The sequence below is a fragment of the Cheilinus undulatus genome, linkage group 8, assembly GCF_018320785.1.
Source record: "Cheilinus undulatus linkage group 8, ASM1832078v1, whole genome shotgun sequence".
NCBI lineage: Eukaryota > Metazoa > Chordata > Actinopteri > Labriformes > Labridae > Cheilinus > Cheilinus undulatus.
Window position 1 is genome coordinate 9,329,744 of NC_054872.1, and position 121,896 is coordinate 9,451,639.

Consider the following 121,896-nt stretch of genomic DNA (forward strand, 5'->3'; position numbering starts at 1 on the left):
TGGGTTTATTTGTCATTCCTTTCAACATTATTCCATGATTTTTTTTCTACCATAGGTGTACATTAGGAAGATAAAAGGTTTATATTTTCTAAAGAGAATGTATGTTTTCATGTAAAATTCTGTAATTTTCTGCCTCAAAAGTAAACTTTTTTTCTTCAGTGGCACCATAGTAACCCTGACCTCATTGACTCACTGACCAATCAGTGAGCTTTCAGGATGGGATGTCATGTTAATTTCAGAATGATTTACTATCAGGAGCCTGTGCAATATGTTGTATTTTGAAGTTTGGATTGACCTGAAAATAAATTTAGATCTAGTGCATATTTGGAGCATAGTTCTTGGACACATCTGTAGGTGGAGTATTTGAAGATTGGAGGTCAGAGACTTGCAGTTACCCAGTGAAACACAGTGGACCAATCACAGGGCGTATGTTCTGTGTCATATCAATGCACAGTTACATTTATGAGGAGGTGCACATCAACTTCATGCATATAGGGTTCTGGGCCACGTGGACCTATGGTGCAGGCTTTGGCATAGCTTTATGCAGAAACGTAAATCAGGCTTTACTTGAGGAAAGACCTCTGTCAAAGACAGTTAACTGTTGGAGCAGAAATTCAGCCCACCAATTACTAACAGACACTGGCACACCTAACAGAGCAGACACAGAAACAAACAGCAACACCACACAGACACATTTAACACAGCCAATCTAGGACCAATAATAATGTTGTATATGTATAATCCATATTCCTTATTTAAACTCTATGATCATCATATACTCTAGGGTAATGGCTGTATTATTAGGCAGATAAATGTTCATAAATAATGAAAAATTCATCTTGAAATAGCAGCCATCCATATGAAGGAGAAAGCAAAGGTCAAATGCTGTGAATCTCAGGTTGATGTGATAGAGGAGAGCGAGGCACCAACCACCGGGGAAGGAGAGCCTGTGTACACAGTCAGGGCCACTTCACTCCCAGGAGAGTGTGAATCCATTCATGGAGGCACCATGCATGCCGGCTGTAGTCATGTGGAGGGAACACAAACATTTTCAGTATGCCCAACATGTGCACACAGGTTACAGTGATGTTTACAGAGATGTACATGTGTGCTAATAGATATCCCCATACAGTTTTGACCTGTACACACATACTATCTATCACAGTTTCACTGATTTCTTTTAGATTGAGATTCATTTGTGATTTTAAATAGTGCATCAGGATTGACTACATTTTAATTGCATGTTTAAATCTAGAAAAGCACTCAGAGAGCACAGACCTCCACCGTTAGCCCTATCCCCGAATAGCACAGAATCCTTAAAAAAATTTCACCCGTTGGGGTGGAAACACGGTGAGGCAAAGCATTGGCTTCACTATGGGTGGACTGTCATGGTGGAAGCATTGCCTGCCGGTGCCAACAGATGCACTGACAGTCTCACCCATGGTCTCACCGGACGACTGGAAGTCATAGCAGAGGGTGAATATTCCTCTATTCCTCCCAGCATTGTTAGTATTCTCGCTACAATTGGTTGTCTTTCTCTCTGTTACGCTCCGACTCGTCTCCTCAACCAGGCATGCGTCTTTCAAACTCTATAAACTCCAAAACTTTGAATAGAAACACACCCCAAATGCTGCTGGGATTGAAGTTACTCATATCCGCCATCTCCTGGTGTAATGTGGTAACAGCGCAGACCTCCGCCATTAGCCCTATCTCCCAATAGTACAGAATCCTTAAAAAAAAAAATTCCTGAATCCAGACAGTGATCTGGATCAGTCCCAAAATCTAATCAGTTCTTCCTTATGCCATTTCTGACATTTCCTGAAAATTTCATCAAAATCCGTCCACAACTTTTTGAGTTATGTTGCTAACAAACAAACGAACAAACGAACAAACCCACCCGATCACATAAACTCCTTGGCGGAGGTAATAACTTATTTGAATGTCAAAACCAACAAATACTGTTTGACACTGGGATACATTAAGAAATGTGCAAGAGTGCATGTACAAAATGACTCACTGATGTCCACTGGTCCCCTGATGATGTGACCACATTAACACTCATCAAGAGTTCGTGTTTAATTGAAACCCAGTTAAGGTTAACCATTTAGCTAAGAGGGTTCTTTGTTGTACTTTTACTTTATAATCCATCTTAAGCTGAGAGAACTTTACCTCCTGGTACTTCCTGCTCTGATTTTCAAACAAAGTCAGCAATGTTTGGTAAACATTAAATTTGGGGAACCTTTGCTAACTACAGACAAAAATGTAAATGAAAATAGCCAAAGAAAGGTAAATGTTTGATATCACTATGTATACAGAACTTTTGACTCATTCACTGAGCTGTCTGTGAGTTTCCACAGAGAAATGAGACATTTAAAGGAGCTTTAGTGTTTATATTCATCACCAGGAGCAGGGAGACACTAAAGTCAGTTTTATCCAGCCATAAATCTGTTACAGCTGTTAAACTACAGTGTGAATAAGAGGACAAAGTAGGACTGGATTAATGCAGTTAAAAGATTAAAGGAATTAACACTAAGAGCTCTTTCTAGTGATGCATGATAAGTATTTTTTTGAACCGATACCCAATAATTTTCTACTCCTGATGGCCGATAACTGAAAAAAAACGTTTTTTTTTTTTTTTTTTTTTAAATTGTTGATTCAATAAAAGAAGTTTTTAAAAATGTATTTATGCACATCTGGGGGTAAGAAGAGGTTAATATGCATAATATTTTTAGCTGCTTAAGTCAGTAATAAAGAGAGCTGATGTTTTACATAAAGATTAAAAATATGCACTGAAATAAGTCATATCAGAGATCGGTGAAAATGTCCACCATGGTCTGTGGCTAAACTTCTGTTCCTGATGTCAATCAGACTGAACGAAACCACGTCAAAGGATGACGACTTTTAAGTGACTTGTAAGATCCGTCAAGGACTTCTTTGCACACTTCGGGATTTTTGCAGGGCAAATTCTATGCACACTGTCGTGTTATCCTCCCTGTAAATACTGAATAACTCCACCTTGTTTTTAGTCTCTTAGCACTGAGGCTGCTTCCTCTTCTTCTCTGGTTCTTAACAGCGGGTCTCATACTGCGGCGCCACCTACTGTTTCTGAATGTGTAGACTTGGGAGAAAGAAAACAAACACCTTTATTATCAGTGGATTTTATCAGTTAATATTTTATTATCGGGATAATAAAAGTATGTGAAATATATGCAATATTGGCCGATAATTTATGGGTACATATAATTATTGTGCATCCCTACCTCTTTCTATATATTAAAACAAAATACATTTAACAGACCCCTGGTGTGGTAAAAAGCAGAAAGTCTCAACTGATGCTTCATGGATATTTATTGTAGCACTGGAAGCACCGTGAAAACTAAAACAAAGAACAAAATCTTAGTGACATTTATCCTCAGGCTCATTCACATTCATCAACAATTCACAATAATTTCAAGTCAAAAAATTCACCAAAGGTGAACAAGCTGCATAGTAAACACATTTTATGCCACATCATTGCATTTCAGTAAATCAATGAACAGTGAAGCCAAAAAATAAATTCATAGCAAAGACAACAATGCAAATTCTGCTATGTAATACATGTATGCGTTTGACTTCCAGGTCAAAACCTATGTGGGAACTGTGGAGAGTGCTCCATACACCTGGGCCAGTTTGGGTCTGACTGAGATGAATACATGCAGGAATGAATTATTCACTGACTGGGTCATTTAGACATTAGAGTCTGACTTTGAATTTGTGGTTTGTAAAACTTGTTTATTTCTGTTTCAACAGCCCAGTTACTAGGCAGACTAACACAGTAAATCAAACTTATATGACTGCATTAAACTGTACTGAGTAGTAAAAAAAAAATGGATAACATGAAATCAGACAACCTTACATATCAGATGATCTTCTTTTCACCATCAGGTTGCAGGATTGGGTCCCTGACCTGGAAAAATACATGCTCCAACAAGCGCTCGTTTGCTCAGCTACAGAAGCTCTCAACACACTGCCACATTATTGTACCATTATATGAGACTGTTATGCATTACTGTTATATGTGCTTCTCCTTGTTATGTGTAAGATGTCATGAACCAACTGTCCAAGCTTTGAGGACAAATTTCCCTCATGGGACTGTAAAGTATTGTATTAATTTCCTCAGTGAGCTTTTCACGGTTTGCTAAAGAGTTTAATGACACAGAAAAGGCCGAAGAGATGCAAAACAGTCAAAGATGCTTAAAAAGACTGTAGACATGTATCAGCTTCTGAAGAGTGGGTATGTGATGATGTGAGATGCATTCAGAGTGTTTGATGTGAGTATTGAGAAGAAAACTATTGAACAGTATTGTCAAAGAAAATCTATATAATTTATCAATCCCAAGTTTTATATTTAACTGTAAAAAACAAAAAAGTCCATGAACACTATAACAGAAATATTGCTGCTTTGTCCTCTTTTGCATTTCAGAATGAAGAGATTTAACCCTTAGAACCCCAAGCAAGCTTTTGCTATTTCTGCAAAACTGCACGTAGAATCTCAACCCTTTAAAGCACAATCAAAAAAATCTATTTTTAAGGACAGCCATGGCTACCTTGATGTGCATGCTGCTAGGCTGTCAGATGAATGTATCAAAAGTTAAATGACCAAAAATACAAAGTTTAAAAAAAAAGAAAAAGAAAAAGCTGAAACTGAATCTGATAGAACTTTATACAACAACGACAAGACTTTTCACATCTGCATTTAGCTCCTACAGGTCTTGTCTATCAGGGTTAAAAAAAAAAAAAAATTCCAACAAACACCAAAGAAACTAATACTATCAACTTTCTCAAGAGGGACCTGGATGCAGACAAGGACCTCAACTTCAAACCGGAAATCAAATGAGCACAGCCATATCTCTTCACACCAGAAGTCACTTGAACCGAACGTCTTCTTTGTTGTTTTCTTCGTGCATCGCTGTCATATTGATGGTGGCAGGTCTGCCACATAAGAAGAGTAGATTAAGAATTACTGAGTTTTCGGACTAAAAAATAATTGATCTTCATGAATCGATTTATGATCCTGTTGCAACCCTTGCTCAGGGGAAGCAGCATCATGGTAACCTGACACGCCAGATGGATGTGTTTCACACATCCATCTGGAAAACCTTCAATGCTTAGTGTTTGGGAAATGGCAGAGGATTTGAAAAATACTCAGAGTGTGATTGGATGAACGTTCTGTCAGTCACATTTTTATTGGCCAGTCAGAGCAACAAAACATGTGACGTAGCCGCAACCGAGGTGCGCGGGCGCAGCTACCAAGGAATGACGCAAACCATGGCGACTATAGACATGTCAGAACATGACTTTTGTCGTTTTTGAAAAGAAAACAACTCAATGCTGTTCTTTGTTCTTCTTTTAATGTAGAAATGTCATCAAGTTCTGATAAAACTGGCGCTTTAACAGCATCCACGCTAATGTCTTCCACCATAATTGCACCGGCCTCTTGTTGTTGCCGCGCCTGAAAGTACTGCCCCTCGCCACTGATTGGTCCTGTCACTTTCTAACAAACGGTTCAGACGGGAGCTTTGCAAAATGGATTTGCCAGTGAGTAACAAGGAAACGGGTGTACCCATCTGCTTTGCAAGGTTAACATAATGAAGCAAAAACCAATCAAGGCTTAATAAAGGTATTTTATTACCAAAACTTAAGTTTAACAATGTAAATGAGTATAGTGGCTGAAGAACACTTGTGTTCCCACTTCTTTTCACCATCAGGTTGCAGACTTGGGTCCTTGACCTGGAAAAATACATGCTTCAACAAGAGCTTGTTCGCTCAGCTACAGAAGCTCTAAACACACTGCCACATTGACCATTATTATAGTTTTAAAAAAACAGCTCAGTAAATGAACGTCAACTGCTCAGAAAAATGAGAGTGAGGCAGAGAAGTGGAGGAGTGCAGCTTTAAAAGTGTAGCTAGAGTAGGTGAGTCAATCTGACACCTGCAGCAGGATCAGCGTTTGCCCACGGCTCCAGGACAGTTCTGGGGCTGTCTCTCTCCTCCAGGGGGCTCTTTTGAAGACTCGAGCACTCTGAACGCCCAGAGCCTTCAGTTTCTCTATGGATCTGCTCAGGTCCACTTCGTACTTCTTACAGTCTCTCTTGAAGTCTCTGATGGTGCGATACTGAGCCTCCAGTGCTCCCTGGTTCTCCAGCGACTTCATCTTTCTGACATGAGCTTCATGGATGGCTTTGTTCAGCTGTTCCACATCAGCTTTACGATTCTCCATTATGGTTTTGCTTTTCCATTTGCTCTGATTGGCCCGTAGAGATGTGACAGACAGAACGTTCACCCAATCACACTCCGAATTTTTTTCAAAGCCTCTGCCTTTTCTCAAACGTTTCCTATTGAAGCTTTCCCTGATGGATGTGTGAAACACATCCATCTGGCATGTCAGGTTACAGATTTCATGTTCTCTGGAGTATTTGTTCAGAAGACTAAGTAAGGTTCTACTTACAATCACCAACCTTAAAAAAAAACAAAAAAAAAACAGCCAGGTCTTAAGCCCTTCCTGTGATTGACAGTGGAGCTTCCTCTGTGGATGCACCTAATCAGTAATTCAAACTCATTCACACAAAGCCTCAGAGGGAACTAAAGCCTCTTTTTATTCTCTTTCTGAGTTTAGGGGTTCAGAAAACAAAATGAGTGGATTTTTTTGGTCCATTCACCTTCTGATGATTAATAGCCCTGATATTGTTCCGAGCATGGTGCAGAGAAAATGTGATTTGTTTTACATAAGATAGCTACCTTTAAAACACCCACACACGGAGCTACAAAGCTGCTGCTACGGGCAGCAGTGTGACACAAAGCAATTTCCATCCACCTTGCTGTCTGAAGCGTCCCACCAGGTCTGACCCCACATTTGAGGGGTGGAATTCATGAAACAGAGAGTTTCTGGACTCTACCTGTGACTGTGCTACTCTGCATTAAAGAGAGAGAGGGTTATGTGAATTCTGGCCATGCACAGATCCAAGGTGCTGAAGGCGAGGGAGGATTTAGACTGAGAGCACATCTAATTTAACAAGATGACCCCATGATTAGAGGGCATTCACCTCTTGCATCTCGTACTCACTGCTCGCATGCTTCCATTATGGCTGTCACTTTCCTTCTGATGCTTTTTCTCCCTGCCTGCCTTTACCTATTGTTGGTGGTCCCAGATAGCTGCCTCACTATTCCACCTCCCAGATAACAGACATTTTTCTGATAGACACAGTGGGCTTTCTCTCAGCTCAATGGGGCTTTTTGCAGGGGGTCAGGGTGCCTTTTCCAGAAAGGTTTGGTGGGTTAGGAAAAGAAGAGAGGCAGCCTTTATGTTTTGCTCAGTATGACGAGAATTGCCATCACAGTCAGGATGATAAAATGCAGTTAGAAAAAGTAAACTGTTGTGTTTGTGTTTAAAGAAACATGCAAACATTTGTTTGTTTGTCCATATTTCCATCATTGAATCACTTTTCTAGGGTGCACAGTACACTGGGATCAGGACAGTAGTTCAGTAAAGTTTTAAAAACTTCCCGAGCAAGATGAACACCCCCCTAATTTTCCTGCAGTGGCTAATTCTGTGAATGGACATTTATATAAAGGCAAAAATTGAAATCATGAGGTTGGACTCTTTGATCTGTCTGCCACTCAGGGGCACATTCACTAAGATTTTTTGCATTATGCTTATAGCACCAAGATTTGTGCCTGGTAGGCCGCTCCACCCCATTCACAGATCACGCAGAGTGTGTAGGACCTCATTACCTCATCACTCTGCCTCTCTCTCCGTCTCTCTTTGATACTTGCTGCACGAACCTCTCATCGCATCTGTCCCGTAAATCCACCCGCTGTTCTGCAACCTCTCTTGTCAAACATCAACTTTTATCATTGTTTAGTTTCTGAATTTATGATAAATCTCTGTAAAGTTCCCTGCGATGGTTCTGATCAGGAGCCAATATCCACTAATGAATTTGCTCTAATCATATGCTAAAGATTAGTACGTGTTTTGCTGAGTGCCTAGATAGAAAAAAATGTACAATTTTCAGAATAAGAACTATTCGTTTAGAGACCTGCAGCATGCCTGTTGGCACGTGCAGATCAGGGTTCTCAAACTCTTCAGACCCCCAATATAAAGGTGCCAGAGACCGGGACCCCCATTATGCCTGAAGTTGGTTGAACAAAACCATGCAAATTCAAGATAGTCATGTGCAGGAGGGCGCCCACAATGGGGGATAAAGGGGAGAGCTTTCTGGGACCCTGCAAAACTGGGGGCCTGTGGAGTCAGCAAAATCATGGTCCATTGTAAAGTTAATCCATGATAACCTTTTTTTTCTGCATGAATAATAACCACTCTTATCAAAGCAAGAAATGCCTTTTTTATTCATTTGTGCAGCAGTATAAAGCATCTTGAAAATATAAATCCCTTTTCTTATAAACAGAATTAAAATGGATTAAAAATGAAAGTTGTAAAAGGGGTAAGCAGCAATATTGACTTAAAAGTGGCAGAAATGGGTAGAACGGGTGGTGAAATGAAAGTAAAAAGTGGGAAAATTTGGTTTAGACTGTCAAAAATGGGTAAAGTAAGGCAAAAAACGTAGGCGCAAAGTGGCAGAAATAGGCTACACTGGTAGAAATAGCCATAATAAATGGTAAAATGTGGCTAAAATGGGCATAAAAAGTGGTGAAAAGGGGTAGATAATAGCAATAATGGGTGAACAGAGGCAACCATTGGCAGAAAGTGGAAAGAAAGAGGAAAGAATTGGTTCTGCCCATTTCTTGGCATTAATGGCAGTAAAGGTGGTGAAAATGGTTTAAAAGTGACAAAAATTTGAAAAAAGGAAGACACGACTTTATGAATTGACAGAAATAGGACTAGAGTGGAAAAATGTTTTAAAAGTTTCAAAAATGGGTGGGGAAACGTGATGAAACAGGATAAAATGGGGTAAAACTGATACTTTTTGTCCCCTTTTGCCTCTTTAACACAATTTTTTGAAGGATTTTAACCCCATTTAAACCACTTTTCATGCATTTTTTATCCCTTTTGTGGCACTCATCAATTTTTGCCGCTTTTCTTCTATTTTTGTGACTTTTCAACCCCTTTTCATTACATTTTCTAAACAATTTTTGCAACTTTAAACCAATCTTTCACACTTAATCCATTGTTGATACTTTTTGCCTCTTTAACCCAATTTTTGAAAGGTTTTTAATCCAATTTAAAACACTTTTCATGCATGTTTTACCCCCTTTGTGACACTCATCAATTTTTGCCACTTTTCTACTTTTTCCAATTTTTTAACCCCTTTTAATTTCCTTGTTCAACATTTTTTGCAACTTTTAAACCAATTTTTGCCTCTTTTAACCCATTGTTGATACTTTTGCCCCTTGTTGCCTCTTTTAAACAAGTTTTAAAGGATTTTAACCCAATTTAAATAACTTTTCATGCATGTTTATTCTCCTTTTTGACACTCTTTTATCCAAGTATTGCCACTTTTCTTTTTTGCGACTTTTTAACCCCTTTTCATTACCTCCTTTAAACATTTTTTGCAATTTTAAAACCAATTTTTCCCACTTTTAACCTATTGTTGATACTTTTTGCCTATTGTTGCCTCTTTAACACAATTTTTGAAAGATTTTAACCCCCTTTAAACCACTTTTCCTGCATTTTTTATCCCCTCTGTGCCAATTTTTCCACTTTTTAACCCCTTTTCATTACTTTCTTGCACTACTTTTTTGTCATTTGTAACCATTTTTTGATACCTTTCGTACCTTTTTTCCTCTTTTACTACTTTTTGCCACATTTAACCTCTTTTCACCACTTTATCTAGTCATTTTTGCAGCACTTCTGCCAACCTTAGCCCTTTTAAAAATACTTACTAATAATGACAGTAAATCTCTGAAAAAAAAACAAAAAAAAAACAGATCAAATGTTAAGTCATTCTAAAACTATTTCAATGTTATTTTGTGTGGGATGGATTTAACAGCTGCAGACATTTAAAGCCAAAAGATACTCTTAAAATCTCCGTTTCCTCCTTTTCTGAATTTAACAATCTTTCAGGGGCCAGAGAGGAAGCTTTTGGGGGCCTGACGTGGCCCCCGGGCCGCCAGTTGATGATCAGTGCTCTAAAGGTTAAGAAAACCAGGCACTAATCTGTCTTTCTTAAACCAGTCTAGTGTGTAGCCAGCCTTATTAAGCTCATGTTTCCTCTTTAAGTTCTTGTAGTATGAAGTAAGAGATCTGTGGCATGGTTAGGGTTATTACATAATGCGACATTATTACATAATGAGGCGCTACAAGATCCTTTGAGGGTTAGGCTGTCCGTTGATCTCTTGGTCTATTGGGCAGTCACAGAGGGGTTAAACAAACCATTAACTGGCAGATTTAGCACTGATAATCAATTTCTCAACCTTGATTCACATGGAAGAAGACTGTCAAGAATCAGCTGCTGCAACAGTGGGTCATGGCATGCATGGACCATTAGGCCTGATCAGCTTTCACTTGAGTCTGACATTAAAATGTGAGCTATTTTTCAAACACAGCCAGGAAAAAGAGAGACAGGAGGTGTGTCAGTGCACTGACTGTCCTTGTGCTGTTATCATAAAAAGACACACTGGGGGAAAGAAAAACAAAGAAATAGGAGGAGAAACGTGCGTCACAGCCTTGGTGAGGAAGCCAAGGATACAACAACAGAGTTCCAAGTGCCCCCCATATAAACACAGTCCATTGCATTAAGCCCCTGTAGAAAATAGCCCCACATCAGCTCTTGTATTGGGTCTCTTTGTTCAGAAATGAAGAGAGCTTGCTCATCAAAGACCTCTGAATGAAAAATAGTTGAAGCAGCGGGACGGCGGATGAGGAAAAGTAAGGCTTTTTATTTGGTTCTTCTTTTAATGCAAGTTTGAACATTTTGTCCATGAGCATAAATAAATATAGGAGTGCATCACTGTAAGTGCTTTCTTGTCAAGCTGTGAGTCCGTGAAGCCTAATGCTCAGAGTTTAGAGCCTAATGTAGCTATATAGAAAGTGTTCAGACTAGTTGTTAGACCATTGCTATTTTAGGAGTAAAGTACGAATCAATCATGTTCATATAAGGATAATCTACCACTGAGAAACCTTTCAAGTAAAAGTACAAGCGTGGAATGAAAGCTTTAGATCTGGGCTGACTGTGTAATGAAAAGATGGCAGGTGGCGTTTGATAGGGCTGACACAGTCTGGATGTAAAGCTCCATCCATTAACATTATTCTCCCAATCTGTGCTGCTCTGTCTGATTCATAAATCTTTGATCATATCTCAATGCAAGGTCACTGCTGAGCGATGGTCCCTCCATCATCACGGCTCTCTTTGTCAACTTTTCCATTAGGAATTGTTTAAAATCAGAGAAAACTGGAACTAAACAGACTCGAGCTTTTATACTCCCATTTCTGAGAACTGTGTGAGGTGTACAGTCGTATTTCCATGAAGCATAGTCATTCTTATCATTATCCACAAATGAGAGTAAATTATGATAAGTTGTAACAGAGCCTAACAGGTTTGAGTTGAATGCTGCTTTGCATACTAAACACTTTATCTTTGTTGATGCAGCTTGCAATGGCGGATCATTTGATCATGTCCAGTTGCATAACACCATGTCAGGCCTTGTCAAGTGTCTTTTTGATCCTCAGAGGATGAGAAAAGGCCGTGTGGAGAAGCCTGGTCATTAATGAGCAGCAAATAATGGTAATAGAGAGAGCAGAGCAACGAAGACGTATGTGGGTTTTAGTTTAAAAAGAAGGGATGGGCGGGCAGAGCTGGTGAGGAAAGGCTGCAGCTGAAAGAATGTGTTTGCCCTGCTGATGAAAGCCGCTATGATGGGATCACGTGTTTCATGTCATGTGTTGGATATTCATGTTTCATGCCTGATCAGCTGTGACCCAGCTGACCTTCAGCAAAACAAATGGCAGCACGCCAACAGTTCTTGTTGGAACTTGGTTCTCCAACTTTCTCAGGGTTTGATAAACATCAAAATATTTAGTTTGGAGCAGTGGTGGACTCAGGATGATTAAAGGGGCAGAGGTGAAAATCAAAAGGCCACATGCTTTACACATGTGGACACAACTGCTGGTGCCCATTCAGTAAAGAAAGAAAAACCAACAATGGTCACTAAAATAACATGAAACTGACAATCGTAACATAAATAAAAATTTACTGGAAATTAACTCAGGAAAATCAGAAATTGCTTTTGAACTGTGGTTCAACAGAATCATTTTTGTTGCACAACCTTATGAGGCAGTCAAGAGATTTCTATAACTCTCAGTGAGACTTCTGCACCTGTCCCAGGTATTTTGCTCCACTCCTCATGAGTGAACTGCTCCAGCAGTCTCACGTTTAACAGACTGTTTCAGCTCCATCCACAAATGCTCAATAGGATTTAGATCAGGGCTCAAAGAAGGCCACTTCAAAATAGTTTTGTTTTGTTCTTAGCTAGTCTTGGATGTTTTTAGCTGTTGTTCATTATCCTGTTGGAGGACCTGTGATACGTGGCTCAGACCAAGCTTTCTGACACTGGGCAGCACATTTTGCACATTTCTGCAGAAGCTACAGTGTTCTTTTCTTTGTTGCTTCATTTTTGCATTTTCCTCTTGCAGCCAAAACCAGAGAGGTTGGCTACAGTCCTGTGGACCTTAAACTTCTGAATAATATGTGCAACTGTAGTCACAGGAACATCAAGCTGCCTGGGGATGGTCCTATAGTCTTGATCTTTAACATGCTTGTCTATCATTAGCTATGTTTAGATGGACCACTTGTAATTGGAAAAATGTCTGATCAGAATAAAGATGCTTTATACACACACTCCATTGGGAATAAAATCTTCTGATCTTCCAGTTGAGAGGAGTGGTTTATGTCGATCCTCATTCGAATCAGCATCCATGAAAACACTGGATCTGAATACCTCTCCCTGTTTGGGGGGATTTTTGTCTCACTGCACATGTCTTCCCCACGTGACATGACACCTTCCTGATTCCTTATTTTCCCCTCTGAATAGACTGCAGCAGTGTAAACTGTTGAGCTTGCTGCTTAAGCAGGGAAAGTACCAGAAACAGCCAAACTGTCTGCAGCACATGACAAAGGTCCTTTTTTAAGTATAATTAAGTAGAAATAAAGATAATATAAAGTAAACACGTGAGTGAGTAGAACAATCCAGTATTTTCACGCAGGGATGAGTTGAAAAGAAGAGCAAGCAATCTGATGGTGTAAAGTCATGGCGGTTTGTTTACAGGTGCAGAAGAAGAATTATGGCAAATTGTGGGTAGATTTAACCGGTGGGAAGATACGGCGAATGTCAGAAATGTTTTATCCACATCAGACTGAGATGCATGAGCATGTGTATCTAAACCAGATTGTATCTTCCAGCATCCATGCGTACAGAGACATTTTAATCTCTGATCCAAATGAATTTAATCTGATTGTGAAAAAAATGCTCATGTAACCACAGCTATTATCTTTTCTTCAGGGACAACTGTCTCCTTAGCTTTCTGTGGTCCATGTTCAGTGTTCAACAGCACAGTGACTACTTATCTCTCTTTAAAAAGGCAGACTGACTGATTAGAAGTTTGAGGACACCTGTGACCCCTCTTTTCTAGAGGTAACATCATTTTAGTCCCGGGCAGTTTCATTTGTTTGTTTAAAATGACTCTGTTGAGCCACAATTCAAAGGAAATGTTAAATGTTGAATTTCATTATTTTTTTATTTATTACTTTTGTTAGTTTCAAGTTATTTCAGTGATTATTGTGGGGTTTTCTTTCTTTAACAAAAGGGTATCAAGCAAACCAAATAACATGAAATAATCCTCAATCGAACCTCGTATTCTGGACTGTCAGGTGTTACAACAACCTAAGAGAGATTTCCTGTTAGGACACAGACCTGTGCTTTTTGGTATACTGAAGATACTAATTAGCTGCATTTCCATTAGAGAGGTGCAAAATCTAAATAGCACAATAAAAAACTGGTAATGGAAAAACCTGAATTTCACAAAAACTTAAAATATTGCAAAAGAGTTTTTACGCTCCCATGAGGAGGTTTTTAGATGTGTCGATATAGAAATACATCACAAAAGTGCACTGAAACACTTTTTCCACATTTACATGTCACAGGACGTAACGTATGGTGTCACGTGATCAGTTCACTCCCAGACAACATGGTGTGGACAGAAGAGGAGACCAAGAATTTCCTTAACATTATACTTATACCCTTATATGTGGCTTTTGCCATACATATGGACTTTGCCCCTGAACTATCATCCGTTGCCTTTGTCTTCTGTTCAGAATTGTCAAGGCAACCGCTGTAGCTGTAATCATAACCGTACCAACACCCAACATGAACTGAATGACGGGAAAAAGGAGCTTGTTAGGGATTTAGGGAGAGTATAAAGGTAAAAGTTAAATAACACAATGTGTGGATGACTTTTGGCTTGTCCAGTGAGCTGTCTGTGGTTTTTAAAGTGGAAGTAATGGAGTAATTAAGGAGCAGAGGTGGACTTATTTTACATCACTGTGGCTGCAGGGAGACGCTGGTGTGGCTTAACCAAAGTTTGCTGAAAGGGACACTAAAGCACTAATTTTTTACCTTAACCTGCAAGAAGTAGGGAGGATCACACATAAAAACAAAGTTCACTCTTTAATAATGATTTTTTTTTCCAGGCTAATAAAAGATAAAAACAAAAACACAATAGCCTAAAAGGTCAAACATTACTTATTGTAGAGAGTGTATTTTAGCACCATAATTAGACCCCAGACCTGTCCTGTAATATTTAATTCTTGTAAACTCTACCACGGACGGACGGACGGACGGACGGATAGATAGATAGATAGATAGATAGATAGATAGATAGATAGATAGATAGATAGATAGATAGATAGATAGATAGATAGATAGATCTAAGGGAAATTCCTGAGTGTAGAGTAGTGTAATACATCAGAACACAGAAAGAAACTTTTGAATTGCCTTGGCTTTGTTCAGAAACTCTTGTAAACAATTTATGAACAATTTTTAACAGAGGAACTGAGTCTTACTTTTTGATTGGTTTTCTTTAAGTCTGTCTGTAGAAAGAAAGAAAGAGAGAAAAAGCCAGACAGAGACGCAATTAGGTTGAGCTTTAAATGTCTCAAAACGCCCAGCAGAGACCTGAAAATTACAATAAAATTGCCATGGCTTCTTACCATGATTGAACCGGTGGTCATTTTTGGACCCCACTGAAATCTTATTAAAACACTGTCCCAACTGTATTAAATGAACCCTGCATCAGTGACTTTGATAACTCAGCGACATGTTCAGTGATTGGAAAAGAGAGGAACAAGTTTAGGTGAACAGCATGCAAACTATGAATCATTCCAGACGTCACAACTGGGCCTAATAACACAAAGATAAGGAAAACAAGGAGATAAGATGAGTCATCCCTCCCCCTCGGCTTCATCTGTTCAACAGATAGTGTTAAAGAGAGCCGCACTTCTTCCTTTTACCACTTCTTACCTGTTGGAGAGATTTTTCTGCTGTCACCTCAATCATGCCAGGCTATGGATGAAAGCTGGACCCTGAAAATGAACTCAGAGTGGTTTTCTCCCAGCTGCGCCCAAGACTTCAGAAAATCTGTGACTCAAACGAGCACAAAAGAGTCAGAGAGAGAGTGAGACTGAAGGTATAAATCTTAAAAGATTTTCATAACTGTTAAAGTTGTCCTTCCGTTTAGAGTCAGGCTTAAAAAATCTATTTAAAGAATGGCTGTTGTCAGTCCTATAAAGTTTCATGTTGCAGTATCATCTGTTTGTTTTTTTCAGTTTAAGAAAGCAGGAGCTGGAGCATCGTGGTGCTCATTAAACAGGATATCCACGGGGTCTTTAAAGAAAGTAAGAAGTATTTAAAGGTGATAAATCAATTTAGGGAAAATTAAGGCTTTTTAAAAGGATTAGAAAAGTCGTACATGCAAGTCCATCAGGTCTTAATTCTCCTTGTTTACAGGTCAGAGGGACGAGAAGAAAAGGTGGAGTTTACATAAATCGTTCTTCTCTAATGCTGATAACTGATTGTTAAAAAGGTAGGTGTTACCTACAGTACTAGCTTGTGCAAAATGAGCTCCAAACAAGTACTGAGTGCATAAATGAGCATGATTTTGCAGAAGGTCAACATCTCTGTCATAAATCCTTTTTTTTTTTTTTTTTTTTGTGAGCTGTAGGCTGTAATTATCAAGATTAAAACAAAAAACAGTCTTGAAATACTTCTGTAATTAAATCAGAGGAAAAGATAATGTTTTTCATGATATCCTTATTTTTTTAGACACACCTGTTTGTACATTTGTACTCAGATGCAGATGAGAAATGATACAATCCTGTTGCATTTGATTTCTCACCACCAGTGAAAATAATGCAGAGAAATATAAATGCTGAAGTGTGTTATGAAATCTTTAATGTTTGAAAAAGCCATTGATACCAGGAGACAAAATAGGAATAGAAAACAAGTGTTCTCTGTGAGGAGCTTTCTTAATGTATGAGTTATATAACAAACCCCTGTCAGGTTTAATAAAACAGCATTAGTTATGTTAAATATAATAGGCTATATGTTTGCATCTGATGTTGGTTATGTAATACAACTTCACATAAGTGCTTCATTACTTAAAGCAGACCAGAGACATTTAATTCAGCGTTTTGGGGTAGTTCTGGTGCTCACAAAGCTTTGGCCACTTTTCTTTACTGTAAAAGTCTAACACAATATACTGTTTTTATAATGGAGAAATTCAACATGAGGCTCTGAACATGAAATTGACTCACTGGCTTTCCACAGAAACAAGAGGAAGTCAGCCTTTCAAGCTTTAGCTAAGGGATAAATAAAGGTTTTATTCTGAAGAAAAATAAGTAATATTGGGTAGATTGAAAGCAAAGACATTAGATTGCGAGAGATAGAAAAGTAATAAATCTATCTAAGGGAAGGGAAATATAAAAAAGTGACATTTCAAACATCCTAAAGAGAGCTGTTTTGTTCCTCATTGTTTTAGCATGAATCCAGGTTATTCCCTTATGCTAACAGTTTAGTTTTGCTCACACAGACAAGGAGTCATTGTGGGGATTTTCATGAAACTTTAATTATCTCTAAGGTTGAATTTACCTTTGCAGCAGCAGCAAATGCGCTTTGCATGCAAATGAGAGGATGTCACACAGACACGAGTGGTAGATTTGCAGAAATACATAATGAAGCGTTCAATTTGATGGGTAAGTGAATGCAGGAACATGCTGGCACATGTACTGTGCATGCTGAGGAACATGTGCAGATGTTAGCCAGAGTTACCTGCCTGAAATCACAGAAATTACATCATGGAGGTTCATGCCTGTGAACACCAAGGTTTCAAAATACAAAGGAGAAATAATAAAACAGGAGGTGAGCTAGAGATGGCTCAAAAACGTGGTGTAAACAAACAAAAGAACAGAAGTGCAGGCAGGTATGCTAGTCTTTAGCTCCCTGTATATCTTACCAGTGAGATGCACAGATACAAGGTCACAGGACAGGTCATTTTTGCACAGAAATATCTAAATAATTCAGAAAATTGTTAAACCCATGATACAGCTTTTGTTGTTGAATACTTACATTCCTGCAACTATTTCCCCCAAATTTCCGAAGCCTGAGACTTTGTGAGGACATACATTTTGGCCTTCCTACTATATAATAGTTATTTCTTCTATTAGCATTTATGAGATAATTATTCAGAAAAATTCACTGACATTCAAGTTACTTGCATGACATTTCCAGGAATTTGTCCAGTAATTTTAGGGAATAGTTTGGATATTTTGGGGAATTTGTTTTGAAATGTTCAATATTTTTATGGAAATTTTGGGATATATTTGTGGAGTTTGGAGTATTTCACTGGAAGATTTTGGGAGACATTTGCTTTGAAATTATTGTCATTGTCGTTTTCATTAAAATTAGGGACTTTTTTTTTAAATGTTTACAAAAAATTGTTTGAAAATTTTCATGTTTTCTCAAGGAAACTTTGTAAATGTATTTGTAATTTTTGATAATATTTCTAGGGGAGAATTTGCATTCAAATTGAGAAAAAAGGGAAATTTATCAGTAATTTTGGGGAAGTTGATTTTAATTTGAGAGATAGGATAATCTTTGTAATTTTCAAGAATCTTCGTGGACATTTCAGGAAATTTGTTTGGAGGTTTGGTAGAATTTTCCTTCATTTTCACTGAATGTTGGGGAATCTTTAAATGAAGTTTTTGGAGGTTTGATTTGATATTTTAGGAAGAAATAACCTTAAAATTCTCTGCAAATTTCTAGGAATTTACACTGAATGTTTTGGGAATTTTTATAGGGGTATTTAGGCTTCATCTAGCGTGTCACTAAAACAGTAGCAGAGTATTTGAATAAATAACACTTCAAAAATATATATTCACATAAATCGTACATAATTTCTCTGAAAATTAAGGCCATTTGTGTGGACTTAGAGTGAAATATTTTGAAGAAATTTTAATGGAAATGTTGTTCATTCTTGGCCTGCATGCCTCCCCCAGCTGGTCGACACACAGCCAAAACATGTGCTCTTAAACTGATCCAGCCTTGTATTTCCTGCAGAAACAGGAGCTTCAAGAGACTTGCAGAAAACATTTTTGGTGAAAACTACTTCCTGTTCAAAGACAAGGCTGAGATTTTAAATGTATCAGGTCCTTCTTATCACAAATAAGTGGAAAAACTAAAAAAAAAATTCCAAACAATGCTAAAGCTCAGGGTTCAGGGGGTTAATAAAATGCTTTGTGTCCTAAAGACATAATTGAAAGAAGAGGGGGTAAAGAGACACTTAAGGCATGTATTACAGGGGTACTGGAGGTGTTGTTTCATATTTCAGAGGGAAAATGAGTAACAGGAGGACAAAGGATCAAATAATCAATGATGCAAGAAAAACTCAGCCAAACAGCTCTCTTTTCATTCCTGCACACAAACAGACAAACAATACACAAGGAATAATTTCCTGACCATTATAAACCTCCAGTGGAGATAATTCCTCTCTCAGTCATCACACTGTCCATAAATCCCAGAGGGAAAGAATGAACTATCCTGTTCAAAGCTGTGTCTGTCAGAGTGGAGTCTCTTTTTCTCTTCTTGTATTTCAGCATTCTTTTATTCTGTAGAAACATAGCCGTAGGTGTGCTCTAGCTGTACTCCTGCTTTCTAAGGTTAAAGTGGAGTCACAGCAGAGGAGCACAGCGTAGTGCATTTCTTTTCTGAGTGAAAGAAAAACCTCCCTTCAGAGCTGATTGATGATGGCCAGCTGTTCAGTCACAGCTTTGGTTCAGACTGAATCTGATCACCAGCGGAGGAAACGTTGTTTCACTCACAGTGATCAGATTCAGTTTTAATCAGACACAGGTGTTCTGTACACTTGCCGACCACTTTATTAGGCACACCTGTTCAATTGCTTTTTAACACAAATGGCTAATCAGCCAATCATATGGCAGCAACTCAATGCAGGAAGATATTTAGACGTGATCAAGACGACTTGCTGAAGTTCAAACCGAGCATCGGAATGGGGATGAAAGGGGATTTAAGTGACTTTGAATGTGGCATCGTTGTTGGTGCCGGACAGGCTGGTCTGAGTGTTTCTCAAACTTCTGATCTACTGGGATTTTCATGTTCAACCATCTCTAGAGTTTACAGAGAATGGTCTGAAAAACATCAGTGGGTGATGGCCTTGGTGCTGTCGTTGAAGTGCTGCTGGGACTAAAGTCCAGACATGGTCCAACCTGGACCTGAACCAGCAGCCCTCTGATTCCCAGCCCAAGTCTTTACAGACTGAGCTGGTGCGGTCCCCTATGCAGAATACTGTCTCTGAAGGCACACCATGTCGAAACCTGAAGCAGATGGGCTAAGAACAGGAAACTAAGGCTACCATTCATATGGGCTCACCAAAATTGGACAATATAAGATAACAAATACGTTGCCTGGTCTGATAAGTCTCGATTTCAGCCGTGACACTCTGGGTCGGAAATTCGCATAAACAACATGAAAGTATGAATCCATCCTGGCTTGTAGCAGTGGTTCAGGCTGGTGGTGTAATGGTGGGGTGGATATTTTCTTGACACACTTTGGGCCTCTTATTACTGATGGAGCATTGTTTAAACGCCACAGCCTACCTGAGTATTGGTGCTGGCCATATCCATCCCTGTATGACCACAGTGTACCATCCTCTGATGATTACTTCCATAAGAATAACACATGTCACAGATCTATAATAATGTCAAACTGGTTTCTTAAACATGACAGTGAGTTCACTGTACTCCTATGGCCTCCACAGCCACAAAATCTTGGAAAAATGTTTCCAACACCTTGTTGACACTATGCCATTAAGAATTAAGGCAGTTCTGAAGGCAAAGGAGGGTCAAACCTGGTACTTAGTAAGGTGTACCTAATAAAGTGGCCGGTGAATGTATACGCCAGCAAGCTAAATACGGACAGTGAGTTTAAGTTATATCTCAGGATATGTCCATTAGTTGTTAATTATAGATATAATATTTTTTTCACTTTTAACATGGAATTTTTTTCTGAAAAAATTACCTTCGACTTCAATGACCTTCAGTGACCTTCATACAGCTTCCTGTACTTTTAAGACCTATCCAGCCTAAATGCCCAGGGTGCTTTTATTGTGAAATGCCACTTCGCATTAAAGAAGATTCTTTGAAAGGCAAAAAAAAAAAAATTACAGTATTTCTGGATTTGAGGCAATTTGTGGCTCCTAGTGGACTTAATGTGTATGAGTTAAATCTTGGACTGTTTTAATTATGTGAACCGTTTCCAATGCAGAAGGACCGATTTGATCAAATCCAGCACAGCCATACCTTCATGAAATATTCTCTTTGTAAATCCCAGTCCATTTGGAAATTTGTGCACATAGATCAGCCTCCTATTTCACCCCCACCCGCCTCCATTCAAGCATATACGGTCAGTGTAAAGCTCCTTATAAATGAAAATGCATTAAAATGAGACGGCAGATCAAAGGCTTTAAAGGATAAAACCAGAGGGAAGTTGAAGGAAATAAACTTTCTGATACTGGAACTAAAGCGCTTGGATGAAATGGCAGTTTGACAACACAAATTATTTGTTTGCTAGAGCAGAAAAAAAAAGGTAACAGACAAAAGAAAAACCAGGCTGACAGGGTGCTGCTGTATTCCTGCAGTGCCAAATCATACATCATCCATCATTAAACACAAGTCTCACTGTGGTTGTTGTTGTGTTGTTTTGCACCCACGCTGATTTCTTCACATGACATCAGCGTACTAATCTCTCCCCACTACTGGATATTATTAAAGACAAGTTTGATCAGTGAAGAAAAGCTTCTATTTATTTATTTATTTGTTTGTAATCCTGGTGAGCTCAGCCTGAACATTATATGGACAAAAGTATGCAGTAGCCTGACCCTTACACCAACAGGGACTGTAATGACATATTCAAGTCCATGTACTTTAATATGGAGTTGACCCCACTTTTTGGCTATAACAGCCTCCACTTTTCTTGGAAGGATTTCCACAAGATGTTTGAGTGTTTCTGTCAGAATTTGAACTTATTCATTCTGAAGAGCATTGATGAGGTCAGGCACTGATGTTGGACCAGACGTTGCTGAGTCCTTGGACAGTAAGGAACACTGTGCTGCTCTTTTTATTGACTTGTCCAAAGCCTTTGATACTGTTGACCATGTCATTCTAAAAGATAGGCTGCACTGTATTGGTCTGTCAGATCAGTCCGTCTGTTGGTTTGACAATAATTTATCTAACAGAGCCCAGTGTGTGCAGGCTGAGGGAATTACACTAAATATCTTGATGTTAAAAAATGGAGTTCCTCAGGGTTCAGCCTTGGGACCGCTGTTATTTACACTGTATATCGACCGTATCGGGCACAATATTACCAATGCAAATTTTCATTTACATGTCGATGACACTGTTATTTATTGCTCTGCTCCTACACAGCATCAGGCTCTCTGTCCTTTACAAGAAGCTTTTGATATTGAACAGGAAACTCTTTGTCAGTTAAAATTGGTTCTAAATCCTGACAAAACCAAACTCATGATGTTTTCAAACTCAAAGAAAAAAGAGCTGAACCTTTCTTCTGTCACTACATCTCAGGGTGATGTGATTGTATCTGTGTCTTCTTATAAATATCTTGGTTTCTTCATTGATGAGTCGCTGTCTTTTAGGCTTCATATTGATCAACTTTTAAAGGAGTTAAAGCTGCGACTGGGTTTTTTTTTTTCAGAAATAAGTCTTGTTTTTCTTTTGCTGCAAAGAAAAGATTGTTGCAGCCACTTTTCTAACTCTTATTATTGTGATGTTCTGAAAATGCATGCATCATCTCAATGCCTTAAATCTTTAGAAACTGTGTACCACAGGGCGCTGCGGTTTATAAAAAACCTTAAATCCTTGACTCATCAGTGTACTCTGTATGATCGAGTTGGTTGGCCTTCTTTGACCACACGTAGGCTAAACCATTGACATGTCTTGACTGAAGGTATTGGAGGATGATGTCTCAGGTTGTAGATGTTTTGACTGATGGCTTGCTGCTTTGTGACTCTGGGTTTGGTTTTAACTGTGATTGTAATTGCTTGTATTTTATGTCTGTATCTTTGACTGTGCTGCTGCCTGTCTCAGCCAGAACACTCTTGTAAATGAGATTCTTAATCTCAATGAGGTTTTTTTACATGAATTCAAATAAAATAAATAAAAAAGGCCTGGCTCGAGATCTCCAGGCTCTTTATTAGGTTTCGGTCAGGGCTCTGTGCAGGCCAGTCAAGTTCTTCCTCACTGAACTCATCAAACCATGTCTGTGGTTCTTGCTTTGCACACTGGGACAGTCAAGTTGGAATAGAAAAGGACCTTCTCCAAACCATTGCCATACAGTTGGAAGCATAGCATTGTCCTAAAGGTCTTGGTATGCTGAAGCATTAAGATCAGCCTTCACTGGAGATAAGGGGCCTAGCCCAAACTCTGCCAAACATAAACTTGCCCATCTGACTGCCAAACAGAGAAGTATTTCACTCCACAGAATCCATTTTCACTGCTCCACAGTCCAGTGTCCGTGTGCTTCACACCTCTCCATCAGTTGTTTGGCATTGGACTTGGTGATGTGAGGCATGGACTTTTGTGTAGAGTGTTTTAGACAGGGACGTCACAAGGGCTGAAAGACGGGTTGCAGGTAATGCTTTAGCATGCACCAGTTTTTTTTAACAATTAATTCATTTGTTCATTATCAGTTGTAGAGCACGTATCAGGAATCTGACTCAATCTCTTTTCCTTAGAAGACTGTCCTTTCCTGAGCCTTCAGGAGGTCTTCCTTTTTCTAATAACATCCTGAGGGAGTTTATGAGTTGGTATGTGAAAGTCTTTATGTTGGGGTGAGTTCATGGAAAACAGATCCATTAATGCACTTAGTAAAATATAAATGTGGTATATAATATCTAAAAATATATAGTTTTATAACTCCTCTCTTTCTTCTTTCAGTATGTTCATGCTGTCCAAATAAAACTAGTTTATTTCTGCTTGCACTGATATTTCTCTGTGTTTGAAGACAATCTATACCAGTGGAACTCAACCTTATTTTACCCAAGAGCAATATTGTCTTAAAATACTTTAGCGAGAGCCACAATCCAACACTGGGGATGTAAGAAGATCCATAGATCAACTGATCCGTAGTTGAAATAAAATGAAATGGGGAATTGTTGGATTATTGTGTAGTTAAATGGGATGTGATAGGTCACATAATAATGTCTATAGTGTCAGAAGACAGGATATGTCACTGATGATGAGCATATGATGTGTTAAAATATTAGTTTGAGCTCTGAGAAGCTTCTCAAAGAGCTGATGAATTATGTTAGGCTAGTTGGGTATTTGTATCTCACACTGGGACATTTACTGTAGTCCTGTGGCTCTGTTTAACTTAAAAGAGTAGCTTTCTAATTTTTTCCACTCATTATTGATGCCTTTAGCTAAAGGGGAGGGGCCTCATAGTGATCTTTGCCCTGGGCCTCAAAATGACTAAAACCAGCCCTGCCTCACGCCTGCAGCTCTCTTAGACACGTCGTTCCACCCTGCCTCACTCTGTAGCTTTGGCTTCCTGTTTCTGCTCTCTTGACAGTATTTATTAACAGCAGTGCATTAAAGATCAAATAAAACACCCACGACTGGACAAGCTTCACCTGATATTAAGTCATTTCAACATGTGATCTGAGTGTATGAGGCTCGCAGACGATGACGTGAATTGCAGTGATCAAAAGAAAACACGAGTGTGGAAGAGCATCGGCAGAAAGCGACTGAATAAAAATATTAAAGCGAGGGCAGAAGAAGCTTCAGTTTATAAAAGAGATGCACCAGAGGCATGGTGAGAGCCATGGGTTCAGTATCTCTGCTCTATACATTACAGAAAGTAATGTTGTTCCTTAATTAATTTTGTCACTTTTTTTTACCGTAATGATTGTTAGGTGGGCTGAGGAACATTTTAGGGTGGCTTCAGCTCCCCCAAAAAGAGCCTAATGACGTCCATGGTCAAAGACTTTTATGCATGATGTTTTTTCTCCTTGTGAAATGTTTTCACAGTAGGTGAAATATTTTTGTGGCAGGTGAAATATATGGAAGCAGCTGAAACTGAACATTAAGTATTAAGAGTCAAGCGCTGCCATGTAATTGAGATCAGCTGATCTTAAACATAACCTTATCTGATCTTAAACCTCATCAGCTGACAGCCAGCTGATTCGCCCTAAGCGTGCTATTGGCTTATCACAGTCATGTTGCCATATTCAAACTGCTCAAGCCTGGCTATGCTTTTTGTAACCCTCCTCCACCCCAGCTCCTCTTTCATTCTGCTTCTGGCTTTATTAGTGTCAGTCTGGGTTGTTGCTGCTTCTCTCCCTGCCTCAGGCTTTTCTTGTAGGCACAGGAAAGACAAGAATGTGTTCTGTTCTTTTTTTACATGTAGGCTCATGGAAGGGCAGGGTCCCAGAGCAGCCATACCTCCAAAAAAAAAAAAAAATTAAAAAATAACCCCAAAACAAAATGGATAGAAAAATTAATATCTGCTAATAAAGACAAAATGTATAACCATAAATCATGTGTGTTCCTTGACAAAGTGGTCCTGACTGAAATGTTTGTTTTTGCTGCAGCTGAAATGTTTTGTAGTTGACCTTCAGATCCATCATATCTTAAACATTCCTCCCTTTCAGCAGCTCAGAAAACATCAGAAATAAGGAAGTGAACAAACTCTTCCTGCAGGAATTCTGCATGAGTTTGATGTTTGAAAGCACAGAGACTCAGATTGATGTTTCTCTAAAACATCCCTGCTTTTGTGTTCATTCCTTCAATGAAAATAAAATGAAAGCCAACATCACAGGTGGTAATGAGAGCACAAAGCTGCTGGGCTAATGAGTTTTCTTTCATTAAATTCAATTGAACATCCTTTATTACTGTAAAAGCGTGAAGATTTCTTTGGGATCGACGAGGCAGCAGACAGAGTGTTTGACAAAAAGCTTGGTTTCATCAGTGTTGTCATGTTCTGTGTGCAGCCATTCAGGCTTCCAGATTTAAAATTCAATGTCCATATGTCTTCCACTGAGGTAATTATGAAATGTTCTCTTTTCTATGGCTTATATAACCAGGAGAACGCTGTGAGACGTACCATTTTATAGATGACAGCTATTATACCATCAATGAAAGGTCACACCACTCTACAAAGACAATTCACAGCTGTAATGGTTACATTACATTCTATGTTATCAATAATAATTCTGAACAAATGCAAACCTGTATTTTCTATTTCTATTTTATTTCATTTTGCCAATTTCCGTCCATTAATGCCCAGTTCTGTCTACTTTTCCACTTTTTCTTGTCACTTTCTGCCCATTTTTTGCCCCATTTTCACACTTTTTGACCCATTTCTGGTACTTTCATAACCACTTTTTGCACATATTTGCCTTTTTTTTGTTGTTTTTGCCCTTTGTGCCCCTTTTGCCCATTTCTGCAACATCTTTTTGCAACTTTTTGTCTATTCTAGCTGCCTTTGACCATATTTTGCACCTTTTTGCTGCATTTTGCCCATTTTTGCCACTATATCCTGTTTTTTGCCCTTTTCTTACCTATTTCTGTCATATTTTTAATCACTTTTTCTGATTTCTTCACATAAGATTAAACATCAAAGCACATACACACATAACAAAATCACTTACACAGTGTAAAGGAATTTATGAAGAAGTTATTTTACAGAAACAAGGACATATTCATTCATATTCACTGGTTTTACTTCTGCTCCATCAGGTGATACAACCTACGACCAACTCTCCTATCGAGATCTAGAGCTGCAGATGGGATTGGATTCCTGCAGTTCAGAGGGTCAGCAATCTGCACGACGGCACTTCAATCTCATGAGATCCACTCTGGCATAAAGTGGCTGACTGTAAGCCACAGAAAAACACTCCTGTCTGACAATATAAACCCAAAAAGAAAAAAGAATCAATTTCCTGTCTCTTGTTTGAAGAGAAGAAGAGGCAGATGTAGCACGTGAATGACCCGTCACAACCACCGGCCGACTCATCCTCAGCTGCAGGAAGGACAGGTTAACAAAAGGACAGGCTCAGAAAGGGCACGTTCAAAAAGGACACGCTTTTATCAGTGACGAACTGGCTGTAGGCAGCATCCTGATGCCATTCTTCACCACCTCTTTAGTCACAGTGAACTCCTGATCCCGCTTCTTCAGAAGGTTTAATCTGGATGAGAATATTCAGTTTGGTTTTTTCTACCACTGATTTCACAGCCCAGCAGATTTTAATCACAATTATTCAAGACTGGATCAGACCAACCAGACCCTGGCGCCAACTGTTTAGGATTGCCAAATCTATATTATAAAAAGGGACTTTACACAAAATACTTTGTCCACAGGGGGCGCCAAATCCACACAAACTGAAAAAAACCCTCACAGCTGCTTTAAAATAGATTCTCAGTGTTTATTATTGAAATCTTAATTGGCAGATAAACATTCTAGAAAATTATTAATGTTTTTTTTATGATGTATCTCTCTAACCATTTTATGTATTAATTTTAACATTTTCATTCGTCTTTCTAATTGTTCATGAGCTAACTTTGAACGCGTTATACATAATCAGCTTCTGGCATTTATGTTTGAATACAAAGTTTAAAAAGTGAAAAAGAAGAAAATATATGTTTAACATATTGCTGTCAATTAAACACAACCTCCTATCTCCAAAATCACCACTTCTCAGGAAAAGGGTAAAAAACACTGACATTTTTAAAACAATTTAACACTTAAATGTCATAATCAACAACTTTTTGACGCTTTTTTATTGGTTGAAAATTTGTAAAATAATACTAAAAATAGTAATAAATAAATAAATAAAATAAAATCACTAATAAGGGGACCAATAGCACTGATATCTGAAAAAGAATAAATAAATCAATCTTAGCTTCCTTGGCTAGAAGAAGCTAGCCTGACTGTCATGTATAAACAGACTCCAATGATATTAAACTCACTTTCATTACAAATGCAGCTAGATATCTATTTGAATGTTATTTAAAAACATTTTACAGGACAGTTACCTTTATTTTCATGTGTAACGGTGTGCCAGCTACTCTATCTGATAATAAGAGAGCTGAAGCCATTTTGATGCAGTTTAGTAGACGCAGCGTGCAGATGCTTCATATCTAAAAATCTGTGAATTTCTCACACACATATTATTTCATATATGAAGTATTATCCCACTATTTATTCAATCTGATGCCACATTTGGTATGAATAGTGTTTAAGTATGCCCTTTTGTCACAGCCACAGTCTATGAATTATTGACCATTTTGTAAAAATATTTGATTTGATTTAATTTCTTAGTTTTCCATATATTCCCCCTAATCCAGTCTTAATCATCCTCTCCACTGAGATCAAAACAATCTTGACACTTTGATCAAAATGTCAAGATTGTTTTGATCAAAATGTCAAGATCAAAACAATCTTGACATTTTGATCAAAGTAATCCTAATCCCTCTCAGAAGTTTTAAACTGAACAAATAAGATTTTCATTAAGATCAAAGAAATTTTAAATCACTCAGTCTTATCCGCTTTTTTTTCCTTCTGGACTTATTTCCTGTCTGATAGCGTTAATCATGCAGGATTACTTTTGAACAAACGGGACACAGCTGTTACCGCAAAATCCACTGATCTTCACTGAGTAAAGGAGATTAAAGGCTCATTTATGCTCACTTTAGTTATCAAATAGTTGTTTTAAATGATACAAGTGTCACGCCTGGTATGCTCACAGCGTCCTTTACCATGATTCATCACTGTGCCCATGCTTTCCAGTGGTACTGCAACATTTAGTCCTTGTCGGTAACTCTCAATAGCACGCAGTAATACAGAGGAAATGAATGCAGACTAACAATGGAAGCTTTCATCTTGATTTGAATGAACATAGAGCATAAATGAGCCTTAAGGCAACACTAATAATTAAATTAGCACAAAGACAAGTTCAAGTGATTTAAAAAAGGAGACTGGAAATGTATTATTTTTTCTAGAGTAGCTCTAGTAATCTTGCATTTTTAATGTAAATCAGTCTTTAGTTTAGACATGACGCCATCGTGGCTAAATATGAATACCACTGCAGTGAACCAGTCTGACTGCCCAGAAGTGAAAGTCCCCTTCCCCATCTTCTTCACCATCGGTGTGGTGAGCCTGGTTGAAAACCTGCTGATCGTAGTCGCCATCATAAGAAACAGGAACCTCCACTCGCCGATGTACTGCTTTATCTGCAGCCTGGCGGCCTTTAACACCATCGCCAGCCTCAGCAAAACCTGGGAGAACCTGATGATTGTGCTGGCAGAGAACGGACACCTGAAGAAGACCGGATCCTCTGAGACCAAGCTTGACGATGTGATGGACTCCCTGCTGTGCATGTGCTTTGTGGGATCCATATTCAGCTTCACGGCCATTGCTGTGGACCGGTGAGTATGAATGGAGTTTATAGTGTTTCTACATGTAAATAAAAACAAAATGTCAAATCTCATAAGCTCATATTTTATTCACAATAAATCATTAACAACATATCCGATGTTGAAACTGAGACATTTTACTATTTCATGAAAAATATTAGCTCATTTTGAATTTGTTAGCAGCATCACATCTCAGAAAAGTAGGGACAGGGCTTTGTTTATCATTATGTAGCATGATAAATTTGGGGGAGGACTGTTGTCCCATTCTTGTCTGATATAGGGTTCTACCTGCTCAATGGTCCTGTGTCTTCTGTGCGAGTTTTTGTTTCATGATGCCCTTTTTCTTGCTGAATTAGTCAAGTCCTACCCTGAAAGAGATGTCTGGATGGAAGTATATGTTGCACTACCATCTCTATCTACTTTTCAGCAGCCTTTCCAGATGTGTAAGCTGCCCACGCCACAAGCACAAATGCCACCCAGTACCATCAGAGATACATGCGTTTGAACTTTTGCTGATAACAAGCTGGATGGAAAAGAATTTCAATTTTTTGATTCATCTGACCACAGAGCAGTTTTCCATTTGCATCAGTCCATTTTAAATGAGCTTTTACTTCAACATGGCCGTGTTCCCCATTTCTTCGTGCATGATTCAGCTTTGACTTACATTTGTGGCCAAAGTGTGCTGACGGACGAGGATTTCTGGAGGTGTTCCTGAGCCCATGCAGTGATTTTCTGTACAGAATTATGTCTGTGTTTGATGCAGTCAGGACTGCCCCCGGCCAAAGTGAGGCCCTAAGCAGACTCCCCCGTCACCCAGACATTCTCACTTAACAATACTCATGCAAAATTATCTTGAAATAACTTAAAGAAATATTATAACAACAATAATTAATCAAAGCCTTTGCAATTTAGCCTGAGTTAGATGCATATAAAAGACAACATTCTTAGTTGTAATTAAGTAATCATCTGCCTTTTTCTTAAATAATCCCTGTGGCTTAATTATTTTCATCATTATAACATTAATCACACTTTTATTTATTTATTTTTTTAGCTATCTGTATTATTGGGGTCTTCTTCTGACAATAAGACTAACATAAACCATCTGATCTTGTGGAAAACACCCCTGCACCCCTCCTCCTCCCTCACACACAGCAGCTCATCTGTTTTGCTCTTTTCTCCCCCTCACTGTTTTTCTGCTTCAGTTTTATCAGCAGTTGCCTTTCCTTTATTAAATCACCTTGAAAAGTAAATTGTCCTTATCTATTTTCACCCGCCATCCAATTTTAAAACAGCTGATCTGCGTGAGGAAGTTAGACGACATCAATTAATTCCTTATTAAAACCAGCGCGGGAACTTAACGTCTGACAAGAGAGGTTGTAGAATAACGGGTGACAGACACGATTAGAGTTTCTGTGCTGCGAAGATCAGGAGAGAGGGAGAGTGGGAGCAAGCAAACACTGCGCACATTAATTGATCATGGATGGCACCAATCTCCAAAAATAGATATCTTTTGGGTTGATTTACTAATGTGTCAAGGCCAGGTAAAGGTTATGTCTGGTCAACTTTGTATAATACATTACCTGGATCATATTTCTAATGCAAAACACCGGACTGATGTGCAGAGAAAGAGAGAAAAAACAAACACTCAAAGTGAGGCCCCCCATGCTGATGAGGCCCTACGTGCTATGCATAGTCTGGATGCAGTGCCGCCTAAGGGCCTGAAGATCAGGAACACAATATTGACCTTCGACCTTGCACACTGAGATTCCTCCAGATTCTCTTTATCTTTTGATGATATGAAATTATTTGCATATAGGTGAACTTCTCCTCATCTTTACTACTGAGAGAGTCCGCCTCTCTAAAATGCTTCTTTTATACCCAGTCATGTTACTGACCTGTTGCCAGTTAACCTAATTAGCTGCAAAATGTTCCTCCAGCTGTTTTTCAATTGTACCTCTTGCTCTTCCAACCTTCTGTCGCCCTGTCTCTACTTTTTTAGACATGTTGCTGATGTCAAATTCGAAAATGAAATGGTAGATTGTCCCAGTTTCAACATCTGATGTGTTGTTTAGTTCTATTGTGAATAAAATATGGGTTTATGAGTTTTCAGACATAAGCAGACCACTAACACAGTCCCGGGTTGACTCATGTTACATTTTATGAATTGGTGACACTCTAAAGCAGACCCAAAGCAAACCTAAGATCAAGCCAAAATCCCAGGGCCCATCATCTTCATATCCATATAAAATTACTTCTTAAACATGTTGCAGCATCTCTACTTTATTCATAGTTATAGTAATAATGTTTTTCTGTATAAATTTCCACAGTACACCTAGACTTGCCCTGAGATCCACCAGTGTGGCTCGGTCCACCATTTGGGAACCACTGTTCTAAAGTGTGTTCAAATCCTGAAAACGTGTGTTTTTCATAGTAAATCTTGTTTAAATGTATTCCACCCTGGCATACTAATTCTCCTGGATCCACATTTCAAAGGCATCATGATGCTCTTAGCTGTTTTGTTCCTTTTAAAATCAAGGGGGAAAAGCTCCGCTGACTGTAAAGGAAGCAGAACTGTGGCCAGTAAAGTGTTGGTTGTAAAACAATGTAATTTCTTTGATCTGTTTACAGATGAGCCGGTTGTTTTGAACTGTCTCTCTGTGGATTGTGGGTCCCATAACCAATTATCCTCTGCTCACATTTAAATTCAGAGCACACCGTCCCCTAACAAGGACTCTGGGGTTCACTTGGAGTTGGAAGTTTGAACTTTTCTTTGAGATATAAACTTAACTGGTGCTTATTAAAGAGTTTTCTGTATGTTCACACTTCAACACCACTGGTGAACCACAGACTTTTTAAAATCCAAACACAGATAAAGCCACTCATTTCAAATATTATTTTTCATATATTTCTGTAATCAAACAGTGAGTGTCTTTTTATGTACAGCAAACTTTATCTGCTTTATGAAATTCTAATGCTTTCAGATCCCACATCGGGCTGCTGCAGTAGTTCTGTTCACACAGTAGTAAAAAATAAACCTCAGAGGGTGATTGGATGAACACCCTCTGTGGTTCATTATAAGCCAATTAGAGCAACAAGACGTAGAATGTAGTAGACGTGTGCCGCCACAGAGGAGTAAACTACACGCAAGTTTGACATTCTTCATTATCAGTCGAGCCAGTTAGTGAATCCAGATCTCCCCAGAGCCGGTCGGGAGAAGAGCAAAAACATTTTTCACACCAAGAAAAGCCTCCAGTCGCATTCTTTGCTCTTCTTTTATTAGAGAAATCTTCAAGCTTTGTCAATTGTGTTTTAAAGAACCTAATAAGATTCTCCATGCAAGAAATTTTACCAAAAAACCCACAAAGATGGATGATTTTTGTTCCTGTCGGCAGTGAAAGGTCTGCAGTAATGGTTTTTAGCTAATATTAGTTGAAAAAACACGAGTATAGTCTGATGATTATTCACAGGTGGAGTTTTCCTTTTAATGGATTTGAGAACAGGCTGCACGACGGCGCAGGGGTTAGCGCTGTTGCCTCACAGCAGTCAGGGTCTTTCTGTGCAGAGTTGGCATGTTCCCTCCATGCATGCATGGGTTCTCTCCAGGTCCCGGCTTCCTCCCACCACCAAAAACATGCTCATTAGGTTAATTGGTGACTCTAAATTGTCCGTAAGTGTAAGTGTGAGTGTGCCTGGTTGTCTGTCTCCATATGTCAGCCCTGTGATTGACTGGTGACCAGTCTAGGGTGTACCCCGCCTCTCAGGCTCCGGCCCCCCTGCAACCCCTAACAGGATAAGGGGTATAGAAAATGGATTGATGGATGGATGGGTTTGAGAACTTGTAAAGATTTTTGGGTTTGTGGGTATTGGGGGGGATGGGTCCGAGGAGGGGTTATGAGTTATCAGTCTTACTGCTGTGTGCCCTCTCCTCCTCTTCATCGGAGGCGTCTCCTCCATACGGCACTAACCCTGATGTGTCTGCTTCCATTGAAAAATTGAATAAATCTTGTTCAGATCTGATTAAACTGTTGCTATATGCATCAACACTAATCTCTTCACTGGACGCCACTGTCATCACTGTCATGGTCATCCTAACCACGCCCATAGCTGCCTCCTTTTTCTCTTAATGATGCTGATTGATGCAGCCGTTCTCTTATCCCTGCTCACCCCAATCCACCTCCTCTGCTTTCTTGATTTCTAGAATTTAGGACCTTAACAATTCAGCTGCACTCTATAAGGTGTTCTTCCTAAGCAGTTAATCACAGTTTTATCTAAATGCAGAATTTTAAATCATAAGCCAAAAAAGCTTCTTAAAAGGCTCTGCCTTCCTGCTTCTTGCTGAGAGAAACTCAATAACACTCTCCAAGAAACGTGGTGCATGAACCTGCTGTGAAATGTTCATAAATCTTCACGCTTGCATGTTTGAACAAAGAGATCTAGTTGAGGAATAAGAATTTAATTGCTTTGTGCAAATATTAAGGAATTGCCTTTTTATCTCTGATTTAAAGTGCTTCAGAGTTGACCAGCTGATCAAGCAGATAAAGAAACATTTGTTTTCTCTTCCAGTTACATCACCATCTTCCACGCTCTTCAGTACCACAACATCATGACTATGCAGCGTGTGAGGGCCATCTTAGGACTTATCTGGACTACATGTGGGGTGTGCGCTGTGCTCATGGTTAAATTCTTCGAATCAAAGTTCATCATGATTTGCTTCATCGTCTTTTTCTTCATCTCCTTGGCGATTATCTGCTTCCTCTATGTCTACATGTTCATTCTCGCTCGCAGCCACGCCAGGGAGATTGCTGCTCTGCCGTCCAGCAGCAAGGGGAGGAGGAGTCGACGTCAGTGGTGGAGGGGCAGCATGAGAGGGGTCCTGACTCTCACCATCCTGTTCGGGACCTTAGTGGTATGTTGGGCCCCATTTTTCGTCCACCTGACCATCCTCATGGTGTGCCCCATGAATCCGTATTGTGAGTGCTACCGCTCGCTGTTCGAGCTGCATTTATTGCTGATGATGAGCCACGCCCTCATTGACCCGGCCATCTACGCCTTTCGCATGACTGAGCTCAGACACACCTTTAGGAAGATGCTGCTCTGCTCATAATGGAGGCAGTGCTCTTAAAGGAGAAGTACAAACACCTGTTTTCTGGCTGCAGATCCTCCTTACTCACAGACTGAAAACTTATCAGTGTAAAAATGGAGTGATATCCCTCTTTATGCCAGTCACTGTTTTGGCTTTTAAAAATGGAAAACTATCCCAAATAAACTTGCAAACAATCAAAAAACCAGCAAAGAGGGACTGAAGTGACCCCTGAAGTTCCTGGAAAATGCCTCCACCTGTCACATTCCTAATTATGCCAAATTCATGAATGATTCATAAAGAGTCCATTTTAAAAGTCTCCTACAGTACAGTGTGTAACAATGAAGAAATGAACCATTGATAGAAAGTTTGCATTTGAAATGGGCTGTAAGTATGTTTGTCTCTACTGTAAAAATGGATATTTAAACATGGGACCTAATGGGACTATCCAGTTGCAAGTGGACTATCAATGAACAGCAGAAATTTTAACTTAGGCACTGGTTTCATGTTCTAAACACCAAAGTTCCTACCAGGGGGTCTAGAGTCATCTTTGTTTTCACTAAGAACACATCAAATCAAGGCTGGCCATTAATAAGCCATATGTATGTATGGTTTCTCCTCTATATATAATAATAACACCATATAACAAGTACAGGTGGGCAAGGCTCAGCTAAACACCCATCTTACTTATGATGAGGGAGAACTGCATTTAGTCTTTACTTTTAGTCGAAGCATTTATTTTCTGGCCTAAATCTGGTACCAAATCATGGCAGTGTGTTCTCTGTCAAACCTGGGGTCCCTGTAGCAGGATAGCTACAGATGCATTGCATTTTGACAGATTTACCCACAGTGGAGAAATATCACAGTTTTGAATGTCTGATGAAAACTACATTACATTTTAGTCTAGTTTTAGTCATGTGTCAAAGTGTTTTTGTGATTTGTTGCCCTGTATTGTAATTTGCTGTTGTTTATTCCATCACATCAAACCTCCTGCCAGCAGAACATTTAGTTTTTTTTCCTAAAGTGTGTGACTGATCATGTGTGTTTCCGAATGGACCTCTGCTAAAACTGAATGTCCTTGGTTACGTTTTTTATTAAAGAGCTACCATCTGTCTGTCTTCTCTGTGCCTGGACAGTTATCTAACTCGACCCCCCACCCCCCACCTTCTTTTCTCTCAGGACTAAGATGCAATCTCATTTCACGCTGAGTGTCAATCTCTTGAAATCCTGCTGGAAATTGCCTATCTGCACCTCAATCAAATGAGACATATTGCCCAAGACCAATTCAACCATAACACACTTTTATGTTTGGATCGTAGCATAGTGATTCCCATCATGCGCATGGCCATCATACAGTGCAGTGAAAAAGTATTTCTATCTTTTTTTAGCATTTTTTCACTCTTAAACATTTCTGATTATCGAGCAAATTTTAAAATCAGACATAGATGACCTGAATAAATTCTAAATTAAGTTTTTAAAATGATGATTCCATTTCTTAAGGGAGAAAACCATTAGAAACCTACCTGGTCTTGTGTGAAAAAGTAGTTGCCCCCTAAACCTTTTATCTTGTTGTTCCATCCTCGGTGGTAACAACGGCAACAAAGCATTTTTGAAAACTGGAGATGAGTCTTTAACATTTAGGCCCACTCTTCTTTGCAGAATTGTTTTACTTTAGCCACACTGGAAGGTTTTCAAGCATGACTGGCCAGATAAAAGTCATGCAACAGGATCTCAATCAGATTCAAGTCTGGTCTTTGACTAGGCTTCTCTAAAATCTCTTTTGTTTTTCTGTTAAAGCCATTAAGAGCAGCGCAGCACCAGGATTAAAACTTTGGATGGGCCTAAATAATTTTTGATGGGCCTATTAAAATATCAAAAACTTCAACTGGTCCCCTTCCATGCATAAATATGTTTGATTGTCTACTTTTTTAAAGAAAATGCTGGAGATGTTTAAACCATTTAGCCTATGATAGAGACAGCCTTTTGTTTACATTGGTGATAGCAAAGCAGGCAGATTTTACTGCCCAATGCAAAAAAAACTATTCTCTTCATTTTCTGCTGTGCTTAAGACCCGTAAGTTTGTCCTAAAAAGACTGTTCTTTGACTTCTATGTAGGAAAATTCTCTTTTAAGGATGATTAGGATGAATTATTAATAGGTTACTGATCAGAGTAAGAGAGAGTGAGAGGGACAGTAAATGGAAAAATAGCAGCGAACTGCAGTGTCAGTTTGATCAGAAACAGTTTAATTTTTGCATTAAAGACAATTTAACAACCATCAGATCAGACAGGAACATTCAGCACTAACTTGTATCTTTCCTTTGTTTTGACAGCTTTTGTTGTGTTATTAAGTAACTTATCCAGTTGTGCTGGGTCAGTCACTGATGAAGACAGAGGTGGTGATAAAACCTTGAGAAGTCCTCTGACTTTTCACCTGTTAAGACTTGAGTTTCTGTCTTTCACCTGTGTCTCCCTCTGTCCATCATGGATCATCTCATGATCAGCTGAGAAACGTGTGCACGCATGAGCGTATCTGCACTAGTTTTACAAGCAAAACAGCGTAAACTCTCCAGAAATGATCGGTTATGACTCCCCACCTGATAGCTGTATAATTATGAGTTTGCATGTTTTAAAGGGGAAACTGATTTTAGGTTTATAGCATTGAAATAGCTTTATACAAAAAAGTAAAGCAAGGAAAGTATGCATTATCTCCAAAACTTTTTGGGGTGGGCTAAATGACTAAGTGTGTGGACCCAAGCCCTTAAGGCCCACCCATAATGCCACGGCTGATTCAGAGGTGTGTTTTGGATCATTGTCCTGCCAGGTGCGCTTGAGATTGAGGTCATGAACTGATGGCCAGACATTCTCCTTCAGGATTTTCTGGTAAACAGAAGAATTTGTGGCTCCATAAAAGCAAGTGGTCTGGGTCCTGAAGCAGCAAAGCAGACCATCACACTACCACCACCGTGTTTGACTGGTGGCATGATGTTCTTCTGATGAAATGCTTTGTTAGTTTTTACCTTCCAAAAAGTTCAGCTTTTGTCTTGTATGTCCAAAGAATATTTTCCCAAAAAAACTTGCATGAAGATGCATTTTGTCCGCTGTTCCACGTCTTCTTCATTTGTGGATAATGGCTCTCACCATGGTTTGCTGGAGTTCCAAATCCTTAGAAATGGCTTTGTAACCATTTCCGGATTGATAGATGTCACTGACTTTCTCATCTGTTTCTGGATTTCTTCAGATGGCACCATGGTCTGACAGCAATCAGGTCTGGATGTGGCCATTGAAAAGGAACTCAGCTTCACAAAAATTGTGGCAAATCACAGTTGATTTCTGATTCCAGACAAGGGGACAATGATATTTTCACATAGGGCTAGGTCATTTTGGATGACCTTTTTCTTTTAATGAATGAAATTATCATTTAAAAACTGAATGTTGTATTACTTTGGTTATCATTGTCTAATATTAATATGTGTTTAAAGACATGAAACATTTAGAATGACAAACATGAAAAAAGAGGGAATATCAGTATATCTGCATATCTGGTCATAAATAAAAACAACAAAATAAACAACATTTTAATGTTTGTTTTTATTCAGGCACATAGAAATAAAAAGCATTTATAACAACACGCTGACAGCAGTCACAGCAACTAAAGCTCACATTTACATATTTCTGCATGCCATCACTCTGCTTGAACAAACATGAACTTTGTCCCCACAGCTGTTAGAATTATCTGTCCATGATCAGAACAGGAAACAAGCAGGTGGTGTTCACCTCTGTCCAGCGTCTCACCACATTCAGTGTTTTTGCTTCTATTTCTGTGGGAACATGAGCCAACCACTTTACAATCAACAATAACAATGAGTCATGTATGATTGTACAAATGTCTCACGTTAGAGGCTAAATTACAGCGAGCTAAATGGACCCATGAGTGTACTTCACTGTTATACCTGTAGGAAAATGACAAATATAAACACTTCCTACATGCAGAAGCATCATGTTCTTTTGCTCTTTTTCATCTAAAGAATCAACAATTAACACCCATAAAAGATACAAGATGATTATACACAATACTGAAATAAACATCTTTATTTTGTCTTTAACCACTTATCTTTTGAAGACATCAAAGTCTAGTAGACCACTCTGTACACTCAATCTAATACAAATGGCTTATTCATTTTTTCGCAATAAATATAAACATGTAACATTGAAAAACAAATGTTAAGTATCTCCACAAGTAGGGCTGTCAGCTGTTCAGTAAATCATCAGTTAAATGTGATTGATCACATTTTGACTGTATGTTTAAAACCCTAATCGTTCGCATTCAGAACACAAAATTCTAAGCCCAAAAAATTAAATTATGAGAAGTAATTCTCACCTGATTTGTGAGTCAAATAAATGCAAAGAGATCTTGACTTTTTAATTGATTATCTAAATCAGTGCAGCACTGCTACACCAGTGTTGTCTGAAACGTGACTTGGAGGTAGAAGACAGCTTCAGTGTTTATTCTGTCAAATACTTCGTTTGACATTGTTTCAAGAAATATGAAGGGACGCACGTATAAAATGACTCAGTGAGTTCAAATGATCTCTCTGTGACAGCATTTATCCTTTTAAGGAATCCACATTTAGTTGTTTTCTTTTGTTAAGACTTACAATAGTTGTTTGCAGTCACATAATCCTGACGACATGTGAATGCCAGATGGGGGCAGGAAGTGAGGGACAGCCATTAGGAATGAATGGCATGGAGGAAAGTTACGACCTTAAAGCTCTAAACCGATACCGGTTTAACGCTGCAATTATCACCAGAAAGTTTCTATATACATTGAGTATAATCCCTACACTTTACAAAAAAGTGACATTTTTCAGCAGTTTAACCAATTCACCTGGCATAAGCGCGATCAATATCACAAATAGCAGTCTTATGGACCTCCCAGTGCTTACCCCCAATTTCCATATACAGCGTGCGCACCGCGGAACCCCAGCAAATCGTACTAAGGAGAACTTCGCTCCCTCTCAGGTCTATCAGCATTTCCATAGCTGGCACTCCAGACCGGCAGCGGTGTGTGCCTGGAACGCCACTCTGCGTTTCAGATACGCTGCAGGTCTATTTTCAGCGCCAGCCGCTGCCAAACCTCGTAAATTCACTGTCATTCAGAGAGCACTGACTATGGAAGTCACAAGTCTAGAACATCGGGTTCTTTCAAAATAAAACACAATGCACAGACTCCCGATCATAAATCATCACCATATTAACATTATGTCTCATCCTGCAGTGAAAGCAAAGGGTCACTGGGAGGTCAGTGGGTCACAGAGCTACAACAACACAAAAAAGTTAACAAAAGTTACCCTTTGGGGATATTTAGCCAAAGAATTTTGCATAAAACCACAGATCGTTTGAGCAAACATTAACTTTTAACTTCCTAATGTACTCACTCCATGGCGGAAGCAATAATATCATGGACTTATATAACGATGGTAAATTAACCCCAAAAGGTAAAATAGTCCGCTGCTGACATACTATTCCTGCGTGAACTTGCAGTTCTCCTGTGATCTCTTCCTGCTGATCAGGACTGCGTGCCGTGGCACTGCACTTTAGACTCACTTTCAGTGGGTGAGGTCGATCGCCTTTCGGTCAGATCAAACCCACGGCGCTTCGGTGCCCGGCATGTATATGGAAATCAGAGGTTAGATACGTCTTGAGGAGGAGTCTGGTACTGAGCTAAGAGGCAAGATCGACCCCTTTGACAGGTTGTCACCCTCGTTTTCACATAAAGATGTTTTTGACCCCTTTAGCCGGCATTGTAGTATAGGATAAGAAGAGACGTGTTATTCACAGTTAAATCACTTTTAAAGCATAAGTCATAGCCTCTTACTTGTTTTTCTCCTGAAAGCCTCCAGTTGTGCCATTCTAATGATGCTATCAAGGTCTTTGTAGCTCTTACAGAACATTTTCTAGCAAGACTGGAAGTTGACTGACTATTCAGGGTCTTGAAAGATTAAATCCACACCAGTAACTCTGATATTGAATGTCATTTTATTCATTTTTAATCCAAATTTCGATTGTTCCTGTAGCTAGCAGGTTAGCTCACTGTCGTATGGTCTGCTTGTATCTAAGAATGCATTGTGGCTGAGCTGTGACAACCAATGGCAGGCTTTTCTGTTGCCATGTCATGTTTTGCTAAACAGACATAGAATGACTCATAATAGAGAGAAAAAGACACAGAGAGGCTGTGATGTGTCCCGCAGAGTCACTGCAGGCAGGAACTGCTTTAAATAATGACTCAAATTCCCAAAAGTGCAAGGACGTTTTTGTAAATATGAATATTTTGAAGACTTTTTGTCATAGAATGATTATTTTTTTTAATTTGTTAGTCCCAAAATGACTGGAAAACAAGTTTGTGCAAAAAAACTAAGTCATTCATGCTTACTGTGTTTGATACATGAAAATCTTTGAGTTTTAATTACCGTTTTTTTTTCTCTTTTGTCTTTATAGTCCCATAGCTTTTTAAAAATTCAATGCAGCACACATTTTCTTAAAGACCAGGTTGTCCTGAAAAAAGGATATTGATAGCTTGGCTGTGCATCACAGGGTTGATGTTTTACAAGCTTTTTAGGACAAAAAGTCCAGGGGAGACACAATGGTTTAAAAAACAGCATGGTGGAAATGACTAAAATGTAACTAAAATTTTAAAGCATTTCAATCTAAAGACTAAACTATCAAAACTAGCTACAAAAATTGACAATAGCAAACAGGAAGCCATTTATGCAGTTTAAAAAAATAAGTGCATTAAATGTGCACCTTAATCTCAACCAGATTGATGCGTTAACGCTGACAGCCCTAGTCAGAAGTGATGCCTAACATTTTAATAAAGGAAACAATCTCAGCAGATGGTTGCATTTGTAATGAACTTTCAGTCAAGCTTCTCAGTTCAGAGGTAGGCAGCACTAACACTCTTACAGAGAGCACAGTGAAGCTGTTTGTACATTCATCTTAACATACAGGAGTTTAATACAGGCTGTTGGCACGGAGGCGGCATGTAGAGATCACCGGGGGCACAGACAGAAAAGAGCAGCTATCATTAATATAGAAGACAGGGAATGAAAGGGAGTGACATTCTGCATTGAAGCTTCATTCAAGATGATTGTAACACTGAGCATTGACAGATTTGAACTGCCACACAGCAGTAGCAGAAAATTGGTTCCTGACAGTAGATGCAACTTTAATGTTCAGTGGAGGCTTACTGTTTCCAAATACAGATATCAAACAAAATTACACAGCTGAGGACACAGAGGAAAGTTGAAAGGATTCTCAGGCAGCTTCAGGTGTCAACATGTAACTCACCAAGGACAGAAAGTTTTCTGGTACATCAGATGGAACGAGTTCTGCTTCACAACTAACCTCTGTCAGACAGCCTGGAGTTGTACTCGCTTTTCTTTTGCATTGAAAGAGCTGGATGGACTTTTTGAAGTTGGGTTGTTGAAGTCACAAAGGTGAGGCTATTCACAGCTGCAAACCTGCATAGGTCCACCAAAGCTCAGAACCGTTACCTGACCTGGTACTCACAATTACCCTGACCTGACCCATGATTCGACACAGTGGCTGCAGGGTCATTCACCTGAAGAATCTTTATGTTTTTTGTTACTGTGCATTCAAGAGGGGCAATGCTGCACAGCCACTGATGCATGCTAGTGAGCACAGGTAAACAGACACTGCTGTCTGTCTTTCTCTCTCTCACTTTAATGGTTTACTGTTGTTTGCAAAGAAGTAGTATTACTTGCCAATCTAGGTGGCAGTAATGCTTGTAACTATGCTAACTGCTTTCAAACAACCAAGAAAGAAGAGTTTGTAAGTCGGCACAACTAAACACACAAAGAAGACAAGGTAGCTCCTGTAGATAGAGCGGTATAGCAAGGAGGCCGGACAGCCTCTTCCTTCTTTCACTGTCTGTGCTGTTTGTAAAAAACCTCTGGATGTGAAAGCAGAGAGGGTCGAAGACATTACAGACGTTGATACATCTTACAGGCCTGTAGAAGAACTCCGGCTACAAGTGTGTATGTGAGCACCCTGCTCCAGCTCCGTTTTGTTCTGTATTTTCCTAAGCTAGCCTGTAGCCCTTCACTGATAAAAAGAGTTGTGATTTTGTATGGGTAACCACTGCATCGGCTGTTTTCTAAAAACTATGGTTGGTGGCACACCACACTTTGTAGTCATAAATAAGATACATTGCTCTAAAATGCATGTATTTAATTTGCATTTTCTGTTTTTTTATGTTATAATGTTAAATAAGTAGATTTAAGGCTATACATTTCTGTTACCTTTTATTTTGTATAATTCTTTGTTTTTCTCTTTTTGTCTCATGTTTAAACAGGCTGTACTATCACAGTTAGCTCTAAATGGAACAAACTGTGTAATTTACAACACTGTGACAAACAACCCCATAGTGTGTGACAACCATGCCCATGATGGGGTTGGTTGTCACAATGCGCCAGAGTGTCAGAATGAATTGGTGGTGGAGGATTCAATCAACAGGGCACAAACAGCCCATCTGCTGTAAGGCATAGCCTAACTTTGATGCTGGCACTTTGACTGGCAGAGCTGACTGGTATTTCCGGTGCGTAACTATCTTAGCATTGAGAAGTACTCCACCTCAAAATACCAAACCACACAAAAAAAACCAAATCTTTGTGATTAATCTTTGTCTAGATCACTGGTGCACTTGCCTTTACACAACAGATTCATGCTTCTGAGTAGCTGTGGTGCATTGGCATTTTAACGACAATCTCCTGTATTAAATGCCAAAAGAGTTGATTTTTCATCCAGACATGCAAGATGCTGCAGGATGCCTGTCAGTGCCTCAATAAAGTTGGCAAAAATAACTCTGTCTTCTGGTTTGGATGAAAGTCTAGATCATGTTTTACACAGTGATAATGTCTGTCTGAAGGAGAGGATGTACAGCCTTGTGCAGAGAAGAAAGGCCAGATGAGCTGATTACCTCACTCTCCACCTTTTATTTATGTCCTCTGATTTGCACAATTACTGCACCAAAGCTCTGCACATTTTATACTAAGACCTATATATTTAACCACCCACACATAGAGAAAAATAAATCTTCTCTATTTTTCTTGTTGAAGGAAAAACCGCTTATACCCAACAATCCTTGGATCACTGCACACTATTTAAAAAACCCAAAGAGAACAGCTTCATCCCAAAACATTTAGACAGTTTGTCTTCTGATCAACTTGTTTTGTTTCTTTTCTTTAAATCTGTGCTTGTTTTGAAATTTCATCATCTCTGGTCATCTGTTTTTCTGCGGTGTCATAGTAACAGCTCCCTGCAACTTAGCAGATACCAGAGAAAACAGAACACCGCCTCATCCCACTCTCTCTTGTGGAAAACAAAAACACTGTTTGGTTATGTGCACCTTAATCATAAATCAACAAACAGGCAGAACCCCAACTGCACTAACATTGCACCAGCTCCAGTCAGAGGTAATCTATTGATTTATTTGTCTCTATAAACAGTTATCAGTCCATTTTAGAGAAACATTTCATCTTGAGCCACAAATGTGTTCGACACTCTGATTCACACAGCAGAAATGAGCAAACAGACTTCCACTTAGAAACAGGGTAAAAGTTTTCTTCTCTTGAGGACAGACCTACAGTAATAGCGCTTGACTTTTCACTATTTTTACAAAACTGCATCTCGTTATTTCTTTTGTCAGACTTTCTTCCACTCCATCATTAGTAAAGTCACATTAAGTCTATTTCTTTTTGTGGCTCATATCCTAGTAGGAGCCCTGCGATTGACTGGCGACCAGTCCAGGGTGTACCCCGCCTCTCGCCCAATGACAGCTGGGATAGGTTCCAGCCCCCCATGATGGAATAAGCAGTATAGAAAATGGATGGATGGATCCTAGTAGGAGTAAAGCTGCTAAAGTGTGATATAAAAGGTGAACTGTGAGACTCTAGGATGTTCCAGATAGAGAAATGACAGTGCATGTTACATCGTTACCCCTGGTTTCACCTGCATTACAAAGAAATACACGTCTGTTCCCAGAGGTATACAGTAGACCATCTGTCAGATGGCTGCCATCAATATCCTTTTACATCAACCTATTTTAAAACAGACTACAAATGTAATGGCTTTATTAAATGTGCTCTAGGTTTTTTTCTCATTTTGTAAGAGATGGTGACATAACAGACATTTACACAACCAAAGAACCTGGTGACAATGGCATTAAAAGCAAGCACATAAGTGCTTCACAACTGAATGTCAGGATTTACTTCAGACAGTCGTGGAATAAAATAAATAAATAAATGGGAGCAGTGGTGCTGCCAAACATAATCCTTTGGGCAGGATGTGTTTGGGTAAATTTTATTATGGTTAAAAACAAAACAATTCAGCGGTCGTTGTGACTGGGTTCAAGGGTTTCACATTGAAGCTTTGCAAGATGTGCCTGCCTGTCAGACATGGACTCTGGCCAATCCATCAGCTTTGAAAGGTTATTTTGGACTAGCATTGATGTTATAGAACAGGGGTGTCAGACTCAATCAACAGGGACCAGATTCTGAATTTAGGTCCGACCTGAGAGCTTAACATGGTCAACGTTTAAGCATAAACTGCCAACCTTCAACAGTAATGAATTATGGGGGGAAAAAACAGCAACTGATGATAAATGATCTTGAGATTTTTTTTTTAAGTCAAAATGGTAAGTTTAAAGGCTCAAAATCTGAGCTAAAAAGTCAAACTTATTAGTTCAAGAGGTTGGAACACAAAACAATAAGACAAAATGTTTTCATTAGGCAAATATATGACATAGAATTAGAAATCATGACTTCTTAAGGTCAAAATATGAGATAAAATTTATAGAATGAATTTTAAAGGTTGAAATATGAGTTAAAATTTAAAATTGTGAATCTTAATGGTTAAAATATGAGATTAAAAAGACAAACTAAGGAGCTGATGAGGTCAAAATATTAGATGAAGATCTAAACCATGAGTTTTAAAGGTCAAAATACAAGTTTAAATTTTAAAATTGTGAGTCTAAAAGGTCAAAATATGAGACAAAATTTAAAAAACTTGGAACTTGAAGGTCCAAATATGAAATAAAGGTCTGAATCACAAGTTTCAGAGGTCAAAATATGAGATAAATTTCAAAATAATGAGTTTTAAAGATCAAAACATGAGTAAAAATTTTAAATTGTTACTCTTAAAGGTAAAAATGTGCGATCAAATTCAAAATAAAGTCAAAATTTCACTTTAAATTTAAAACTTAACTTTAAAACTATGGTTGTAAAGGTGAAAATGTTAGATAAAGTCAAAATGATGAATTGAGAAGATCAAAATATGAAATAAAAATACACAATCATAAGTTTATGAAGTTATTGTGGGATGTAAAATTGAAGATATGAAAATAAAACACAAGCTTATTTCTTTTCCCACAGTCCTGACTGTTTATCTAATTATTTTTATCTTTTTTAATTCATCAAGGTTAAATTTACATTTGTATACTGGAGGAAATCTGCAGACCTCATTCTGGTGGGCCAGGCTGAATTTAGCCCCCAGACCATGAGTTTGACACCCCTGTTATAGAACATGACATTGCATTTCTTTCTATTTATCAGGTGGGGGATTTTAAGGCAAGTTCTCTGGATATTTTTTGAAATTTGAGTTTTCTTGGGGTGTATGTAGAGTTTAACTTTCTGACTTGAACTGCCTTTTTCTCTATCATTCTATTTAACAATCTCTCTCTTTCTCTCTCTTCTGCTTGTTTAGTCGCTGCGATCATGTTTGAGTGCGTGGGAAGATAAAGGTGTCCTACATTCACCAGAATGGTTCTTGTGCATACTGTGAAATTTGATCCTCACAGCCTCTTTTTCTGGGGTAATAGGAGACTTCTGAATCAAAAATAAAAGGCAATGCAAACAAATAAAAAGAGCAAAAATGACAAGAATACCCCAGTTTTCTGTGGCCCACCTTCAAGTGAATAATGATTTGTAATAGTCCTCGCTGTGTTCACATAACGTACCTACTAAACCGGACATTTTGTAAACATGGCGGAAACAATAAGGGACAGAAGTGTCATCTTTTGACTGCCCCATTTTCAGTTTGTAGACAGAAATGTGCTTGACTGAACATCGTGCTGGCAGAGAAATACAGGCTCTCTCATGGTCAGGCTGCAGAGTCACATTAGTTCATCTTGTCGCCGCTCCGCGTCTCTCAGTACTTACCCGTCAGAGCACAGATGTTGGTGCAGGCGTTTCTCAGGCTATAACAACAGATGATCTCTTTAAAAGTCTTCCTCATCTCCTGACTCCTGAAGGCGTAGATCAGCGGGTCGATCACCGAGTTGCACATGATGAGGATGAGGTACATGTTGAAGTGGGACATGAAGCACACGCAGTAGAGGTTCCGCGGACACGAGATCATCAGGATCAGGTGGAGGAAGAAGGGGGCCCAGCAGACGATGAAGATCCCCAGGAGGATGGTCAGCGTGATGGCGCCCTTCATGCTGGCTCGCTGGTGAATAGAGTTGTAGCCGGGAAGGGCAGCGATGCGCTTGACGTGTGAACGGGCCAGCATGAACATGTGGCTGTAGAGGGAGGCCATGATGAGCAGCATGGCGAAGAACATGGAGACCAGGCAGATGATGACGGGGGTGGTGTCTGAGTAGATGATGAAGACGATGCCACAGCCAGTGCAGAAGGTCCAGATCCCCCCGATGATGCAGCCAGCTCTCCTCACTGTCATGATGTTGTGATACCTCAGAGCATAAAAGATAGTGACGTACCTGTGGAGGAGAAGACATGTTGATCTACAGAGTAACCTGGAGTTTTTTTAGAAACATTTAGTGGCACGAAGAGGACAGAGACCTTGAAAAATGGTTCATATATCATTCAGTTAATCTACAGTGCTTGTTTTAATCTAAACAAAAATAGACAAACCTATTTTATTCCCTTGCTAGGGCATGACACTGCAAGGCAAAATGCAGAAGTCTTCAGGTTGGAAAGAGGTATAGAGAGCATGCCTGTTGAATAATTTCAGTATGCTGGAAATACAGTCATTTGACAGGCTATGGGAGGAATGGGATTAAGAGTTTGCTTATTGAGAAACTATTAGCTGAGGATCAGATCAAGGGCTCAGTTGCACTGACTTTATGCAAACATTCAAACTGACATAAATCATTTGTATTAAAATCTGAAATGTTAATATGGTAAAACTAACCCTGACCATGATCTTTGTGGAGGGGTTTTATGTTTACAGTGTTTATTTTGTCGACTAAAACCATCACTATAAATCTCAGCTGGCTAATATTTTTTGGCTGACTGCTGAGGTCAGCCCTACACATGGGTCTGTATGTGTCTGACTGACTGAGTGACTAGACTTTCAGAGCCGTACATACAGAGTTGTGCTATGGGCGGGGTTTAGTTTTACTGAAGGCTGTTGGTTATGGCTTGAGTGCTGCATCCGTTTTAAGAGAACTGGACCACATCTCTGTATGAAATAAAGAATAAAAACAACCCTAAAAGCTTTTCATGTTGTGAAAGATTTTTTGGCTCTTCTACTTGCATTGGCATGAGTATGTGATAGAAGGGAAGGGGCAACTTCTTGTGTGAATGCTTGTACACAGTGGCTGCTAGTGGAGTGATTAGTCTGGACTTAGCCACAGGGGAACTTTGGTCAGAACTGGACTTTTTTTTTTTTTTTTTTAAACAAGCGCTGAGGAAAACACTGAAAGCTTTCCGTGACAGAAAAGGTGTTTTTTTTTTTTTATTTTGTTTTTTTTACCCTGCCTCAGCATGGGTATGTCATAGTTACGGGGAAGAGTTAGAAGTTGGCAGTGGTTGTATACAATGCTTGCTACTGGAATGATTAGCTCAGACTTAGCCACAGCAGCCATGTTGTCTGAACAGGACAAAGTTTCATTATTAAAACAAGGGCAGAGAGCAACACTGAAAGCTTTCCATGACTGAAAAGATGTTTTTGCTCTTCTCCTGCTCTGGACTACATTTCTTTTAAAAACAAGAGCAAAGAGTCACACCTAAAGCTTGTCTTGGCACAGAAGTTATTTTTGCACTTCTGCCAAGAGGCCTTGGCATCAATTTTACATGAAGCTATGCCATTAATAATCTAAGGCAGTGGTGGCCTGCACAACACTAGCACATGCGCATTATGTTGCTCTGATAGCCCGTCATGAATGTGAAAGACAAAACGTTCCTTCAGTCACCTTCTGAAGATTTTCTGGAAAGTCTACGGGAGCTTTCCCAGATGTGTGTGAACCATTTTCAGTTGATCTGGTGTGTCAGGTTAGCTGTTTCCTGCTGACGAGGCTTTATGTTTTTGACTTTAAGGGTCCTCCAATTCTCAACCCACAGATATTAGGGACAGCAAAATTACACACCCCAAAAACTAATCACTCTGCCAGAACACACAATTCAGTCTGGCACTTCAACAGGCATCCTAGATAATTGCAGTCAGCCATATACTAGGCTTTAACCTAGTCCTGTTATTCTTTTTTTCATACAGAAACGTGGTCCAGTTCAGGTAAAACTGACACTATACCAGAGCTATATCCAAGCTAATCACCACACTGGAGGCAGCCATTGTAAACATCTTTGAGTACCACTAAAACCCACCCATAGATACTGCCTCGCTCTCCTCAAATGATGCTGATTGGTCTGAATTGTTTGATTCAGCACAAGCATTGTTGATTGGAGCCTTTGATGATTTTTGGCAAATACTTTATTAACATATTTATTTTAATTGTTTATCTTGTGCGACTGCTTCCCCAGCAATGAAAGTTTTGAATGTTCAGTTCCCGTCTGTTAGACAGTCTCCCCACAGCTCCAGAAACGTATATTGCCCGTGGCCTTGTGGAAGCAGAACTCCAGCTGCAGCCTGGCTTTAATGTTGCACTTCCCTAAGGCCCAGGAGGAAGTTGTGGCCAAGCTTGTCTGCTTTCCAAGATGGATTTGCCTTATCACAGACATGGAGCCTGGCAAATCCATCTGCTTTGCAAGGTTAGTTCATGACAGGCTAATAAGAGCCCTAATCAGAGGCTATGTTTAGAAAAAATGGAACAACCAATAAGTTTTTTCCATAAAGTTTTAAAGATCGGCACATAAAAAGTTAAAAGAGGGGCAAATATGTTCAAATGTACCCTAAATGTGAACAGCATCTAAATATATCAAAAGTGAGGAGTATGCTCATTACCCACAGTCATAGAGGTGACGCTGAAGGGGAAGTATGACTCATCCTGTTTTCTTGTCTTTATTAAACCAGTCATGATTTCTGGTGATTCATTGTTAGTGTTACTTTTTTCCCGGAATTCCTCTCGAAGTTTGTTCTAATTTCCCCAGCAGTGCAAAACAGCATGGACGGACTAACAATAGGCCTTTATTATTGCTCTTTGGATGATAATATAAAAACAGAGAAGGTCAAAACAGACTGATAATTTATGTCATTGCAATCTAAATGGTAAGCCCCTTTCCTATTGTCCCATCCCTCAGTTACATCATCCTGGTGTCAGGCCTGATGAGATAATAAGAGTCACATAGATAATAGAGTCACAAAAGAACCAAACACTGATGAAGTGAAATAACTGATGAAATGTGACAGATTTACTTGTGTGCTGTTAAGGACAGTTATTATTCCTGTCATTACATAAATCTTCTCTTCTCAACATTTCAAATGGTTTCCTTAGTTTGCATTCATCATTATATGCATTTTCCTCATACTACTGCAGGTCACAAACAGTATATTTTATTATTTACTCCCACTCCCTGTTGCAGGATGACTTCTATTTTGTCCTGGTGGCAAATGCTAGTATAAGACTGATCAGTTTACATAGTTGTTCCTGGAAATGGGCTGCACTGAGGCACAGGGGTTAGTGCTGCTGCCTCACAGCTAGAAAGTTACTGAAAGGTCAGGGCCTTTCTGTGCAGAGCTTGCATGTTCTCCCTGTGCATGCGTGGGTTCTCTCCAGATGTGCTCGTTACATTAGTTGGTGGCTTTAAATTGGCTGTAGGTGTTCATGTGAGAGTGCCCGGTTGTTTGTCTCTGTAGGTCAGCTCTCAGATTGACTGGCGACCAGTCTAGGGTATAACACCCCCCCCCCGCCCATTGACAGCTGGGATAAGATCCAACCAGACTCTGGCTCCTAGAAATACCAAGCAGACTAATTCAGTTATAATGGATATCCACAGCCGCCTGCTGCAGCTGCAGACACCCCTGTTTATCCACCACTTCATCCACCAACACAGCTTTATATCTTTAACCCTCTGAACCCTATACTATTTTTTTAACTATTCTGTCTCACCTGGACTTTTGTCTATAAAAAGGCTTGTAAAACATCAACCCTGTGGTGCACAGTCAAGCTCTAAATACGATCCAGGATGATGATGACTCTTGAAGAATATGCATACTGCAGCAATGTCACTTGAATTTTCAAAAAAGTTATGGGAGTATAAAGACAAAAGAAGAAAATTTTAAGAAGTTAAAATGCCAAGATTTTACAGTTTGTAAGCTTTTACAAACTTGTTCTCCCATCTGATTGGGACCAAAGAATCGAAAAATAAATAAAATTATTCAGATTTTTTTTAAATTCCTGAAATACCTGTCTGCAGTGACTTTGAGGGCCATGTCACAGCCTCTCTGTGTCTCTTTCTCTCTATTATGAGTCATTCAGGCTCTCTTCTCCAGTTTCTAAGTCTGTGCACATGTACTGTTCGGCAAAGCATGATGTGACAACAAAATAGCTTGCCATTGGTTTTGACAGCCCAGTCACAATGCATTCTGGGATACAAGGAGACAATATGGGGGCTTCTAGGTGCCTGAACGATTGAAAAATTTATTATAAATGGATAAAAAGACAACCAATATCTGAGTTTGGATTTGATCGTTAAAGACCCTGGAATGTCAGCCAATTTCCAGGCTCGCTGTAAAACGTTCTTTAAGAGCTATGAAGGCGTGGACAGTGTCATTAGAATGGCACAATTATGGACTTTTGCAGGAAAAATAAGTTAGTGGTAGGGATGTAACGGTATCAAAATCTCACGGTACGATATCGTCACGGTATTAAGGCCACGGTACGGTATTATTGCGGTATTGTCAAAAAAAAAGATGACTTGGAAAAAATGTCATAGCATGGAAAATTAAATGCCAGGAATGTTCAGGATAAAACACACTAACTGTAATTGAACACAAACAATGGTCTGGCAGTGTCTGCAAACAGTTTTTTGCATGTCCGTCCTGCTTACTCCTCGATCGTTTTTGTTGACCGCAAAACCAAAATGCGTCGATACTTCTGATTTAAACTTCACAGAAGGTTCCACGAGTTTAATTTTTGGGCTCTGCTCCCCCTCCATGCTTTCTGCCATGTCTTCCTATACTGCACAGGGGATCATGGGAGATGTGGTTTGCTTCTCAGACCGGCCCACTCAATAGTGCTAGAAAAAACTACACAAGCGGGAGTACTCCAAGTTCTTCTTCTCCTTTTTATTTCCGGCAGTGTAGATGCTGCAAGGCGTATTACTGCCCTGCGAGTTCTTGTTCGATACCGTCACGTGCCACGGTATTATTGCGAGAATTTTGAAACGGCGATACCTCGATATTTACAATATTGTTACATCCCTAGTTAGTGGCAACAATTAATGCTTTAAAAGTTGTTTGACTTTGAATAACACGTGTCTATTCTTGTCAGTCCTCCATTTATCAAACTATTTTAGTGCTTTTTTTCTTTATATTGTCATTTTAACTCAAATTTGTATGAACTAGTTGCTAAATATTGAAACCATTTGACCCTTTTTTTCCAACTCATTTTTATCTCTCTTGTAAAACACTTTGAACTGCAGTTTGATTTGTCTTAAGGTACTTTGTAGATAAAAATTGATTGTTTATTTATTGAACTTATCTGCTGACGTTAATATTACTGTTGAATGTCTGATCTTCTATCACACATGGTTCAGAATAGGGGTGTGATATATCTCATGCCACAAGATCTTGCAAGACTAAAACATCATGAAATCTCACGCCATGATAAGAAATGTTGAGATTAGTAGGCTGCATAGAAGCGGAGCAGCAGGTTCTATGAAGTGGTCTAATTTAAGTGCAGGGTGCCCTGTTATTGCTCCCAAAACTTTCAAAACCATTTGTTTGGCGGCTAGTTAAGAAAGAGAGCACAGCTGACATCCCACTTCCAAGCTACACATTAGCAAAGGACTAAAGGAAATTAATCATCATGCTGGAAACAAATCTGCAACTGCTAAACACCTGTGAGGTCACAGTGAGAACAATACAGTGTTTAATTAGAGCATATATACATGCAGACTCTCCCACGGAGACAGCTTGTAAAGTGATAATGTGCATTACTTTGTTTCTTTACTTTCACTCCTCTCCTCTTCTCAATTCCTCAACTTCCCCCCATTTATTTCAGTGGGACTCATTTGTATCACATCAATCAGAAGAAATGTGATAACAGTTTTTCCACACTTGCTAAAACACAATTTCCCATTCTCTAAACCAAACGGTCGGTTGCCTAAACTAATTTATTGAATCAACCCCCTGTTGGTAAAACCTTAAACACATTTCCTGGTTAGATACAATTTGCAAAACTCATTTGCTCTTTTTTCCAAACCTCTAAACACAATCACCCTCTCTAAAATGCTTTTTTCATGGTAATTCACTTGTGATGCATAATGGTTACATAATACATAATGGAGTGTGTGAGAGGTTGCAGACTCTGAGCAGGAGGAAGAAGAGGACCTCAAGTGTTCATAGAAACACTGTTGGAAGCATAGTTAGCAAATTCAAAGTTACAGGAACAGAAGTTACACTACCTGGACGGGGCAGAAAAAGGAAACTATCAACAGCTGCAACCAAATATCTGAGAAGGCAGGTTGTGAAAAAAACCTTGAGTGATTGCAAAAGGCCTCCAGCAAAACTTGGTGGCAACAGGGACTGAGGTTTCAGTGAGTACAGTAAGGCGTGTCCTGACCGTAGACAGTTTCCACGCCAGAACTCTAAGACCTACACCACTACTGATCCAAAAGTATAAGAAAAGTGCTCTCCAATATGTTGAAAATCATAATTAAGTTACAGAGATTTGGGATTCTGTTCTGTGGAGTGATGAAACAAAACCAGAATGAAAAAGAACACTGTGGCCACAGTTTAGCATGGTGGTGGCTCGGTGATGCTCTGGGGCTGGGGCTCTGGGGCTCTCTTTGCATCCTCTGGCACTGGAAACCTGCAACATTTGGATTCATTAAAGCATCAGGAAATCCTGGGAGGAAATGTCATGCTGTCTGTGAGGACACTGAAGCTTGGACGTCATTCGACCTTCCAACAGGACAATAGTCCCAAGCATACCTCAAATTTCACCAAGTACTGGAAGATTCTACAATGGCCATCACAGTCTGACTTAAACCCCATAGAAAATCTCTGTTGGGATTTGAAGAAGGTGGCTGCTGCATGCAGACCCAAGAATATTATTGAACTGGAGGTTTGCACCTGAGGAATGGGATAAGATTCCTCAGAAGCTGGTGTTTGGCTGTGCATCTCATTTGCAGCAGGTCATAGAAGCAGAAGGATGCTCTACTAAGTACTACAGATGCTTTCCATGAAGGGGTTCAATAATTTTGAGCCTGGAGAAGTCATTATAAGCTGCTTATTCAGTTGAGATTTCAGAAAATCTCTCATCTCATCTCATAAGCAGAGTGTCTCATCACCACCCTGGTTATCTGTCCTAAATCTTCACATCCTCTTGCCTTCATTTCTGACAATAGAGCACCTTCTGTCTCTTTTTCTGCATCTCTCGTTCTGTACCTTCCCGTTTTCTGTTTCTTTATCTCACTTTTCTGTCATCCATTCAAGCAAATTGGTCATCTGAGTGCTCAAAATTAAGGAAAACACAATGGTCAAGCAGCTCTCCTGTAGAGTGGCTGCTGAATGAGGCCCATTGTGTTCTGGCAGTGCACAAACATAATCAAAAATGTAATAAAAAGAAACCCTAAGTGACATAAGTGCCTTTTATTTTTCTGAACAAAGAAACTCTGTTTTTTTAGAAATCAAAAGAACAGAAATTAAAATCATTGTGAAAGCCATTGTGCAATGCACTCCGGGATGAAAGGTCAAATGATTGCATTGTTCTTCCCCAACAGCTTTGTCTTTGGCATGCTTATTTCGGATTTGGAGAGGACAAGAAAGAAGTTCTTGTAATGTAGATGGAGGTGTGTATAATAAGAGAGATGAGGGAAAAATAATAATACAATCATAAACATCCCTGCACAGAGTGCATTTCACAACAATGGCAGTCTGCAAGTGAGCTTATTGTTTAAAAGTTTGCAAAATGTATATCATTATATGCAGGGGTGGAGGTGGGGGGGGGGGTCTCTCTCAAATTAGGAAAAGGAATTAAGTATAGATCATATGGTGGGAAACCTGCACTCTTTTAGACCTAAAGCTAAACATATTTTAGTCTCCCTGATGTTTATTAGCTTAAGTTCATATCTGCAAATATTTTCCTTTTGAAACATGTCAGAAAACTAGACTCTGGGTCTGGCTCGCCTGTGTTCATAAAACCCCCCTGGGTCAAACACAGCTCGGTTCATTTCTCTTCTTCCTCTAGAGATTGTGCCTGGATCCATTTCACTGCTGCATGCACCAGTTTACCAGTGCCAGGTTTGACAGCCAGGGCCAGGAAGCTTTGGATGGACACCAGCTATCATTTCAGCTGTGCTTCTGTCTCCACTAAGTGTCCATTTCACTGCAGTATGGAGCACATCAGAGAAAATCTGGGCATATGTAGCTAAAATGAGCAGATCAGACTTTGATTAATTTGCCATAACAGAGTTCATGTGACAGCACTATAATTACATAATGATGGAGACAAGTTAACAGTGAAAATGTGTGACTCATCATGATATCACAATTACAGCATTATAACCAAAGAAGGTTCTCGTCATTTTTTCTGGTCAGTGCTAACCCTGTTTGTTTAGTTGAACTCAACTGTGCTAAACTCATTCCTTTGCATTGTAAATAAGTATGTAAATCTTGACTAGGACACTCTTGGAAAAACATGTTTTAAGCTCACAAAGATTTTCCTGGTGAAATAAAGGTTCAAAAAAGCAAAGTGATTTGGGTTTACCATGTCCTTATGAAATGTGTAAATAATGCTAAAGACTTTTAAACTATGCTCATTCCTTAACAACTGGATAAAAATTAGGGTATAAGTATGGCCAGTTAACAAAAAGTGGACTACACATGGGAGGAGTAGCTTCACTTGTTTATCCTGTTTTTGCAGGACTAGCTCAGCAGGAAACATGCTTGCTTGTCAGCTTGCCCACCATCAGCGGGGACATGGGTGTAAAGTAGTACACAATGATTTCACCTGCATGCAGATGTTTTTTTTTTTTTTTGTTTTTTTTTTCAAAGATTTATTTTTGGGCCTTTTCATGCCTTTATTTGATAGAGGAAGGACGTGGATAGACTCAGAAATGGGGAAGAGAATGGGGAGAGACATGCGGTAAAGGGCCACAGGCTGGATTCGAGCCCAAGCCGCCCGCGTACATGGGTAGAGCCTTAAACCACTCAACCATCTGCGCTCCCCCATGCAGATGTTTATGGAAGCATACAGTATAGCGCAAAAAAATATAATGGAAAGTCTAATTTGAAAATTAAAATACATTAAAAGAAATGCTTTTTTATTTTTCAAAAAATGTGTGCATTTTTTTGACTCATAAATAAAATTAAAATCCAGTAACTCAACGTGTAACACAGCTGGACTTGAATTTAAAAAATTGCATTTAAGCTGCATTTTCAGAAAATTGAAAAGTACGCTCATCTCGGTAGCGGCTATAACGTCATGTGTTTTGTTGCTCTCATTGGCCCGTAAAGATGTGACAGACAGAGTGTTCATCCAATCACCCTCCAAGTGTGTTTTTTTAAAGGCTCTGCCCTTTCCCAAATGCTGTCTATAGGAGGTTTTCCAGATGGATGTGTGAAAAAAATCCATTTGGCATGTCAGGTTAGCTTATCTGGACCCTACTGCAAAATCTGATCAATAAAACAGTTATCTACTGAAAAGCTATTTGATTAAAAAAAACGATGGCACTTCTACAAAGCTACTTAAACAGGTTAACTACTGAAGCAGCCATCTGTAGTGCCATTACTGCCAAACACTATAACTGAAACACATCAGATGGGCATCAGCTGTTCCGCCTGAGCTTTCTGCTCTTATGTTTTCAGAAATAGTAACAAGAATGACAGAGGAGGTAACATGAAAGAAAAGAGAGAGAAAGGCTTTAATCCCCTGAGGGATTAGCTTTATAGGATTCTTGTGTTCGCAAAAGGTGGAAAACATGAAGAAAAATAAATCCATTTAAACCTGTTCATGGTCTATTTTCAAACCTCATAATGATGGAAAAGAAAAGTGTAAATCACAGATAGAAAGATCTGTCCCAGTTTGCACTAGAAATTTAAATTCAAGCTCTGCTCATCATTATTCCTGAGAGCCTCTCTAAAACGCTCCTTTTACCCTGTAAGGTTACTGACCTGTTGCACATTAACCTAATAGTTGAAAAATGCTACTCTAGCTGTTCTTAAGTAGCACCACTACCACTTACTTTTCCAGCCCCTTGTTACCCTGTCCCTACTATTTTGAAATGTGTTGCTTCCTTTAAATTCAAAATGAGGAAAAAATATTATTCTTGAAATGGTAAAATGTCTCACTTTCAACATCTGATTTGTTGTTTATGGTCTGTTGTGAATAAAATACAGGTTTATAAGATTTGACGATAAGTGCATTCTATTATAACATTACCTTTTACACAGAGCCTCAACTTTATTCAGGGCTGTCTGGGTGCAGACCTGAGTTTCCATTAGCCGGTGTTTGCCGGTCATTGGCTGGTAAAACGGGCGGAAGCCCAGCAGATTAAAATATAACCGGTCAAAATGTCCGGCAGAAAACATGCCAATGACCAGATAAGTAAATACAGAATACTTGGAGATTATATCTGTGTAACCTAGAAGATATGTTGCGAGAATGCGTTAATATAAACTAAAAGGTACCTAATCTTACTACATCCACTGTCCTGCAGTGCTGGGGTTGTTTATCTCCTCAGACGGCAAGCACATGGCTAATTATGTATGCACGATGACGTCAAAGCAAATCTATCTCTTTGCACGTGGTCAGTATTGCAGGGGACTAATCAGGGAAAGTGGGAAAGTTTGACCAGAGCTTTCTTGTAAAGCAGAATTTTAATCTAAGTGAGGTTTTCCTGGTTAACCAAAGGCTTAATATCATCAGCGGTATGGAGGGATTTTATGTCATTGCTGCGAGTAATGGAGAGGCTGAAACAAAGGGAAATGTACAGCTGAGCATCTTAAACACTGATACTGCGGTAGAGAGAGAGGCTGGACAGAGTTGTGGTGGACTTCAATAAACTACCGCTGTGGAGCTTGTCTTTTCGGGACTAGTCCAAATAAACTAGGATGGTTGGATTTCCAGCTTTAGCAGAGGTTACAGTTGTATCATCGTGAGGACTGATATTAGCAGCTGACAGTAAGCTGACAGTGTGCTATATTGAAATTTATCCCCCTCAGTAAATCTAAAAATTCTGCTGTTGTAAAGAATAGTAACTTACTGTAACCTCTGACTGCAATATGCATCATTCAGTACGTCATTCTGATATCGTCTTTTGGCTTGGGTTTGTCACTTCCAATGTTGGGCAAGCTACTGAAAAATAGTAACTAGTTAAAGTTATTAGTTACTGCTTCCAAAAAGTAACGGAGTTAGTAACTGAGTTACTGCTTTGTAAAAGTAACTAGTTACTTTGAAAAGTAACTCAGGTGTTTTTTTTTTTACTTCAATCCTCATTGTAGCCTATTCATCACATTCATGTGTGTTGTTATGGCAGTGTGAGAGGAAATAACTCTCTTTTCATTTAACATTGTAGCCATTATCATTGGAAATTGGTGAAACAAAAGAACTCAGTAGAAATGTTTCTCAACGGTTAAAGCATTTGCACACTTTTTAAGAAGTCTAAAATAGCTGTACTCTATTAACAGAGTACAGATTCAATCCCAGCTGCTCTCCAAATTTCTTTCTAAATGACAGTCCTCTCTAATCTTATGTTTTATTTCTCTCATTATTACTCTGAAGGCAGTGACTCTACAGCTTACAGGTACATTTCGAAAATTTGAATATAAAAAAGTTCAATATTTTTTGTCACTCATTTCAGAAAGTGAAACCCATATATTATATAGACTCATTATACATAGAGTGAAATATTTCAAGCCTTTATTTCTTGAAATGTTGATGATTATGGCTTACAGATAATGAAAACCCAAAATTCAGTGTCTCAGAAAATTAGAATATTGTGAAAAAGTTCAATATTATAAAGTCATGTTGTCACACCCTAATCAGCTAATTAACTCCAAACGCCTGCAAACGCCTGAGCCTTTAAATGGTCCCTCAGTCTGGGTCAGTAGGCTACACAATTATGGGGAAGACTAGAGACTTGACAAATATCCAGAAGACAGTTATCGACAGCCTCCAAAGTAATGCGTAACGAGCAATTTAAATTCTCAGTAACTGTAACGGCGTTAATGATTTTAAAAAGAAACGCGTTACACCACTAGTTACCGTAACTAAGTAACTCATTACTCCCAACACTGGTCACTTCCTGCCCCATGGTCGAGGTCACCCCATTGTAGAGGTCTGCTGCTGGATCCTCTTGTACACTTCTGATGGCCTCACTCACAGAAAGTTCATCTGTTTTATAGCGTCGTAATTTGCTGGTATGTTTTAGCCTTTTATTTTCAATTCATCTTTATTCATACACAAAGTAACAGTTTTATTAATGGAATAACAACATTGCAAACATTAGAGACTACGCAAAATTTAATAAATGAAACAAACAGACAAAAAAACATCAGAGGTCTAATCTGGGATTAAATTATGCATTGACCTGTTTTAGAAGTACTTATGTGAAGCTAACATAGCTACACATAAGTTATGTTAGCTATGTAGCTTATGGCGCTAACAGAGCTACATAAGCTACACTCGCTGTGTTGGAATGTTTTGGTGGACGAGCTTTTCTCCTGTAGGCAGACTGTTTACTCAGCGTTATTAAACTTTTGTAATTGGGTTTTGCAGGTCAGGTTTTTAACCTTCTGTATCCTAACCGTTACCTTAAACGTCACTTTAACCCTTAATGGAAGATTGGGCTGATTTTATTTTGAAAGTTTTAGCGTATTTCCATTCCAACACAGGCATTGTCTCAGATGGACAGTGTGTAAGAGAGGCCTTCAGAGATGGTCTGCCACTTTTAATGTTTGGAATTGGTGTTGTAAATTTAGTCTTTAATATTTATGTTAGAATAAAAAAATTATGACAGTTATTATGACAAACTGGGGTAAAGTACAAAACATGGATGTATGTCCACTTATGGCTTCCATACATCAGAGACTCTTTGCCTAAATGATTTGTTTTTCAGGCACACATTTATGACCTTCTAAAAACAGCCCCATGACCACTTTTGGGGTCACAAGCCACCAGTTAAGACCCAATGAGTTAAGGTGGTGCACTACCAGAGATAGGTCCTACTCTATAGCTCCTGTCTAACTCCCCAGGGATAAGAAGAGTTCTCACGGTGGATCATTTTGAAATGTGGGATGAGTTGGAGGATGAGGAAGAGCAGAGGGTTTTAAAGTCTGTTTGATGTCAGCTGTTAGCTCTCTGTGAAAGAAAACAGGGTTTACTTCAGCTATAGTCCACTGAATTTAATTTAAAAGAACATCTAAACATTATTCCAGTGTTCTGGCTGTTGAGACTGAACTGAATTACTATAGACAGTAATTCTGGGCACGCACACAGAGTTGATCTAAGTTTATTTTATCACACAGCCTGTCAGATGACCTTATGAGAGTTAATGCTTTTATGTCACATTTTTACGAGGTTAATTAAACGATGGACCTTTAAGGATACCACAGAGTAATGTAATTACCACTGAGAGCTCTTCTGGGAGATATTTATGTATCTGTATTCACATCTCTCCATCATTACCTGTCCACAGCAATGGCCAGCAGACTGCACATCGACGCAACCACTGAGATACAGATCATGGAGTCAAACACATTATCCATCTGCCGGATGAAGTGGTCCTCCACCACCAGCTGCCTGTTGTTGAGGAGGTAAATGATGATGGTCTCCCATGCGTTGGACACACTCACCAGCATGTCTGCAACTGCCAGGCTGCAACAACAACACAGAAAAGAAAAAAACATGAATGTTTCTGTGCAAATTGCTCCCCCCAGTAAAACCAGAGGCTCCAGATCAATAGTTATTATTGCAGTTTGAGGTTATTATTCTCTATAATAAGCCAGCAGGCAAAAGAGCGGCTGAGGGACTCTTCAGATATCATTTATTCTCTTATCAAGATACTAACATCTGGACCAGATCCAACAACAAAACAGCCCTAAAGAAATAAAACTCAAAACAAGCTGAACACATTGAAATCAAGACTGAAAAGTAAAAGTAAGCAGCAGTTACGACAGAGGACAGTATCAGTGGATTCTCTGCGCGGAGGCTGGAGCGTGCGTCAGGGAGCAGGAAAAGGATTACTCCCCAGGTGGATTACGCTGTGGACCTTGGTGAGATCGTCTCTTTTTTGTTACTTTTTACCTGGTATACCAGTAATTAGCGATCGATCGCATATTTTTAAAAGGTTTTCTATTTTCCTTAAAAGTTCCCCCTTGTGTGTGTCTAAGGCTAGCTTGAGAAAAGTTAAGTTTTACAACCTGAAATGACATCTGTTTCATCTGGAGGTTTTTAACTGGTTTGAAAATTGTATGCCTTAATATTTCCTTGCTTTGGGACACAAAAGTAGCTAAATAATTAATAATGTTTACTTTTTGCACTTTGAACACTTAGCATAGCCATAAACAGCTCAAAACATGTCCTTTTTGTAGAGTTTCTCTATGCAGAAATCATTAATTGCCCCCCAAGGGGGACCCTAACTGTACCCCAGTCTCTGGCACCCTTATTCTGGAGGCCTAAAAAGTTTGAAAACTCCTGCCCTAGAGGACTTTGCTGGTAAGATTGGAAAACTTAGAAAAATACATTTTATAACTCACAGTTTATGCTCCCCTCCAGAGTGACCATGGCATACGCAGAGCGGTTTTGTTAAAAGGAAAATGAGATCAGTGTTCAGTTATTTATGCACAAAAACATCCTAATAGATTCATTCCATAGTAAAATGATCTCATGCTGGCTCAGGAGGATACTTGTGTAACTTGCTCTGAATTCTGCTGTGATATTTATTGATTCATGCATGAAAGGGTTAAGCAGACTGGTGCTTTCAATCCTGAAGACCCCCCCCCCCCTTTAGAAACTGAGTCAACATCTCAAAGAAATCATTGAGAACAACATCAAAGTGTTGAGTGTGACCTGAATGTCTGCTCTGTCCCTGAGCCTTAGGGCTGGAGTCAGCTGGGACTCTTTTACAGATGTCTTTTAAGTCCCATCACCAGCATCCAAACAGTCAGAGGTAATTAGAGTGAATGTCAGAGTTTAGATAGAGTCTCAGTCCTTTCAGTCTTTTAAGCTGAATTATAGCTGTCGTTACAGCCATGACTCTGACACTATTGTATCACGAGGGAACACGTGTCTGCAGTCACAAAAAAACAGATCAATCACAGCTTGTTGTATTATCCACAGTTATGCAATAACATTTGAGGTTCAAGATTACAAGGTTTGAAATGTCAGAAACTGCTGTTTAGCTCCAGGGTAACTGAAGCATTTCATTCATTCACTTTGATAAACAATTTATGTTTGGCCAGATTTAGTTGAGGCTGCATGGTGGAGCAGTGGATAGGCAGTGCCTCACATCAAAGTCTGGTACAAAGTCAGGCCTTTCTGCATGTGCAGATTCTCTGTGAGTCCTCCAGCTACCTCACAGTCTGAACATGTGCTCTTTAGGTGACTCTATCTCACTGGTTCCCAACCTATAGCAGTTCCAGTGGATAGCCATGTGTGAGTAGATGGACTACGACAGCAATGGCTCAATCTGAGTTTGTACCACTCACACCCAGTCAACATTTTCTTCTTCTTTATCTTTATAGTTTTGGGTCATAAGGATCAGTAAATCCACCTCATAGTGTCGGACATTTTTGTATGTTAACACATCAACGCTCTGTGGAAGATAGAGAAATAGTGCATGCTTAGTTGTAGAAAATTACACTGACTGACCCGGCAGGTATTGTATGATTGTTTTAGTGGCTCTTGTGGAGCTAAACACAGAGCATTTTTGTAACTGAGACTGAAAAACAGTTTTTAGTGGATCCTTTCGTGTAAATGTGGCCTAAATTGTGCGTTTGATTCACCTGCAGACAAAGAAGTACATAGGTGAGTGCAGGTTCTTGTTCTTTATGATGGCTGTGATGACCAGGATGTTCTCCAGCAGGGAGATGATACCCAGGATGAGAAAGACCTGCAGAGAGTAGAATACAGCAGAACAGAGGAAAATATATTAGGAAAAAATACATTGCATTTGTAATTTTTGGATGTATGAACAGAGATTAGTCTGAAAATGAAAGTAGTTGACACTCTCTGTTTCCCCTGCAGTTCATAGCCAGGCAGGCTTTGGAGAAGAGCCAACCCAACCACCTTAACTGCCAAAGGCTCAGAATTGAATATTTTACCTTTTATATTCTACAGATACATCAATGTGAAAATATTGTATTAGAAGAGGCCTTTGACGTGTTAAGAATTGACACGTGTAAATTGCAGCTGCACATTATAGACTAAACAGTCAAATCCTGCACAGAACCATTTAATCTATCCTCCACACATTTCTTTTTGTAGCATCCCCATGTAATGTGCGTCAACTCTTCCTGCCTGCACCAGTATCATGTGTTTCCACTCGTGTGTATCTTTGTGTTGTTTGCTCTGTGGCATTTCAAAGGGGGGTATTAGAGTGCATTTCTTGGAGAGACAATTAGGGACACTGAAAGTGTGTGGGTTTGTTTTTTTTTTTTAGATCCATCATTTTTTTCCAAATTCTTTGAAAAAGTCAGAATTATGACTTTATCTTTTCCTAAAAATGTTGAGGTTTTTCTCAGAGTTTAAGAAAAGTTTGTCTCAAAAGTCTTTTTTTTTTTTTGTCAGAATTCTGAGATTAAAGCTGGGGTTTCCAAAGCGTGCCGGGCTCTGCAGGAGCGGTTCATTGATGGCACATCAGATTTAGTCTTGATCTGTGTTTTTTATTGTCTCTGAATCACACATATCTAACAATCATCTAATGTGCTGACAGGTGTGTGTTTTACTGCATGTCTGCAGGAACGAGGGTTTGATCTGAAAGTTGTATTTTTCTTTTTTCTGTCTCACTCTGTCATTGTGGTGTTGGTAATCTCAGCATGCAGCCACTGATTTTGGCTGCATGCTAAGATTGGCGCTGGGCTGGCCAAATCTGTGGGTGGTTTTGCGTCTGAATCTCATCAGTGCTAATTCTTTATAACCTGACTTGACAGATGGATGTGTTTCACACATCCATCTGCGAAAGCTTCAATAGGAAATGTTTTGGAAAAGGCAGAGGCTTTGAAAAAAGTCGGAGTGTGATTGGGTGAATGTTCTGTCTGTCACATCTCTACGGGCCAATCAGAGCAACAAAACACATGACGTGGCAGCTATCGAGCTGCACGTGGGGAGACACTGAGAATAATGCAAAATATGGCGACACGTAAGTACTCGACTTTTGTCGTTTTTGAAAAGAAAACAACTCACCGCTGTTCTTTGTTCTTCTTTTAACAAAGCAGCGTCCACGCTAATCTCGTCCTCCATAACTGCACCAGCTCTTGCTGCTGCTTGTTTACGTCACGACTCTGCTGCACCTGAAAGTACTGCCCCTCGTCGCTGATTGGTCCCGCCACTTTCTGCCGGGCCTAAACGGTTCAGATGGGAGGTTTGCAAGATGGATTTGCCATTGAGAAACAAGGAAAGGGGCGTATCCATCTGTTTTGCAAGGTTAAATTCTTTAGTGGATTAGTTTTAAACAAGAGGCGCAGTTCCAGCGCTAAAGTCTGTGCTATCAGCGTGGCGCAAAAAATCTTAGTGGATCTGCCACTAAGCTTCTGAGGGTCCTTAGTCATGAATTTCAAATGCTTTATAGAACACTGAAGCCATGTAAGGAAGCAGAAACCCACAAATGTGTTGTTGAAAAAAACTTTGTGATTAATTAGCTATCATCTCTGCTATAAAGTGGACTACATACAAAATTAAAATGGATTTACAATTTTACTTGGTGGAGATGGCTTTGCTCAAAAGATGCTCCCTGATTTAGTCAAGCAGCATGCTTTGACTTTCCAGGCAGCGCATAGCTAGAAACCCCCATAAGATAGATATCACAATGAGTGATTACAATGAAATTAGTTCAAAAGCAATTAATCCATAGTAGCATTAATCTCAATATGAAGCTGAAACAAGCTTTTGGCTATAAAGGAGGTGGCTGGAGTGGAGAAGGTGAAGCTTTGCCAGCAGTAGTAGCATCAGCATTAATGCATGAAGAGATTAGTTAGCAGTACATCATATTTAAATACACTGCTGTGTTGAGAGGAATGGTTGTGATTGACTGTTGAAGCTGTGAGGCAATAATTAGGATTGGCTGGCCGTCGCTGAGCTTTATTGAGTATGGTGACAGCTTCAACATGTTCACAGCTCTGCCACAAGTCATGGGTGATACTGTAGGGTACCCCCCTCCCTTTCTGCATGTGTGGAACGCTCTTCTTATTCTAATAGAACAGTTAGATCCCAGTGTTGTGTGCCTATTTGTCCAGTACAGACCCTTCTGGTGTTGGCCCTGGTACCAAATCTTCTGATAGCACTGTTTAAACACAGAAATAATGTACTGGATACAAGCCCTGAAAGTGTAATTCAGAGCCTTAATGCTTTGAGAGGAAAACACTGCAGTGGGATTTAACCGGCTCTTTCCCTGAGTATTAAATGATTAGTCACAGCTCTCTGCTTCCCATAGAGACCATAAATCCTATCGGCAGAATTTTCACCTTCTATAATATAAAACCATCTGCAGACGCAAAGAGAGACGCTTTTTAGTGACTTAGCAGAAAAATGATTAAGGACGTGTTAAATGGAGGTCTGAAAGAAACACACTGGGTTCTAGTTCCTCGTACATCCAGGATTACCTTCTGCGTATCATTTAACTTCAATGTCTAATTAAAACCAAACATAGTCCTTTGTAATCCTTTGTGTGAACATGCTTCAGTGTCTCCTGAGGTAGGTCTCCTAGCTCAAATCAGGTGGTCCTGGATTTCTCCATTCACATTGGTTTGGCAGTGTGGTGGTGTGTAAATGCTCATGCTTCCTGTGCAGCATTAAGGACGGCCCTCTCAGCTGGGAAACACTGCTGCACCTTGCAAGGTGTAAAGGATGTTGGATTGTTTTCTAACCAGCAGGCATTTATTTCTGATTTCTGTAGTTACAGCCTGCATCAAGAACTGTTTAGGGTCAGATCCCAAGTTGACTGCAGATGTGTGAACACAGTACACATTAACATACATCTGCAGTGACGACCTGCAATCAGACTTCACTAGCCTGCCTGTCATGCAAACGACAGTCTATAAATCATTTTCATGGCTCTCAGAGTTCCCATGGTTTATTTATGTCCCTCTGGGCAGGGTAGCACTGCAAGTTATGTGCAGTCAAGCAGCTGACAATACAAATGACAGTTTAGCAGTTCCCTCAGTTTGAGTGAAATACTATAGAACCAATTCCAAAAAAGGCGCTGTGTCAAATACAAAAACAGAATGCAATGATTTGCAAATCTGAAGCCACCTTTTATACACAGTAGAACATTAACAACATATCAGATGTTGAAACGGAGATCTTTCATGACAAATATTAGCTCATTTTGAATTTGATGGCAGCAGCATATCTAAAAAAAGAAGGTACACAACCTTGTTTGTCATTATGAAGCAACCCTCTGCTTTAACAATCTATAAACATCTGGGAAGCGAGGAATCCAGTTGCTAAAGTTTTGGGAGAGGAATGTCTTCCCATTCCTGACAGATGTAGGATTTTAGATGCTCCTGGGTTTTCTTTGCCATATTTTTGGTTTTAGAATGCCCAAAATGTTCTCTGTTGGTGGAAGGTCTGGACCGCAGGCAGGCCAGTTCAGCACCTGGACTCTTCTATTGTGAAGCCATGGTGTTGTGATGGACGTGGTGCATGGTTTAGTATTGTCTTACTAAAATGTTCAAGACCTGATCCCATAGTTTAGATCAGGGGTGTCAAACTCAATCACAGCAGGGGCCAGATTCTGCATTCAGGTCTAAACTGAGGGCCTAGCAGCTTCACCTTTTAACCATAAACTGTCAACCTCATTTCACCAGTAATAAAATATGACCAAAAAAACAAAAAGAAAAACTTAGTGCTGATGATAAACAATTTTGACATTTATAAAGTTAAAAAAGATAAGTTTAAAGGCTCACAATCTGAGAAAAGTAAATGTATTAGTTTAAAAAAGGTCAAAACATAAAATTGAAATGGAAAAATGTTTTTTTTAAAGGCAGCTATATTAGAAAGTCAAAATCATGAGTTTAAAAGGTCAAAATTTGAAATAAAATTTGTAATCATTAAATCAAAAGTCAAAATATGATTCAAAATTTTCAATTGTGAGTCTAAAAGGTCAAACTCTGGGATTATGAAGTCAAAACTTGGAGTTAAAAATATGAGGTAAAATACAAAATAACTGGTTAAAAAGGGCACAATATCTCTTAAGAATTAGAATGATGAATCTTTAAGCTCAGAATATTATCTGAAAAGTCAAAATTATGAGTTGAAATGCTCAAAGCACAAAAGTAAAGGTCAAAATCCTAAGTTTGAGTCCTAATTGTGAGATGCTAAATTGAAAATGTGAAATTAAAACACAAATTAATTTCTTTTCCCACATTCTTGACTTCTTATCCAAATATTTTTACTCCTTACTTTTTCAGATTTTATGACTTAACACAGTCATCTTAAATCATCAAGGATAAGTTCACATTTTTATTCTTGAGGATATCTGCAGACTTCATACTGATGGGCCAGTTATAACAGAAATATGAGATCATCTTGTGGGCCAGACTTAACTGTTTCATGGGCCGGATTTGGCCCCCGGGCCTTGAGTTTGACACCTGTGGTCTAGATAATCTTAAACCTCTTTCTAAATTTGATTGAGTTGAGATTGATGGTGCCTTTCCAGATGTGTAAGCTGCCCACACCATAGGCACTTATGCAACCCCATACCATCAGAGATGCAGACTTTTAGAGGTAGTTCCTCTAGTCTTAGTCTGCAGAACACAGAGTCCATGTTTCCAAGAGGAACGGATATCCAGCCTTGACCTTTGACCTTGTCTCTTGCACATAGAGATCTCTCCAGATTTGTTGCAGTATTTTATTTACATTTTATACAGTACAGCGGCTTTTTTAAAACTGAGGTTGCATTTAGCAAATGAACCTTGCTGATCATTGGTTTGACTACAATAATAATGAGGAAGGAGCGAGTAGTGATCTGTCATTCCCAGTCAAGACAAGTGTCAGAGACAAAATAAGCCTAATGAAAACAACTACTGCAAACAACAGCCCAGGAGCAATCCAGTGTGATGTGGAATAGAGTGTAATTTTCCCCATCACATTTATTTTCCTCTCCGTTACTCATCCTGATATGGACCAGGAGCAACAAAGAGGAGGGAAGGCAAGGGAGCATCTGACAGGAGTAATTATTTGGATTTTCTTTGATTTTTCTCACTCATCAGAGCATGTACCTGGTTTTAACAGTAGAGATGGTGGTGCATAAATAATAATCGATGTTGAAATATTTCACCCTGACTAGTGTTCACATGGAGGCAGAACTACTCAGCTCACTGCCGTCAAGCTTGTCAGCACAAAGCACCACACTTGCACTGGTCCACAGGACTAGTCATACAATTTAAGGTTCTTCTTCTGTCCTCTCTTCTTTGCACACAGTTGTAAATCACATCATCAGATATTTACTGATGCTCCGTTACACATCTTACAAGCAAATATGGAGAAATTATACTGCTATTCCATCATCAGTTAGTATCAGTTCTTATCTTTTCTACATGTTGGTGAACAGGTACTGGGGGTGAGGTGCCAAATTATAATCTCTCTTAGGCCACAGAAATGACTGGAGCTGGTCCTGGTGAAAAGTGTACTGGATGCAGGCAGACCAAGGCCACCCCATAAGGGGGGACAAGGGGGTAGCTTTCTGGGGCTCTGCCAAATGAGGGCCCATGGAGGTCAGCAAAATCATGTCCTTTATAAAATAAAACTGTGATAACAATATTTATTTCCTAACCTGATTAATAACCACTCTTATCAAAGCAACAAAAAATAACTTCATTTATTCATGCTGTTGTATAATAAAGCCTTTTTCAAATGTAAACCTCTTTTCACCTCTATTCTACCTCTATTCTTGGTCTTCACTTTTATTACAAAATGTTACGTATCAGGGTTTTTATGATGTCTTTCTAAATTAACATCATTTTTGTGTTTTTTATGATGTTGGAGTTACAGTGCTGGCTGAGTTGTTCATGGGTTCTTCTGTTGTTGGGGTTTTGTCTTTCTTGTGATGTTTTGCTGTTTATGTTTGATGATTTGTAATTGTAATTCTGCTTATTGTCAAAGCACTTTGTAAACCTCTGTTTTTATTATTTTCATATGTGGATGGGCACATTAAAAGATTCAGAAAGTCAGACTTCATGGCTAGGCCTTAGTGTACAAATGTAAGGATGCATGAAGAAGAAGAAACTGAGACAACTTTTTTGGAAAAAAAAATCGAATAATTGTGAAAAGAGACTATATGAATTTTTTTTAAAAATGACCAAAATTGATTAAAATAGTCAAAAGTGGCATAAAAAGGTTGCAAGAAGTGGCTAAAACAGGTGAAAAGAGGCAAACAAACAAACAAAAAAAAAGGCCAAAAGCAACAAAAATAGGAAAATTAGAGTAGAATTGGGAAAGTGGGGTGGTGGGGGGCAAAAATGGGTAAACATAGCAAAAAGATGCTAAAATGGGCAAAAAATGGCGTGAGGTTAGGATTAGGGTAAGGAATAATTTTTAAAATGAGGTAAAAATGAGGTTGAACTAGTCAAGAATTTTGGTATAAATGAGTTTAAAGTAGCAAAACATGGTAAAAAAAAAAAAAAAAAAAAGAGCAAAATGTGACATAAAAAGGTTTCCATAATGTGAAAAAGTTGCTATAACTGTTGGAGGCGAAATGGGCAAAAAGTGTCAAAAACAATGAAAAAATGGACACAAAGAGGCAAAGAAATGGGAGAAAAGTGGCAAAAAATGGCAGAATTTGAAACATTGAGGCAAAAAAGGGGTTTCAAAAAGCAAAAGGCAGCTGATGGACAAAAACTGTCCCTCCACCAAGGCAGCTCAGCCCAATCTCCCAATGGTAAAGAATCCTTTAAAAAATTCCCAGATCCAGACGGTGATCCGGATCTCTCTCAAAATCTAATCAGTTCTTCCTTATGCCATTTCTGACATTTCATGAAAATTTCATCAAAATCCATCCATAACTTTTTTAGTTATGTTGCTAACAAACTAACTAACAAACAAACAAACAAACCACCTAAGTGGGGGTAAAAGTTGGATCAAAAGGGGCAAAAAAGTCATAGAAATTTGCAAAAAATGGCTAAAACTTGAGAAAATGTGCAAAAATGGGGTAATATGGCAAAAAAAAAAATGGCAAAAATTGGCATTAATTTGCAAGAAATTGGAGCAGGGCAGAAAAAATAGGCGAAAAGCAGCAAAAGGTGGCTAAAATAGGAAAGAAATTCCAAAAAAGATGTTGCAGAAATGGACAAAAAGTGGCAAAAACAGGTGAAAAGTCGCAAAAGGATGAGCAGCAAAAAGTTCCAAAAAACTGGCAAAAATGGGCCAAGCAGCAAAGATGGGTTAAAAGTGTCAAAAAGATGTGAGATAATTAATACTAAGTCCAGAACCCAATAATAGCTTGATGCTCTTATCAGCTCCAACATGAGCTAACTGTCAGCCAGGGTGCTAACACCAATGACATCACTAAATCACAACTGGGGAGGGCCTCTCTGGGTTTTTTAGTGTGGCTGGGTCTGAGGCAGACACAATGGATAAGATTAGAGAAACTATAATAATTGGAAATACATAGATGAAATAGTTAAATTGATTAAAAAAACAGAATGCATTTTGATGTTTAGTACACAATCTTACCTCCACAGCGATGTGCACCTGCTCGCATGCTGCAGGTTTGGAGGTGCTGGTCTTGTCTGGTATCAGCGGAGGAGACAGCGTGTAGTTTAGGTGGTAGTAGGAGTAACCCCAGGTGGAGTTATCCAGCATCTCCTCCTCTTGGTAGGAGGGCAGAACAGACGCATTCATGCCTGCGGTGGCTCTGGTCCAGATCACTGAAGCTCTCGTAAGGATGACATCATTTTTCAGGCAAGACTGCAGAGGTGGACAAAAGGGAGACTTCATGTTTATAACAAAAACAATTCTGCAGCTCTGTCTGGAGCTCAGATGTAAAAACCCACACTAAACCTCACAGAAATGAAGCTTATCGAGTAAGTTCAAGCAGGAGGATCGTCCCATGTTCATTCATTAATCCCAGCTCCTTCATGTCTCTCTCTGTCCTCTCACCCTCCCGGGGTGTTTAATCACTTTTGTTCCATCCAATCCTTTTCTACCGATCACCCTGCTGCTGTCAAGTCTGTTTTCATTCGCAGTCAAGCTTTCGTTTAAGTGATTGCAGTGACCCTCCTCCACCCCAGTCACTTCCATTTCATTTCATTTCATCAGTGTCCAGATCTATTTCCTCTTCCTCCTCATATCATCCTGGATCCCTTTATCACACCTCCATGTCATCTCATCAGCACCCAGGTCTACCTCCTCAGACGTCTACTGCTTATCTCATCCTTCTTTCTGCCTCAGTTGGAACTATCTCAGCTGGTGCAAGACTCAGTCGGTAGCAACCTGCAATTAAACAAGTTTATGTGTGGATTTATTTATTGCTGGTTCAGTCCAAGGCTGAACTTAAAGCCCAAAAATCGTGTTTTTCCTTTTTTCCCTATTAACCAAAGAAGTCATGACTAATTTACCTTTGCACAAAGTTAATTAACTCCCATGGGTTGGGGGTAATGTGCCAGGTCAAATCAACTAAATTACAACTCTCACTTCCATTATGAGCAATCATTAACATACAAATTAAATTGCTGATTGGCAAACTTGTTTTGTTTTTGTTTTTTTCTTTTTGGTCGCCCACAGCCGTATTTTTCCAACCATGTAACATTTTCAGGGAATGTTGCCTTTATTTGACAAAAGCAGGGGATTACAGGGTATATATAGATTTTAGTTCTGCACCATGGACTAAAACCTTTTCTATATTCATTCAAGCTATTCAATCTGTGAATCCTTTGCCGTTCTTAGTCTGTCTGATTGATGATACTCAGTGTGCCTCTGGGAATTCATGTTAATTCCTCTGTAATACGGTAAAGAGAGTGGTTAGAGCTGAGTGACTTCCAGGAGAAGCTTCCTTTTTTTCTTCCTTTTTTATAAATTCAACAGCAGTTCCACTCAAACCCATTTTATCGTTAGGATCATGAAAGAATAAAGGGATTTTCCTGTGGTTTACTCAAAATTAAGGTGAATTAATTTGGTCTGAGTAATAAAACAACAATATTATGATTTTCAAAGTGAAAAATTTCACTCCACTTTGTCAGGACTGTTCTCAATAGAGAGGAAAATTACTTCTAAAAAAGGATTGTTCATTAGACTGGTGCCTGATTGATCATTTCTGATGCATTGCAGGATGTCTGGAAATCTGACCACATATTTGCTTCAATGATGCAGTGTCAGGTAGATTTGTGATTCATACTGAAATGTTAGATGCAAGATATCTGCTCACTTAGATCCTGAGGCATCATTATACCACTGATTAGAGCTGGTAGAACATTAATGAAGATGACATTCCACCTTTTTTCTGGACTGTTTCTCCTGTCAACGCCAAACCCAGCTGCCACACATAAGGTCAGAGCAGCTCTGATAGTAAAGGTTATGTAAATATTCAAATCCAGACCTCTGAGTATGAATTTTAGTCATATAAAATCTATGACCAGCGATCAAATCATGTTGAAACATGGCGTTTCAGTCTACAATGTGTTTCAAATTATTATGCAAATATGATTGCAATAAAAAACATTTGATTTTGATTTTTTCAATGAAAGTTTTCAATCATGCTACTTCTCCATTCAGTTTCCATCACTGACATCAATCTCAGACCGGTTTGGTCATTAGTTTGCCATCTGAGCCAATTTACAGGGAAACTACTAAAGAAGGTTGTTCCACATTATTAAGCAAGTCGCAGGTTTCATGCATTATGGGGGGAAAGATCTTTCTGCAGATGAACAGCATGAAATAGTGCGACTTATGCATGTTTTTTTCCTCTTCATGATGCATTTTTGGACTGATGCGACTGATGCAACTTTACTCCGGAGCTACTTATAGTCCGGAAAATACGGTAAGTACTCAACTTTTGACGTTTTGAAAAGAAAACAACTCACTGCTGTTCTTTGTTCTTCTTTTAATGAAGAATTGTCATCAATTTCTCATAAAACTTAGGCTTCAGCAGCATCCATGCTAATGTCTTCCGCCATAATTGCATAATTGCCTCTTGCTGCTGCTTGTTTATGTCACGACTCTGCCATGCCTGAAATTACTGCTCCTCGTCGCTGATTGGTCCTGTCACTTCCTAACCGGGCCCAAACAGTTCAGATGGGAGCTTTGCAAGATGGATTCGCCAGTGAAAAACAAGGAAATGGGCGTATCCATCTACTTTGCAAGGTTAGGCGGACGGCAGTTTGCCTCAAAACAGCAGCTCTGGGAGGAAATTCTGGCATCCTCAAAGGAAATACAGGCAGAAATTATACGTGGACTTATGAGTTTAATAGAAAAATGCTTTTGATTGAAATGGTTTTGATTTGAGAAAATTTTACTCCTAATGCAACAATTACAACAGATTTGTGTTTCAGTCCTTTAGAAACTATTGAGTGTTTTGAAACTCTGTTTGCATGAAAATTTAGAAAACTGTAATTGAAGCTATTCTGCCATTGTCATCCTTATATTTGTTGAATAAAATCCATATTACAGCATTATTGTTGATGGAATGAAAAGTCCTATTGGCTGCTAATTAAACAGACTATTTGGAAAATGAATTAAAACAGTGCATAATAATCTGGAACACAGTTTATGTGTTACTCCTGTTCTTCTTTGATTTATTGTGAAACTGACATTTACATTTTTATCCCTGCTGCTCCACATGGTGAATTAACTAAACAGTAAAACAAGGTTTTGCTTTCACAGTGTGAATTCATCAGTGAACAAATACATTGGTTTATGGTTCAGTGAATACACTGAATGGAGGGTGTTTCTGTTGACAAAGGTCCTTTTCTTTCCAAAGAGAGCCTGTGGCTGCCATCAATGCCGTGCATTTAAAGTAACTGTATGTAGGGATTTAAATTGGAGTGCTTTAACGCCTACTGAAGGTCTGGTTTGTTTCCCCCAGGTTAAATGCATGGCTATAAAAACCCATACTACTGTTTTATCTCTTCCTCATAGACATAATGCATTTCCTACAAACAGAGGGTGGTGAAGTTGGAAAAGATTTGAGAAGCCAAAACATCTTGGCTGAAATAGTTTAGCATTATCACCAGATTTTGACTGCGAGCATCTACAGCAGAGATGGGGACTCAAGTCAATGACTTGGACTTGGGTCACACTGAAGTCGGACACATCAGTGACTTGACTTGTACTCACACACAAAAGAAACGAGACTCGAACCGGACTTTAAATCCCATATTTTGACCTATTAGACCTTACAATTTCAAATTCTGTCTCATATTTTGACCTTTACAACTCCCAAGTTTGACTTTAAATCCTATATTTTGACCTATTATGCCTTACAATTTAAAACTTTATCTCATATTTTGACCCTTAAAACTTACGATTGCACATTTAATATCATATGTTGACCTTTTGAACTCACAATTTGGACTTTGCCTGAGATTTTCACCTTTTAAACTCATGATTTCAAATTTTATCTCATATTTTGACCTTTTCAACTCCCAAGTTTAATTTTAAATCCCATATTTTGACCTATTAGACCTTACTACTTAAAATTCTATCTCATATTCTGACCTTTAAAACTTGTAATTGTAAAATATATCTCATATTTTGACCTTTTAAACTCATGATTTTGACTTCATCTCAGATTTTAAGCCTTTAAATTGATCAAATCTGAAAATCATTTATCATCACTGGCATGGGTGTAGGTGGGAAAAAGGGTACTGATTACCCAGGCCCACAGTAGGGATGGGCCCTTGAAAGGCCCGCAATGAAAAGTGTGTTTTTATTTATTTATCTTAGTAATTAGTGTCATTATTGATTTAAAAATGACTTAATCAACAGACTAAAATTTGTATCAAATAGAAAAAATTGTCCCCTTCTCCCATAAAAATGTCCAAATGGTTTGGTTCAGCGCTGCAGAAGAATGCAATTAAATTTGCTTTAACCATAAAAATATTGCTCATAAGTGGGGAAATTATGGTTAAAAAATACATTAAAATGCAAAGGTATTTGTTAAAATGACGCAACATTTGTTGCTTAAGGGGGCCCCTGTGTAATACTCTTTCTAGGAGCCCAAAACCCCTAGCTTCACCCCTGATCACTGCTAAGCTTTAATCTCTGTGATTTATTACTGGTGAAAATGAGGTTAACAGTTTATGGCTAACTGTTGACCCTGTCAGGCTCTCAGGTTAGACTTTAATCCAGAGTCTGGCCCTGCTGTGATTGAGTTTGATATCCCTGGTCTATGAGATCAACCAGACTACTTTTTTAAATGGAAAAATTAGAAATCGTTGCAATAAATTGTATTTGCATGACCGTTGTGTTAAAGTAAGTCAGGCGAGTTATTACAAGTGGTCTGTTGTTAGAGTAAAGACATTAATTTGGGGAAAACACTATAAACGATGCTGAGATTATGAATGCCTGTAAAATGAAATCATGCTTCCATCACTGAAAGAGAATTAAATAGAATTAAAGACTGATGCTGACATGAAGCTGCACCCACAGTGAATGGGACAGTGTTGGGATGTTGGTCTCAGCTGATGGCTTTTAACTGTGGTTTCAACTATGGCTGCAGGCCTTTTTCCAGCTCATCTCATGACCCGACAGATGACATGTTCTAAGTTGCTTATGCATTTGCACAGAGGTATTATAAAGTCCATTACCCTATCTCACAAAGTTCTCCAGCTTCACGAGGCAAATGAAGTGTTTCCAGGATGAAACTGCTGCCAAAAGCTGTTTAGAAAATGTCTAGACTAAACGCAGAGAAAATAGGGAAGTTGATGACAAAATAAAACCATTCAAGCAGGCCTAAGCCATAAACTTCTTTCTCCATTTTCTCTGCCACAAGCCCTGCTTGGACTGCAGTCTGTCTCATTCCAGCAGAATGAGATTATCCCAACAAAAAGCCACACTGTGAGCAGACTTGTTAATTAAGCCTGGAAGACTAAACGAAAAAGCCGTGTGTGAGAGCTTAGCCTGTTTTACTACTGGGGTGTCAGCACTTTGAACAAAATAAATAATGATACCAAATTAATGTGTTAATATTTTAATTAACACAGCGGTTATCTTTGAAAGAGGAAAGGCAATTACTGTACCTGAAAAGCATTTTCTTTGCTAAAATGCCAAAGTGATTCAAAATACCACAGGTTAGAGTAATTAAATATCATTTATTTACTTTGTGTGATAAGAGCCTGCTGAGCATGCTCAGTTACTATCAGTTTATTATCTTTTCATATCCGTATCATACAATGTTCCTCCACATTACACAAAGTCTGAATAAGAGCTCTCTAACCTGGTCCAGAGGGTAAAAACAAGCCTGTTTTTAATATTCTACCTGTTAAAGTTTCCTTTTATTGGACGCTGCACAGCAGCAGCAGCAGAGACACTGATCACCCTTTAAACAAACCCCCAGACACACACGGGTTTAAAGATCATCTTTGTCAAAGATGTTAAAGAATAAGGAGTGAGGTTGAAGTTGCTCCAAACTTCCTGGAGGCCTCCTTTCACAAAAAGTGTTTTTAAACTACAACCTCAAAAAAGTTGAGGCAATCTGTAAAATGTAAATAAAAGCAGAATGCATTGATTCTCAAATACAGAGGAATGTTGCCCCATTCTTATCTGATGAAGGATTTAGCTGCTCAACAGTCCTCGGTCTCCTTTACCAAATTTTTGATTTGATGATGCTGAAAATGTTTTCATTGGTGAAAGGTCTGGACTGCAGGTAAGACCTGCAAAGCAATATTTTTTCATTTATGCTACTGTATATTTTAAGGTGTGAAACCATTTTCATAAAACACATTATCTTTTATAAGTGACTTGAACAATGTGGATGGGCACATTGAACTAAATGATTAGGACAGGAATGTCAGCCTTTATAGCTAGGCAATCATGTGCACAAATGTCAGGATGCCTGAAATTTAAGAAGAAGAAACTGAGGAATCTTTACGGAAAAGAATAAAACAATTGTGGAAAGAGACAAAAGAAGGATGAGATGTGATGAGAATGATTAAAATAGTACAAAAATGGCATGAAAGGGTTAAAAGTGGCAGCAAAGCACAGTAAGGGCCTGAATTGGGTGAACAGTGGCAAAATTGGGATAAGGTAGCAAGAAGAAGTTGCAAAAGTGTTATAAGAATTTGCAGAACTGGGCAAAAGGTTGGAAAAACAATTAAAAAATGGGCAAGAAGTGGCAAACATAGGTTGCCAAAATGGATATAAGGGTGGCAAGAAATTAGCAAATGGTGGAAAAAAATGGGAAAAAGGTGCCAAAAAAGGTGAAAAGCAGCAGAAACTGACAAAAAAATGGCAAAAGACAACAAAAGCAGGCAAAATTTGCAAACAGCTGTTGCAGAAAAGGGCAAAAAGAGGCAAAAAACTGCAATTGTGGGCAAAAAAGGGCAAAAAGCATTCAAAAATATAAAAGTGGCAGAAATGGGTGAAAAGGGGCAAGAACAGGACAAAACTGGGCACATACTGGCCCCGCCCACATTAAACCAAGCCAGGAAAGAGGGGAAAAACTTTCTAATGGTCTCAATCTAAAATTCAGTCACATGATCTCAGTGTTTTAACATGTTTATAACATCCATATTCCAACATATCTATTGTGTCAAGACACAGATTTTAGATTTCCCTTTACAGGGTCTTGAATCACTCCTCCCAGATTTTTACATACAGAATTTGAGAAGTGATAAGATAACAGCTTTAACCCCCAGTAGGTGCCAACTGGTGGATGCTGGGGTAGAAATGGGTTGAAAGCGAGAGCACAATCCTGATCCAGGCAGCAGGGGATTGTAGAGTAGAGGAAGAGACCGGAAATCTTGCAGCTTAAATAGATCGCTAATTTAGGAGGATGTGAGTCATGTGATTTGATTAAGATGCATGTCGAGTGTGAATCACTGCGCTCGAGATTATTGACAGAACTAACTCGCCAGCTTCGTTTCATTTTCTGAATTTAATTAATCTTCTTGGGGCTGGATGAGAAACTGTGGGGGGCCTGATGTGGCCCATGGCCTCCAGCTGATGATAGGAGACATAGGCACTAATGCAACTCCATACCATCAGAGATGCAAGCTTTTGAACAGTGCACTGATAACATGCTGGATGGTCTCTCTCCTCTGTAGACCACAGGACACAGCATCAATGGTCTTCAAAAAGAATTCAACATTTTGACTAATCTGACCACAGAACAGTTTCCCATTTTGCCTCAAGCTTTGGCCCAGAAAGGAAGTAGTGTTTCTGGATCATATTCTTCTTTGCATAATACAGCTTTAATTTGTGCATTTGTAGATAGTATGGCAGACTGTGTTGACAGACAGTGATTTCTGGAAATGTTCCTGAGCCCATGCACTGATTCCCAAAATTATGCCTGTTTTTAATGCAGTGCCACCTGGGGGTGCAAAGATAACAAGCATCCGGTACTGACCTTTGACCTTGACTCTTCACACAGAGATTTCTTTAGGTTCTCTGAATCTTTATGTACTGTAAATGATGGGACATTCAGTCTCTATAACTTCACAATGAGGAACATTTTTCTGAAATTGTTCCACATTTTTTTGCAGATCAGCAAACCTCTGCTCATGCTGACGTTCACAATTTTGTCGACTCTTCTCCTATGTTTTCAATACATCCACTTTACACAGATGTGCATGCATTCTGCTTAGCCAACTGGGATTCAGGAGAGAAAGCCAACTGGAACCAATCCCAGCTGTCAGTGGGGGTGAACGCTGGGCTGATCGATCACAGGGCTAACATATAAAGACAAACAACCTGGCAAACTCAGATGTACAGTCGATTTAGAGTCACCAATCAACCTAACAAGCATGTGTCTGCTCTGTGGGAGGAAGCTTGAGTACCCGGAGGGGTTGTCCAACCATGGCATTACCAAGGATTAATGATCCTTTGGGGCAGTGGGATACCAAGCGTCCTATTCTGCAATCTATCTATAATATAAAAAAAACTGTGCAGGGTTTCTTCTCTCTAACAGAGACAGCTGGCAGTATGTGAAAGCACTTTGAATTATTCCTAAAGAATCTTTCATACCATTTCATTTGCTGATCAAGGATTGGCAAGAAAATGTCTTTGACAAACAAATGTTGTATTTTCAGATTGCAGCCTTTAGGAAGGACTTTCAGCTTTAATGGACACAGTAAAGCACTTTTATTTGCTGCAGATCCATCGGCGATAAACCAAGAGTGGCTGGTTAATAGGACAGATAAGCCTGGAGGAGCTTTTGTGTTCTGGATAAATAAAACCACACTCTCACTTGGATTTATGTGCATACACATTTGTGCCACCTGCTCTCTCTCTATGTGTGTATACATGATGATGTGACTTTTGGTTCTTTCAGAGACGGAGGGCACGTGCAGCATGTGACATGTGTCAGCATGGATGTGAATTAGGATCTCAGTTATGCATTAGGGCTCAGTAATGGGCCTAACTACCCTGCACTCTAAGAGCCACCATTCCAATCATTCACAATTCCCAGTGTTTGAAGAAGTCACGTCTGAGACTGAGTGACTGAGAGCGTTCTGCTGGTAACACACAATCTACGATACACGCACCAAATCAGCTGGTGTGATCTTTTGCTCTGTGGTTTCTCAGACCCTCTCCGTCTCCTCAATGAGAGATGTGTGGCGCTCCCAGGGGGGTTGATTACCGATGGGGATCTGCTGCCACACTCGCCATGCTGACAGAATCACGTTGTCTTGATCACAACATCAGGAGAACTTTTGATTACTAAAACCATGATTTCACAAGTAAAATAATCCTTTTATGCATGGTTTCATGTGGATAGGATTTGTTGGTCCTAGCTGGTGAAATCACAGAGTCAATGAAGCTCATCAAAGCTGATATTTTATAACATAAAACACACAGTGGGCTGCACAGCGGCGCAGGGGTTAGTACTGTTGCCTCACGGCAAGAAAGTCCCTGGTTCGCTTCCCGGTCAGGGCCTTTCTGTGTGGAGTTTGCATGTTCTCTCTGGGTACTCCGGCTTCCTCCCAACATCAAAGACATGCTCGTTAGGTTAATTGGTGACTCTGAAATTGGGCGTCAGTGTAAATGTGAGCGTACCTGGTTGTCTGCCTCTATATGTCAGGCCTGTGATTGACTGGCGACCAGTCCAAGGTGTACCTCACCTCTCGCCCAATGACAGCTGGGATAGGGTCCAGCAACCTCAAACAGGATAAGCAGTATAGAAAATGGATGGATGGAAAACACACAGATAAAACAGATCAACATTGTTTTATCGAAAATTAAAGTCTTCTACCAGCTGTCAACATTATAACTACCAATTAGCATGATAATTTGTCTGATTAATCTTGTTCTTTCTGTGGTTAGTTGCAATTAATCTCCCCTTGTTAAAATTCCACTATTTTGCATTTAAATGGTTAAAAATCACTTCCTTTTTGGGTACAGACCATAGACTGTAGAAAGAATTGGACAAAGCCTGTGTGACATCAGTCGTCTGCTTACAATAGGCGGGCTCAAACGGCTCTTGAAGCCAATCCGTGGAGGCTTCCATATTGAAATCACGGCCTCAACTGAACTTTGGATCAACCTAACGGCCCGCCCACTAAGAGTGACTTCCTGTCAGCCTGCTAGCTAGCATTCTGGTTGACAGATATGGAGCCTCTGCCTGCCGAGCTAGCTGTCAATCAAATGAGACGTGCCAATAAGATTTCATCCTAAATATAATCCAACTGATCGTGGTACAAAAAAATTCACCCCCCCTACAGTGGGAGCACAATAAGACACTAGCTAATGAGACACGTTTGGTGTTTTGAACCAGGCTGTAAACCAGTTTATTTCTAGTGTCAAAACTGGCTGTTTAACAGGTGTTCAGATGGGACTTCCTGTGTTCCTGCAGCCAGCCTCAAGTGGACACTCGCCGTATAGCAATTTTTTGCACTTCTGCATTGGCTTCATTTTTCAGGACCGGAGGTTGCCGCTTGGTACAGACCTGTATATTTCTAAAGAAAACAATAAACCATAGGTAGATCGAAGATTAGGCATTGACTTTAGCCACAGAAAAAGGAACTTGTTATGGATTGAGGAGGAAATAAGGGAAATTCAAAAAGGTAAATGTTTATTTACATAATTTGCAGATGACTTTTGACTCATCCTCTGAGCTGTCTGGGAGTTTTTTGTTAAGGTGAAATGAGACATTCAGGAGCAGTGGTGGATTTATTTTACATCACTGTGAATGCAGGGAGAAGTTGTAGTGGCTTATGTGTGCTAAAAGGGACAATAAAGCATGCAATTCAGCTAACTAATGCACTAATTAGGGACCTTAATTTATTTCAATTAATGCATTAACTCTATCAGCAGCGTATCAAAATGGAATGCAGAACTGCAGCTTTTAACATGATGGATACTAACTACAATCATAAAAAGACATTTCTCTCAAAGGTGGTGGCTGTTATAGTTGTGGGAAGGTAAATATCTTCAGCTTTATCCTTTGTTTTTTTTTCCTGATACCAGTGCTAAATACTTTTAATTGTATATACATTTAATGTAATATAATTGTAAAGGCATTTGCAATTATAAAACCCACACAGAAAAAATGATCCCAGGCCTTAATAATAATTAATCTTTATTTTGGGGTAAAGTATAACTAAATTAAATCAAATCTAGTGTCATGTAATCATTATAGCGAAATACAATGTAAATATGCTTCACATATGCTAAATTTAAACAAGCTGAGTAAACTTAATATAAATTCAGCTTTATTTTTGAGTAGAGTATAACTAAATTACATCAAATTAAATGTGAATTAATAATAATAACTGAACCCAAGGTAAATATGCTTTCTATAACTCAATGAAAACAATTCAAGTAAACTCTATGTGCTTCAGCTTTCACTGAAAGGGGTCTGTGCACATGTGTGATAGCACAGGTAATCAAACTACTTTAATGTGTATTTGAATTAACAAATCAAGTCTATGTGAAAGATACATTTTAGTTTATATTTAGTATAAATTAACCTTTTTGCTCAACTTTGCGACTCTAACTGGAGAGAGTACTCTAAATACTCTAATGCTAATTTAATGAAAAATGACCAAGTTACTTCATTATTTCAAGTTCTCTCTACAAGGATTTTTAATGTAGAATTTTACCTTGAACTATCCATCCATTTTCTATACCACTCATCCCATTCAGGGTTGTTGGGGGGGTATCCCAGCTGTCAAACCCTGGACTAGTCGCTAGTCAATCGCAGGGCTGACATATATAGACAGACAACCAGGCACACTCACACTCAGACCTACGGCCAATTTAAAGTGATCTGTTAACCTAATGAGCATGTTTCTGATGGTGGAAGCTGGAGTACCCAGAGAGAACCCACACATGCACGGGGAGAGCATGCAAACTCCACACAGGAAGCGAACCAGGGACCTTCTTGCTATGAGGCAACAGTGCTAACCCCTGCACCACCATGCAGCCCTAGCTTGAACTAATGCAATAAAAATACATGGTAATTTACATGTCCTTTAATTACTTAAAGGTCACATATTATGCAAAAAATTTTCAGGCTTTTCTAGCAAAATATGTCCCCCTGGCCTGTCCACAATCCCCTCAAGAATCAGAAAAACCCATTCCTTTTTCCCCTCTCTTTCTCCACCTTTCAGAAAATGTGTGCTGAAACAAGCCGTTCTCAGATTTTACCATCATGATGTCATGTGGGGAGTTAGCCCCGCCCCCAGGTTCAGTTGGCCCTCCCCACTTGGAAGAAAGTTCTGCCCTCCTCTCCTGATCCTCCACTGAGCTGCCAGCTTTTTTTTTTTTTTTTTTTTTTTAGACGTACAAAAATCTAAAGCTGGAGTGATTTTTTTTCAGCAACAAACTTCACAGGCATGTTTTGGGGACCTCTGAGACCAATATAAGCCCGAAAGGGGTAAACTACATAACCTTTAAAGTCAAGGTTTTTGGCATAATTAATTTTTTGAATGCACTTTGAACTAATTCATACAATTAATCAATAAATCCAAGGGCACATGTGTTGGAATGGGAGATTTGCATCATGGATGTGCAGCTGACGAATCTGCAGCAACTGTGTGATTCCAATATTGACCAAAATCTTTGAGGAATGTTCACACATTTTGTTGAAACTATGTCATAAAGGATTAAGGCAGTTCTGGAGGCTACAGGGGGTCCAACCTAGTAAAAGCAAGGTGTACCTAATAAAGTGGCTGGGAATTGTATATATCTGCGTATTCCTGACCTTGTGTTTCTTTTTTATTCTGGTATGTGCATGCCCTCTCCACCAGTGTTTACCTCAGTTCTGTTAGGTATGAAAATAAATTGATTTTTCATGTTCTCTGTGTGTAGAAATGCCACACACATACCTTAGCTGTGCATATCTGTGCTCCTGGAGGGTAACTCTATGTGTCATGCATATTGATATTAAGTAATTCAGATTTGTACGTTTCTATTTCTTGATACCTTGTTGACCTCAGCTGTAGTAGGCCATGCTGCATCTATGTATATTCAGTAGATGACTCACAGATGCATTTGCAAGCAAAAAAGCATTTTGTTGTTTCCAGCAAAATCCTTTAATAGGAACTTGATGTTTTTGCTTTTTTCCTGTTATTTAATTTGTCACTTTGGAGCTGAAATCACAACAAAAATGTTAGGGGTACTGTATGTCTCTTTTAACATCAAAGTTTTCATACCTTTGGACATGTTTTCCATTATTCATGCAGGGAGCAGGACCACATTTATGCACAATACAGCAAATGTAATCAAATCTGATGATGCTGAAATGATAATCACACTCCAGCAGCCACCTGTGGGACTCAGATGTTTGCATAATTACTAAAGTCAGCCATATGATACAGTGACCGTGAATAAATCCTTCAGCATATCAGGGTGATCTGCAGCTTTTAAGATTTTGTTTAATGCACCACAGATAAATAACGATAATCTCTCTGGGATTTCTAAAAAAAAAACATTTTAAAGGGTTTAAGACTGCAGCTTAAAATGTCATTGTCATCCCTCTCCCCAGTTTCTGTTTACTGTTCTATCTGATTAAAGGCATAAAAAATCCCAGAAATAGACCTGAAAATATGATTCATTCACTGACAGATCAAGTACAAATAGCTTTTCAAAAATGTTAACAATAGAAGAAACATCTGGTGTCAAAGAAGCCCCAGATACCTTCAAACCATTAAAGCCAGGCTTGACTGAAGCATTCTTCACAAGTCAGAATCGAGACTCTTTAAAATTTTGCAACCAGTGATATGTAAATGGTCTAAAAGGCTGAACCCTTAAAGAAAAAAATAGATGACATTAATCTCAGGTAATACTATTACTTTACTTAACCTATCACCAAAATAATCTTTGGAACTTAGCATTTCAAAGAAGGCATAGCAGCCCTGGAGTGTCATGGCTCTGAACAAGCCCACTCTAGTTCACAATCTTTTACTGAAGACATGTCATTGTGGATTAAGTACATACTTTTTAAACTCTAATTCTCATATCACTGAGTTGGTTCAGTCTTGCTTCTTTCATCTTAGGCCGGCCTGACACCAGAGGAATTCTCTAAAACTCTTAAAAGACTCGAAAAAGACTGAAGCCTGTGAGCCTCTCACATCTTAAGACAATGTGACGGCAAGCTGTTTAGTTTTTCGTCTCAGACTGAGGTTTTGCAAAGACTCTGTGTCACTGACTAGAATATGATTCATTTTGAGATTACTTCCCATCATGCATCTGCTGGAAATTCACAACAACAATTTTTGAGCAGAGAACAAGATGTACAAGGAGATGGAGATCGTGTTTGAGTTAATATCTCTAATAATCCGATGTTTCAAAATCAATTACATCAAGTAGAAACGAAAGGAAGGTTAAACTCTGAAGCAACTTTGCATATTACTGCAACAGCACAGGAGCTATCCCAGAAACACTTCAGAAAAAAGTACCCTATGAAAACGCAAGTCGTCTCACAATGAGAACAAACTGATCGGGCTTTTACTTTGAAAATCCCAGTGGCGGTTTACTGTACACTGACCCTTGAAGAAAAGGAAATCATGTGACCCATTGGGAAAGGTGAGTATTTCAAAATGAAAGCCTCCATGTCAAAACAAGAGCCATCTATTGTGGTGGGAAAAAAACTGCTTGTTTTTCCTATCAGAAAAACAAGACAGTTTTTACAAGCTCTGTGGTTCATAACCTGCAACAGCACCAGTCTGCTGATCCCAGGTTAATAGGTTCTTTGCAGATGACATCACTCCAGATGGGGGCAGAGAAATAGAGAAACACCGTCATATACTAACCTGGCACACCAGATGGAAAACCACCCATACACAGCGATTGGGAAAGGGCAGAGCCTTTGAAAAAAAAGATGAGGGTAATTGGATGAATGTTCTGTTGCTCACATATTTACGGGCCAATCAGAGCAACAAAACACGTGATGTAGCCGCCAGCGTGCTGCGCCCCTACAGAAGGAGTAAACTCCATTAGAGCTGCATAACCCAAATCATGGCGACCGTAGACATGTCAGTACACGACTTTAATCGTTTTTGAAAAGAAAACAACTCACTGCTGTACTTTTTTCTCCTTCTAACGAAGAAATGTCATCAAAACTGGCGCTTTAGCAGCATCCACGCTAATGTCTTCCGCCATTATTGCACCGGTCTCTTGTTGCTGCTTGTTTACGTCACGACTCCGCCGCACACGAAAGTACAGCCCCTCGACGCTGATTGGTCCCGGCACCCTCTAATCGGGCCCAAACGGTTTAGGCGGGAGCTTTGCAAGATGGATTCACCACTGAGAAACACGGAAATGGGCGTATCCATCTGCTTTGTAAGGTTAATCATATACATTATAATGTCATGATTTGTGCTGTTTACAACTGTGCTGACTGAAAATAAAAATAAAAACGCTTAAACCACTTTTGTGTCCCACAACTAATATCAAACTCAGGCAAAAAAGATAACTTTTTGAATTAAAAGCGTGTTTTTATATGTCTAAAGAGCACAGCTAGCCTCTCAGCTCAGTACCAGACTCCTTAAGACTCCGTCTCCCTTCATCTGGTAAGACGCACTTGGAGATTTGCAGGTCTGAATAATCTGGGATATCGGTCGCCTCCATAACAGCCAAATCAGTTAAAATGTGGGAAAATGTATGTTAGTCAATGTATGTAGAAATTTCCTGCTGATAATTTCAGTGTACAGGTCCATTTAGATTTTTAAATCTTCTGAGCCCTAAGCTTTGTTGTAACCAATTTGTCTCGCCTGGACTTTTTGTCTTAAAAAGCTTGTAAAACATCAACCCTATGGTGCACAGTCAAGCTCTAAATATCCTTTTCTTCAGGACAGCCTAGGCTTTGAGAATACATGTGCTGCAGTAATGTAACTGGGATAAAAAATAAAAGTTACTAGACTATAAAGACAAAAGAAAATGACTAATTAAAAATTTAATCTCAGTCATTTTTAAACACAGTAAATATTAATGACTAAGGTTCTTTTGCACAGTCTTCTCTCATCTATTTGAGACCAAAATGCTGTCTTCAGTGACAGAGAGACATCCTCTCTGTCTGTTTCTCTCTGTTATGAGTCGTTCAGTCTCTCTTCTTCAGTTTCTAAGTCTGTGCACATGTGCTGTTCAGCAAAGCATGACAAGACGATGGAACAGCCTGCCATTGGTTGTCATAGTCACTATGCATTCTGGGATATAAACAGACAATACGGTGGCAGGCTAGCTGCCAGAATGATTGAAAATGGATCATTAATGAATAAAAAGATGTCCAATATCAGAGTTATTGGTGTAAACTGTTTCAACTTTAAAGACCAAGGAAAGTCCCCTAAGGTCCAGGCTCACTAGAAAACCTTGCATAAGAGCTACGAAGGATAGCGTCATTAGAACGGCATAACTGAGGGCTTCAGAGGAAAAACAAGTGGCTACAATTTATGGTTTAAAAGTTATTTGACTTTGAATAAGACATTACTCTTCTATGGTGTATGACAACGCTGTTTTCAGAAGGTTACTGTATTAACTTTTTTCCTTTCCCATTCATTCCTAACCAGTGTTCTTCACTTCCTGCCCCCCATCTAGCATTTGCCTATTGGGAACATGTGACTGAAAACAACCGATACCAGTGTTGCACATGCCTACTATCTCATTTTGTGCTCTTGCTCTGATTGGCCCATTATGTATGAGACAGATGGAACATTTGTCCAATCACCTTCCACTGATCCTTTGTGAAGTCCTGCCCTGCCCAGATGCTTTATATGGGAGGTTTCCCAGATAAATTTGAATGTGTACCATGCAAGGGACATATGAGACAGTCTCTCTTGTGTGTCATTTTATGGATAAAGTTTATCATTATTATTATCTTTACTATACACCAACAGGTAATGCTGGTATAGCCTATTGCAGCCAAAAGACATGAAATGTGAGAACAAATCTAAGAAAACGTGAAATATCACTATTAGATACATATATTCTGCAGGAACGTTTTTGTTTTATTGGAAGCACTGGATGATTTAATGCTACCAATGTTACACTTTAAAATGTGACCCTGTTTCTTTTCTTTCCTTTCAACCTAACAAGAAAAGTCACAAATAGATCTTTGTGTAGTTTTCCATGAAAAACATGTCCGATGGCTATATTTTGACCTTTTAAGAAAAAAAAGAGGTATACAGGGTGGCTTTTGTATTTTTTAACATCACTGCCTTCTATTATGGAAAAATGCTGTTTACCACGTAATAAACATGCAGGGTGAAATTTAGGCTCTAAGCTTTATCTACATGTGTAAATATCTCAGGAGGCAACAGGGTTGTCATGGTATCTCTCAGCATTGGTGATGACGCGTCACATCTGATCGAGTCACTGACATTTATGCTAAGTAGGCTCGAATAATGCAACTTTCTGATACTTATACACCAAAATGCAACCATCAACCAAATGAATCGTAGCCAAGCCTAGTGTCAAAAGCAGTGCTTCCACCAGCTGTAGAGAGTGGCATCATGCTAGTCATATGACCGCAAGAGGTCAGTTGCGGCACCCCTCCGCTGTCCTGTGGTGATGTTGGTCTTATATACAGATAAAGTCAGGTGCTATCTCGAGGTGATTGACCAAGAGGACCTTCCATCAGTTTAATGGCAAAGGTTTGTCGACATGTTTAACTGGCACTTAAATCTAATATTCAGATAGAAACTTATTCTATGCACAGAGGACGGTTAGTGACCAAATGCAGTTGGAAGAGAGGACAGGAAGCTGGCAAGCTTTGGTTTTTTCTATCCTTTGACAATGTTAAACAGCTTTTGGTCTTGTTCAGATGTTCAAGTGATGCCAGAAGATGAAAAACTTCCTCCCACGCTGGTATCACCCCAGGGACATTTAGTGTGTATCTGAAAGAGCCCCACACTTTCCAGAGACTCTAGCCAGGCAATAATCAAGCAAAACACAATGCATAATATAGCTAGATTAAATTATAGCCACAAGCATTTATTTACTTTATTTACATGACTGCTTTTATATTCACAATCTAGGCCTCTCCATTTCATAGGGAGGTCATACACAGTGCTGTGAAAAAGTAATTGCCCTATAATCTTAATAACCTGTTGTCCCACCCCTGGTGTTTACAAATCAATCAATCAATCAATCAATCAGTTTGATTTATTTGGGAAATATTTGACAAAGCATTGTTATTTTATTATCATTACTATCATTATTAGTTATATTTTAATGGAAATTACAGAAGACTACTTGCACTGTTTTATGTTTGATGTAAAAACACACTAAGTTACAGCTTTCAGCATATTAAAAAGTTAAAGAACTGGTACTTGATTATCTAAAAAGATATAGTTTTATATCAAGTGTTATGTCAAACTTGTGCTATTCTGAGATAAAAGGATTTAGTCAAACAATTTTCTGAAAAAATACATGCAGTTATATATATATATATATATATTTTTTTTTTTTTTTTTTTTTTTGACTCATGGGTCAAAAATGCTTAATTTGTCTGATCTATTAAAAGCTAAAGTGATACCATATGAAGAGTCATTTGGGAGCTGAAAGAGTTGGCTCCTCTTACTGAACTGTGCCGAATGATCTGATCTCTGAAAAGAGACGGAATTCCCATCACTGGTTGTGAGAGAATAATTTGATATTTCATCCTAAAAAGCTGTTGCTGCATTTGACTTTAGGTCAAGTCTCACCTTATAAAGGACACAACATTTTACTGTATAACCCTCTCAGGTATCAAATATAGCTACTCAGTACTTTAAGTACATTTTAAATGACTTACTTTTTACTTCTACTTGAGTAGATTTATAGATTACCACTTTTACTTCTACTTTAGTATATTTTATCCAAAGTAACTTTACTTTTATTTGAGCACAATAGTCTAGTTATTTTTCCACCTCTGCTGCGGAGGCATTTAGTCCCACTCTTCTTTGCAGAATTGTTTTAACTCAGGGTTTTTGAGCATGAAAGGCCAGCTTAAGGATAAGGATAAACTTTATTGTCCCCTGAGAAAAATCTGACATGGACAAAAGTGCAACTTAAGCGCTCAAAGTCAACACATTCATCCAAAAAACCCAGAAATTACACAGAGGCAGACAACGGTCCACAGTGTCACAAGATAAAGAAGAGAGTTACAGGTAAAAGTTTATATTGCACCTGCCCTGTAATACTGCACCGACCTCACTGTGATAAGCAGATTGAAATATATTGCACATCTCCTTTGTGCAAGATGTCATTCTTCCTAAAATTAGAAATAAAAGAAAGCACATAATGACCAGTATAAGACAACCCAGTAAAAAAAAAAAAACAGCTTAAGAAGTGCAATTACATGAGAATAAAATGAGATACTAATGAAAAAATAGATAAGCAAGTTAGAATGAGGTACAAATGTCAGAATAAAATACCAGTGTCACAACAAAATGAGTGCTAAGGGTTAACAACATACATATGGTCATGCCAGAGTATCTCAGCCAGATTTACTGTAAGTCTGGACTTTGACTAGGTAGACTTCCTGGTATGTTTCAGATCACTGTCCTGCTGCATAACCCAAATGCACTTGAGCTTAAGGTCAAGAAACTGATGGCCAGACATCCTCCATCAGGACTACAGTAGAAAGCAGTGTTCATGGTTCCATCAACTGTGGCAAGTAGTCCAGGTCCTGAAGCAGCAAAACAGCCCAAGACCATCACACCAGGGTTGCCAGGTCTGTGTGACAAAACCAGCCCAATGGTCAATAAAAACTAGCCCAAAACCAAGCCCACTGCTGAAATTTAAAATAATACAGTTAAACCTCTGCCACACTGCATATATTGCTTGACTGCCTGCAGACATTCTGCTTATGGGTGGCATGTATGTCTGTGTGCCATGTTCCATGTTTTCCTGCCTCTCCACTGGCTGTTTTAGTTGTACTTGATATTTACTTGAGTGTAAATATCTAGTTTCTAAAAATTATCTAGTTTGTTTTGGCACAGAAATTAAATACTCATACACAAGACATAAAAAATGGGTCTGCTCAACCCGCAGACAAAAAAATCTACCCTTGGCAGTACGTTAAAAGTAGCCCAGTTCCGTGGGAAAACCGCGTACCTGGCAACCCTGCATCACATTACCACCACCATGTTTGACTGTTGGTATGGTATTCCTTTTCGCAAAATGCTCTGTTAGTTTTACTCCAGATGGAACGGGACACACACCTTTCAGAAAGTTCAACTTAGTCGTGCCAGTCTGCAGAATATTGTCCCTAAAGTCTTAGGGATCGTCAGAATGTTTTTAGTCAAATGTGAAACGAGCCTTTGTGTTCTTTTAGGTCAGCAGTGGTTTTTGTCTGGAACTCTCCCATGGCTGCCATTTTTGCCCAGTCTCTTTCTTATTGTTGAATCAGGAACACTGACCTTAATTGAGTCAAGTGAGGCCTGCAGGTCTTTAGATGTTGTTTTTGGTTCTTCGAAGACCGCCTGGATGAGTTGTCCATGCACTCTTGGAGTTATTTAGGTTTCTCAGTCACTCCTGAGAAGGTTCAACCCTCTTCCAAGTTTTCTACATTTGTGGATAATGGCTCCAGAGCCTTAGAAATAGCTTTGTAACCCTTTGGCCATGACGTGTTGCTTTATGAGATCTTTTAGCCTACTTCACTTTGTCAGGCAGGTTCTATGTAAGGGATTTCTAGATTCAACAGGTCTGGCAGTAATCAGGCCTGGGTGTGGACAGCATGACTGAACTTATCTTTACAAAAATGTGGTTAATCACAGTTAATTCATGATTTAACAGGGAGGGGGCCAGGTAGGTTTGGATGGTTTTATTTCCCCTTAAGAAATTAACTGAATGTTGTATTTTCTTGGGCACTAATATAGTTTCACAGCACTGTATGTGTCTTGTGCATGGGCAGAGTTGACAGAAAATAAGCTCTAATCTTATGAGCTCTGCCTTTTTGAAACAGACCGGGTACAAAGGAGACACTTAATACAAGAGCACCTGTATGATTAATTCATGTAAGGCCAAAACACATTTGACTAACAAAGATTTAATTCATCACACTTGCGCCTCATCTGACTTTCATGTGCTTAATTTTAAGGTTTGATTTTTTTTCATATAAGCAAAAAAATGTTTGAGGCAGAGTTGCATGCAGGTACTCACATCAGATCTTTTATCAAGACTTTACCTACTAATTTTCCTGCCAGACCTTTGGTTCTCTGTGTGACGTCAGGATGAGCTGGTGTGAGGGTGCAGAAATTATTCAGGAAAGTTCTCAGTGTGGGTGTTGCTGATGGCATTTATATCCTGTGATTGGAACCGGTGTCATCTCTGTGCACCCATGAAATTTCTTCTAGTTGTTCAGCAGCCTTATTTTTTAAGCTCTTTCAATGATGATCCACATAAGTCAGACAATATCTTTCACTGACTGCATTTACATGGACTTGAGTATCCCGGTTATGATCCTGGATTTTATCATATTCTGGATACTGCATTTACATGCGCGCAGAGAAACCCAGTTTTTCATATCCCTGCATACATGAGAAAAACTAGTATCCTGGTTTCTGATCACTGAATCATATCTGCAAAGAGAGTTGTGATGTTATTTTACAACACCAGACGAGGTAAGTTTGAAATTTGAGAAAAATTAGATCACTGTTATTTTGGGTTTAACACAGTTAAATGCCAACATCACGTTGCAGAAATGGTACCCACCTCATTCCAACAACGGGAGAAAACAAAAATAGTCTTGTTTATATTAAGAATGTTTGCTTACAGATAATAAAACATCTGCAGACAAAAGAGACTGAGAGGATGGCAAGGAGTGAAAGGGAGATCTCAAATAAATAAGCTTAATATAACCTGATATTTCAAATTATTATCACTATTAGGCTATTAGAATTATTATTATCAAACACTAACACCAGAAAAGAGTGAAGCAACTTGAGGTTGATTTACTTCACTGAGTAACTGTCCCAGAAACGACTTCAAAATAAAAGTCTGTTAAAACAGGGGCAGCTCAGACACAGCTGCTCAGCTCTTACTCTCTCTGGGCAGAGTGGATCAGCTGTTCCTCCACCACTCGGACACAGTATTTACAAGTATTTGAAGTTAAATTAAGTTACATCAAATTCACGCCTGCGCAGGTCATCTACAGCAACCAGAATATGGGATATATGTTTAAAATCAAATAAATAAGCCACAGAGGTTAAGGACTCTGTTCTGTGGAGCCATGAAACAAAACTGGCAGTCAGTCTGGAGGAAGAAGTTAAGCATGGTGGCTCGATGATGCTCTGGGGCTGCTTTGCATCCTCTGGCACCTGTAGCATGTGGATTCATTGAAGCATCAGGAAATCCTAGGTGGAAACGTATTTCCTAAAGAACAATGATCTCAAGCATACCTCAGAATCCACCAAGGCCTGCAGAAGAAGTCCTGGAAGATTCTACAATGTTGCCTGACTTGAACCCCATAGAAAATCTCTGGTGGGATTTGAAGAATCATGCAGACCAAAGAATATTATTGAACTGGGGGCTATTGCACATGAGGAGTGGGATAAGATTCCACAGGGACACTGCCAGAAGCTGGGGCCTGGATATACATCTCATTTGCAGCAGGACATAGAAGCAGAAGGGTGCTTTACTAAATACTAAAGATGCTTGCCATGAAGGGTTGAACCATTCTAAGCTGCACTTTCTGCTGAATTTGGAGAAAACATTTGAAGCATTAGTTGTGCTGAGCTTTTTCAATTACTTTTGTTTTATTTGTTTATTGCAAAAGGCAGAAAGTCTGTAAATTTTCACAATAAACCTGATTTGCAATGGGCATTGAATAATTTGATTGCAACTGTTTATTTATCTTCCATTTCAGCATTGTTTTCTCTACTTCATATTCTGAACACTGTGACAGGGTTTCAGAGGATTTCAGAGACAGCATGCCTGCCGTTTTCTAAACACACCAGTACAATCTTAGTGCATTAGATAAAGCTGCTTCATGCTCTCTTCTTCTCATCAGTGTGTACATCACTATTTCTTTTATTCTTTGAACACATCTCGTAACAAGTGACTCATTCTGGAAGAAATTAGGAACAGGCAATTTCATGGAAACATTAGTTAAACAGCCTTCGACATTCTTTATTATCTATTATATATGTTATTTATTTATCATCAGACTTTCTGGGAATGTTAAAAATGCTACATGTGCTTTTAAACAGATAAAGATCTGCCCTGATTTTATCTGTTTTGCAAGGTGCATCAATGGCAAGCTCTGTTAAGACTACAAACAACTTGAGTGGCAAAAACAACCAACCCTTTAATTCATTGTCCATTGTTTGACAAAGCAGCCTAACATAGCAGAAGTTCTGTTATAAATGTTAAAACATCTTCACACACAGGCAGTGGTGCTGCTACAGACAGACAAATTCTCAAGGCATTATTCTCAGCATGCACTCATTACACAACACTGCCGTCTTGACGTTAATCAAAGGTAATCAAAGTGGCTATTTTTGAATACCCCAGGATGGGGTATTACCTAATTACCCCCATTCCTACTTATTATTTTGATGAATAATGTGCTGCTACAGCAATGGGTCTGAAACCATGACTTAGGGGCAGGTAGATTATTCAGTTATCAACAGTGTGATACTTTAAGAAATATACTGGAAGTCTTATATGTAGTCCAGGTTTAGTTGTATGTGTAAGAAACCCAGTTAAGGTTTGCTATTACTTCAACACTGAGCTGTTAGTTTTTTTTTAAATAGAAATTAGACATTTTTCATCACTGTGAGAGCAGGATGATGCCAAGGTGAGTTGCATCAAGCAGCTGTTCTACAGAGATAGTTTAACAACAGTGTGGCTAAAAGAACAAACAAGATTCTTGCGATTTTTAATTTAATGCAATATTTGCAGACATTCGTTTTGCACTATGATAATGAATTAACCTAAATACTATTTGTTTCTTCTTCAAAATTTAAAACACACTATTAAAAACTATTCCGCATTAAAAACCTGCAGGAGTGCATGTACAAAATGACTGACTTCCAGTGATGTCTGGAGGCATTCTCTGTGTCAGGAACACAGTGAAGGTTAACAATTTAGAGACTTTCTCAAAAAACTGTTCTTTGGTAGCATTTACGATTCTATTAGCATTGTCTTCAGGTAAAGGTACTTTAGTTCCTGTTCAGTTAAAACCCTGTTTTTAATAAGAAAGGAAAAAGGAGCTCATGCCAGATTGGAAGGAAATATACTAGCTAAAGGAAAATAACTTGCTATAAATATAAAAGTCAATGAAATAAAGGGGGTCTAAGTGCAGCATTTGACACAATAAATCAGAGTATCCTTTTAGATAGACTGAGGTACTGGGTGGAGTTATCAAGAACTTTTTAAAAATAGCTTTAAAATCGTTCCGTGTCTCTGCAAACAATCATGCATTATTTTCCACCATTACAGTGCCTCATGGGTCAGTTCTTGGACCAATTCTATCCCCTTGTATTTTCTATAAGATATATTTCTTTTATAACTCCATCCAACCTTGATAAGCTGAGTACCCTGAAAGTTGTTTGGATGATGTGAAGAGCTGGATGTAAAGTAACTTTCTAAAATAAAATAAGGGAAAAACTGACATATTTATCATTGGATCCCAGCACCCAAAACAAGAGCAAAGAGCCACACTGAAAGCTTTTAATGACAGAAATGATGTTTTCACTCTCCTCCTGGTCTACTTCAGCATGGGTGTGGGATCGTTACAGGGGAAGTTTCCCGGTGTATCCCAAGGCTGCCGGTAGTTATTAACTTGGATTCAGCTGCAGGAAAGTGGCAGTTTACTCAAAAGCTTGTCTTGGCAGGGAAGATGTTTCTGTCTCCCAACCAGCCTTGGCATGTATTTCATTTCAAAGAGAAGCTCTGCCATTTACAACTATGGCAGCCTGTCAGCTCAGGAGCTGCATATGCGTACGTCATTTCGTCTTGTCACTCTGATTAGCCCGTCATGAATGTGACAGGCAGAATGTTCCTTGGATCACCTTCAGATAATTTTTTGAAAAGTCCTGCCTTTCCCAAACGCTTTCATCTGGATCTTTCCCAGATGAATGTGAAATATAACGACCTGTTGTGCGTTCAGTGATGGTATTCTGCATACCTTGGTTGTAATGAGTGGTTATTTGAGTTGCCATTGCCTTTCTATTCTCATATGACCTCTGACATAAAAAAGGCATTTTCATCCACACAACTGCCGCTCACTGGATATTTTCCCTTTTTCTGACCATTCTCTGTGACCCCTACAGATGGTTGTCGAAAAACAACAACCAATAGTTCAGCAGTTTCTGAAATACTCTGACAAACCAGTCTGACACCAACAACCATGCCACATTCAAAGTCCCTTAAATCCCCTTTCTTTCTCATTCTGATGCTCAGTTTGAACTTCAGCAAGTCGTCTTGACTATGTCTACATGCCTAAATGCATTGAGTTGCTGCCATGTGATTGGCTGATTGGTTATTTGTGTTAACAGGCAATTGAACAGGTGTACCTAATAAACTGGTCAGTAAGTGTACATGTCCTTTGGATTTCTGTGAAAAGACAAGGCCAGTTGATTTGATCCTCATCTCAAGATGGGAACAATTTTAATGACATTGACACAAAAGATGGAAACACTACAGTCCTAAGCAGGTCTTCAGAGGTTGTCATGACTACTCCTCTACCATTAACAGCGTTCAATAACTCTTTCTACCCTCAAAAATAACCCCTTTATTGTCATGTGTTTCGTGGTCAAAACCCTGCTAAACTTGTACAGAATAAGGCCAACAGTTGGGGGTCGCCATGTGTGGATTCAGTGGAGTTTTGATTGACCTGTGCAGCAGGTTCTCTCTGGAATATAATTGCCGACCATTCTTTCTGACATGTAAAACACTGTTCATATGAGGAAGGCTGCTGGACAAAGTGATTTTCATGGTATCCTTGAGGATTTAAAAACATTAGTGCCAGTAATTCATCTAATAGGAATCTGAGGTTTATACGTCAGTCAACAGCAACACAAGGAAAAATACCAATCAATTCATCTTTATACAACCCCAGCTCCAAAAAAGTTGGATGATTTCCAAATCTCACAAACCCATATTTTATCCACAACAGAACACAAACAACATATAATATGTTGAGACTGAGACAGTTCACCATTTTATATAATTATTAACTTATTTTGGTTTTGGTGGTAGCAACACATCTCAAAAAAGTAGGAACATGGCAACAAAAGGCTGGAAAAGTAAGTGGTACTGGTTAAAAAAAAAAACAGCTGGAGGAGCATTTTACATCTGATTACAATAAATGGCAGCAGGTCAGCACCATAACTGGGTATAAAATGAGCATTTTTAGATAGGCAGGGTCTAAGTAGTAAAGATGGGCAGAGGTGCACCAGTAGGAAAACTATTTCAGCATAAAATTGTGCAAACGTTGAGTATCAAACTATCTGCAGTATATAATTTCATGAAAATATTCAGAGAATCTGGAGAAATCTCCTAGCAAGGAACAAGGTAGAAGGTCAATACTGGATGCTCATGATCTCCAGGCCCTCAGGTGGCACTGCATCAAAAACAGGCATGATTCTGTACTCGAAATCATTGCATGGGCTCAGCAACACTTCCAGAAATCATTGTCTGTCAACATAGTTCACCATGTCATCCACAAATGCAAGTTTAAGCTGTGTCATGTGAAGAAGAAGCCAAATGTGAAGAAGATCCAGAAATGCCACCATCTTCTCTGAGCCAAAGCTCATTTAAATGGACTGAGGCAAAATGGAAAACTGTTCTGTGGTCATTGAAACCGCAGACAATGAGTATGGCGTACTAAAGAGAAGCGTGACCATCCAGCTTGTTATTAGAGCACAGTTTAAAAGCCTTCATCTCTGATTTTGCGGGGTTGCATTAGTGTCTATGGTGTGGACAGCTTCCACAGCCGGAAAGGCTCTATCAATGCTGAAAGTATACCAAGGTTTTAGAGCAACATATGCTCCCATGCAGACAACGTCTCTTTCAGGGAAGGCCTTGCATATTTCAGTTAGACAATACTAAACCACAGACTATATCCATCACAACAGCATGGCTTCACAGTAGAAGAGTCCTGCCTGCTCACAGACCTTTCACCAACAGAAAACATTGAGCACACCAAAAACCCAGCAAAGAGGACCCAGGACAGTTGAGCAGCTAGAATCCTACACTGGACAGGAATGGGACAAAAACTAGTCTCCTCTCTACCCAGACATTTAATGAAAACAATACACTTACATACAAGAATATGTGATGCATTGCTCCATGGGAGGTTTTTGTGTTTTCATCAGCTTATGCTGCCACCTGTAGGAGCTCTGAGTACACTACAAAGCTGAGTAGACTGGCAAACTAAACCAGCTCTTATATCAGAAAACAAAATCTGATAGGGCAGTCTCACTCATGGATGGTCTTATCAGAAGGAAAGAAAAAAAAACACTGAATAAGCTATTTGACAAATGGAGGTGGTTCATCACAATGGTGCAAAAATAATGACAATCCATTGGCAGACTTTCTTATTGATTTTAACACTTCCTTCTGCACCCACTAAAGAACAATCAATGAAAAAGGGCACAAACGAATCTTTTAAAAAAGCGTAATTAACAGTTAAAAAAAGACTAAAATTGATTCCCATTCCCCCATTTTATTCAGTTTTTCGACCTTACTTTATGCCACATGCATACATGACTATTCTGCTTTTTTCCAATTATTTTCTGTCAAAGCCAGCAGAGCCTTATGAGTTGCATACATGAGCTTTGATAAAGTGACTCGCCTCTCTGCACATCCCTGCCTCTGTAGATGTCAGAGAGAAGCATTCATTGGAGCTGACAGGAACCTGTCATTATGCAAACTAGATAATAGAATTCTAATGAAGTTGTACACGGAGGCGAGTTATTTTTTTATTCCCCAGCAGGAAATGTTACCATCATCTCTCACTGAGGCTGCTCGCTGCTGCTCATGTGCCACAGAGGTGACTAATCTTTGTGGGAAAAAGATGTTTTCTCTTAGCAGCTATTACCATGAGCAAAAAGTGTTTTTCAAAGATATCAATCAAGTTTTTTTGTTGACAACGAAGCAGTGGTTTTTCAGCCTTTGGCAATTTTTTCTCATTCATTCAGGTGACAAGAGATACACAAAAACTGGTATAATCACCAGGTAATCAAACAGGAAATATTTAGGAAATAACTGCTAGTTGATCATGAGTTAATGTATGGCTAATGAGTAGCTTGTTTGACTTAATAGGAAACTGTTAGCAGGGCTGGCCTGTGGCATAAGCAGCATAGGTAAATGCTCGGGGCGCCACACGCTCCAAGAGGCACCAGCATGAGCCAGATGGTGGAGCCTCAGATGTAAAATGACCACAGGACTGATAACTCCCTCCTGCTCATCACCATCACTGCTTTACTCCACACCCCCCTCTCTGTCTCCCTCTCGATCAACATGGTGTCTTCTGTTTGTTACAGAACAGCATGCAAGTAAGAAAAACAGAGCAGAGGAATTTGTGGAAAGTTGATTTTGGCATCACTGAGGCAGCGTTTCTTCGTCAATATGAAACGCACAGTTAGGTGATTACTTTCATTTACCCAGACAGACAGACAGACTGACAGCTGCAGGTGATAAAGGGAGACAGAGGGAGAGAAGATCAGCAAAAGATGAGAGGTAAACAGTGTAGACGACTGAATAACTCTGTCTGAAAATGAGTGATTACAGAAAGAATTTTGTAGTAGGAATAGGTGTTAGTTTCATGATGTAAATGCACATAGCCTGCCTTTCTCTCCATGCCTTGTCTAAATGTTTAATGACAACAGGTTTGTATCAATTGAATATGAATTTACTGTATTTGGTTGTAAATAAGGAAACCACAGTATATGATAGAGGTGTCCAAATGGAGAATGAGTGACGTAAAATTTTCTCCCTCCGTATTTTCATATCCAGGACTGCATCATTACATCAATAAATCAGGTATCTGGATTACTGCCACTTAGATGATGTGCAATTGAGGAAAAATGAGTTATTTGGAATTTTATTAAACTAATAAAAAATTCACTTAAGCAAGAAGCTAACAACCTATTGATAAGAGACAGCAGGTTAAGAAAGATAAAACACTTAAAGCTGCATGTTTCGTTTAATTTCATTTTAAACCTTTATTTTCAGAATGACATTGAGGTTTCCCTCATTTCCAATGGCATCGAGATCACAAGCACATTTAGATGAGCAAGACAACAAAAATCAAATTAAATCAGTTAAAAACCAGTAGAAATCAACCAAATCAAGAATTGGTAACAAAGTGACGAGACACCAAGGTCCTAACCTCTGCAAAAGAGGGGAGAACTTCAGTCTTTAGAGTTTGTTGGAGGGCGTTCCATGAGCTGGGGGCATCAAAAGAAAATGCAGTTTTATCGAGATCAGTGCAAGCTCAAGGAACTTTAAGAACTAACCAATCAGTAAAGCAGGTCATGTGGGTGCTTGAACTCCACAACAGCAAGTCTGAGATGTAAGGTGGTAGTTTTCCAGAGAGGGCTTTAAGACTATATTTAAAAAAAACAGACATGAACTGAAACTAAATTAGGATTGTTCAGAATCAGCTGTATTGGCCAAGTATGCTTGCGCAACAAGGAAATTAACTGCAGGAATTAAATGTTAAATTAAAAAAATATACAACTGAAGAAAGTATACGAATTAAGGTTTAAATATGTAAAAGCACTCGTAGGTATTTTCCTAGAATATACAAACTCATGTGCATTGATAGTATAGGTGCAAGATGAGCAAAAGGTGCAAGGATCCTGACTAGAAATAATAGGTATAAGATATGCAAGGATGTAGGCAGATTTACAAGAGGTAGATAAGATCATTAAAGATAGTTGATTAGTGCAGTTATTCTTATGAGGTGATGCAATTTTTACCTTACATTTAATAGATTGAGAACAAATTTGTATGAGATGATGCATTTTACCACAGAGAGCCCTCTTACAGTATTTGACTTACCGAGAATAGATGAAGTAAATACAGCATTTGAGTATGGAAAATAGATTTAATTAGTCATTAGTGTGCTGAATAGATTAATTAGTGCAAACATGAGTATGAGGTAAGGCATTGTACCACAGTGAGCTTTCTGACAGTAACTTACTTACAGTGAATAATTACTTGCAGTTGATTCCCCAAAATTTACACAGTGATAAGTATGATAAATAGATAAATTAGTGTAAATATGCACAAGAGATTATGCATTTTTACCACAGAGAGCCTTATTACAGTATTTTGAGTTACAGCCAATAGATTAAATACAGAGGTTTAGTACAGTAATGAATTAAATTAGTTACTAGCATGATAAATAGATTAATTCATGCAAATGTGCGTATGAGGTGACAAATTTACCACGGAGAGTCTTCTCACAGTATTTGACTTACAGTGAATACATTACATACAGCAGTATAGGGTACATAGATGAAAGTAGTTACTAGCATGATTAAAAGATGAATTAGTGTAAATATGCATGAGTGATTATGCATTTTACCACAAAGAGCCTTCTAACAGTATATGAGTTTCAGTTAATAGATCTATAAGTTATAGCATTTGAGTTTGGGATAGATTAAATTATGAATTATTATGCTAAACAGATGAAATAGTACAAATATGCATATAAGGTGACACATTTTACCAGAGAGAGCCTTCTTACAGTATTTGAGTTTCCGTTTATAGATCTATGACTTACAGCATTTGAGTATTATAAATAGATTTGATTAGCAACTAGGATGCTAAATAGATTAATTAATGCAAATATGCATATCAAGTGACACACATGTGATTCATGAAAAAATGAATCGTGCAAATATGTATGAGTTGGCAATTTTACCATGGTGAGCCTCCTGACAGTATTTGAGTTTCAGGTAATAGATCTATTACTTACACCATTTAATTATGATATAGATTAAATTAGTAATTAGTATGCCAAATAGATTAATTAGAGCAAATATGCATATAAGGTGATGTATTTTACCACAGTGACTTAAGTAACAGTTCATAAAGTAAGAGCAAATGTGATCATGAGGTGAGGCATTTTACCACAGTGAGCTTTCAGACAGTAATTGACTTACAGTTAATAATTACTTGCAGTTGAGAACACCAAACTGATTACATGATAAGTATGATAAATAGATCAATTAGTGCAAATATGCACAAGAGATTATGCATTTTTACCACAGAGAGCCTTATTACAGTAATTGAGTTAAATTATTATTTATCTATTATAAGTAATTAATTTATTCACTGTAAGTCAAATACAGTAAAAATGCTCTCTGCTGTAAAATGTGTCACCTCATGTGCATATTTGCACTAATTGATCTATTTGTCATTCTTATTACTAATTTAATCTATGTACTGTACTCAACTTCTAAAAGTATTTAATCTATTCGCGGTAACTCAAATACTGTATACAATAGCTACATAGATTAATTTGTGCAAATATGCATATCAGGTGACACATTTTACCACAGTGAGCTTTCTCACAGTATTTGAGATACATTAAAGCAGTACTATTTATAATAATGTTTATAAGTCACTAAAAAGAGTAGTGGCAGTAGTAATAATAATAATAAGATTGTGCAAAATCAATGCCAGGAAATTTCAGATTCAGACAACAAATGTTAAAAGATAACTGTATATTAAATTTGGAAACACACATTTCAGATTTTTATAGGCCACTTCAATGGTAAACAAAGTGTGCAGAAAATAGCATAAAAATAGAGCTTTTTAGCACAAAAATCCAAGGGGGGCAGACCACTGTAAACATGTAAGCTGTGCTTTGATAGGCACAATGATCAGGTCCTATTCATTGTAGAAAGCTGAAATCATGAAATCGGGACTCTTCTGTAAAACTTCCAACTAACAGCAAGTATTTAGTCCCACAAATCAAATCACACTTTTGCCAAAGGCACCAAACTTAAAATGTTGTCTAGTTATTGCAGCATGGAGGAGGAAAGAATGGGTGGAGAGAAGGCAACTCATCAATTTTTTAATTTTGCTTTTTTAATTTTTACTTGTTGATTACCAAATTGAATCATTACATAATTATGAAATAATCATTATTTATTCATTTTGAGCCTCCTACTGTTACATAATTTATCATAGTAGTTAATTCTCCATCATTTCCCTGGTTAACTAGCAGTAAGTTACTCCTTTGTTACCTAGTAACTATGCCAGTTTGAGCGTACCATACCCTCATTTATGCTGTTTTCGTGCCCCACACTGTGGTAGTCTCTGCTCACATATAATGTGCTTTCACTTCCACCACCTTCCAGGCAGCTCTGAGCTAAAAATGCAGCCAACTTACAGTATTTCTCTGCCACATGCTGGCTGTGTGATGTGTCATTCTGACAAATTTGGGGCTTTATTAACTTCAGCTACAGCACAGCTGGCAGCGAGCCATGAGAGCGTGTAGCATCTGGACCCCTGTGTGTTTGTGTTTCCATACGTAATAGCTCACAGAGGGACTCTAAAGGACAGAACCTCTGTCCATGCTGAAAAATTAATTCTGTGCATTTTAATGCACATTACGCAAACGTTAAAGAGAATAATGCATAAAAATATAGTGGCATTATTTCAGGGGGACTTTGCTTTTAGGGTTTATTACAGAATATGTGTTTGCATAAATTTCAGGGAGTCTATTTTTAGTCTAATAAACCTGCTTCAGTGCATAACATGGTGTTAATACTTAAATACATCCTCAATGGCAGCATGCTGTCAGTGCAGCATCCAGAGACAGGCAGAGCAAGTGTTTATCCAGTAGATTTAGTCTATTACCAAATAAATATTTTAGAATCACTTTATTTCTTATGTGATTTCAAAGTTCATCTAATGTCAACTCAACAGCCTTGCCAACCAAAGACAGCTCTAATAATCCAAACAAACCCCTAATTATGTCATGCATCTGCTACATTCAGCCTTTAAAATCATGCCACTGTCTACAAACTGTGGCCTGAGCACCAAAACCAACCATGAAGTTTGACATCAAATATCACAGTGACACCTCAGGGATGACAATAATAATCAAGTGTAATGATGCCACTCTATAACCACACACACTTCAGGTCTCCAAGTCTATTTCTGAAGTTACAGTCTGACAATAACAAATCTGAAAATGTCTCACTAATGGGTGATACAAATCCATCATGAGCTTATAAAACAGACAAAGAATGACTCACCTCTCGCAGAGCTGTGACTCAAATCCTTCCCACGGTCAGCTCAGATGGACAGGCTGGAGCCTCTGTGGAGCATCAGCACGGTGGATTTACGCATCGTCAGAGAGGAGATATTGAGCTGTGTGTGAGAAAGAGAGAAAAGGAGACACAGAGAGGAAGAGAGAGAGAGAGAGAGAGAAGAAGAAGAAGGGAGGGGGTGAGAGAGGAACTCCCCCTTCAGATCTGACATGCAGACACGACAGCAAAATTCAGCTCCCCCTCAGAGTGTGAAAAAAGGAGCAGCCAAAGGCTCCAAGCTTTCTTCATGATGTAAAGATTTTCAATGAGGAGCTTCTTCTGAAAGGAATCTGGGTTTAAGATGTAAACTCTTCAGTATAGTCTTTGCCCAACCTCCAAATTAAGGATGCCTTAATTCTGCTGCAATCCCACATTTAGGAGCTCAGGGTTAAATTGGCTTTTTCATTAGCGCACCTTTTAACTAACCTTACACGCCACATAAACTGTTTCACATATCTATCTAGGCAATAGAGCAAAGTCAGAACCCTTCAAAATACATCTCAGAGGATGATTGGACAATGTGTCTGTCATATTTATTTCAGGCCAATCAGACAACAAAACGTGATGTTGTACGCTGGAAGTGAGAGAACTTTTGTACATATCTGCTCAACCCGAGCCCAACAGGCAGCTGTTATCACTAACCACTATCAGTGGAGACATTTAGTTGATTAAACCCGTGCTAAAGCCAAAGTCTTTTTCATCAAGAAAGGAAAGCAAAGCTTTCAGTGCAGTTTCATAAAGAAATGTCCAGTTTGAGAAAACTGCTGCTATAGCTACGGTACATCTTAGCTAATCTCTTCATTATTTTTATCCATCCTGCATCTAAACTAGTTACGAGCTACTGCCTCATCTTACTAATATAATAGGCAGCGTATCTGTCTGTGTTGATTTACAGGTCACACTATTGCTCCAGTTGTCTTTGATACCACTTGGAAGACTTCTTAGGTGTCCCACTTCAAAAATGGTGCCATAAAAAATTATAAATAGGTACAGATTTTCAATAAAATCTTAAAATGTCAGAATTTGGAGACTTCCCCTGTGTCCTGAAACAGCTGTGGAGTGTTATTGCACCTTACTGCCAACAGAGGGCACCAGAGTAAAATGCAAAGTGCGAGTGATAACCAAGGGGCAACCTCCGGTCCTGAAAAATGAAGCCAATGCGGAAGTGTAAAAAATTGCAATACCGTGAATGTCCACTTGAGGCTGGACGTCCCATCTGAACACCTGTTAAAAAGACGTATTTTACACTAGAAATAAACCGGTTTACAGCCTGGTTCAAAAAAACAAACATGTCTCATTGGCTAATGTCTTCACTGTGGGGGGGGGGGGGGGGGGGGGGTTTTACCACAGTGGTTTCGATTGTATTTAGGAAAAGCCTCACTTCGAACCGACTGGCGCGTCTCATTCGATTGAAAGATAGCTCGACATGCAGAAGCTACATTTCTGTCAACCAGAATGCTAGCTAGCTAGCTGACAGGAAGTTGAGCTTAGTGGGCGGCCGTTAGGCTGATCCAAAGCTCGGTTGAGACCGTGTTTTCAATATGGAAGCTGTCACGGATTGGCTTCAAGAGCAGTTCGAGTCCTCCTATTGTAAGCAGACGGCTGACATCACACAGGGTTTGTCCAGTTCTTTCCACAGTCTATGGTGACAACGTGGCAAAGCTGAGAAAGCCGGTGCAGGACTAGAGATTTGGTGATTGGTTGACAATGATATTGAGAGATCATTTGATCCATGGCATAAATGAAGACAGGATACAACAGAGGCACTGTTGGGGGATGGACTGACCTTTAAAAAAGCACTTAAGTTTGTTTAAGCAATGGAGGCGGCAAACGGAGACTCTGTGGATTTACATGACGTCAAAGAACCTGGTTAATGGAACAGAGCAGCAGGAATGGTGAAAAAGGTAAGCGACACACTACCAAAGCCCCAGCTGGACATTAGAAAATGCTACAGAGGAAAAGCTTAGAGAAAACCATCAAGCCAAGGACTGCAGGTTTGACAAAGAAAAATGTCACAACTGGGAAAAGTGGGACACAAAAAAAGAGCTTGTAGAAAACAGTGGGTTAAGAAAACCTGATGCAGTTTGAGGGTGAGAAAAAGGAGAATGAGAACAGGGCTAATATCATACAACGATCAGATTAAGGTCTTCCAACACCGGGTTTGTTATTTTTGGATCCGTCAAAAACGTCACACACTCAAGCTTTGCTCACTGAGTCTGTTGAATTTTATTTGTATTCCCTGCAAAAATGTGTCGAGTGTGGTAAATTTTCATGCTGCACGCCTTTGGCTCTGTCACTACTTTAAAATCACCAGATCCATCCATCCTACAGAGAGCTTCATACAGCACTCACTCAAGTGACATAGTGCTGTTTCATGTTGGAGAGTTGAGAGCAGCGTTTTACTTTAGTGTACCTCGCTATGAGTGCAAAGTTTTGCCTTTATCTGTTATATACTATGGTTGATATCCACACAATACACAGACATATCATGATGGTTAAAATGGGGATTTACTGCAAGGAGGGAGAGAGACGGGAGGTAGCAGCGGGCGCTGATCTGAATCATCAATCATCCGTTTAAATTACTTGGACTGATCTGAAAAAAAACATTTAAAAACCTGCACAAAATTTAGATTAAAACAACAGAGTCAATGTGCAAAGGCATACAAAAAGATGCCAATGTACAGTCTGGATCTGGAGGTGGTCATTCGTAGAAAATAAGAGAAAGAAAATGTCTCAGGAAAATGTAACATTTGAAGTAGACACAGGCTGTGGATTCCCTACAGTATCAAGGAAGCTATTTTACAAGTTATTCCATAATAAACCAAAAAATCCACACTTACTTAGTGCCTGCCTGCCACAGTGGCTGGTGGATTAAAAAAATCTACCAGCTGAAGTATGTAGCAGTATGGTATACGTAATGAAGTATAATATCATCAAGGAGTAGAGTTTTCAAGTGATCAGCTATTTTAGAAAGGAAAATGTTTCAATTACTAAAGAATACCAACATGCTCTCTGTCTCGTTCATCTTACTCTGAGGCTGGTTTATGAGTTTGTTTTGAGTTTATTAGACTAGTTATCACAACCATAAATACGGAAGAGTATTAGGGCCACTGAAAAAAAAAATTTGAGACAATTTTTTTTTATTCAATTGTGAGAAAAAAGTCAGAATTCTGAGATTAAAGTCAGAATTCTGAGATTAAAGTCAGAATTCTGAGAAAAAAAAAGTCAGAATTCTGACTTTATTCTTCAAATGAAAAAAAATTCTCAAATGTTTTTTTTCTCAGAATTCTGACTTTAAACTCAGAATTCTGACTTTAATCTCAGAATTCTGACTTTTTTCTCACAATTGAAAAAAAAAAAAAATTGTCTCAAATTTTTTTTTTTTTTCCAGTGGCCCTAATACTCTTCTATCTTCTATCTACATAAAGGATAAGCTAGACAATGTGAGCATTATTTTCTTATCACATATATTATAACACTGCTCATAATCATCACGATGATGATCACTGCAAGTCAATCACACTCCTGGGATATCAACCTGTCCAGTTAGAAAGCAGTACTGACTGTGAATCAGTTGTACCTGCTGTGTGCAAATGGGACAGACAACAGGTGGAAAGGAGAGGCAATTAGCAAAACAACCCCTATAAGGGAATGGTTTTGCAGGTGGAGGCCACAGACCATTTCCTGTTCATCCTTTCTAGCTGATTTCTGGTTACTTTTAAATTTTTCCCTCACCACAAGTGGCAGCATGAGGCGAGATCTGCAACCCACGGAAGTTGCTGAGGTAGTGCAGCTCATCCAGGATGGCACATCCATGCACGCCGTGGCAAGATGGTTTGCTGAGTCTCCCAGCATACTGTCAAGAGCGTAGAGGAGATACCAGGAGACAGGCCAGTGCACCAGGAGACGTGGAGGGGGTTGTAGGAGGGCCACAACCCAGCAACAGGACCACTATCTGCTCCTTTGTGCAAGAGGGAACAGGAAGTGCACTGCCAGAGCCTTACAAAATGTCATCCAGCAGGACACTAATGTGCATATTTCTGCTCAGACTGTCACAAGTGGGGCCTGTGCTCACAGCCAAGCACCGTGCAGCCAGATGAGAACACCACAATTGGCAGATTCGCCATTGGTGTCCTGTGCTTTCCCCAGATAAATAGTACTTACTGATTCTCCTATACGCCTTTTCTCCAGCACTGCAAGAAAGAAAAGGTGGACACTTCCTGAATTTATGGTCACATGGCAAAACCTAGGTAAACTTGTCTAGATATAGGGGGGTGGGCCAACTTAACCACAGCCAGCTGTAATGGGGAGAGAAAGAGAAAATATCTCTTGTGTCAAAGTCTGAAATGGAAGAGGGTAGCAAAAACCTAATGCATGCATCTTTTCACAGTCATTCTTAAAGAATGTTTGACACCATTTACTGCATGTTAACTCTGTAATCAACTCTAAAGCCTTTTTCAAAGATGCACTCTAAAAATGTGAATATTTCAGCACATTTCAGGGATCTTCTTGACTTGCCTGTTAGATTTTTTTTTATTGCACAGCAGAGGACTTTCCACATCTTGGAGGCAAGATATGAAGCACAAAAGCTGTCCTTTATGACATTGATTTTTCCCTCACAATGCTTGAGTGTTATCATGTAAAGCACTTTGTTCAGCAGCCTGCCCCAGTATTCATAGTGTCTCTTACATATCAGAACGAATGGTTGGTAATTACCTTCCACAGTTGCCCTGTTTGATTTAATTAATATTCCTCTGATCCTGCTGATGGCAACCACCAACAGCTCATTAACATTAGCTCTACTGTGACAAGACAAGTGGGGTTAGAGCATGATGTAAACGTTATAATGGTCACACTTTTTAAGACAGGAGGGGAAATAGGCCATTGAAGACTGTTTGGGATGGCGTATCCATGACAACCTCTGAAGAGATGCTCATGATAGAGGTGTTACAGGCATTTGTGTGATTGTAAATAGAATCAGTCCACTCTTGAGATGTAGCTCGCTCAGCTCAACTGTGGATCTGCCTCTTTTGTGCAGTTTTCAAAGATTAGAATGAATAGAAGCTAAGCAGGAGCTGATCTCAGCTGGACTCTCAGCTATTCAATCTCCACACAGAAAAAATATTCAGGATGGCTGTTTTTAATTTTTTAAAGCATATTGATGATCATCAAATAATTATAAAAATGCACAGTCAAGCATAAACATGTTGCTAATGGAGCCCAGACATGAACACGTTCTGAAGATTCATTTGTGGGCTTTTTTACCTTTATTGTAGAGGTAGGACATGTGGATAGAGCAGGCAGGGATGAGAGAGAAGAGAAAGACATGCAGGGAAAGAGCCACAGGTAGGACTTGTATCCGTGAGCCGCCCACGTACATGGGACGTGACCTAACCACTGGGCCATCTGCACCCCAGACATGAGCACAATCTAAATGCTCCTCACTTCCCAGACATTTACAGACCGTTGATAGAAAAGGGAACGCTACACAATGGTAAACATGGGCCTGTCCCCACTTTTTTGAGATGCCATCAAATTCATAGTGAGCTAACGTTTTAAACAAAATTGTTAGGAATAATAAGCATGCTAGACAGAGGTCCTTTCTTTTCTTTTCTTTTCTCTTTGTAAATTGTGTTGGACTGGTTTTCGTGTGGAAAATAAACATTGGGTTAAGCCGTGTTAGAATGTCCGACAGTCTTTAATGCACCAGGACAGCAGTGTGCATGAAGCTGCGAATGTATCATCTTTAAATGACATCACCAAGCTGCAACCTCCAGTCCTGAAAAATGAAGCCAATGGAGAAGGGCAAAAATTGCAGAAAATTTGAAAAAGGCATCTTTGAGAAGACAGACATGAAAGTGCAACATGGGAAATCTGCTGCAGTTTTCTGTGGTCATTGCCCAGTTTGAGTCCATGATGCCTCTGTTCAACCAAATTCCTTGGGCTCCAATGCTCCGATAGGTCATTTTTAACAATTGGTGATGATTGGTTCCCTTGAAGCCTGGATAGCTCAGTCGGTAGAGCATCAGACTTTTAATCTGAGGGTCCAGGGTTCAAGTCCCTGTTCAGGCGATAATGCTATAGTTTGATCAATCTTAAAGCCCTCTGGAGTGAGGATGCTGCCTATGTGACAAACCATGAATGAAAAAGTGCCATCTTTGAGAAGACAAACATGCGTGTTAACCTGACACGCATCCATCTGGGAAAGCTTCAATAGGAAATGTTTCAGAGGCTTTGAAAAAAAACTTGAAGTGTGATAGGATGAACGTTCTGTCACATCTCTACGAGTCAATAAAAGCAACAAAACACGTGACGTAGCTGCTATCAAGCTGCGCGTGCGAAGCTATGGGGAGTAACGTGAAACATGGCGACTACAGACATGTAAATATTGGACTTTTGTCATTTTTGAAAAGAAAACATTTCACTGCTGTTCTTTGATCTTTTTTATACGGAGAATTGTAGTGAAGTTCTGATAAAGCTGGTGCTTTAGCAGGGTCCACGCTAAGCTCTTCCGCCATAATTGTACCCCCTCTTGGTGCTGCTTGTTTACGTCATGACTCTGCCATGCCTCAAAGTACTGCCCCTCATCGCTGATTGGTCCTGCCATTTTCTAACCGGGCCCAAACAGTTCAGACGGGAGCTTTGCAAGATGGATTTGCCAGGAAAAAAACAAGGAAATGGGCATATCCATCTGCTTTGAAAGGTTATGAAAGTGCAACACGAGAAATCTGCTGCAGTTTTCTGTGGTCATTGCCCAGTTTGAGTCCATGATGCCTCTGTTCAACCAAATTCCTTGGGCTCCAATGCTCCGATAGGTCATTTTTAACAATGATGGGTTCCCTTGAAGCCTGGATAGCTCAGTCGGTAGAGCATCAGACTTTTAATCTGAGGGTCCAGGGTTCAAGTCCCTGTTCAGGCAATAATGCTATAGTTTGATCAATCTTAAGGCCCTCTGGAGTGGGGATACTGCCTATGTGACAAACCATGAATGGAAAATGCCATCTTTGACAAGACAAACATGAAAGTGCTTCTCACTTCTCTTATTATAAGGCTTGAGTCTTTTCCTTGAGTCTTAGTCCCGCCCACCAAAGACTCATGGAGAGACCGAGGAATCGACGCAGAAGACTGAAGCCATAAGGCCGGCAATTATCAGTCCATGGGATGTCCTTACCTCTGCAGCGTCACTTGAAGCAACGTCAGTTTATGATGTTTATGATGGACTGAATGTAGAAAAAAATCCTCTAATGTTGTCGGTGTTTGGTGGGAAAAGGGAGATTCATATCTGAATCTTTAGATTTTATGAGCTTTTAACATGTTTTATGATTGAACGTGAATCAGAAAACTAATCAAATATTAAACTCCACTGATTCACTCTTTATTATTGATTTTATTATTTGTTCTCAATATTTCACTGTAAATGCTTATTTCAAACACTTATTTTAAATGCCAGCCCATCAGTTATTGAGCCTTTTAAATTTCTGATGTTTATATTCTGTTTAGAGTCCGTTGAGTCCGTTTATATTCTGTAATAAACTCTGTTTCTCCTCCATCATTTATCTCTGCTAGTGGCCACCAGTGCTCCAATAAGTCATGTTTCCCCAACATGCAAACCTTTGAAGCCTGGATGGCTCAGTCGGTAGAGCATCAGACTTTTAATCTGAGGGTCCAGGGTTCAAGTCCCTGTTCAGGCGATATTACTATAATTTGATCAATCTTCATGCCCCCTGGAGTGGGGATGCTGCCTTTGTGACAAACCATGGTTGGAAAATGCCATCTTTGAGAAGACAAACATTAAAGTGCTAACCTGATATGCATCCTTCTGGGAAAGCTTCAATAGGAAATGTTTCAGAAAAGACAGAAGCTTTGAAAAAAAGGAGTGTGATAGGATTAGCGTTCAATCGGATACATCTCTAGGGGCCAATAAGAGCAACAAAACACGTGACGTAGCAGCTATCGAGCTGCGCGTGCACAGCTAGGGGGAGTAACGCAAAACATGGCGACTACAGACATGTAAATACTGGACTTTTGTCGTTTTTGAAAAGAAAACAACTCACTGCTGTTCTTTGTTCTTCTTTTAACAGAGAATTGTTGTCAAGTTCTGATAAAACTGGTGCTTTAGCAGAGTCCACGCCATCTGCTTTGAAAGGTTATGAAAGTGCAACACGAGAAATCTGCTGCAGTTTTCTGTGGTCATTGCCTAGTTTGAGTCCATGATGCCTCTGTTCAACCAAATTCCTTGGGCTCCAATGCTCCGATACGTCATTTTTAACAATGATTGGTTCCCTTGAAGCCTGGATAGCTCAGTCGGTAGAGCATCAGACTTTTAATCTGAGGGTCCAGGGTTCAAGTCCCTGTTCAGGCGATAATGCTATAGTTTGATCAATCTTAAGGCCCTCTGGAGTGGGGATGCTGCCCTTGTGACAAACCATGGATGGAAAATGCCATCTTTAAGAAGGAAAACATGAAAGTGCAACATGGGAAATCTGCTGCATTTTTCTGTGCAGGTCAGTTCCCAGTTTGAGTCCACGATGCCTCCGTGAAACCAAATTCCCTGGGCTCTAATGCTCCGATAGGTTCTGTTTCCCCACCATATGAACTAGTGAAGCCTGGATAGCTCAGTTGGTAGAGCATCAGACTTTTAATCTGAGGGTCCAGGGTTCAAGTCCCTGTTTAGGCGATAATGCTATAGTTTGATCAATCTTAAGGCCCTCTGGAGTGGGGATGCTGACCTTGTGACAAACCATGGATGGAAAATGCCATCTTTAAGAAGGAAAACATGAAAGTGCAACATGAGAAATCTGCTGCAGTTTTCTGTGGTCATTGCCCAGATTGAGTCCATGATGCCTCTGTTCAACCAAATTCCTTGGTTGACTTTAAATCTGAGAGTCCAAGGTTCAAGTCCCTGTTCCGGTGATTATGCTATAGTTTAGCGTGGATGCTGCTAAAGTGCCAGTTTTTTCAGAACTTTACAACATTTCTTCATTAAAAGAAGAACAAAGAACAGCAGTCAGTTGTTTTCTTTTCAAAAACGACAAAAGTCTAGTATTTACATGTCTATAGTTGCCATGGTTCACGTTATTCCTTACCAGCTGCTCACACGCAGCTCGATAGCGGCTACGTCACGTGTTTTGTTGCTCTTATTGGCCCGTAGAGATGTGATAGAACGTTACCAATCACACTCCGAGTGTGATTGGTAACGTTGTTTCAAATCCTCTGAAGCTTTCCTATTGAAGCTTTCCCAGATGGATGTTTGAACCAAATCCATCTGGCGTGTCAGGTTAATAGTTTGATCAATCTAGTTTGATTAACCTTAAATCTGCTGCAGTTTTCTGTGGAGTTCAGTTCCCAGATTGAGTCCACGATGCCTCTGTAAAACCAAATTCCTTGGGCTCTAATGCTCGGGTAGGTCGTGTTTCTCCATCATGTAGACCCTTGAAGCCTGGATAGCTCAGTTGGTAGAGCATCAGACTTTTATCTAAGGGTCCTGGGTTCAAGTTCCTCTTCAGGTGATAATGGTACAATGTCATCAATCTTCAGGCTCTCTGGAGTGGGGATGCTGCTTTTGAGACAAACCATGGATGGAACATCTCATTTTTAAGCAGACAAACATGAAAGTGCAACATGGGAAATGTGCTGCAGTGTAGGTCATTGCCCAAATTGAGTCCATGATGCCTCTGTTCAACCAAATTCCTTGGGCTCTAATGAGCCCCAAACACCAGGAGTCCCGTCTGGACACCTGTTAAACAGCCGGTTTTGACACTAGAAATAAACTGGTTCACAGCCTTATTCAAAACACCAAACGGTCTCATTAGCTAGTGTCTTACTGTGCTCCCACTGTACGAGGGGTGAATTCTTTTGTACCATGATTGTTTGGATTATATTTAGGATGAAAGCTGACTGGCACATCTCATTTGATCGACAGCTAGCTCGGCAGGCAGAGGCTCCGTTTCTGTCAACCGGAATGCTAGCTAGCAGGCTGACAGGAAGTCGCGTTTAGTGGGCGGGCCATTAAGTTGATCCAAAGTTCGGTTGAGACCACAATTTCAATATGGAAGCCTCCACGGAGTCCTTCTACAGTCTATGGACATCACAAGACTCTGGTAGTGGGGGCGCTGCCACTATGAGAAGAAGAAGCCAACTCAGACTTTATAGCAAACCCAACTCAAGAGAATACCCGATACCAATATTGGATCAGATCGGTCCCATCCCTAGAAGCTAGTATTTGTTTTGTGTTATAACCAAACCAAACTAAAACTTAACTTGAAGAAACTTGGGCTCGCTGATCACTCAACGCTTCAAGAGTGAACTTAGGCAGAAGGCCCAGACAATACCAGTGTTTTCTTTCCATCCCTTCTCTTTAATACACTGGATGTTAGGGCTTTAGTTTCTGGCTTTGTTGATTTACCCGGGGTTAGCCAGTAACAAAATGAAAAAAAATGTCTCAATTTCAACATCCTAAATGTTGTTTATGTTGTATTTTGAATAAAATATGGGTTCATGAGATATGACAATCATTGCATTGTGTCCCAACTTTGTTGGAATTGGGGTTGTATGTTGGTAAGTATTGGTAGGAGCCATTCCTTCTTGATGCCTTATTTCCACATACTTAGGCTACTGATGACTTTTTCTCTGTAAATGCACAGATGATGCCCTCTAGGGTCCAACGCAAGGAACTGCACTTTTTTACAGATGGATAAAAAGATGTTAAGCTACCTGTAGCCGTTTGGAAGAGGATAATATTGTTTTTTCTTTTTTTTTTTTTTTCATTAAGCAGATTGGAATAAACCTTGCATTGCAGATTGATACACCCGTTCCTGTGTTTCTCACTGGTGAATCCATCTTGCAAAGCTCCCGTCTCAACCGTTTGGACCCGGTTAGAAAGTGACAGGACCAACAAATGGCAGTACTTTCAGGCGTGGCGGAGTCGTGATGTATGCAAGCAGCAAAAAGAGACCGATGCAGTTATGGCGAAAGACATTAGCGTGGATGCTGCTAAAGCGCCAGTTTTATCTGAACTTGACAAAATTTCTTCGTTAAAGGAAGAACAAAGAACAGCAGTGAGTTGCTTTCAAAAATGACAAAAGTCGTGTACTGACATGTCTATAGTCGCCATGGTTTACATTATGCAGTTCCCTATGGAGTTTAGTCCTCAGTAGGGGTGCAGCCTGATAGCGGCTACATCGCGTGATTTGTTAATCTGATTGGCCCATAAAGAAGTGACAGACAGAACGTTCATCCAATCACCCTCCAAGTTTTTTTTCAAAGGCTCTACCCTTTCCCAAACGCTGTGTTCAGTGGTTTTTAGATGGATGTGTGTCACACACCAGGAAAGCAGCATATATTTCATATAAATGGGCATATGATTGACTGAAAGAGCTAAGCTGAGCTAATCTATTAGCCATTCAAATGTTCGTTTATATGTTAAATAACACATTTTAATCTAACCATCCCTTCCAACTGTTCACTTAAATGTTTGAATTCATCTGATACTACCAAAATGATTTTACATCACTTTATACTGACTGAAAAATCCTGATATATTTCACATCAGTGTTGTTAATCTGACTGCATTTCATATCAAGCTGAGAAATATGAGTTAGCATAGACTGTAATCTAGTTAGCAGCTTGGGCAGCAAGCACACTGGCACACGGTCTCTCTGAAACTACCTAAAAGTTCCTTTTTTTTTTTCAAAGTACTTGTGGCACTATCCAGATGAAAATATTATGGGGGGGGGGGGTTTGACAGGTAAATTGAACACCATCGAGCTTACCATAGGAATGAATGGACTTCAGGTTGACTTACCTCCATAACCATACATGCGTGGAAACCAGGGGTCAGATAAAATATCTTTGAGATTTTTTTCAATAGAAACTGCATTTAAAAAAAAAAAAAGTTCAAAGCATAATTCCACAATCAATGAAGAAAAGCTGTTTGAAAGGGATGAAGCCATCTAGCTTTGCATTAAGAATACTTTGCAAGCAACTATTGGTCTGAAACTGGAATACATAACCACCATAGCCAACATCTTTTCTCCCCCATTCTCCTAAATTCTCACTTGGCACGCCAGATGGATTTGTTTCACACATCTGGTAAACCACTCGTACATAGCGTTTGGGAAAGGGCAGAGCCTTTGAAAAAAAAAACTGGAGGGTGATTGGATGAACATTCTATCCATCACATCTTGACGGGCCAATCAGAGCAGCAAAACACGTGACGTAGCCGCTAACTGAGCAGCGCCCCTACCGAGGACTAAACTCCAAAGTGAACTTGCCTAACACTAACCCTGGTGACTGTAGACATATCAGTACACGACTTTGTCGTTTTTGAAAAGACAACAACTCACTGCTGTTCTTTGTTCTTCTTTTAACAAAGAAATGTCGTCAAGTTCAGATAAAACTGGCACTTTAGCAGCATCCAAGCTAATGTCTTTTGCCTTAATTGCACCGGCCTCTTGTTGCTGTTCACTTACATCACGACTCCGCCGCACCCGAAAGCATTGTCCCTTGATGTTGCATCATTTTTTACAAATATATATGCATTTTAATGTATTTTTGAAGCAAAATTCCCCCATTTATATGAGCAATATTTTTACCATGGTTAAACTGAATTTACTTGCATTATATCATAGCACTGGACTATACCATTTTGAATTTTTTAAGGGAGTAGCAGCAGCCCCTCAGAATTTATTATACTCTATTTGAAAAATTAATTAAAAAAAAAACAAAAAAAAACACAAACATAACTTACAAAAATACAGACATACAAAACACCGAGACACATACAGACTCATAAACATACATAGACAAGACAATAATGACACTGATTACTAGGAAAAAATAGATGAAAAACACACTTGTCATTGCAGGCTCTTCAACAGCCCCTCCCTACTGTGGGCCCGGGTCATCAGTACCCTTTCCCCCCCCAGTGCTACACCCCTGTTTGCCAGTAAGAAACATGGAAACGGGCATATCCATCTGCTTTGTAAGGTCAGGTCTGCCCCTCTATGTTTAAATGTGTATTTAATTTTTACCCCCTTATTTTATTTGACATGATAAATAAAAGTCCTATAAGGTTTGACATGTTTTCTGTGCTCTGCTGTGCGCACAGCACCGGTTGCTTACACCCAATTATTCCTCACTCTTACAGTTGCACCACACCCTGACATGCTGCTAGTTTTAAATTAAATTCTGTTAATAAAAAAATACCACATTAAGAATAATCACACTCTATATGAGTCTGAAGTGAAACCTCCCGTCATCCTGCTGAGCATGAAGCTTGCTTGTGGACAGTCTTATTTGGATGACCTAAATGCACAGTACATCCCCCATATCAGTATGTTTAGATTTTTCTTTTTTTGTTTTAGCATACATTCTGTTTTCCTTTCACCGCCTCATATTTCTAAAACAAAATGTTGACAGATTATTTTGGACTAAACTACCATTTTTTCTTATACCTCACCAAGAACATTTTGTCAGGAAACAACTGAAGTGTATATTAGGAGCAAGAAAACATCCCTTTTTGGGCTAAATGGACAGCCTTGATACCAGATTCCACATCAGGCTCATTACGCTTTGTGTGACGCAGGATGTGAGGATAAATGTGCAGTGTCCTAAATCTAACCCTAATGCCTGCACTGTTTTACACTGATTTATACCTTGTTTCCATATTTTATTAGATTATTTCAAGATGAGTTATTTCTAGTAGATGTGTGTTAAGAGCAGGAGTATTTTCACAGCTGCTCCAGAACATTGTGCTACAGGTACATTATCTGATTTCACCGTTAATTTATAGCTGGAAAAAACTCTTACAGAAAGATGTCATTAATCAGGACAATAAACCAAAGGTGTTTTTTTGCCCAGCAGGCCAGGATGAACAAAGCATGAATGTGTAAAAAATACCACACTTCATTCAGATATGACACAGCAGACACAGGAAAGGAGTCTAAAAAGATTTTCTGTCTCAGGGAAACAATGAACTTTGAAAAGCTGGCTTCAGACAGATGTATGAAGTTGTTTATGTAACCGGAAAGTAATTAAGGCCTAAATTACAGAAGGATTTAGTTGCTTTTGTGACTGTGACACCTGTGCTAAATAAGAGACACACTGAAAAAACCTGGGGAGAAGGGCCTTAGTAAGAGTGCACCTCATGAAAGCCAAGCAGGCATTCATGAGGTGAGGCTTCCACCACCCACCCTGCTATAAAGCCCCGATCACTGGATGGGTGTAGTGGTTGTTGTCTTTCTATAACTTTGTCCCATCTCCACACAGGATCTCTGGAGCTCAGTCAGAGTGACCATCAGGTTCTTGGCCTCCTCTCTAACTATTGCCCCTCTCCCCTGATTGCTCAGTTTTGCCAGGAAACCAGCTCTTGTAAGAATCCTGGTTGTGCCAAACTTTTTCCATTTGAGAATGCTGGAGGCCACTGCGCTCTTGGGAACGTTCAGTGCAGCACAGACTGTTGTGTTGTGTGACTTTCAATATAATGTCCCAAAAATTTAATATACCACAGGTGGACTTAAATCAAAGTGTAGAAACATCTCAGCAAAGATCCAGAGAAATCAGAGCTAAGTTTAAGGGTTTTTACAAAGGGTCTGAATACCAATGTCAGTGTGATATTTCAGTTTTTTATTTTTTAGAAAACCGCAAAAATTTATGAGATTCTGTTTACACTTTGTCCCGATCAGGTACTGAGTGTAGATAAATAAGAATAAAAAAAATCTTTTTTTAAAATTTTGTAGCATCAGGCTATAACACAAGAAAATGAGAAAAATCAAAGCGGGTCTGAATACTTTCTAAATGCACTGGTTGTACCACAGTGGGCGGTGACAAGTGCAGAGGAATTTTAGCCCAGTCTTGTTCTTCCAGGTTTTTCAGGCATGACTGATTCGGGGGTATTTTCACACATAGGGCCAGGTTGGGTTGGTTGACTTTTTTCCTTCTAACTTTAGGAGTCCATGCAATGTGACATCAGTATGCAGTATTTTTGTCACATGACAGCATGCAAACAAAGCCACATGTAGCATTGCAATCAATTTTTTGTGATTTTCAAGATTTTTTTTGTTTTTATTTGGTGTCAATAGGTCAGTTAGAACTTCATATATGACCATTTGAACTGAATATGAAAATAAATTTTAAATTTAAAAAAAATGGATTAGCACAGTTAATTTTTTAAAAATAACTTCAACATGTCATTTTTTAAAGGAAAAAATCTGTTAATCATTTATTCTGTTAAAGGGCAATTTATGCATTTTATTCTCTTTGCAGTTGTGTTCATAAAATGGTGTACTATGAGACAGCCAAAACTGGAAAAAAACACAAATGCACATAATTATAGTTTTTGCATTTAACTTGATTTTGGCTCACTTTTACATCTTCTTATGTTTAGTTTGCACTGTTGAGGAACCCATCACAGTCTTGGAATGCAAAAAATTTCTTTTTTTTTTCTCGGTATGCTTAAATACAAAATATTTTAAACTGTGAAATTGTTTAGAGGAAAAAACATCTAAAGATACATATATATAATGTGTTAAAACATTTATTTTTAGCGTAATGCATTTAATTTAAGTGCTTTAATGTGTACGTTTACAACATTTATAACATTTTTCTCTCTTGCTCTTAAAAGGACATCATTTTTACCTCCGCCAAGGAGGTTATGTGATCAGGTGGGTTTGTTCGTTTGTTAGCAACAGAACTCAAAAAGTCACGGACAGATTTTGATGAAATTTTCAGGAAATGTCAGAAATGGCATGAGGAAGAACTGATTAGATTTTGGGACTGATCCGGATCACTGTCTGGATTCAGGAATTTGTTAAAGGATTTTGTACTATTGGGAGATAGGGCTAATGGCGGAGGTCTGCACTGTTACCACTTTACATCAGGAGATGGCGGACATGAGTAACTCCAACCCCAGCGGCATTTTTGGGTGTGTTTCTATTCAAAGTTTTGGAGTTTATAGAGTTTGAAAGATGCACCCCCAGTTGAGGAGACGAGTCGGAGCGTAACAGAGAGAAAGACAGTGAATTGTGGCGAGAATACTCACAATGCTGGGAGGAATAGAGGAATATTCACCCTCTGCCATGACTTCCAGTTGTCCAGTGAGACCATGGGTGAGACTGTCAGTGCATCTGTTGGCAATGCCTGACTGTGTTTCCACCTCACCAGGGAGGGAGTAATCGGCAAATTCCGTGGTGGGCGGCACATAGGGACCAATCCTGGAATTTTTTAAAGGATTCTTCACTATTGGGAGATAGGGCTAATAGCAGAGGTCTGCGCTCTCTGAGTGCTTTTCTAGTTTGATATATAAATTCTTTGAAATTACAATTTTCAAAACACTTTTTTGAATATTTTTTTGTGTGTTTTTAAGGTCCTCTATCTTATGCAGTAATTTAAAGTTAAAAAATAGTTTTTATTTCATAAGTTGATGTTGTGCTGAAAATGTGATATCAAACACGAGCTTGGTAAACATTTTAAATTGTCGGAAGAAAAGTACAGACAAAACATCAAAATAGCCTGTGGACTTCCATGGGTTCATAAATGAAATCATCATTTACGACTGCATTGTGTAGTTGTCATTGTCTAGTTTTAAAATTTTTCTGATGAGCTGAAACATTAAAGGTGACAAATTATGCAAAAATCACTTTCTCAGACTTTACTAACACAAATATGTGTCCCTGACCTGTCCACAATCCTCTCAAGTACCAGAAAAATCCATTCCCTCTCCCCCTCTCTTTCTCCACCTTTCAGAAAATGTGTGCTGAAACAAGCCCTTCTCAGATTTTACATCTGGTGACCTCACCAGGGGCCTAAGCACCCGCCCCCAGGTTTGGTTGGCCCTCCCCCACTTGGAGGAAAGTTCTGCCCTCCTCTCCTGATCCTCCTGTCAGCTACCAGCTGAGATGCTGGATAGCTCAGTGGGTTACCTAGCTGAATATGGGCTGGGAGATTAATGGTTCAACTCCCAGTTTAAACTTTGGAAAAAAAAAATGTCTGTAATATCACGAGTGCTGCATCCATTTCCTTAGAGGGGTGTGGTCAGGGGTGGAGTCAGACAGCTAATTACCATTTGAAGCCATAGACACAGAAACGGCTCGTTCTGAGAAGGGCTGAAACAGAAGGTGTTTAAGACATGCAAAAATCCAATACTGGAGTGTTTTTCCAGCAATAAACTTCACAGGCATGTTTTGGGGACCTCTGAGATGGATATAAATTTGTCTTAAAAGGGTAAAATATGTCCCCTTTAAAGTGTGACAAACACAAAAAAAAAAAAAAAAAAAAAAAAGAGGAACAAAGAAATCAGGAATGAGGCACAGCAGAACCGTGGAATCTTCACAGTAAAATTGTCAGGTGTGTGACCTTAAGGTGCGGCTGATTCCTTCAGTGCATTTAAAATTTGAAAAATCGGAAATGTTCTGTTGTCTCCCACGTCTTGAAAATTGGTTATGATTTGAGAAACATCAGCGTGTACTCATCCTCAGCAGCAAATACACAACAAGTTCCCCGGGTCTGCACTCGCAGCACCGAGCACGACATATACAAACATGAAAGAAACGGCTTTTTCACGGTTTTGTGCAGTGAACTAATTGACCGGCAAACTGGCAGTTTGTAGGAATATCTCAGAGGCTTAAGCGTTTTTATTCTTTTGCCCTCCACACCCACCTAACCGCCTGTTTTTATCTCCGACATGCAGCAAAAAGGACTTCAAACAAACGCAGAAAAAAGGCCCAGGATGTTAATGAAAGGCTTCACAGATCCTTCTCTGTTTCAGACAGCCAGCTTCTCTGAACTCTCCCAAACATGTTCTGTCTTTAGTTTTCTGAAGTTAGTGAGGCATTGTTTCAAACACAGGCTTTCGTCTCTCTCTCTTTGCTGTTACTTCATCTGTTTGTCTTGCTCAGTTCCTTTGGAGACACAGTACATAATATTTGAGCTGAGATTCCTTCCTTATTCTGCTCTCTGTGGTTTCTCTGTTTGCTGTGGACATGACTGCCTGGGTCTCCAGCGAATGTTTGCATTAACACATGGATGACTTGTTCGACACAGTGCAATGATTGTATGGGAGGGAAAATGTGCTCTGTCTATATGTGAATGAGTTTTTTCTTTTATCAGGGCCTGAGGTGGTCTTTCCTTCAACAGAAAAAGCCCACCAAAGAGACACAAATGTCACAATGCAACTAAATGTCAGAAGAATTTCCCGTTGGCATAGATGATGAGGAGATCAGGATGATAGAGACTCTAACCATCCTGAGTTGTGTGTTACTCGCTTTGATCAATGAATTGATTTTGTTCTTAATGGCTTCCCTCCTGTTTTCTCTGAAAACACCTGCTTCATTCCTTCACGTTTGCGTGTAAACACCGCTTGTTGAGCTTTGCTTTCTTGCTGATTTCTTCGAGTCTGCTACCTTGAATGTGCTCTCCACTTCGGGGGAGGTTTG

General features: G+C 39.2%; 2 protein-coding genes and 5 non-coding genes across 7 annotated transcripts; 6 read left to right on the forward strand and 1 right to left on the reverse strand.

Annotated features, from left to right (window-relative positions):
* Positions 1–28,615: 28,615 nt before the first annotated feature.
* On the forward strand, positions 28,616–34,095 carry mc2r (melanocortin 2 receptor). Its single transcript, XM_041794337.1, has 2 exons — positions 28,616–29,003; positions 33,555–34,095. The coding sequence occupies exons 1-2, from the start codon at positions 28,630–28,632 to the stop codon at positions 34,093–34,095; spliced, it is 915 nt and encodes a 304-aa protein (XP_041650271.1). The 5' UTR covers positions 28,616–28,629.
* Positions 34,096–45,381: 11,286 nt separating this feature from the next.
* Positions 45,382–103,502, reverse strand: LOC121514034 (melanocortin receptor 5-like). Its single transcript, XM_041794091.1, has 5 exons — positions 103,412–103,502; positions 70,341–70,574; positions 62,456–62,562; positions 60,138–60,326; positions 45,382–46,865 (listed from the first exon to the last, which is right to left on the reverse strand). The coding sequence occupies exons 2-5, from the start codon at positions 70,506–70,508 to the stop codon at positions 46,295–46,297; spliced, it is 1,035 nt and encodes a 344-aa protein (XP_041650025.1). The 5' UTR covers positions 70,509–70,574; positions 103,412–103,502; the 3' UTR covers positions 45,382–46,294.
* A 5,962-nt stretch (positions 103,503–109,464) lies between these two features.
* Positions 109,465–109,537, forward strand: trnak-uuu. Its single transcript has one exon. It is a non-coding gene; the product is annotated as a tRNA-Lys (tRNA).
* A 774-nt stretch (positions 109,538–110,311) lies between these two features.
* trnak-uuu lies at positions 110,312–110,384 on the forward strand. Its single transcript has one exon. It is a non-coding gene; the product is annotated as a tRNA-Lys (tRNA).
* Positions 110,385–111,083: 699 nt separating this feature from the next.
* Positions 111,084–111,156, forward strand: trnak-uuu. Its single transcript has one exon. It is a non-coding gene; the product is annotated as a tRNA-Lys (tRNA).
* Positions 111,157–111,754: 598 nt separating this feature from the next.
* trnak-uuu lies at positions 111,755–111,827 on the forward strand. Its single transcript has one exon. It is a non-coding gene; the product is annotated as a tRNA-Lys (tRNA).
* A 242-nt stretch (positions 111,828–112,069) lies between these two features.
* On the forward strand, positions 112,070–112,142 carry trnak-uuu. The gene has a single exon. It is a non-coding gene; the product is annotated as a tRNA-Lys (tRNA).
* The last annotated feature ends 9,754 nt before the right edge of the window (positions 112,143–121,896 follow it).

Excerpts from the sequence above, each read along its gene's own strand:
- LOC121514034 (XM_041794091.1), bottom strand. The coding sequence starts at position 70,508 with ATGAATGCGTCTGTTCTGCCCTCCTACCAAGAGGAGGAGATGCTGGAT. Across the intron at positions 60,327-62,455 it reads ATGTACTTCTTTGTCTGCAG|CCTGGCAGTTGCAGACATGC; the intron begins GTGAATCAAACG and ends TTGTTGTTGCAG. Across the intron at positions 46,866-60,137 it reads CTGGCCATTGCTGTGGACAG|GTACGTCACTATCTTTTATG; the intron begins GTAATGATGGAG and ends TCTCCTCCACAG.
- mc2r (XM_041794337.1), top strand. The coding sequence starts at position 28,630 with ATGACGCCATCGTGGCTAAATATGAATACCACTGCAGTGAACCAGTCT. Across the intron at positions 29,004-33,554 it reads ACGGCCATTGCTGTGGACCG|TTACATCACCATCTTCCACG; the intron begins GTGAGTATGAAT and ends TTTCTCTTCCAG.